Here is a 144,179-nt window from a genome sequence, read left to right on the forward strand (position 1 = left end):
TTATTATAAAAAGGGTAAAAAAAAAAAAAAGAGGTTAATTAAATGTGAAAAGGAGAAGAGTATGGAAAGATGGAAGTGAGAAAGAGAGGAAGAGGTGTGTAAAGAAGGATGACAGAGGGAGGGAAGGAGGGAAAGTAGTAAACACAAAAAGCAAGTAGTAAGAAATGTGGAGGAAAGGATGAAAGAAAGAATGACGCACGAGGAAAATAAGGAAGTATGACTGGAATGGGTGGTGTTAAGAGAAAGCAAAGCAACAACAACAAAAAAAGGATGATGGCAAGAATGGAAGGGGGGCAGGATAAAAGGATTTTGATGATGGATGCTAGAACATAGGAAAAAGGAAGACAGTGACAATGTGAACAAATACAGAAAATGGAGAGGAAGAAAGTAGAAAAGGAAAGATGCTAGATACAAAACCAGAATTACTGACTCACTGTGGAAAGCTTCCGCCAACCAGTCAAGTTTTAGGTTACGCACATATCTGTCCAGATTCATGTATGTAATGAAGGAAGGAACTCTGTGTTCATATGCTTGATCAACAAGACCGATTGACAGCGGAGTATGCTTCATATATAAATGTTGCAGAAAATAAAGCTACACAGTCTAAAATGTCAATCCTAACACATATAAACCCGACAGCACAGAAGATCTATACAAACAGCAGTTTCAAGGTGGACACCTAAGATTAGTGTCACCAGTTCAGTATCTGACTTAATGTGAAATATGGTCACAATCGTTCTTTCTTTTTCTGAGTTATGGCATTGAATTACAGTAAGAAATATGTTTTTGGAGAACTTGTCACAGTGAAGTTGACCTTTGACCTTCATAACTTTCCCCATTTTATCCTATTAGACATTTGTGTGAAATTTTGTTATAATTGGCGTAATGCATTCTTGAGTTACGGCAATAAATGTGTTTTACGAGGTCACTGTAATCTTTGACCACTAAAATTGAATCAGTTCATCATTTGACGAAATTCCCTCAAGGCGTCCCTGAGATATTGAATTCATGAGCATGGGACAGATAGACAACCCAAAAACATAATTGCTCCGGCCACAGCTGTCTCCAGCAGAGAAGCCTAAAAAAAAGGAAAAGGAAAAAGGGTGATGGTAATGCTCAGCTCCAACTCTATTGGAAACATCCCGGAAAATGTCTCGGGCCAAACTCGTGCCGTGTGTTCAAACTTTGCACTGGAAACTAAAAGAGATGCTCAAATTTCATTGATTGTGGGAGTTGCTGGGAGACGGGCTGAAAACAAGAGATTGTCATGGAAAAAGGAAGATTCAGGAGTGTGTTGCTTATTGCAACTTTTTAAATCTGCCTCTTCTTCGCTCAGTTTCTCCAGACAGCCAAGGTAATTTAAATCGATTCCAAGTCCTTCAATTACAGACACACTGACAACAGTTTGGAGAGAGGGAAATGGATTTTTCTGCTTATCTGCGAGCCAAGGCCAAAACTCAGAATCTCAACAGCAGTGCTACTCCTTCACTTCTGATGTTTTTACTCACCTCCTCACTGTGTTGCTTTTCCTCCATAAAACCTGTCAACAGCTATTTTTTATGATTTCAGGGTGGTGGTAAGACAATAATGGCCGTGAAGAGGTGAAGCCGGACCTTCTTTCTCACTTGATATTTCTGTGAATTAGAAAAAGAAAACAACGTTTCCGTGTTTGTATGATTCAATTTGTGTTTAGTTAGAATTTATACATCATACTGCTTATAAAGATGGATACATCCAACACATTGACACACACACACACACACACACACACACACACACACACACACACACACACACACACACACACACACACACACAGGTCGACAGATGCACAAGCAGATAATTGTAAATATTGAGCAACCCATTGTCCCTGAAAGATGAAGCACAATAGCTGGAGGCAATTCATACTGCTTTTTTTATGAACTAATATGTTCATAGTTGTTGCTTCCAAATTACTCAATAAATATCCAATACTTCCTTAGAGACAGCCTTGACCCTGTTGTCTGACAGAACGCCGTTCACAAGCACCGGTTCTCCCAACAAGCTTAAACAGTGAGAGCAGCTTCATAAAGTGGCAATTACCGCTCTGACATCAATTCAGAGCCACATTAAAAAAAAACCTGCCGCGTTTTGAGTAGAGCAAAATGAACAATTACAGAGACAAATAAAGTGAGCCACCAAGAGTGAAAAATAAAACTCCAGCAGCATAATAATTCAGCTTAATTAAAGGAGCAGCCCATCCAAAGGGTCATTGGAAACAACACCCCCATTCTCTCACCTCCGGAGGTATTAAGCCAAGTTAAAAGCAGCGGGCTACATGATAGAAGTCTTCAGGCTGACCTCCAAATCTTCTTCCCCTCTCATCTATATTTATATGAAGGAGCGGCACTAATTTTGCCCAGTAAATCAGTGTGCACATTTCGTTGTGACCTCCAGCTTGACACTGAATTAAACAATATCAGGGCCCGAGAAGCCCGCTTTAACAAGCCTTAAATTCCTCCGTCCAATCCATCAGCGGGGATATTTCTGACACACGGAGGGAAGAGCATGAAATAAGGCAATTATTGAACCCTACAGCCCATTTTTACGGCTTGGCTGGCTGGCACGGTGCAGCACAGAGCCACACACCTCCGAGTATGTGTCTTGAGATGACTGTTATTGATAGGGATGCTGAGAACTAATACACAGCAAGTACATTTTAGTAGTTAGCCAACTATTTCCCTTCATATCATAATATTAATACACAGCATGTCTCTTCTACTTTATGAAAACCAAAGATGTGTAGCATCTGCGGAAATGACTAGTGGGCCCTTTTGGAGTACTCTTGACTTCATCCGGTAAAAAAAATAACCAAGTGTTTGAGAGACGAACTCCAGTTTGAGTCAGCGAGAGTGTTCCTCTCTGGTGCATACAGGAGGGAAAAAAAGTGCTTTGTGTGTGCGTGTCTTTCACGGAGGTGGCAGTCGATCCTGTGAGTCTGGGCGTCCTCTCAGATTGCCTGACAGATAATCCATCACACAGTCGGTGTGTCTGACAGGAAGAGGTCTCAGTCAACTCTCTGCCTCTGTGTGCGGCTCACACAGGGCCTATGAAGGACAACCGCTCCTTTCAAGTCTCTCTTGGGACGACACACACTTGAGTTTCATTAGAAGACTGAAGGTGGGTGATTTGAGGGGTTTAGGTGTGTGTGTGTGTGTGTGTGTGTGTGTGTGTGTGTGTGTGTGTGTGCACTGATTTGCAGATGAAAAGCCAGTCAGAAAGCAGACTTGTAGAAAAAGGAAAATAGTTTTCAATATGTAATATGCAGTACATTTTGTGCTGTCTGGCATTGTTTGCATACTGCATACACGAGAGTAAAAACCCTGGCTCGTTGGCAAACTGTTTTAAACATTGCACAAAATTTCAATCCAAATCAATAAAATAAAAATTACATTAAATGTAAATAATGAGAAAGATTTATATCTGGAAGAATTTGGTGTCATTTTGTCCTTCGATTAAAAAGTTTTTAGGTCAGCAAAGACAAGAAATGTTTTGTACAGAACAGTTCAACACAAAATCCTACAACTACAAATCCTTGTTTTTCATCTACAAGACCAAACACTAATACATAAATAAATGTAAAATACCTTTTGCTCATTTCAATTGTGACACTTGAACAGTGTTTTTATAGTTCTCTGCAATAAGTAGAAATCTTGAGAGGATGATGTGTCGTATTGACTATCTCCTTTAAAATGTTTCAGAATTGGAGCTGCTCTTTATTCCACCATGTCACCAAAAAAATAATTGACACAATTTTTTGAATTATTATTTAGCTACTATTGTAGCTGACTAACCCCCCCCCCCCAAAAAATTGACATTTTATAACATGTTCTGTTCTGTGACGGATTTTCTTTAAGTAATAAATCAATAAATAACTATCTATACATTGTATACTATTATAAGCTGCAGCCCCTGAGATATCCAAGATAGGTGGAATATGGTGGTATATTGTATTACCAGAGCAATAGTTTTGACAGTGGAGGACCAATCAAAAACAAAAATGAACTTATATTAAATGTTCAAAATTTTGGGTCTGATATGGGTCCAAACTTAGTTTGAAATAGAGCTTTGAAATAGTCAATAAAAGAAACATTTTCTGCAACTACTTTGATATTTGATCAAAGGTTTTAGATTTTTTTTGGGGGGGCAAAAACATCAAATATTTGTGAATTTCAGGGTTTTTATTCAGCTTTATGATAGTAAACATAATATTTTGGGTTTTTGAATAAAACATTAGTTGATCTAAGGAAAAACCTGCTGATCTAAAACTAAACTTTCAGAATGCAAAGATGACTTGAATTGTTTGGAAAACGCACCTCGTGTATATGCAAAAGTTGTCTCAAGGTTGAACTGTGTTTGCTCTTGGCTCAAAGGTACACAGCTGTACAAACTGCTGAGGGTCTGCTTTCCCCACTGACGTCACATTTATTCAGCAAATATACTTTTCCACCTAAAAAGCCAGTAGAATCAGTATAATTTGAATTTCCATGTCCTTTCTCAGTTTCCATCTGCTGCCAGTTTTCCCCCAGGGTACTCCAATGTGAGGTGAAGAAATAAAAGTCATTTTGAAACATTTTTTTAATTTTTCAAATTATATAAACAGTTTTCACACCGTAATCTAGATATTCTGTCAAAATACATTCATGATTATTAAAAAAAAAAAGACAAGTACAATTGTGTACATTTGATTTGTTTTGCCAACATTCTGTAAGAAACTATTGCTGGAAATTAAAGAGTTGCCGAGATTGTTTACAAAACCCTTTAGTCTTCATTTAGTATGCAGATAATAGACTGTCTATCATAGTAGCGCTTCATAAATAAGACAGGATGTACAAATTCACAGGGAGGGTATTTCACCTACCTCATCTGGGACACATAAGGTTTTGTAACTAACTTGAACAATGGCGTAAACAGACTGATTGATTCGTTGTTCCATTCGTTTTAGTTACAAAAAGTCCCGCTGAATGATTTTACAGCTTATGAATGGCTGCCTTGCAGTCATACTGTGCCTTGAATGTATCGTGCACCAAGGCTGGATGTGAAAATGTCTTTCCTAGTTATTTTTATACTTAAATGCCACAATACGCAGAGAGAAAGCTGTGTTTTGCCTTGAAAAATGGAATGCAAAGTGTTGAGTCTCCATCCAATTGCTGACAGAGAGCCTTTTGATGTTCTATGAAGGGATTATGCTGACTCTCATAAAGTGAAATTATAACAAGCCTGAAAGTGTGAGTGATTTTTCCCAATCAATTTACATTCCATGGAAAACGGATTAAAAAATTAAAAGCACATAATTTGCACAGCACAGATACAAAATAGTAAAAGTTGTATTCTAGAAGGTGTTGCGGTTTTTCAGCACTTCAGAAACTCTGATATGCTCAGTTGGCAATGAAAGCAAGACATTTCTGTAAGTAGGCCAATGAGAGCAAAGGTTGGAGGTTCTGGAGGTCTGCATGTGTGTCTTTATATGTACCAAATATCCCAGTTATGAAGCTTATCTCCGTTTTGATCATATTCGGGATATCTTATGGAGCAAAGAGTTGGTTATTCATATTCCCGCGTATATGATAAATAGCGGTATCCTAGTTACTGATTACTGTATGCCATTTGTGCAGTTGCATATGTTGTTTACAACAAAAAGCAGCGATTTTGACACTTTAAATCGTATTTGATTCTGGCTATTGAAAATGAGGCTACAGAAGCTAAGCACTAATGCAAATATTGCGTTGTGAATTTGGTTTAGCCACGTTATTTTTTCCAATATGAGAAAAGAACAACAGGAAAATATTAAAAGACGTCTTCCAATTTGACTGGTGTCACCACCACCGCGCAGGACAGGGGAGCAGTGGATGGTGTCCTTATTGTAGCCTGTGTAATACAGACTTGAATAGGTTAGCATTTCAAAACTTCTCCCATCTAAACTTCCAAGTACATTTATTTCATTCAATACCAAAAGAAAAAACTGCAAATCTACATCGCTTAAGAAGTGTGTGTTTGTGTTCTGTCACTCGACTGAAGTTTCTCCAGCGCAGGTAGTCACAAACCATCATAAGATGTATACATACAACTTCTTCCTGGTTTCATGCGGACTACTGCGGCTAGCATAATCGTGTTTCGCAAAACCATGATAATGGCTTACTGAGGTTTCTGAAATCAGTATATGATGTTTACATATGCAAACAGAAAACTGGATACTTGAAACTCCCTATCATAACTGGGATACTCAAGAAAAGGCTGATGTGATCTGAGGCTGTGATGAATGTTGGTGATTGGTGGACAGATTGTCCCGAGGTCACACCGAGTTTTCTATTTCCTGATGGCGGCCACCGCTTTCTTTGCAGCGTCATCCAGGTTTTCTGCTGCTGTGATGGGCAGGCCGCTGTCAGTCAGAATCCTCTTAGCCTCGTGGACGTTGGTCCCTGACAAAAGGAAAACACAACAGGCAGTGACAAAAATGACAAAAATGGCTTAACAAGGTTGAACCTGATCTGCCATCTGCACCGATGTTAAAAACTGCGCTGTGTGAAAGACGAAGAGCTCCTCTGGAGGAATCAATCCACATAGACAGATGGATGGAGTTATGGGTGAACGGTGGCACATTCAACTGCTGATCCGGAAGCAGCTTTGACTGTGAACAACGGGAAAAAGGGCAATTTGTGTAGGAGCATGCTCCCCTGGCTGCAGCGAGGTCAGGGGTAGCAGGTGCTGGATGATACGGTGGCGCTCATGGCCCTGGTAGACCGACAACCGAGCAGAGACAGAGACAGAGAGAGAGAGAGAGAGACAGAGACAGACAGACAGAGAGAGAGAGAGAGAGAGAGAGACACCCGAAAGACATTCTGCACAGCCCCGAGGCTCAACACACTGAACTGGTCGCATCCCGGCGTGGCAGGCTGTTCAGCCAAATACAGGTCTGACAAGCCTGTCACAACACAGGGCAGGGGCCGCCGCAGTGGGCGGAAGGACGAGGGGGGAGAGGAAGAGTGTGGAGGGAGGGAGTGCATGAGAGGGAGCGAGAGGGCAACAGAGCAAAAGGTCAAATGAAGCACAATCACCCCCTCACTGCTAAAACAACAAAAGCCAGCTGTTTCTTAGGCATTTACTGATTTCACACATGAATATGATGAAAAAAAAAAGAAAGAAAAAAAGGGTATTTTTGGTATTTGTCTGATCAAGAATCAACAATTCTCTACTCTGTTTGATATGGAAATACTACCTATATTTTTAATTACCTCCCTTTATTTACTCAAATATTTTAATCTAAATTCTTTTTTTTTTTTAAATTCATTATTTTTAACATCTTATGTGAAATATATGGAACAACTCTCCCCTCCGCATCAGATCGTCACCAGTGTTCAAATCTCAACTGAAAACACATCCAGTCTATTCATCTATAGATTAGACCCATTTAGTTATATATCCTGTTGTTTTGCCTTAATATTGTTTAAACTTTCATGAATTTAATTTATGTTGCTTAATTTGTTTTAATGCCGTAATTGTTTCAAGTCTATCTGAATTGTTTTAACTGTTTGATATTGTGCAGCACTTTGGTTTAAGTTATGTTGCAATAAAAATGCTTAATATACAGACTTATTTATTTCTTCTTTTTCAGTATTCATCATCACTTGCTTCTCCGTCGTCATTCTGCTGCAACACCTGCATTTCCCCCCGCGAGGAACAATAGAGGCTTATCTTATCTTTTTTCAAATAGTTACAGTCATATACCACTGAAAAACTCAAAACAAAGTGTGTCATCTGATCTGGTCAGACATTTACAAAAGTCACCAAGGGCTCTGAAAAGGTGCGATGAGCTTTTCTTTACTGTTTCTTGACACTTTATAGAGTCATTTTATAAAAACATTATGATTTACTGTGCACTTTACTGTATGTGTACAGAAGGTGTGATGATTGAAACCTCTCTGCATTCACTCTGACCAAATCTGTAATGTGATACGAGTGGAGGTGCACGAGTGTGTTTGTGCATGCTCAGATGCTTAGAGGTTGACCTCAGCTCTTGTGGCTGGCGTGTTATTAAGACTGCATGATATGTGAATTCCCCGGAGGCCAGGCCGCCCTAATCAATGGACCTTTCATGAGGAATTTTATTACCAGCGCCACTTAACGCCTAATATTTCATCTCTTTTGTCCAGCCATATAATAAGTCATTCCAAACACATTTCTGCGGGATCACACTCCAAACAATCAATTCTGCGATGTAATTAATTAGAATAAGAGCAGGAAGAGACCTTGTCCTGGCACATAAACAGGGGATTGGGTGTCTTGAGTCATTTTCTGATCAAATAGCATATATTATGTGTGTGTGTCTGTGTGTCTCATTTTGATAATAATGGTGCAGCCCTGTATATTCACATTCAACAAGCTGACCCATTAACTTCACTGGGATTGGTGGATCCATACTATAACACTTCCAGATGATTAAAACAAAGCTGCAGCACGACAAACTTGAAACAGCAATAGATAAAACTCACAGAAGGGGAAGCAGCCATATGGCCCCACAGCAAATACATAATGCAAGACCTGTTCTAAGGAGACAAATATGCCTATGGAAAGTGTATACAGGACCAAAATAAAGTAAACAGCACATGCGTTTTTTTTTCTGCAATTTTCTTTTTTTGTTCCATAAATATTGATGAGCAACATGTGCAGCATTGTTTAGACGATGCTGCATCTGTGTTAGCTGTGACTCATGTGTGAGGGGGAGAATCACACATCTGTGGGAGTGAGAAAGAAGAAGTGACATGCGTTTATGCAGGTCTCCTTTTGCATACGTGAGAGCGTGAGACACAACTGCAGTTCCATTGTGAGCAGTAGGGAGCACTGATAGCTCGCAGCTGCAGCAAGGACTGAGCCCAGCTGGATACAGCAGCACGAGATGTGTGTGTGTGTGTGTGTGTGTGTGTGTGTGTGTGTGTGTGTGTGTGTGTGTGTGTGTGTGTGTGTGTGTGTGTGTGTGTGTGTGTGTGTGTGTGTGTGTGTGTGTGTGTGTGTATGTGTGTGTAAAGTATGCTAACCAGAGTGTGTGGGTTCACCTGCAGCCACTAGGTGCTGCCAGAGACCTACTCACAGTCTGGATAGAACAGGATGCATGCACACATATAGGGCTCATGTTTTAAAAATAAATTCTATGTAATTACCTGTAAAATAATGTACACTATTTCAAGGGTTTAATCATTGGCCCCACTGACATTTTATTTACTGGAACATGTGAAATGTCTGTATTTTTAAACCAGCTGGTCTGAACTTCTATAACAAGCATCTGTTGGACTTTCAATCCAACAGATCTACACCATCATTGGTCAATACTTTAAATCCCATCCAAACTGCTGAACGATGGATCAACTGAGAAGCCTCAGACGACAGCCCAGCTGAAAACCAACAAAGCAACAAAAGACCAAGCAGCACAAACCATTTTGCTATGTGATATATTACCACCTCCCAACACATTTCCGTTGGATCTCCGCTCCAATTAGCCAGCTACTTGAGACAATTATTAGAATATTATTTTCTGTAAGACAATTACAGATCACTATATTTCAACAGGATAATACGGTTTGGGTCTGCGCCAAAGACTCGTGCTGGAGGAGCTCTGTCAATGCTGCAGATCCTAACATTGTGAGTAATTCTCTCCTCTAACAAGCTGTTTAGTGAAGCTATCATTTGAGGAAAAAAAGGCAACATTCTGCTGTAGTGTCAGACATACAAAGAAAATCCATAAATGTAATATATTTATGTCAAGGACTTGACAAAGAATGACATGTGAGGTAAATAAAAGAAAATATCTGTTCTGTTCGGTTGTTGGCAGCACAGAAACCTGCACCTCGTACACGTCAGTGGGCCACCTTACCATTTCAATTCATCTATTCTCAACCCAGCTGACTAAATCAACAAGTATTGATTGACCTGCCACGTAAACAGGGGATAGATTGCATACTACGTAATACGTAATGTAAAATAATGGCTCCGTCTAAGATGAAAATAAACTCATCAAAAGACAACAGTAAACTAAGTATGCCTTAACAGTTGTGTGTAATGCGTGTTCTAGTGTACAATCTTAAAATATACACTATTGTACAATACAATATAATGTTCAATAACAGACAACTTTGGTGTTATTATGGAAAATCACCATTTAGTGTAAATGTCTGCAAATGAGCTCACTGTACACTCGAATTGATGTCTTTGGTGAAAAAAAAAAAAAATCCTATTATCTTGTAAACTGGCTGATATTCAGTTCGATAGATATGAGATATCTGGCCACAGGTAAAACATTACCCTTTTTAAAAATACAGTATTGTGTACTTTCTAACGAGCTCTTTGTATGATGACAAACATTTAACTTACTATCAGTACAGTGTTGCATCTTGTGAAGTTAGTTAGTAAAGCCAGTTTAAAACGGATGAAGGACAACCTTCAGGTATCTGAAATGTTTGCTGAGGCTTTGTGGCCATTGTTCATTAATTCAGGTTTACACACCATACAAACATGATACAACTTACATTGTACAATATTTTACAGGCAGCTGAAATATGAAAAGACAGTTGAGGAGACAGACTGTACCATTTAACAGAAGCAATACAGCAGTTCAGTCTTGCTACCTCAATGACCTCAAATTAGTGATATAAAAACATGTTCCTTCATCACTGCATACTTGTTCTGACTCTGATCGTTAATCCTTATAATAATCAGCACTATGCAGAGAGTTGTTTTCCTTTCCAGCCAAAAATGGACAAGCCCTACTCCTGTGTGTCAAACATCAAATGCTTCTCATTTGAACGCAGAGCGGGATACTCCTCGACGGTGCAGATGATTTTTCCTTTGATGTGCTAGCCAGTTTTCACGTTTCTCGTTTGTCTAGACTGTTGTTTAAGAAAGACATAAGTATATCATATTTAAAACATGAGACTGCTAGAGTAGACATGGATGAAAACTTAATCGATGAGATTAAACTGTCAAAGTATTTTATGAACAAACAACATAACTGTATTCAGTATTTGTGTATATGTGGCATTTGTACAGCATTCATTTATAAAGAGTTAAGTGAAAAAAAATGCAGAGTAAGACTAAGATTCATTATATATGAGAGTAAGTTGATAGCTAATTTATCAGGTAAAAAAAGAATAAAACAAAAACTGTTATTGAATTATATTTACCATGCAGTAAATATTTGATTTAAAGGAATGCAATATCAGTATAAAAGCCAGCTGGTGTGTGTGTCTATTTATATATCTGCCCATATGTGCATAAACATGCATATCTCTTTCGGTTAATGGCTGCAGCACATGGCTATTTAAGCTATAATCATGCTGTCAGGACTGAGGGAGCCATCTTAACCTTACTATAGGACCTTGCATCTTTCTTTTTTTTTTTTTTTTTTTTTTTTACTAAATGGGAGGACAAATTTAAGGAGAAAGCAGCCTCTACTCTTTGACAGGCAGTTGGAGAATGGCTCGGCAAATCAATAGGCTGGGGAACAGAGTTAATCGAATGCAGTCACCTTTTTCCTTGGACCCTGAAGACTATTTAAGGTGAAGTTTTCCATAGTGGCAGACAGCATCTTCACAATGCAATACAATCCGTTTGCGTTCACATTGTAGCCAAAGAGGGCAGTACAGCACTTCCTCAGGTATCTCCTCCTATCTATACCCTAAATATCTGTGTGCATAAGTGTGTCTTTATGTCTGAATGGTTGAGCATAAGCGGTAACGAAGAGTCTGTGTTTTAGTCAGACTCTCTGTCAGCCCACATTAAAACACTTCGTACATCCCCTATCAACTAATATAACCCTATCAGCATCTCGACCACATGGCCCCTCTCCTCCACATTTGGGAATACATAACTCTCCGCCAATGCAATCAACTCCGGCCTTTTAAAAGAGCCTTTCCAATTAAAAGTGTGCTTGTTAATCCATTCTGATCCTGTTGAAGAGCGCTGGGCTGTTCTCACTGGCCTGCAGTCAGCCTCGCAAGCTGAGCTGATTGATTCTGAACCAATCCTCTCCACAAGACTGCAGCCTAGGATGTAATGGCCCACAACTAAAGCTTGGATTAGGCCCAGGCCAGGGAAACATGGTTGGACCAGCCACCAGTAGTGACCTTCTGGACTGTTTGTGAGTCAGGCTGAATGAGAAATGTGTGGTGACTAATAAAGGATCTATTGTGATTGCCAATCTAGTTGCTTCTGTGGCAACAAATCTCATATCCAAATACTCTCTTTTCAGCCACATGACAATTTTATTATATAAACTGTACGGTTAGGTGTATGCTAAGTCATTACCATAAAAAAAACACAAAAAAAAAACACTTTCACCTTTAATACTCAAACTGGCACCAATGCTTCTTTTTCTTCTTTTTTTAAAACTTTGTGTGCAGTGGTCATTTGTAGAATTTAAATTTAAGCCACATATCTGTCATTAGTCTTCCCTCTCTTGGTTCAAATTCACTATCAATTGGAGGGAATATTACACTCCTGCAAGACATCTTTCTTTTTCTTTAAGGGGGAAGTTGTGAAATCGAAATGTTTCCCACTCTATTGTGCTCTGTTAAGGCAGGTCCAAACTCTGCTGCAGTATCTCTACACAGTTCGCTTCAAGAAACTGCTTACATGCCCTGACCTACAAACCATATTAGCAGAGTTTGTGCAGACATACAGCACGAAGTGTTAAGGGCTAACACACACACACACACACACACACACACACACACACACACACACACACACACACACACACACACACACACACACACACACACACACACACACACACACACACACACACACACACACACACAGTATGCTCCCCCTGCCTGCTCTCTGCTCTGGACACACCACTCAGCAAGATCTTGACAATTACGCTAACCACCAACTGGCCCCATGCCTCGGTGAGTCACCGCTACCATCCCACACACATGCACGAGAACAGGTTTTATTAGCATATACAGGTGAAAGGTGAGCCAATCAGTGGCAATTCTACTGTTGGTCTGGCTGCCGCTAATGACAGGTGTGGCAAAGTGTGACATGTATGAGAAATGCACTGCTGTTCTTACTAGGACACTGGGCCACAATGAAGATGGATGGGCTTCTGAGAGTACAGTGGCCATAAAACAATGGCTCCCAAGTTTCGAACAAGGTGGGGAAAGAGCTTATTTGTACCTTTCAAACTGTAAATAGATATAGTCATAAAATAACACAGCGAGCTGTTTATCAGTCATTATCAGCCTGTGCTCGTATGCTGGATAAGCACCATTTGTGGTACATAGAGCTAGTAGCCATCAGGGTGGTGGCTATGGAGCTAGAAGGTCTAGAAAAAGCATTAAAATGCATATTAAAAAAACAGTTTGTTATGTATGCCATTTCCAGGCAAACATGAGTGACAAGTGACAGAGGTGTGAACGTGGTTGCATATTGTAGCTTTAAGGCCAGTATCATTATCCAATATGATGAAATGCTTGTTAAGGTCAAGTGCTTTCATTCCAGGCTAGATGGAGATCGATGGTCTGGTTTCTGATGAGGGGGTGATGCACAGTGTGTATTGAGCTGATGGGAATGTCCGCGGGGATCGGCTGACGAAGAGGGTTGGAGAGGTAAAACATAGATTTATTTGTGTGTGTCTGTGTGTGCGCGTATGAAGTGCCGTTTTACCTTCAAGCCTCACCACCAGCGGAACCTTCAGCTCCAGCTCTCGACAGGCTTTGGTGATGCCGTTGGCAATGATGGCACAATTAACGATGCCCCCAAAAATGTTGACCAGGATGGCTTCAACCTGTGAGAGAGGAGGTTGGGAAATTATTAAACCAAGTGGTGGAGACACGCTTGTGAATATCAAGCAAACAAAACAACAATGACATGATTATAGTCCATATAAGGATGCCACGGTATCAGATTTTCTCTCGACAATTATTGTGGCCAAAAGAATTCATGATAATGATGCTATAGTGGTTTCTATTAAAAACGTAAATAAAATAATAGCAATGCTATCAGGACAGTTGTCACATTATAGCTGCATTAATTATAGGTGACAGTATTGCTCCTTCATACTGATTACAGCTCACTTGTACATAAGAGCACATGGTGGGAAGGTGGTATATCTACTTATGTAGATTAAATTATTTTAAATGTTTAAGTAGACAAATCAACCAGAAAAATTTAAAACGCAGCTAAATTGTTTATTTTCTCTAAAAAAAACAAACCCTAACATCACTGGACCATTGATTATATTAAACCCTATTCTGCTAAGTATCATTGGTAGCTACATGTATATGGGGAGTGACAATCAGCCCAAAGGAGCAATCCTGCCACCTTCTGTGTCGGAGTGTAAACCAGCTAGATACTGGTGCTGGACTGTCCACAATATTATTACATGTGCTTATTTAACATGATATCAGTACTTCATTTTTTTTTTTTTTTTTAAATATCACAGTTATTGTCAATACTGGTAATAGCAGGTAGTAGCAATACAAAGTGAGAGAATCAAATTATAATTGAGCCCTGAAATTTGTGTAGATGGTGATGTAAAGTCCAACATGTAATCTGATTACAATCATTGACTGATCCTTTGCAACACTTACATGTCCCATACTGCTGTAAACACGCTCAGTAAAAAAATGTACTGTTGCCAGTTTAAAATATTTTTACTAAGAAAAAAGTACAGAAGTCTCTGCCAACTTGGTGCACAGTAGGTCATACAGAGGTTATGCACTAGAGCTTGACCGATATATTGGTCTGTCAATATTATTGGCCGATGTCACACAAATCAGAATTTTTTTTTTCTATTGTGTTTTTTGTTATCTATAAGTATTAAATTCCATGTGAAGTTTACCGTTTTAGTGCACTGATATCAGTGTGGGTAATAAACTGTAATATATCCTGCCGCCGTTACATGTTTGTCAGAAAGTGTTCAAAGTGGTTAAATAACCACATATCAGGGATATATAAACATTCACATTTGTTTTACTCCCTGATATAGGTGTCGGCCCCCAAAATCCAGCATTAGTGAGGCTCTACAATGCACCCGAGGAGACACAACTGTATCACTATGGAGGCAGAATTAAGTGAGACGGTATAATGTTAAAAGTTAAAAGGGCAGAAGCAGGCGAGCGATGAAACAAGTAGGCCAAATTCCAAAGCAATATTTCAATGGGAACTGTTAACATTACAAACAACAGAAGGTGACTGGTTTTCCTTTCACCTTTAAAACTCATAAGTTATACATACCTCTCACATGTAATTCAAAGAAAATAATAAAATACACTCGAGCACACACAGTGGTCAGCAAATCAACAGGTTAAATTCCACCATGCTAGTAACTTTTAGTTCAATTGTATTATACATATATAATGTTGAGATGTCCCTTGTTCTGCAAATTCCATATCCACAGAACAACTATCCAGGACAAACTGAGTTGTGAACATTGAGTTCTGCCAACCCATCTCATCATTTGCACTGTTTACTTTAGCTGTCTCCCAGTTTCTTCGAGGATATCTTCAACTTTCTTACAAAATGAGCACGAAACTGATATCACTAAGTAGAGAAGCAAAGCAGCTAGTGTGTGTGTGTGTGTGTGTGTGTGTGTGTGTGTGTGTGTGTGTGTGTGTGTGTGTGTGTGTGTGTGTGTGTGTGCGATTACACTAACAATCTAGCACTTGGTAATTACCCTGGCTAGCTCAGTGGAAAAGTAGACTGAGAGCACACAGGATTAATCCTCCATGTTTGTTTATAATCACTGCTAATCTGTTAGCGCCGATTTGGATGAGCAGCTTGTGGGAGTGTGGTGCGGATGTATGTGTGTGCATGCGTGTGCGTGCGTGCGCGTGTGTGTGTGTGTGTGTGTGTGTGTGTGTGTGTGTGTGTGTGTGTGCGCCTGTTGTGCATGTGTATGTTGTCAGTGCGTGGTAATGATGTTTACAGTGAGAGCAGATCAAGGACTTGGATAGCTACCAGAGCAACAGCCGAAGCATTGCAAACAGCAGAGAATGACACAAGACCAGAAGAGGTGTCAGACAAAACACAGATGTAGGCAGTGCCATAAAGACTGTTGCAATGCAACAAAACTGAGCAAACAGTTAGGTCCACAAAGAGAACGGTTTCATGCTAATTAAATATCTTGCGAAGGGATGTGACCAGCAGCATGAAACTAATACGGAATCAAATTAAACTGACCTCCAGTTTACATAAGTAATAATACATAATGAGGTTTTTCTAGTATGTCAAATTAATGGATGAGTTGGAGGCAAAGAAATTAAAAAATAAAAATGTACTCTCCTTTTCCTGGTAAATGCACACAGCTTTCAAACTCCAACGGCCAACGTTTGAAATAAATGTTTTCTTTTCTGGTCAAAACCTTGATCAAGGTTATTTGTTTAGACCTCAGATCCACATATTGACGAGATGTTGTTTTCACAGACGGGAGTACCTCTCCTCAACACATTTAAATGATCTTTGTGTGTAAAATGAACACAGTTTATATTTAATGTGCTTTACTGAATACTTTACTATACAGTGATGTATGTGACCCGTGTATGTGTTAAACAATAGTCTTCTGGTACATAGCCAAATACTCAATGTACAAACTAACTGTGCAGCTTTCGAATGAATGAATGAGTAGTTCAAAATTCCCACACTTTTTATGATGACTATCAGCGTATATTTGCGATATAGTCTACTCAATAACCAGCATTAGTGTGTAAAGAGTAACAGACAGTGAAAAGTCGGCATGAGAGAGAAACACTAACACATTGGTTTTTCCGACAGCCGGATAGGTGCGATCTGTAGTTTCTCAAAGTGTATATGTGTCTATATCCGATGACTTAGCCTGCTATATATGTCATATCCTGCGCCTTAAGGTACATGTGTGAGCATGTGTTATGCACTTTGGACCCACAGCTGGGGCAACACCATAATTTGTAGGCAGCCAGAATTAGAAAAATGAAGCAGCGATGCATTTTAGAGGCTGAATATAATTCAACCTCTAAAATGCAACTTTTAAGAACAACTTTTAGCCTGACCACCAGTGATCATTAGGATTGCTTTCACACCTACCTTTTACTGTCCAGACCCAAAAAGTAGGCGTGAAAGGTGTCTTGGACCACGGACCGGGCGAAAGGGCCAACATTTTATCTGACCAAATGGTCTCGGTCTGAATCAAACTGAACCATGGTTCGGTTGGTTTGCAGTGTGAAAATTATTTTTGAATGGTTCACACTGTCAGAGCAATTAGGGGAAGTTGAGTCAAGCTATCTTCACCCATTAAAGAATAGAAGAAGAAAAAGAAGCAGGGGAAATGTAAAAATGAGCTGCAGTAGCACATGGGGAGAGGAGACAATGTTTTGAAGTTTTGAGCTGGAAAAGAAATTCATAAAAACTGAAACTGAAGCTTACAAATTATTTTCTGACATGAAAATAAATGCTCATAATAATGCCATGAGAAGGATAGTATAGTGGCAACAAAAACAATCTATCTCATGCAAAGTTCTTTAGTGCGCTCGCAACATTGCATTGTGAAACCAAAACTAACTGGATCAAGAATACAATGCAACAAAAGCATGAACTTTGGTTGGTACCTTAGTCTAGATTTTCAGGTGTGAAAACACCCTTAAACTGCTTCAATCTGCTGAACATCCACAGTTTTATACTATTTTATAAGATCCTTTGTGGTAAACACACTTTAATGAAACTGCCGGAGGTATAGAGGGATTATGGCATTAACAAGGATCAAACTAAGTCTTTTTTTTTTTTTATTGCAAACATCAGTTGTCAAGTCGAACTCATGGAAACTGCAATGCATTAACAATGCAATGTTTCTAATATGACTGTGATGTCAGAGTTCTGCTCATAACACAGCAAACACAAAGTAACAGGAATATGGGACACCACTCTGTGATATGCGTGCATTTACATAAAGAAGACTATGTAACATTGGGTTTTGGGTGGGTCAAACATCACATATTGTGTCACAGTTGTTTGATGTCAGACGCACATATGTATGCACATGCACAGCATTATCTGGTGGCCCACTGGGGGGCAGCAGAGATTTAGACGCCTTTTGCAGCCTCACTGGAGAAGGCTCTATTCTTACCCTATCTACAGCCCATTTTTCAACTCTGTCTCCATTGGGAAGGACCATATTTCTTCCATTCATGCGTCTCCTATTGACATCCATGTATATTAATGATACACAAGACATGATTTATATGGCTTGGCAGAGGTAAATGCAGTTTATAGAAATATGGATGTGGCGAGAACAGAGTTGCACTTTGGTGCAAGTTTGTTTTATTTTTCTTCTCTGGTTTTGGTTTACAAGACAGTCAACAACCTAGAGAACATTATTCTTGCTGTACAAAGAAGACAACGAAAAATAAGCAGACATTTGGTTTAATGTTCTCCATTTTTGCCCATTTAAAGCAGAGATCACAGATCCGGAGCTTTAACAACTGACACAAACCTTACTATCATTTTAAAAGAGATACAGTGATATTAAATGCAGAACCATGTGCCCAGAGGGAACACAGCCTTAAACTAATAAACATTCAGAAAAATAGAGTTAGAAGATCAAAGCAGGGCAAAATGTGAGCATCTTGTTCATTTTTCTAATCCTGTTGTCTCCTCGAACAGCTCATTCAGTTCCAAAATGCAAGATATAATGTGGTCAAGCATTTTGTCCCCATGTGGTACACTGCACAATGAACAGTATATATAAAGTACATTACTTTAAAAAATATATATATTTATAGCAGGGTAGTGGTCTGCATGGGGTTAAAATGACAAAATAATGAACTGGGAGAAAGAACGGGTGCCACATTTAGGGTCAATTCTCTTGGTTTGATGGCCTCTCCAATCAAAAGTCTGACTCTTCTCTGCTCCATTCTGGCTCTTGGCATCTCGGAAATCTAGCTTCAAGGTATGAAATAGCAGTGCACAATTCAATCCACCTAAAATTTTTAACATCACACTCTGTAGCATTTTACCTCCTGTTACAGATGAACAGTCTCTTTCCTTAAAGGCATTCATTTCAGGTGAGCTAAGTTGGCAGCGGGATGGATTTCTTTCATCAGAGCTCAGCATAAAGGCATCAAGTATAATGTGCCAGCTCGCTCTTTTTAGGGGATCTTTCTGTGTTCTTTCAAGCAGAGTTACAGCATGAGCAGGTGCCTTCTACCTGGGTGCCGGTGAAATGATTCAGATTTTGGAAAATAGGATCATTGCTGCCGGCATTCCGATACCCTGCCAAGGCTTTCTTTTGAGTCAAAGTCAAAACAGGGCCTTCACAGGAGAAACAGGCTTTTCTGCCTGCTATTATACGCCCCACTAACTGCATTTAGGACAAGAAAGAAATATAACCCAGACAATTTGACATACCCACGTGGGCCTTTATAGTACTTCTCCTAGCGGAGTTTTCCTAAACCCTGCCTTGGATACACATTTGACAAAATATGTGAGTATTATTATTATTACGGACACAGGCTTGTCTTATAATACTATCATATTATACATATTTGGCCATCTGTATTCACTGAAATATGAGGACAACATTTGAAAGCAACATCACATGTTTAGAAAGTCTTCATTCTCACTTCCTCAGACTTATAAGTAGCAAACAAACAAGATGTACTTTTCTCCTCCAAATTTCAACCCAGGGGGGAATAAAGGCATTGTATTCCTTCTCATTCTGCAAGGCTCCTTGTAACGCGTCGTGCGTGCGTTGCTGAATTATCACTCAAATACACATTTTCATGCCCATACCCCAGTAAAGCGCCACTAATCTCTCTGCAGGAAAGAAAAGGGAAAGAATCTTGTTTCCTTTGTTACCAGCAAGCAGATAGGAGTAGAAAAAGGCAGGGCTGGAGATGGGTGTGTGTCTCTCTGTGGCCTATTAAGGGCTATTGTTCTGTCTTATCTACTGGAGACAGCCTGTACTGTCACCGCCTGCTCTGGCAGGCCTTGTTTATTTGTTTTCGATCTGCTGGGGGCCCAGCGCTCGGCCCTGGGGCCACAGGTTAACATGCACAGCTTCCAAATCAAGGCAGTCCTGCTGGCTCTAATGACACATCTTGGAATGATGAAACTGCAGTTAGGAAAGAAGGATTTTTCAGTTTTGTGTCCATGTTTGAAGTAAGACAGGAGTAACTTGCCTTAGGTGATCAATGTTGTTTAGGATTTCTCAACATAATCTCAGATTCTACATGTCAAGTTGCATCCAAACCAGAAAATACTGAGTTTAGTTACCCACAGGAGGTCTTTTTTGTTTGTTTTTTAACCAGTGACCATCAAACTGTGTAACTCCTTCTTCCATAAGAAGGATGGCTGAACCATTGGATACTGAGAGCAATAGTGTTAATATCATGTGCAATGGTACTTTTCAACATTAAATGCAACATAACATGTGGAGCAACTAATGGGAATTGTAAGGTGCCTTAACTAAATTCTCATATTGGACAAACATCTCTCTTTCCAGGGGATCAACATGTAGAACTCCTTACCTACAGAAATCAAACTGGATCCAAGGTTAGTTAATTTTAAAATCAAACCGAAACAGCTTTGAAGAGGGATCAGTTATGTACTCATGAATGATCTGGTGCTCCTGTTTTATGCTGCGTCCTATATTGTATTGTATATATCTGTATTTCTTTTGTTGAGTTTTAAATGTATATACTTAGTGATTAAGTTTATGATCTGTACCGTATTCTGTTGTGATGTGAGTTGTCGAGTTTTAGGCATCTTAAAGGCCCATCATGGGATGGGAATTGTAAATTAGCTCAAGCTATAAATGCCGTGGTGTTTTGTATTGGTTTATGCTACATACTTGTCCCTATGTAAATAAACATTAAATAAATAAATGTTACTTTTCAACATCATTTACAATATTACTTTTCTATTTTAGTTTACTTATTTGACCAAATCTATCTTAATTTAATGGTGTTTTATTCTGATGTTGTACCTTTTTGAGCAATCTCTGGAGCAAGGCTTTCCTTTAGGATTTAAAAAAAACAACGTATATTTTATATTATGTTACCAAACATCCAAAAGGGAGGTGAGAACTAGAACCATCAGGGCCTGTGACAAACTGATGGCATTGCTGAATAGAGAACATTTTCCCCCAAAGAAAGCAACAGTTGTGGTGGTGTCAAATTTTCAATGCAGGGCACACATACATGTTTGAATATAAATGACAAAAATGAAAAATAAAACCTTGTTTGTCTACCCAAACAAGCAATTGCCTTGTTGCAAAAGATAAAGGCAAACACACTTCAGTAACAACACTGCTTTCTAACTTTAGACAGAGCCAACCGTTTCCCAGAATCATTTTATTCCTTGAAATTGCTCCAACTGTGGACTAGTGCTTCATGTCAGCAGCAAGATAAGGCTGTGTGGAAGAGCAAGAGGTGTTGTTTTTTGTCATATGTGTAGGATAAGTAACGTAAATCATCGTCATATGGTAATCTTTTATGGAACGTGTACTACTTTGAGCATCAGTTCTGTCAAACCGAGGATCTATTTCGCCTGTGCAAATCTATTCTTAGAGAGGTTACAGAACAAGCAAGAGAGAATGACATAAAGACACACTGAGGGAAAAGAAGGTCTTGAAGTCAGAGAGTGAGGTGAAGTGAAACAGATGGAAGAAGAGAGATGGAGAAGAAAAAGAGACAAAGAGAAGTGATGGGAAGTGGTGCGGGCCCTAGCTTCTATTGAAGGCTAGGATTGGCCCTGGCAAGGAGGGATAAGAGAGAAATAATTATCCGGCCTGCTGAAGCATGACAGCCCCTTCTTGGGACTGCAAAGTGACAGACTGAGCATTATGTCAAAGATTGGCCATGTCACTGGCAGAGACATCTTTTGACAGACAGTGGTGTCTGAAGTTTTGCTTGACGGTAAAAATCCTACCGCAACAGGCAGCTGGATACCCGTCTGATCAATGGACAGTGTGCACCAGGTTTCATCTGGAGGATGTACAGACTCACCACACTCAGTCTACATTCTACATATAATTATGTCAGTCCCTGTTTTTTGTGCCAGTGGGATTTTAAAGCCTTTGCAGCCTAATTTAATGTTTTAAAAGGGACTAACATATGTTATCCAACTCTTTTAAATTCTTATGGTTTTCGGCATGCTTTCCAAATTCTGTTTTCAGACACCAAACTAGGCAGATCATAACACCAGCCTGAACCATACTCTGTGTCAATATATCTTCCTCGCATTCATCCACATCCCTAAGTCTCCTCACATCTGCCCTGGTCAAGAGTGCTTTATGAGCACCGAGCCACCTCCAACCTTCAGCACCCTGGGATTCCATTTTTCTCTGCAGGCAAAAGAATAGAAACCAATCAAGAAAAGGCAAGAATGGCTTTTCTTTCCAGTCAAAGGAGGTTTGTAGGAAGGTATGGGTGGGTAGGAACAAGGCAAGGAAAATGAGAAAAGGTGAGGTCTGGCAAAAATCCATGTGACCAGAGAACATATCCTGTAGATGGCCTTTGCTTTGCCATGTCTTGTGAGTGAGCAGCGGGGTCATGGGCTGTGACAGTTTCCTCAGGGCTGAGTGTAACCAACCATTCTGACCTTATCCTCCGTCACAGAAATAAGGCAGTATTTTTGCACTGCTTTTCAATCACTCATTGCACACTGGGATTCTGCAGAAGTCAAGTGAAGCTTATTTATGTTGGCTGCGTTACAATGGCTGAATGGGCTTTACAGGCTTACAAAGGCAGGGGATCATCACTTTCACAGACATGTACAAGATGACAGGTGGGTGGGTGGAGAAGGGTGGAGAAAACTAAATCTCTGGCTGCAGACAAATACAACAAAAAATTAGGGGGTGAATACACAATACAATTTCTGGGCCACTAATAGTTATGATATGGGAATAGTGATGGAACAAGTGAGATCAAGTCTGTTCCGGTCTGGGCCAGTTGGTGTTGACAGTCGGGAGATAAAATCATACAGCATGTGGCATTTAATGATTGTAATCATTTACCTTCTGAACCACTCACTGCCAGGCATTCCCATTAAGATTATTCTAAACATGTTTGACAGGCGTGAGAGGCACAAATAATACTAAATCAACAAAAACAGTCTAATATGGCCAGCAAACACAAAACAGTGCAATGTGTCGTGACTGGGTGATTAATTTATAGTTCATCCCTTCCTCTTTTTGTCCCTTCAAAGAATTGTCTATGATTTCTCTCTGAAAACGCAGGCTAAACGAGTAAAGGAAACTGTTCCCTGATGGATCTCATTTTCTGTTTTATGCTGCTGCCTTGCAACAGTTTCTATTCTAGTGAGAATTGGGGGGGGGGGGGGGTTGCCCAATGACAAGCGTCTGTTTATCCCTCCGTTCACTGTCATTCAATATGTGATTTTTTTTTTTGGTGACTGTTGAGACTAAAATCAATCTGAGAAAGTTGCTAGAAATACGTTATCATGTGTAAGGTGACATTACAAAAACTTGAATACTGCTGCAAGTTGTATGTGGACCAATGTGAATTACATGGAAATAGTCTGACTGAAGACAGATGATTGCAGGTGTCTTTCTCCATTTGTCCGTGAGAGAAAGCTTACTGTTGTTTATGTTTTACACAATTGCAGATTGAGATATTTTTGGCAGAAAACTCACATAGCAAACATCCTTTTGCATCCAATTACAAAATCGCTCTCCTAAATTGCTATTTGGGGGCTGCAAAACCTAAAATAAAGCCTATTTCCACAGGCCTAGAATACCATCCTCCAGTCATGCCATAGCCAGGCTATGATGATATCCATAGAGACTACAGTGACTACACAGGGACAAGGTGTGATGTACCGGAATATTGTGTCTAGCTGGCATCAGGGCCAAACGGTGACAGCCCCCCGCCCTAAGCTGATCGGCTTAATATGTGTGACGGGTTAGAGGGAACCATTGCTATGTTTAAGATTGGAGTACTTTTGCATCTTCAGTGTAATTCATAATCTCTGTGCTTTGGAGTTTTGTTCCACCTCTATGTTCCTGTGCTTATTATCATCGAACAAATAGCCTCTCACTGTTAGTTAACAGAACCAAAGGCCAAAGCAAGGCTTTTATTGTGAAGCAGCTACAGAAAAGTATAATGGTATTTACCACTTTAGTAAAATCAAACAACAACTGAACTAGTTAGATGAATGAGGTTTCTGTATGTTCTGGAGGTTGATGATGATGTACCAACTCAATTTTAAGCTAAGTGTGTTCATGTGAAATGGCACCAATTAAACATTACTCATTCCACAACAGTAAAACCACTCTGAAACCAAGCCTGATGCTGTTCAACGTGCCATGAGCAGGACCCAAGGTTAGCTCTGTTCGCATTTCCATCCTTATTTTGTGCTCATGAAGCTTTGTCCTTATCCATAGCAATTAGAAATCAATGTTCAATTTCCATAAGGACATTTGTGTGGTGTTTTTGGTGATCTTCACATTGTGCCAAATTTCACATTCAAGCGAGACTCAACTAATCAATAGCAACTAATCAGACACGACATGGCTAGGAGTTCAAAAAAAGTGTAAACACTGTGACTCATACTGGGAAGAAACACTGTCATCATTTACATTATTATGATTCACACAAAAAACAACCTTTCATCTTGACAGTTTGAATTGAAGACAAATCTTTTGGTGCCTCAGGCTAAACAGAATATGTTTGCGAAGAAGTGCTTGATAAAGTAGTTAATCTTACCCATACTGCTGTCTTACGGTCTCAATTGTAGCATTTTGTTATAATATTTGAGTAAAACAAAGTGTTGAAAGTTAAGAGCAATTCTGACCAAAACTGCAATAGCTTTATTAATAGTAATAACATACATATTTCAAACATAACATCAATTTTTCTCAGTGTCTGTGTGTATGTGTGTATATGTGTGGGCTATATATGTTTGCACTTGTTGTTCCTGAAAGCCTGGAAGGTGCCTCTGAAGGTTAGCATTACAACATATACTTTGCTACGCTGCACATTTCCCTCTGTCATTGAGATGTCAGGGTGTGCATGGTGTTAGCTTTGATGCACAGTAGACGGATCGCTTTGTTGTTGAAGGGTACATACTTGCAAAGCATTGGCTAGTTAAAATGAAGCAAATACTGAGTATGCTTTGAGTGTGCTACTTACTGCTTGTGTCCAAAAAATGTTATGGTACCAACAAATCCCTTAAAAAAATCGGAGTGGTGTGTAAAACTTTAAAGCAGTATCATAACGTGAAATCTTAATAATACATCAATCTAAGGGTGTAGGTTTGATTTAAGAACTGAGAGGGCACAGTGAGGTCTGAGATCTTTAAATAATACACCATGATGAAATTGACTAGTTGCTTCTGATAAGAGACAGGCACAATGGTGAAATTTCACAATTGTAAAAAGGTAAAAAATAAAATAAAAAAAAGAGCGCATAAACAGAGAACACAGGCGGCAGCCAACCACACTCCAGGTTCTTTATGACATCTATAAGGTTGAACTTCTCATCTGAAATGAAATAGGAAGTAAAAAGGACAAGGCATTACCTTTTCTCTGAGATTATTAATAAAAACAATAATAATGAACAGACCATATTATTGTTGTTGACACACTGACTAACACATGATCAGCATCAGTTCCTTCTGAACTGTTATCCCAGTTATGCAGTGACTTTACATCTTTTTTCTGAGAATAAAGCAAAACTCAGGCATTGATCATGCTGCCTGTGCCTCTGCGTATGACTACTCTAGTTAATTTGGCACTTTTTCTTCCCCTAGATTATGCCACCTTGACATAAATAGTTCACTACCTCAGGCCAACTACCTGCTGCCTTGACACTCTGCTTACAAGCTTCTTAAAATATGTTTTTAATGGCATAGCATCAAATGAACTACAGATAGACGGTAGTTCTCTTCGTCATGCATTTTTCCAAAGGGCCCTGAAGAAGACAGTTATTAAACCTCGTTTGACAAACCCTCATCTACATGGCTCTAATAAATAACTATAGCCCCATATTAAACCTACATTTTTAAGGAAATATCATTGAAAAGGCTGTTTTACAGCACCTTAATGCTTTCTTGGTGTAAAACAATTTCTTAATCTTTTTCAGTCTGTATTTTGACCCCACCACAAGCACTAAGACTACACTTGTTCAAGTAAAAGTTAAAGTTTTGTTTTTGGTGTTACTGGATTTACGTGGTTATTTGGACAGCGATAATATAATGCTTGACAGACTGGAAACGTATTTGGGAATTTCCCTTGGTATCAAAGGGTAGTGTTTACAATCAAATTACTTATCTCTTAAGCACTAAATGCTCAAAATGTCCATTATGAAGAATCCTGACACCTCAGGTCATCTAAGACTGGTTTACTCAGTGTTCCCAGGTCAAAAACCAAGCAAGGTAGTGTTTATGCTCCCCACCTGTGCAGTATATACTTGAATACTTGGGGTTCTGCTAAAGCTGTCAGCTAATTAAAATCAGAGCTTAAAGCTATACAAAAAACTTTGAATTACAATTTTAACTTCTTCTGAATATATAATTGTCTATGTATTTCTATGCCTGAGTAAAGACATTTCTATACAAATTACTCACCATACCTACAGTAGTTCCATTGGTATAAACTGCCTGTTGGTAAGAAGAGTTCTGTCTTTTACTGCCATTTTTAATTGGTGGTAAATTGTAATGCCGTTTTAGGATAAATATAAATCCAGATTTAGATTCCTCTTGTTAAGCCTCAACAACCTCCAACAAGCAGAGGTTAGAGCAGCCTGAAAGGTGACCCCAAAGAGAACTAACGTCTACAGTGCATTCACTGCTGGTCCTAAAGCTTATTACTGTGACCACATGGTCAGTCAAGTGAAGGCAATCAGGATGAGTATATCATTTTGAACAATTCTGAGGCTGGCTCATCTGGATTATGGCTCTAACACTTGTTAGAGATATTTTAGTACATCAAACTTAAACGGTAAAAGTAAAGGGGACAAAATAACCGTTTGAAAACTGTTGGAGATGTGAGGTTGCCATTTGATAAAAGTAGTAGTAAAAAAAAAAAAAAAAAAAGGGGTTGGAAAGAATTAGCTAACCATGTAGATTAATTAAGCAATTGCTACAATGACTGAATAAATCCTTGCGCACTGTTCTGCTGTTTTAATCCATTTCTATTTTAAGGTTCTATTGAAATTATTTTCCATGATGAATGCAGATGCCATAGAAAATGCAGACACAATAATTCTAGGCTTTGGATTTCAGGACATCTGTCCTAACTTTCATCTTGCATGACACAACTTTTAATTCTAGTTTTGGCTTATGGTGCTTAAAAAAAACATTTTCATGTGTGCATATTGAAGGTTACATACAAAAGGAAAGTGTAGAGGTACAAGGCAACAGAGAGATGCCACGCTTGACGCAGAGTGAGGAGGAGAGAGACCAACCTCTGTGGCGAGAGGGAGGTTTGTCAGATGTCAGTGAGGGATGTAGAACTTGTCTCCCGCTGCTCACCTCAGGATATCAGAATGCCCCTGAACCCACACACACTTACTGTGTACACACACACACACACACACACACACACACACACACACACACACACACACACACACACACACACACACACACACACACACACACACACACACACACACACACACACACAGTAAATGTAACATATCAGCAAGAACACACACCAACATGCACACACAAACCATTTTGCTGTGAATTGGACTCAACAATTGGAGCCAGTGTAGGGCAGGGATATTATTCATCCCCGGAGGGAGTCGTGTCACAGCTGACAGGCAGACATAAATATTCCTCCACCCCTTCACCAAGGGTTAATGGCTGTCCATCAGGCAGCAATGACACATACAGGGCTGCATGGACCGGGTGTAGACACACAGAGTATGGGCACTTTCATTGGAATAGCAAGGTCACTTACGGAGATTGAAAAAACCTGGAAAGACAAGTAACCACATACCCCACACCACTCTGCATCAGAATGATTGCATGAGCAAAAACACAGATTAATATATACACCACCCACCTATACATCTAAAACAAACATACAAATATGCATTTGAATGCCCCCACACAGATTTGTGTGGATGCTTTTGTGCCAAGTCAGACTGATGCTTTACTTAAAAAGTTGAGAAAGGTTCTGTGTCTAGCTGTGTTGTGCTCAATGCCCCACTCTGCTCAGAGCAAGAATTATTTTATTAAGCTGAAGAAATGCATAATAGTTGGGGAATGGCATACATAATCACCTCAGAGACTGGGTACAACAAACCAGCAGCTGAATATAAAAGAGCCAACATTTCCCACTTTGTTCCTAATGCAGCAAGGCCAATCAAAATTAATTTATTCTAATCTATGCACACAGAAGGTCAATTATCCAAATGATTCCAGTTCAGATTGCACCTGATCTTGGGAGCCAATGAGCCATCGAAAGGGCAGATGGGTGTGCTTTGCAAGGCAAATCATTGCCCCAACCCTCTTTTTTTTGTCACCTCCCCAACATTTACATGTCTAAATGTGCAGGCCATCCGCTCACCTTTAGTGAAGTGCATTCTACTAATGGATAAACAACTTAACATTTAACTTGTGCAAAAGGAGTTGGGCCACAGAGCAGGATCGTATATATGCAAACAGTGGTGTGAAACAGTGGCTATCTGAAGCTTGTTTGACCAAAACAGTTCAAAGGTTATTAAAGATTACCTTGTAATTCTATTTAAGTGAGCACAAAGTCATTGTTTAAAAGTTGGAAGAAGCAAGTCAAGTACAGAGCCATGATGATAAGAATTATATTGATTAAAAGTTATTTTTAATTCAGGTTGAATCTGGTAGAATGTCAGTTTAACATTCAAGAATATGCTCAGCATATACACAGTTTAGACATGAGGATACTATCCTTGTACAAGCGCACTAATTGCTTTTTGGCAAGGTGAAAGAAATGAATCAGACTGTTTACAGAATTTCTTTAGTATTAGGTCTGAACCTATTCCCCCTCTCCCTCACAATAAGTGGAACTAACGTTGCAATTTTCACCATAGTGCCTTCCGTGAGAACATGTCACAGCATCCAAGTAAGAAAGGCGCATATGACTATAGTGCAAGGTGCGATTTCCCCTCATGGAATCAACTACATATAGGATTGGTATACAGTACATACCTTAAGGCCAGTAACACAGAAAATAACATACACACTTTAAAGGATAGAAATTGTATATGCACTGAAATCAAAGGTAGACCACTAGTTGCCAGAATAAATACCAAAAACAAAGGGAGAGAGCGAGAGAGGGTAATGAAAGACAAGCCTCTAAAAACCTCTCCTTTCTACAAACTCACTGATTCCTTTTCCATTCTGGTCAATGACTAAATCATGTTCTTTTATTGAATGCCATTGATCGTTTCTTGACGCCACACAATGAGTAATTTAGAAACAGATAGAATAGACACAATTCACTCTCTATTCCAGCTTTTTCTCCCTTGTGTTCACCCCCTGTGGGTCCAATGAAGTCTGGGTAAGCGGGTGCTAAATTGCCAGAAACACCTAAACCTGGTCAAAACAGATGGGCACAATCAGGGATTAATTTTCCAAAAACCAGACACGGATACGTACACTGATTGGGTATGTTAGTACCCCCACCCCATACTTCCTTGCCGCAGTGAGAGATGTAAAATGAAAATTTCCTATGTCCTCAAGTCTCATCAAAAAAAGGAGTGGTCTGCTCTCACATGCAAATGAAAGAGATTTTTAGTTGTCTAAGAGGGGAGGGGGCAACCAATGCAACCAATGGCTGACATTTTGCCCTGCAGACTTTTGATGGAGCTCAGGAGAACAGAGCAGCATATCAATTAGCCATTAAGGGTTTGCTCAGGTATTACAGGGATCAGAGAAACCAATAAAACCCTCAGGAGAAAAAGAAGAGGCTGAGTGGATTCTAGATCGATGGAGATCTCGTCTAAGGGCTTGCTCCATGTCAGGAGGGCTGTATAAGAGGGACAAATAATGTCACCTTTGAACTTCAAGTGCGAGCAGATGCCATTATCCTAATGAAGACCTCAGATCTTCAGTAATTTAACCTTTCCCTTTTTTCCAGATGTCTGGTAACAGTAGATTTCACATAACCTGATACACAGCAGGTTAATCCCAGAGAAATAAATGATCTATCTTTCCGTTTTTGAGTGGCTTATCCTCGATAAAGGTTGGATAAGACAACACGGTAAAATCATTTTCTTAACATAGCAAAACTATTCACTGTTTGGAACGGAAAGTAAAGTTGACTTTTCACATACCATTTTCTAGTGGTGATTGCTAACTGAAATAATGTCCTATTACAGCTTGACCTGTTGACAACACTGAAGGATGGAGCAAAATGAAGTGCTGTGAATACTTTCCATATGCACTGTATATGATTCTGTGAAGCTAGATTTTAAAATATTTAGACTGTTTTGTGATTATACCGCTGGAAATTCATGTTGCAGACATTTTACCATGATTTGATTATTTACATGAATTGTAAATAAGCCAAATACAAGAAGCACTGATAAACATCACAAATATTACCATAATCATTCATATTACAAGTATTACCGTACTGCCCAAAATACATTATAGGAGGCCCCTTTATTATAAAATGACCACCCTTTTCCAGTTTTATTTTGAGAAAAGACCTTTTGAAGATAGGAAACACTTTCACTTGTCCTCTTTAAAAAAAAGAGACAACATTACTGTAAGGAGACGAGACAGTCTTCATTACCAGAGCCTTTTCTGGTATGTGAAACACGAAATGCAACAATACCCAACATCCATAATTGTATAGTTTGTCTATCAGTCACATAATCACACTCATAAGAATAGTTTTCCCTGCCAGTCAACATTTTCCAGCAGCTTTTAAGGCTTATCATCTATGATGGTAGAACATCTTCAACAGGAGATGCTATGAACTCATCATAAATAATTTGTTTCTGTGGCAGCAAAACACATTTAGTTAAGCTGGGTTGAAGAACCTTTTTCAGGGCTGACTTATTCTAAAATACCTGCTATAAACAGACTTAAAAACTTGCTAAACTAGCAGCATTACAGCATCAAACAACCCTTAATACAACAATCTCTGTACAAGTGTCACAATGGTACTCTCCATTCAAAAACAATACCCAACAAGGACATCTATTCATAACTATTCTTGATCATCCATGGAGGAAAAAATGGACAGTATAAGTTGAAGCTTTACCATCTTCGATTCCATAATCATTGCGCAACTCCATTTGATTAAAAACTTGTGATGATTGAAGGTTCCAGAGCAGCTACTTTAATGGACTTTATGGCAAGCATGCTTTGTCAATTAGTTACCACAAAGTTATGGAAAAAAAAAATGTCTGGTTCACTGAATGCAATTATTCTCTCTTACATTTGTATGTCTACAAAAACAGAGAAGCGGTGAAGTCTGCACAATAATGTAAGAATAAACTGCTGATATACTGTACAAACATAAGACTGAACACAGTGAATAAATTTCTTTGAGGAAACACAGTCATCAACTTATCTTAGTTGTCAGTTTTTATTCACAACTACAAAGAAAAGCTGAGAAAAAGTACAAAAATCTGAAAAAATAGTTGTAAAAGCTACGCATTTTCACTGCAGTTGTGTCTGTCTAACTGAATTGCAAAAAGTATGTGGTGGATATTAGGGGTTAGTCACTGCTCACTGGCCGCAAGTATCCCACATGGTCCATTTTAAATGTGAATTAGACTGGCAGTCCAAGCAATCGTGTCAATTCACTCCAACTGCACACACGAGCACTGAAAGAGTCAAAGTAAGGTTGGTAATGGGGGTTGCGGTCTTCAGTCCCAGATCTCATTCGTTCTACCACCCACTGTAGTAAAACTCCATTTAATTCATTTTTTTCCACTCCATAAATCCTACTCTCGGCACCTTTAAAATCACCAGAGTGTTCGCTGTACTCCTGCCTTCAGTTAACCAGTGAGTGAGGTGCCCCGCTCGCCTCCTGCCCCCACCTATGCAGATAAAGTCTTTCAGTTTCTTAAGAATAAACAGGAGCACTCCCATCTTACCACTCTATCAACCCACTGTCCCATACACCAGTCAAGCACAGACGGCTCCTACTAGCTTGTTTGTGTGTGCGTGTGTTTGTGTGCATGTGTGGCAAAAAGGCGAATGGAAGTCGTCTTCAGCAAGATGAGCTCCAGTGATTACAGGCTGAGACAGTTTTCTAATTATTCTGTCAAACATCAATCCCATGGGCTGATGCAGGCCGTCCTGTGGTCTGATGGACAATGTAATCACTGCTAGAGCACCCCTCCCACCCCCACCCATTTTACCGCTCTCCACACCCATTCCCTCTCTCTCCCCTCACCCTCTGCACTCTCATTTTCCTTTCTTTATTGCTCTTTACCACACAACTCTCACTTACTCTTCCTCTGCCAGCACTCCTTTACTCATCTTCCCTCTCCACATGCTGTTTCACCCAACCAACCCAATGCTTGCTAGTGGTTAAGATATTGTATGGGAAGGAGAAAAAAGAAAAACGATGAGTGTCATGGGGCTCTTAAAAATGATACGGTACTAAAGTATGGTGAAAAAAAAATCAGGCAGGAAAGAGAGTGAAGGAACAATTTTCTTTTCATAAGATCATACGAGTCTTAAACCATTTTTAAGCATTCATGATAACTACCTTAATAGTCTATCAGCTTAATTCTGCAACCTGTTAAAAATAGTTAAATATACAGTGAAGGAGCAGAGTAGAGTCTTCTAAAGAGTTTGGGTAAAGGATAAATGCATGATTTTTTACATTTTTTATAATCAAATCAAAGACTGTATTTGTATCTGGGCAGAATTTATAATTAAAAAAAGCTGTCATTTTAATTGGCTCAAGTAAATCCGGGCTGCTGGTTAAAATGCGCTCTGCATGCCAGTTTCTCCACTATTTACAATTGGTCAAAGGTGGTATTGTTGAAGAAAAACAGAAAGGAGTGGACTTATCTTCTTCCTGTTCATAAAATCATAAAACCATCTAGATAATAGCTTGAAGTCATTTTACAGACAGCTAGTGAACAGCTGATAGAATCAGTGAAAACGTATAAACAAATTGTATAATTGTATTTAACTTATCGATTAAAAAGCTCTGTGTCAGTACAATACAGGTCAAAATATAATGACCATCTAAAGATAAAGTAAATTACCTTCATATTTTTTTTGCATGTCAAGGTCTGGGATATACAGTATTAGACAGTAAGGAAATATCTGGTTCTCCTTGTCAGCGCGTTGGATGTGAGAAAATTGGGCAGCTGTAAAGACTTTTTGGCAAGCTGACCGGTTGAGAACATTTTGTGAAACAGTTTTTCTAGTGAGATACGCCCAATCAGCAGGGGTGAGCTGACCAGTTGCATCCCACTAGGGGCCAAAAGGAGGAACGAACCATGAACTGGTGACAGGGTGATGTCCTGGAACAAGTCTGATCCCTGGTGGCTCCAACTTGCAATTTAGAGGAAGGATCTGTTACTAATGTCTTGGTACCACAAACCCCAGGGTACCTTTAAGAATCCTGAAGACTCCTAACCTTATTGAGTTGGAGCTGTTTTGGTGGTACGCAAAGGACCAACAGCATTTTAGGCAGGAGTGGTGGCCATGCTTTAGCTCATATGTGTGTAGTTAAATGTAATGAAGATAATGATGATACAATTTGCAATTGCATGATTATTAAGCAATAGTGGAAATAGATTTTTATTTTTTTCAACATTTCAAATTATCCTGTGTTTAGCTGTTAAAGAAAATTCAAATGAGTTTTCATGAGATTTGAATAACTGAGAATGAGAACCATCATACAGCTTGTAAACAATTGCTGATGACATTTGTAGATTTAAATATTTTATTTAGTTTGAAATCTATCACTACACACCGTTTTAGTACTATTTATAGATGTAACATTATCAATCGGTGGACTGTGCTCTGAAAACAGCCATCCTTGAACGACTGCATAATGTCAGAGAATGTCAATATCAAGGTTTTAGTGATAATACCAACTTAACGTGTGCTATAAAATTAACATACTAACATGCTGTAGTATTGATACTTTGCAATTATTTGACATCTCTTGTATCAACACTATTTCTTCCATATCCATAACTATAAGGACTAATTCGTGCAGTCAGGCTGTGTGGATAATTCTTTCAAACACAATAGCTTGCCTGTATACATCTTTGAAATTAATTTATAAAACACCCGTGTTAGCGTAGCCAGAGAACCAATGTTACAAGATAACCAGATGTTTTCATATTAAAGCTGCTGTGTCTTCAACAAAAAGTGTACTGCGGAATTTTAATTAAATCAAACAGTATCAAAGGGAACAGAGAGCAGTAGATGTTACAAAATAAGAATGGAGTGGGAACCAAGATGAGGACTTGGACTTCTTTATCTAAAGTATTTTTCAGCATCCATTAAGAATCCATTCAGGTGAGAGAACATTTTTACAGTTGGTGCACTTGTCAACATTTTGATTTTCATAATTCTCAGGCTGCTATTTACCTTTGTTAAGTACTTTCTGATAATTCAGAGTACTGATATTCTGTGTTATAGTGATTAAAATAAATCTGAAAGAAAAAAGCCCCAGACATTGTTGTCTTGGGAACCAAGCCTCTATGAAGCAAGTATTATAGGATAAAAAGGACATAATTTTGACAGGTATATGAGGGAAATGTAGAGCAATAATTAATTATTAATGCTGTGTTGTTTATATTACACATCACAAAGAGAAAGAAAGGTTCATCAATATCTTTCTCTTAAGAATTCTAAGACAACAATATAATTTCCTATTGACTGAAATTAGACCGTTTTTATTGTGCGGGTAAATTAGGATTTCGCAAATGTGACAACTACCTCTGCTACATATCAGTCTTTTCCCACCTACTCAGTTTCCCCAGAGCAAATTTCTTGTCCATCTGTATCTTCCTCTGGCAGTAGCAGATAGTGACTGAGATAATAGTGCAGGAGAGCCATGTTCTACATTGCTTCTGCTGTTGGTGAACAAGGCAGACTGCTGCTGCAGCAGCAGACAGTCATGTCAGCTTGGACAGAGTACTGGGGATTGAACTGGATCATACAATCTGATAGCAAATTCTTCCTACCAGCTGTCACTTATCAGGAATGCAGTGGACAATAATATTTGGATGAGGGAAATGTTATTTAATGGCTAAACAGAGGTAATGCAAAATATGAACTCCTGGTAAATGAATAGATGAATGTTTAAATGCATAGACTGTTAGATATAGAGTGTTAATAGAAAGTCTATAGTGTTTGTTTTTTCCTTCTTGTGTCTTCTGTGAGTGTTGTGCCTTTACACAGATAAACTTCCATCAAATCCTGACCCGGAGCAGGGAAACAAAACGCAAGAGGCGATTTCTCTGGAGATATGATGAGGCGAATGTTTTATGTGAGCCTCATCGTCTTTCCATTACGTTCAATAATAAAGAAGTGTGTGGATCAGACAAGAGGCTCGTATCAAATCAGGCCTGGAAAAGCCAATTACAGTGACAATAATCTCTCGCTGTACTGCTGCCGGCATGTCTCACCATACAAAGCAACAAATACCTGAGACGTGACGAGTGAAGAGGAGGGGCACTGAAGAGGCATTTAAACAAATTGTGTATTCAGAAATGGTTGCTCGTGAGGCTTCACAGTTGGTAGAAAGATTACATCTTTTAAGAGCAATTACCTTTGGGATTTTAGGAATTTTGGTATTTGCTGGCTCCATATTATGCATGACGTGTGAAATAAAGTGAAAAATACATTTTAATAAGACATGGCATGGAGCTACAGCTGCCCTTCTAAGTGCCACACACTGAGGGTGTTACAGAGTTGCATTGAACAGAGGAACTGGTGGAGAGGAGCCGGTGTCTCAACCAATGACCCTGCCCAAAACCCAGGGGGCTTCAACAAGAGAGAGGGCAAGAGGGCTGCTGGATTTGAGAGCTGAGTCTGACTAAAATCAGAAGGTTAATGTGAGTTGTTAAAAGCCTAAGGCCTTTTTAGGAAAACACAAGCTTCATAAGGCAACACACAATAATATAATCTACAGGAAGGACAAAGCAAACAACTGGGTGGATACTCAGATACTGTACAAAGTGGTGCAGATTAAATGTGCTCACATAGCAGCTACACAACAACAACAAAAAGATCCCGCCTATTATAAAAAGACAATATATATCCATAGGGCTGTTTGGAAAATAACATCAATGCTCTTTTTGACCGAGTAATCTCAAAGATTTTCAATTAAATAAATGTCACTATCTATTGCCAAATGGGTTAACACAATGGTGATTGAGCCTGTGGCGCACTGATGAAAGCCCTTGCATTTGAAGTATCACAAACTAAATTAGCTGGGTGTCTGTGGCAACTTTCCCAGGAAAAATCACAAGCAGTGTACAGTTAGCGACACGTTTTCTATCACCCAGCAGTGGTTGTTCCACCAGAGAAGATAGGCAGAGATAGGACAACAGGCTCGCTATTCAACTGCCAACCGACCGACATCACACAGGTGACACCGTTTGGATGGCTGGGTGGTACAAAAGCTGCAATTACCACTTATCACCATTGGTGCCACCATAGAGAGTGAACGAGATTGTGGCTGTAATATCAATATTAGACTGAGCTTTGACATTTTTGTCAATCTCAGTCAGATTTCCAAGTTTGAGTATAATAAAGCCAGACCTCTGCAGTCCTATGAAAGTGAGAAAACTCTGAGCTGTCTTATTTATCAATCTTTTTTAATTTTTGTATTTATCCTTCCCATCTTCTGTGCAAAAAACAACAACTTTAGGAGCTTTCTAAAACCACAGAAAGATTTGCATTATTGGAAGTGTAGAATCAAGTACTTTTGTTTGACCTAGCTTGATCGGTACTGGACAATAAAGGTCAGGATTTATTTGTTCCTAATGTGTTTATTTTTATAATTATACATTTAAGATGCAGAAAACTTAAATTATTGGAAAACATGTTTACAATGCCATTTACAGTGGTGTCAATCTGTATTTCAATTGTTAACAGCGAATATGATGTAGAGGTACATCTGAGCTACAGTGTGAACCATATACAGAATTGTATAATGTGTGAGCTTGACACCTGAGCTGCTAATTACAGAGTCAATTTAACTAAGAATCTGCTAACATATGGTGGGACTACGGCTAGTACTATTCTATATGTATCTCCTGTGAATGTGCCTTACTGCACGCTGCAGTTAATTATGAGGTGGACTTTGATCACCTTCGGCTTGTTAATTCATCTGCTATCATTTTTTTTTTACTCTATAACATTCAACAGCTGTCACTGCAATTAACCTTTGTCTCAATGAAGAACAAGTAACTCTAAAAATATCACCCATATTATTAGCCTCAGAGTTCATGAAAGGGGGCAGTGTTTGTGGTGTCAGTACATGACTCAGAGAGCATGAATGATCTCATCAATTGGGCATTTGAGTGGCCTCACACAATTCCCCAGTGTGCACCCATGAGTGCCAGGGGAGCATGAAATGAGGGAGTGTTGAACAGCCACACTTCTGCTGTAATGTCTCTCAACCCTGTATAGGGCTATCTATAATGGTCATACTTCCTCAAGTCTTGGAACATGGACAGATGGAGGGATGGGAAACTGGAATGGTGGCAAAGGGTGGAGCAACGACAGCAGATGGTTTGGATGGAAGTAATCTCCATTTATAATACTGAGAGAAGGAGAAAAAGCAGTTTGTCAGGAAAACTGGCTAGCAACGGCATGCCACATTTAATATAAGGCATTATCGTGGGTGACTGATTTATGACGATATTGAAACCATGTGTGAAGTGTAAACACAGCAGAACTGCTGATCTCATGGCATGATTTTTATAGCCAGATACATTTGTCGGTTAGTTAAATTGCCAAGACTACAGTTTAAGTTTATTTTAATTTATTCTCTGGATGTCTCGTGGTTGATAGTGGGATGTAAAATACATGCAAATAGATGCAATGACCATTATGCAGCTCTACCAGGGAATAGCAACTCAAAAAGTTTGAAGAGTATCATGAAACCAAAAGTGATACTCACTGCTGTAATAATTCTGCTTTCTAAAACTGTGCAGTAGATCAGGTAAAGAGGAGGAAACATCAAACAGCTCCTATAGAAGCACACGAGAATAAATGAAGCTCTTCCCAGCAATGCCCTTCCTCTAAGAGCTTGACTTCACAAGGTTGCTCAATCACATGCAGCTCCCCTCCCTGTGGCATCCAAAGGCCCTATCTGATCGCTGGCTGGCTCCCCCTGGCCCCATGGTGTGAACCAGGTGCTGTGATGACAAAATGCTCCTGGCAGCAATAAGAGAACAGAGAGCAGAGCTCAATTAGCCTGAGCTCCAATCCTAGATCCTCTATTGATTTCTCATGGATGAGGAATGGCAGACAGGAGAAAGCTCAATCAGACATACCCATGGGACCTGTCTCTTTCTGTGTGTGTGTTTGTGTGTGTGTGTGTGTGTGTGTGTGTGTGTGTGTGTGTGTGTGTGTGTGTGTGTGTGTGTGTGTGTGTGTGTGTGTGTGTGTCTGCGCGCATGTGTGCGTGAATCAACAGGGGAGGAATTGGTGCCATGGCAAGGTGCTGAGAGGAGGTGAATACATTAACAATCCATGATCTTTATGCATACATGATGGTTAAGTAATAGTATTGTCTATTGATGGCGTAGCGGAAAAATGACACTGGTCTTTAAAAGCATGCTGCGCTGTTCTAACCCAGATCAAATGGAGAAGACGACAGACGAGGCATTAGTTCTGTGAAGGGCAAATCAATCTGACAAGTCATCAGGTCCATGGTACATCTCTGGACAATTCCTTCACTTCCTCAAATTAACCTTCAGTAATGAGAGCGAGAATGTCTGACAGCTCTGTTTGTCCTTCACTTATTGAGTACGCCTTCCTCTGCAGGTGAAAAACATATATTCTTTAAATAGTGAAAAGTGAAGCCGATGCAGAAGTGCAGTTTAACTGCAATTCCACTGAGGGCACTAGGGGCTGGGTCCTAAAAACCTCTGGCTCCAATAGACTCCCCTTCAAAGAGCATCAACTCCTCTCATGATATGCAAAGTCTAGACATTTTTCCACAAGTCATTATAGTGTCATCGGCTAAATTCACTCCTTCTGATCAGTGTTCCGGTGGTCCTTCTGAAAAGAATGTCATAATTAATTAGATATTAGGCCTCAAAGAGAGATATGTTTGGGTGCCTGCCTGGTTTGATTGACATGCCTGGCTTGCAGTCAGATTTCCGCTATAGGTGAGCGGGCATAGTGTCCTGGGATATCATGTCACATTCACTGCTGGTTGATTTTGCCTCCAAAAAACAAGATGATGATGTCCAAATGCCAATACTGAGCGCTGAGGTGCCGCCTCCACCAATGTCGGGAGAAAGAAAACATACTACTTTAACATGTAAAACATAGATTAATTGTATAATAATACTTTACTGGTAAAATGCACCTGGTAGTCTGTCAGCGCCTGGGAGCATTCAATAAAAAACTGTTTACAAATTGTATTTAGTTCATTTCTGTGTATATGCATCTACTTCCTGGTGCAGTAAATGCAAGTCCTTTGACTTTTGGCAACCACGGGACCTTCGGCGGCTCTTCAATTGGTTGTTTCAGATTTTCCAGATCCACCCTCTTTAACTGGCAGCAAATCGGTATTGTTTTATGTGTTTCTATCTAATGTGATCGGACAACACTCTACGCCGTCTTTGAGGTTTACCTCACATCTGCCATTACCTAACTACACGGCTAATCCTGCTTCATTGCTCTGTGACCGGCAGGGGAACGGCAACTTAAAGTGGAACTGCGGAAAATTGAAAATAACAGGAATGAGACGAGTACTTGGCTGAAACGAGTATCTGGTACGGATAATGTACTTTTGAGGAGCATGAGTATCATCCAAGTAAATGTGACAATATCTGTGTTGATGAAGGCTTCGAATAGACAGTAGGCGTGTGCACACATCGGGCAGCTACACGAAGAGCCCCGTCTCCTCATTTGACACAGCATACAGTCTATACTTAAGGCACACTGGCCATGCTGTCAATGTTAAAGATGCTGTAAAGCAAATTCCATAATTTGCTTCTCAGTGCATTATACACGTGTGAAATGAGTTGCTGAAAGCATGTGCAAAGCTAGAAAACTTTGTCGCACTGAAATGTGGAGTTAGACAGTTAAACAGTTTCTCACCCGTTTTCAGCTCAGGTTTTTTTTAGGCGGGGCTAAAACCTAACCTATCTACCTCACAACAACCTATCTACGTCAGATCACAGACGGTTTATATAACCTTCTGCATGGCTCCTCCTCTCACACGGTGAAATGCTATAAAAGCCTGGAGCTCATTTGCATAATAGGTCATCCCACTCGACTTCAGTTCTACTCCTGCCGTAGTCAGATTGTTATTGTACATCAGCTGGCTGCTACAGGATGTCTCCCTCCACTCGCAAGTGCATCTTTCCTGGATGCAAGAACCTCACAACTAACGCTGCATCGCTATTTAAATTTCCTACTGAGGAAGAAAGGAAAAAGAGGTGGATTGATTTTGTCAAAAGCCACACTGATGGAGAGCTTCGCATCAACAACAACAGCCGCCTGTGCAGTGACCATTTCACGGCGGATTGTTTCACCAACTTCCACCGGAGACGGACGGAGTTCACGGACACACCGCTCCTCCTGCAGCGTGGAGCCGAACCGAGCTTCACCAGTGAAAGAGAAAGACTGTCGGCTCGACCTGAGCAGGTTCAAAGTTTGAATTGACGTGATGTAATGAATTGACATGTGACGTAATGAATTGACATGTGATGTAATTAATTGACGTGATGTAATTAATTGACATGTGATGTAATGCAGCGTTGTGCAAGTTGCAGAACTAAGGCAACTCCTCTGCTCTTATTATCTCCACTATTGTAATGCAGGTGCGTTAGAAGTAGTTGGAAAGCTCGCTGTCTGCTGTCTCTGGTGTCCAGTTTTACTCCTGTGTTACTGCTCAGGGGGACAAGCTTCATTTATGTGCATCTGTATGTTTCACTCATCGGACAAATAAATTCTGATTCTGTTGTGTTTTCCCAAAGCAGGCTTCTCCATCCACCAGAGAGACAGAGTGCCAGTGTGACATCATCCATAAAGTCACCGAGAGGTTGGATGTCAGACGGATCGCTTCGTGGGGAAAAGAACTGCAGCCACAGGACTGTCATACAGAGCACTGAACACCTTCCAGCGAGGGGGTGGAGCTTCAGAGGCTTCAGGTGACACGCCCCCCCAGTCTCAGAGCAGAGAAGACTGAGGATTTTCTCACTATTTCAAAGCCTAATTTAACATACTTGTCTGTGGGTTTTTTTCCATTCAAATTTGGATGGGTAATTAACAACCCATACTTCTGTGGTGTGATGAACTTAAAACTAATTTTCATTTCTACTTTACGGCATCTTTAACCATAGAGTCATTTGTCAGATTTGCAGGCCAGCAGGAGAGGAGGGCAAAATGTATGTTCAAGTAGTGCTACTGGCTAATGTTTAGGCAACATTAGGGTGTTGTGTTGTTTTTGGACACACTGCGCCGCCCCAAATTTTTTTTATCACCAGCCGCCACTGGTTCACACCCCAATGAGGGACGTCAAGGTAGACCGCCACTTGCTGATAAGAGAGACAATAGACTGTACTGCTATACACTTTAGTGACAATCAAAGAATTATACTGAGTTACTTCAAATAATTGCCTGATAGACGTCTACGTTTCACTTAGCTCTCAGCACAATGCTCCCTTTCCTTTGCAGAAACTCAGCTGGGCTTTTCCTGGTGGCATGGCATGGTTATGAGGTATATATCAATAGATTTGTGTCACCACTGTGATTCTGGTTAAAACCAGGAACTCTATTGCAACCTGAATCAAAAAAGTCGTGTGTGGTGGCGAGTGCTTCACAAGCTAAATGTGGATATCATTATTATGTCGAGAAAGTAAGACATGCAGATCTGTATTAGTTAAGCAAAAGTGTGTTGATAAACAACAATGAAGAATGCAAAAGGATTAGAGAACAGAGCAATTAAGTTAAATCAAGCAGTGAGAAAGCATCTTTATATCCCCTGCATCCTCTCTATACCGAGAACAGATATTAGATATCATCTGCGATTCCGTCATGATACATTAACAGTGCAGAAGCATATGATATATGTTAAGCTAAATGGCAAATCCATACATACTTGCTGTAACATGAAACAGAAGTCTGCCAACACTGATGGTACATTTTGTGTACCATAATTGTGCTTCTACAATACATGACAAAAAAAAAAGAGAAATGTGGTTAACACATTCACTGTAAATCTAAAACCTTTGTTCCCTGTCAACTGACGTCGCATTTGAAACTTTATAACGCTGGTCAGAGGTCAACTCAACAGTGTACGTTGCTTAGAAATGGTTTATCTGATGTAATCGGACTGTATGTATGAGATACAGGTGTTTCGCAGTTCACAGAGCAAAGGGGATATCTCATCAAGTGAGTTCACCCATGCTGCATCAGTTTGTAAATGTGTGTTTCACTGAGGCTGCACAATTGGATTTTGAACTTTTGCCCTATAGCATGGTAGCTTAGAATGGAAAACCTTGAAAAATACACACACACACACACACACACACACACACACACACACACACACACACACACACACACACACACACACACACACACACACACACACACACACACACACACACACACAGAGAGAGAGAGAGAGAGAGAGAGAGAGAGAGAGAGAAAACGGAACACATTTCAAGGACTAATACAGGGTCGGTGCACTCTGGCTTTAGCCTAGAACATAAGCTTCCCACATTACTGCAGTAGATTTAAATGTACTTGAAGTCCCATGACACACAAAAACCCAACCCTATATGTGCCACTTTAGGACTTTAATGCATTGCAAGCAAATCTGCTGGAAAAAAACACATTACATGACACAGAACCTTTCTCAAATAATGGCAAACCAAAACACTGACCTACACAGCCCCTAACAACAACAACAAAAAAATACATCAACCAGAGAGCAACTGCTCCCTCAGAGGGCACAAACTGTCTGCCTGTCACAAGCAATGTTTACTCTTCCTGTGGCCTGGCCTCAATACGGCAGCTCCAGTGTGCCGGCTGGACTAAGTATGTGTCCCTCCATGGCTGGCCACCCTATTTAGTACTTGTGTAATACTTTGCGCCCTGGGAATGAACTCCATTACTGGGGCAGCTTGCTTTCTTCTTTCTCTCCTTTTCTCACCGGCTTGCATTGCTTGTGTTTATAACACAGGGGACCAGCATCTCCCGCAGGCCTTCGGCTACAGGCGGGGAGGTGATTTCTTTACCTCTGAAATAACACAGCGTGGGTCCGCTCACATCACAGGTCACTCTTGTGATTAAAAGTTGCTGGGGTCCTTGGAGGGCTGCATGTGCGTGCAGATGTGTGTATGATATGGGTGCCACAATACAAGCATGTATTTGCACCTATTTGCATTTCTTTACAGAGAAAGAAAGAGCTGTGTGATTTCCATCCCAATCATGTGTTGTAACACCCGAAGGAAAAAGCCCTCTAACAGAGCTCCATTCCTTCTTTCCTCTGAGGACGCAATGACGTCGTTATCATAACGCATTTCTCTGGCTCACCTGGCTTGGACCGGAACCACAGCCTTTATGTGACTCTATACATGTTGAAGCACATCAGACATGGGTTCAGATATCTCCATATAAGAATGAGAAAGGCAGTGCCTGGGCTCCGGCAGGATTTAACTAGCAGGCATGACACCGAGGGGAGCTCCTCACATTGACTTTAACAGGATTTAGTGAGATGAAAGGCTACAGGGAAGAAAAGAGAGGCGCATGGAAGGAGGAAGATTCAGAGAAAGAACAAGGAGGAATAGAAGCAAAGGAAGCAACACAAGAGGACATTGTGAGAGGACAGACTGGTGGAAAGACACAAAGGGGTGTCACTAGAAATGCCCAGGTATGTCTTACTAAAATGTAATGGTGAATAATATCGATAGAGGACTCTCAGAAAAACAAAAGACAGTGTTTAAAAATGTAGAAATAGTGGTGTGTTCCCTGTAGAGGAAGAGATGGGACTTTAAACTGGCAGTGCTCAGGAGTGTCACTGCAACAAGGAGGAACGTGGTTAAAGAGGGACCACAGGTGAGCTAAAGCAGAGTCACTGAGCTGGAAAGAAGTAAAATTGTATGTAGTTTGCTTTGAGGGCAATCGGGGCTGGAGCCCTAGCACGCACGCACACAAACAGAGGGAGAGGATGACATGCGCGCGCGCACACACGCACACACACACACACACACACACACACACACACACACACACACACACACACACACACACACACACACACACACACACACACACACACACACACACACACACACACACACACACACACACACACACACACACACACAGGTGAGCCTTCCAAACTCAGATCAGACACACATGGCAGTGGGAGCTAAAAGATGTTTCATGATGAGCAGCAGCAAATTATGCAACAACATTAACAAAAGCACATGAACACACCTCCGTACTTGCCTGGGAGGTGTGCTAGGTAGCTGAACTAATGCTAATGTGCCAATAGTGCCTTTTTCACCTCAGAGCAAAGCCTCCTCACTTTGCATGACTAACTTCACCTTTAACAACGGAATATGCAACAAGCCTGCAGGTAACGACCCAGCGATCAAACGCATAGCCGTACTTAGAAGCTAAATAACATAAAACTACATACTATGAGGGTGAGCACTGATTATTTATGCCACAATAAAAAACATTGTTTTATCATATCTGAAAAGTAAGTATTGTGTTACTTTCTGGCTCTGATGATATGAGGAAAAGGTAAATGGACACAGAGTTGTCACTTTCCTTAAACGTGCTTTCTTTTTATTTGCCTCTTTTTTTTTTTTTCTCCAAAGTTTTGTTTTAATTATTATTATTATTTTGTTCGTTCCTCTCCTCATTTTTTTTTTTTGCAAACACACAGAAGAACTGAGTGGGAGGCAGAACATTCACAACTCAACAACAGAAATGTGACTGGCTCTCCTGCCAACATCAGTAGAACAAAATGTTATTCTGAAAGGGAAAGACTTTATCCACCCTCAAAAACACTGCAAACTTGAGTTACCATACTTTGGATTTAGCAAAAGGAATGGAGTTGATTTCTTGGACTGATGGCCAAAAAAAACAGAACTAACATCATAATTAATCTCGGTTACCACCCTGCAACTCTGCAACACACACAAGTTTGTATTGCGTTTAGATGATCCAGATATAAGACTGTTTTGTTAACACCCAAGTTCCTTTTCACAATTCGCATTAACATGCGACTCCACAGGTGTCTGGAGTGTGAACTCATGATCGGATCTCACTTCCTTGGTTTATATGCAAATAAACACCTACATCACAAAAATAACCAAGTAAATAAACAATCACAGACATGTGAGGAAAGAGGATTCAAAGCAAAGTGTTTTTAGCTGCTTTACAGCCACAAGTTCAGTTTACAAGTAAATCTCTCCTACAATCTCTACAATTCAGTTGAACTCTGAAGAAATCAGCTGTTTATTATATCTATTAGATATTTTTCCGAAGTCAGCTGAGCAGGGAGTCCTTCAGTGGGGCCAAGGACGCAATCATATACACACTGCCAAATGAATGAGGCTAAAGATGTCCAAGACCTCCAAATAAATTCTTAACATTCGGATCAGAATGAAGATGAAGTTAGCATGGATGACCACACATGCATTACCCTCAACTATGAAGTCTATTTAACAGCAGACTGCACGAATGTAGATATTTTCTAAGATTTAAAATCGATGTGAAGACATTGCAAATGTTGGTATAAAAAAAATAGTTTCTTGAAAAAAATAAATACGTATGCATTTGAAGCAAAGAGTATTAATGCAGCAATGAAAGGTTAAAGCATAATAAAAGATGGGTTGAACAGAATATTAATTATGTAATAGTGATATCGGCTCATCATGACATAATAAATTACAAAATAAATTGACATGACAATTAGTAGTTGTATATAGTGGTGGTCTTAATAGAGAAATACAGCAACAACATGAGTGTGCTTTAGAGAAATGTCATCATTTACTCTGGCCCATAAAAATTACAGAAAACAGCCTTAAGCCCTCAGAGCAAAATAGATGTGGAGTTGGACAAAACATCCATCTGTCACTTTCTTTACGGCGCAGGCACAAGGCAATAACGAGGTTATTTGGCTGCTGGTATTTGCTGCCTTCTCCTGCTTTGTGCCTACAGGTGATGTGAGGGAAACCTCAATAAATTCAGCCATTCTGTCAACAAACTGTTCTTTACGTGGATATGAAGAAAGTGGAGCTATTTATTTTAGCATGGAAAATAAATATGTCCCCCGCTTAAAAAGCCGGGGGCCTAAATTCAAACAAAGCTGAATGGTGTAGTAGACCCAGCTGAGCTACATAACATCTCACATATTCAACACACTGGGATACACACTGCCTTCTGATACTTTTCTTTTATCCTATTCATTTATATATATATATATTTTTTTCTTCTTTTTTTTTTCTCAGATTTGTTCCCACTTCACACACAGTATCCCAATTTCATCTGTATTATCTTCAGAAAATAATGTTTAAGGTAATGAATGCTTTAAGGGTAGATACTGGAGAAGTGAGCAAACAAGAAAAAAGGAGGCTTTGTCATCCCCTGCTGCATCTCTGCTATATAGTGCCTGCAGTACACTCGCATCACTTCCACTTCTCTCCGCACAATGAGCCCGAGACATCAAAGCGGAGACTGAAAAGGAGGGAGCAAGAGAGACGAGGGAGGGAGACAAAAAGCATAAAAGCGACTGAGGAAGAAAGACTGAGAGAAAAGACAGACACCAAAATACCTGTTTTTTAGTGGAAATGAATGGTGTCATTAGAGAGAGATATTTTCTGCCGCACTGCCAGCCTGACTTCTATCTTTTCAGTTGGACATAAATCATTTAAATCTTAGCACTCAAAAGTAACAGTGGTCTCTAATAAAAAGCACATATTCAAGCATACAGCAGAACATTCATGGCCTTCCCTACAGTGGCTATATAACTAATTTCATTCAGTACCAGTGGAAATATGCATCCTCATATGGCAGACAATCAGCAGTATCAGCCAAAAGAAGAAATGCTGTCGTTTAAAAAGCAGTAGAACAATAATGATGTAAAATGCAAGTAAACTAGCCCATCTAAAACTTTAAACAGTAAATAAATAGTCAACAAATGGTTGCAACTCTGGTGAACAGAAGGAGAACAGAACTTATTGCCACTTTGCCTTCACAGGCACCTAACTGGTGTTATTTTAATATTATTTTCTGCTCATATTTTTTTAGCTTGGCTGAGGTAATTTGTGGGAAATAAAAAAGAAAAGAAAAAACATGAAATGCAAATGAGCAGCTCATTCTTATTGTAAAATGATTAACATTCCCTCCACAGATCAGAGCAGGTTTCTCAGTTCCCCTGGTTGAAATGCTAATGGTGCTTCCAACACAGTTTAATGTCAATCCTATTCTACTTTTTTCACTGTTAGGGAGGAGCTCCCTGTCTCTATTTCCATACAGAGCAGCAGGAGGGACAGGCAGCAGGCTTACTCCCCCATCTGGATTTGGGGAATCAACCCAGGACAAAAAGAGGATGAGAAATAGGAGGAGGTCCTCTTGTCCATGTGGGAGTGTTTTTGTTTTGTTTGTTATTGTTGTTGTTGTTTTTTTGTTGTTGTGGGTGTGGGGTGTGGTAATGAATGCAGACTTTAAAACTTGATTTTGCCTCTGCAGATATCCAACTTGTTTTAAAAGGGCATAAAAATAAAGATGGCTCCATACCAGCAGAGAGTGACGAAGCTCCCCTGTTGATTGCATTTATTTTTTTATCCGTCACATTATTTTTATTCCCCTCCACACTCTGCTGGGTTGAATTCACGAGACCACATCGATCACACAGTGGATATTTGAGCAAGGCAATGTATCACCTGCTGGGGTTTTAAGGTTAGTAGGTTTTTAGCATTCATCTACAAAGGTGTGCAACACTGGTCTCTTCATTGCACTGTTTAAAAATGCCACCATGAAAATTCAGCATTACAGTTTGAGGTATTAGGCTTAAATTGAGTTTTCTGGTTGTGAAATATTGACAAAATATATATTTTAAGAATTGACTGTGTATCATGTTCCATACGGGGTGTATATGTGTGTGTGTGTGTGTGTGTGTGTGTGTGTGTGTGTGTGTGTGTGTGTGTGTGTGTGTGTGTGTGTGTGTGTGTGTGTGTGTGTACGAGAATAAAGAAATAATATATATATTCACAGCATTTAAATTGTATCTGGATGCTTTTCTTTATTATCGTTAGAGAAGCAGGCGTGTAAAACTAAAGCAAAGTCATGATCAACCAATTAATAACTCCAGTCAATCAGTAACCAGTGCTGGAAGACTATTATTAAAAAACAGATCCAAGTATGTCGTTATGTTTTTTTTTAAATAAGTGTGAAATACATTCTTGAAAGCATTTACTGTTAAGACAAATCAGCACGTTAACAGAAGTTTTAAAAGTTGGGTTGGGGGGAATTTCTTTTTAATTGACTCTGTATCGCATGCAGAGTGAGCAATTAATTGTTGCTCGAGATGCTAACACGGAGGCATCAAGAGATCAGTCCAGGGATGTGGAAGTGACAGCAGTGGGGGAATTAGCGTTGTGATGACTGTCAACACACAATCAGCACTGTGGTATCGTTACAAGGCTCACGTTGTTTAGTTTGGAGTTATTAGCTTTCTGAACATTGAGCAGAGTCGCTTGTAAAACACCCCAAGCTGCCATTCACTCGAAACTGCAAGACTTTCAGAGGCATGCTTTTGATTTAAAATTTTATATGTGCGTTCTTTCTGAGGTACACATGAGCCTGTGTTGTGTGTTAATATGAGTGTGTGGCAGCACATCATAACAAGTCTTTAAAAGCCCAGTTTTATTGCAGAGTGCAGAGCACCGATTTATCATGCGACAGCAACTGAAATGATGGCATATAATCACACACCCTCAGTGAAACATGGACATATATGCCAAGGTCCCTGATCTAATGAGCGCTGTTGTCTCAGTGACAAAGCGCTAACCAGACAGACAGAGCTTTATGAGTCTGCTGTGAGAAGATACATGACTGCAATATCAAAGACAATTCAACAGGTGCTGAAACTGCTTTGTTTTCATCTGACTTTTTCTTTGAAGCTGTGCTTTAAAATATGGAACCAATTTGGCTTGCGTGCTCAATTGTTAAAGTCAAGCTGTGCAAGACAAAGGCAGACAATCCCTTTTTTTAACAGTTTGTTCCTACCTTTGGGTCAGCGGTGAGCAGCTTAAACGCCTCATACACCTGCCTCTCTTTGACTCCGCCCCCCAAGTCCAGGAAGTTAGCTGGCTTTCCTCCATGCAAGTCAATGATGTCACATGTGGCCATGGCCAAACCGGCTCCATTCACTGTATTTAAAAAAAAAAAAAAAAAAAAAAAAAAAAATCATGTCAGTTGACTAAAAACAGTTTTATATTTGAAAATTAAGGACAAATAAACAGCAAATAACTTGAGCCATATATGGAGTTGCTAAACAAGAAGACTTGTGATATCAGTAATAATCATTTATATACACTTTCAGAAGTGAGTGTTAATGGTACAGAACTACAGCCTAATATTGACCTAAAGTATGATGCATTTAAATAGTATAATGGGGCTAAATTTGCCAATTAAGTACAGGCTAAAGTCCAGAAATCGAAATGAAAGGCCCTGAGAGTAAAGTCTGAAGCCAGCAGACACGAGTTAATTAAAATAACATTACCGGTACTGAAGAAAAGATGGCATGTACTGCAAGAACACCCACAAAGGAATCAAGCACTAAATTATTCACTAAATAAGAGCAAATAGCCGAAAAAATGTCATACTTAAAAAGTGAATCGGTTGGAAATCTTCTAATCAGGAACATTCAAGTCAAGCAACACAGAGAAAATTTGATTACAACTCAGCTCCTGACTTCAGAGAAAAGAGAGTTGATTAAAAGAGGTTCTGCTACGCTTTTTTGTGGACTGTGTCATCATTTAGCCGACTGCCAGCACTGCTACCCTGCTGGGTTGTGCGGGAGCCAAGTGCACAAAAATGTCTTACCTCATTTGGTTTAGCCAAGCTGAACTTGTGTCCTGGCAAGCTCCCCGACCGAGGTCTCAATAAAAGGGAAATTCGCTTTAACAGCTGTCACTTTGGTGGCTTACAGAGCTCTCAAGGAAGCTGCAGGGCCTTAAAAGCTGTTGTTGCTTTAAGAGAGTCAGGGAACTGGGGATGCTGAGTGTGTGAGTGTGCGAGTGTGAGTGTGTGAGTGTGAGTGTGTGTGTGTGTGTGTGTGTGTGTGTGTGTGTGTGTGTGTGTGTGTGTGTGTGTGTGTGTGTGTGTGTGTGTGAGAACGGGGAGAAAGCGCTAACAGACATCTAATGTGTTTATGAGGCTACGGGGTAAGAAGCGAGAGCACCTGTTAGTGCTGCTGTACACTGTAAAAGCTTTGATTTATTACAAGAGAGGGGGCCTTTAATGAGAATGCTAACAATCTGGCTCACTGGAGACTTTCTGGGTGGATTATAGCTAATTAGAACGCATTGGTTACGGCAGCGTTCCTTCTGGAGTCCTCAGAAAGCTGCTTGTAATGTGGACTGGAGGAGAGCCCAGGCTGCCTTTAGTTTGACTAAGTTTTAACTGTGGCCGAGCTTTTCACTTGTGTGACTTTAGAGACACATTAAAGCCACATCCCAGAAAGGGGTTCACTTATGGGAGAATTCATTTATTGGTTGGTGTATGTGTGTGCAGGTCCATAGTTTCCATTACAGGATTTTGTATCCATACCAAAGCAGGCAATGCTTCCGTCCAGTCCAATATATTTGAGGTCCCACTTGGCTGCCTCCATCTCTGTGGGGTCGCTCTCAGTCATGTCGTCCATCGCAAACACAGCTTTCTGACGGAACTCAGCGTTGTCGTCAAAGTTGATCTTAGCATCAAAGCAGACCACTGGGATAAAGACGTAGACGAATGGGGAGATGACAAAGACAGAGTTAGGAATGACGACAGCAACAAGAAAAAGGACAAGAGTGAGAAAAATGAAGATGGCAGACAAGGGAAAAGGAAAGAGAAGGAGGAATTCAGATATAAAAAGCTAGCTAATTACAATTTCTAAAACCTGACAACGAGCTGAAGAGTGTCCCCTCGGCCTACTGGTCTTAATTATTTCAGAGGTTGGCTCACTAAGGTATGTGCTTTTGACACTGCCTCTAAGGGAAAGCCTATTATAATGAATGGACATTTTCTTTACACTTCAAAGAGAGTGAATTTCAAAGACACCACACTCAAGGCGCTAGCTGGAAAAATAGCAGACAAAAAAAAATGTAACAAATTAGTCAAACAGCTTACACTTAAACAATGACTGTAACTTAAAGGAATACGAGAAATGCACTTATTTGTTTTAATGGTGAGACTTGAATGAGACAAGTGGGACTACGGTCATGTTTATATTGTAAATATGTAGCAAGAGCCAGCAGGAAGCAGTGAGCCTGTGTGGCTTGGCAAACCAAGGTAACAAAATCAGCCTACCAGTATAAAACAACACATCACATCATATCTACTGTAATTTGTACACTTTAGCATAACTCACTGTAGTTTTACAGGGGTTAAAATGCAACATGGTTTAAGATAGTCCGGCACATAACCCCACATAAAACTGAAACTTTATTCCCGCAGCTGCTTGCCCTTGCTACATATTTACCTTTTAAATGGTAAATATCAATATAAATATCAATATATAAACAAGTACATTTTCCAAAATGTCGAACTATTTCTCTAAAGCAGTAATTCCAGAACTGTGGTACGTGTACCACCTGCTGAAAGGCCAAACGATTGTTATCTAATTCCCCACAAATTGTCATTTGATTTAATTTTATTACAAACAACCATTATTACACAAACACATTCATTAACAGTTATGTAAAAATTCGATGTTAATCATTTTAAAATTTCAAAAATAAAATGTGCCTGGGCCAAGCCACTTGCTTAATATCATATCACATCTGACGACGAACTACATTCGTTTACGCAGTCAGAATTGCATTCCCTCTGCTGTTGATTTTAGAAAACGGAATGAGTGGATTTTTTTTACCTATATGAGGTCCAAAAAAAGCGGAAGGACTGACTGGTCAGATGAACCTCGATTATTAGGAGTTATTTAGCCAAACTTAGTTGCCTTTCTGAGGCTATTGCAGCGAAAATCAGTGCATTTTATTTCATGAAAATAAATGTTGGCATCTGCAGTGGGATGTGGGACTTGGTGAATTTGGTTTGGTACATAGTGGTAGATGACCTGAAAAATTTGAGAACCCAGACTGTAAACTTTGAACCATTAAAAATACAGCTAGTATGGTTTTAGGATAAACTATGTTTATGTCTACTAAATCTTTACAGTTATAAAACGACATAGAACACATACACAGGTAGGAAAAGTATCATAATATGGAAATAAGTTTTGAAAGTGAAATATAGACAAAAACAAAAGTTAAAACAACACACATCGACACACAGTACATGCAGCACACACTCTCCTGGGACGGGGGAGAAGACATACTGTGCCCTCCAGGTAAAGTAGCTCCCCCATGACACAATTTCTTTTATTTTGTTTTGACAAATCTATTATTGCAGTCTATTTACAAAATGTATTCAGCCATTACCAAACGAGGAAAAAAAAAAAAAAAAAAATGTTCACCCCTGAGAAATTTTCCTTTCTGATACACGTCTGTTGAATGCCTGCCGGAAAATAGCTACGCTCCCTTGCGACATGTCAACAAATCGAACGAAAGAATGAGGTGATGTTAATGTGAAGCCTGCTTCGATCACAGCCACTGCGTCTTTCTGCTCGTAGTAAAGGAAACTCATACCTCTCGGTATACATTTTGTCAGTGTTTGGTAAAGCATACTTTGAACAAGAAGCTGCTTTTGAGGAGACTAAATAACATCAAAGACGTGATGCCTCTTCAGCATGTTGTAAGACGTCTCAGTAGAAAACAACAGCCAATCTGTGTTAAGCAGCGCAGACAAGACAATCACTGTTATTTCTTTGGGGGGAAAAAATGCAAGTTCAGCAGAAGTTCAATGAAATCAGCATCACAAGAGCTCGAATAATGCTTTGTGACTATGCATTGTGTCTCTCTCTGAATGATGAGCCCTTGAAATGTTAACCTGCAAACCTCTGCTTGACAGCAGGGAGACTGAAATCCACATATCTCTGTTTTTCTTTTTGAATTCAACTGTTTTCTCTCATGAGGGAGCACTTAATAAAGCAGAAACACAAACACTACAGAAATTGGACGTAAGCAGGCTTTGAGCCAATGAAATTGAACCTGGGCCCAGAGCTTTGGTAAATAGTGAACTATTTCACCATGTAAACCGGGGTCTCCAACCTTTTCCCTCCGAGAACTACTTTGACAAAATGAAAGTGTCGGAGACCTACTCATGTCTTATAATATTTATTTATATAGCTGCGCTCCACCCTAACCAGCTGAATATGCTTATTTTATGTGAATGATAACAAATTGATACTCAACACATTTTGTATCACAACAGCTTAAATTCAACAGCATGTGCGCGCTTTTTTCTGAATGCATTTCTTCACTATTTTAATGGGAGGCGTTGGGAGCGGGGTATTTTCTGTATCTACAATTACAGAGATGTTCCCTAAATGCCTACTGAAGTGCACGCAAAACTTGTGTGGCCAAGCAGGTTTGAAAAGTGTCAAATAAAGCGTTCTAATATAAGATTTAACAAGTAAAATCAAGTTTCCTCTTTAATTTGGAGCCCCTGCCCGTCCTGATAGAAACGCAAGTCAAAACCTGGTATACGGCTGGACCCTGTGTAAAACTGGAGAGCTTTTAATTTGATAAGTCACGGCGTTCACCTTACCTGTGGTGTAACTTTGATCTCTCACTCACTCAGTGACAGACATTCGCTTGTTGGAGTTCAGCCAAAAATAGTGTATTTTAGTTATTCACCTGATTCATGAGGACCAGTTTCTTTCCAGCTTAGTGTGAGAGTCTTTGTTACATTTTGCAGTGGTTACAGTCCCGTGTGCCTCACTCAGCCCAACGTTTGTTGAACTGATATGGTGCGGCGCAAAGAGGTGAAACAATGGGAGATTTTTAATTGATTCATAATCGAATGCATTGATAGTGTCGCTCTCTCGGACAAGTTCAAAAATAAATAGATTAAAACCGCTAAAATGGATAACCAAATATACTTGGGCAGCTGTCAATATACCCGGGTGACCCACCCAAATAGGTCTATTTATGGAGAACACGCATATATTTTAAACCTTCAGTGAGTTACTCAAGAGCAGGTTATGAACTACTGATAGCTGACCGGTTGGAGACCCCTGATGTAAACAATTACTGGACACAAAAGTAGTACAAATTGCAGACTACTTTTTTAAGAGAATACATGCAATAAAAGGTCACACTGCTCTTGGGCAATTTCAATTGCAGTTAGAAATGACAGTTGCACTAAAACTATTTTACTTCTGGAGATATGAATGTCAATTATTCCTTTAAAATACATTTTAAGATCAAATATAACAAATCCACAAACAGCTCATTTGTGAGTTTCCAATGAAAGTCGATAGGAGAAGAAGCATTAGGAGTTTTTTTTTTTTTTTTTTTTTTTATATGGAAGAGGTGAGAGAGACTGCCACTTGTTGAGAAAGGCCAACTGCTAATTTACAGCTCCATTAATCTAACATTAGTGCTGCTTTTTCACACAGCCTTAACAGCATAACAGTGATGAGCCAAAGGTCTGAGTGTAGACTTGTCTTACAATTTAAAGTACAAAGACTTGACTGACAATAGAGACAGTATTTATTGCTCTACTGCACAACACATTTATCCTGACTCTAATTACTGAAAGTTAATTTAATAGGCAAGGCTGTAAAGACAGTGAATTGAGGATGATAATCTCTAAACCTTTTAATTTGTTAACGTCTCCCTTTCATCCACTGAAAGACACTTTTTAGATTTTTTTTTTTTTAGATTTTATACACTTTATTAATGCCCGAGGGGAAATTTCTTCACTACAGCAGGGGAGCTCTCAGGGGGGAGATGCTGCAGCAGGCTGCCACTAGCGCGGCGCCAGGTAACCAGACCTGAGGTGCATGTTTTTGGATGATGGGAGGAAGCCGGAGAACCCGGAGAGAACCCGGAGAGAACCCACGCAAGCACAGGGAGAACATGCAAACTCCGCACAGAAAGGCCCAGGACCTGATTCGAACCCGGAACCTTTTTTGCTGAGGTGACAGTGCTAACCACTGCACCACCGTGCCGCCCTACACACTTACACAAGTATTCAAGGTTGGCGTAGCTTAATGCTTTTGGTTTAGCACATTCTTATGTATTAGGATAAAGGGAGATTTACAGCTCGAATATTTCTAGAAATTAATTTGTTTGGGACATAGTGAAGTAAATAAATACTATGATCAATTTTAAATCAACAGGTCATTAGGGTCAAGTACTAAGACGTTTTGATTCTCAGATGTGCAGTCATCAAACTAGTTCTGATTTTTATGAGATTTTGGCTCTTGAAGATATCAAATAACTCCAAAAAGGAAACAACAAAAAAAATCATACATATAAATTATAGAAAACAAAAAACAAATTTAAAACATTTTAATGACTTTTAAGGTCTGATGGTAAAGGAAATAAGAGATGTCTGTAAGCTGCTGCTGTAATTTGTAGTTCCTCATTACTTGTTGATGACACGCTATATGGCTTCAGTTAATCATCAACAACTAGGAAACATCAACAAACATCAACATGCTGTGAATATGGAAAGCTATGCTCCCTGAAGCCATTTGGATTTTGATACAGACAAAGTCATGCTGACAAGAAGCTGATGTCAATGTGTTGCAATGACAGTACACTTCTCGTTCTTAAAAGTAATGGATGGTTGTATCCTCATGCTGAAATTTTGAGTTCTGTATTTAAAATTTCAAAATTTTTCACACAATTTATGGACAGTTAATAAGAGGAAAACACACATGGAGAGATAAAACCCACAAAATGAAATCTGGTCAACACACACAGACACACACGAAGACAAGCATTTTTCTATGATACAAGGTACCTTGTCCTTCGGGAGTCTCTCCGAGAGGATTGACTTCGACTTGAGTGGCGTCGACTTTCAGGAACAGATCATAGAGCCTCTTAATCTGATCTGCTGCCTGCGAAGTCCACAGAGGACAGTAATTACCTGATGGTTTCGGCTGTGAGCATTCAGCCCCGCCAAGGCCACTCAGCCTCCCGCACAAGTCACATAAAACATGGCAAATCACCTTCAACACCGGGCTGTCTGAGCTGGTTTTTGCATGAATGCATATGTCTGTGTATAAAAGTGAAAATTGTATTTACTGTTTTCAAAAGATGCGGCAACTAGCAAACAGGAAAGCACTGGAACGTATGTCAGAGAACTTCAATTCAACTCTACAGCAACGTTGAAATGCCAGAACACTTACATCTTCATCAAAATGGTATTTTTTAAAAGGGATCTCAAATTATATCTTTATTGCTTCAACTTTTTTTTTAGGCAGTGAACATTACTTTGCTATGTCCAAACACATTTTTCACATATCTCACTTACTTTTTTCTGTCACAAACAAAAACAAGCACAGGCATGCGAATACACCATCTGCATAAAGCTCCTATCATTTCACAGCTCATTCAAGACAGTAAAGGTATTTCAAAAGAGCTGCAATTATCTCTGAATTAAACCGTCTATTAGCTGACTCACAACTACAAAAAAGCAAAAACAACAATGCTGACACTTAACCAGCTATTTTCTACTTCTCCTGTTGCCCGTTTAAAATCAATGCCCTTTCAGTAGCCTGTTAAAAAAAAAAAAAAAAAAAAAAGTTTGTTTTACTGTTCTAAGGATCATAGCTTGCCCACTGAGATGGGTTGTATTGCTTACTGCATGATTCCCTCAAAACAATTTAAAAAAAAAAAATCAATGTGCAGCATGTTCTATCAAATAATGGTATTATTAGTGATGTCAGCTCCCCCAGCATGGCGCTGTGTTTCACTGCCAGAATAGACCACCTGGTAGGCCAAGTGTAGCCTAGTGTGATAACACTTCACAACTCTCCTCTGGAAAAGTAATAATAGCTAAATTTGCTCTGTTTGTGAGTGGACATGCATCTTACATCTAAATGAGAATCATGGATCCTTCTGCCTCTTCTTTGCATTGTGACTTTAAAGCCTTCAGTGTGCCCAATTACCTGTCTCTGCAGAGGTCCTTTGAAACCCAAATTAGCTGCCATGCGGAGTGCCTGGTCGTCTTGCACACCTTCAAAGATATCTATGACTTCCTGTGAGGGAAAGAGAGAGGAAGACAAACAAATGAGGACAAGGAGTGAGGAAAGGAGAAAGCCAATGTAAATAAAAAACTGCATCATAATTAAGTATAGGCAACCTGCCTAGGAAAAAAGGAGATAGGACTGAAATGTTGGATTTATGACCGGCAAACTCTTGTAATGTTACTTTTCAGATAGGATGAAGTTCTCTCATACATTTTTTTTGTAGGATTTTAGGTCCCACTGTGGTGGTATAAATCTGCTACTGTCGTTTCCTAGTATGGACCAAGTCTGTATCAACCACATCCAAAATATCTCAATAATTCGAGTGTGAGTATGGTTACAGTGTTAGTCCCAGTGTGAGTGCTAGTATGGGTCATAATCCCTGCCCCATCCTTGTAAGAGGATGGAATGTGAGCAAGTGGCAAACCACCATGACATCACCCATTGGAGTGTGAGCTGACACTTTGAAGGCTGAGTCTGACCTTTTTTTTTTTTTGAGCCAGACGTGACCATATTTGGACGAGAGGGTTGGCACTGAGGAGGAGCGATGGATGGCTCTGACCCAGAGGCAGGCTGTCTCAAAATCGTGCACTGAAGTACTTACACATGCTATTTTAAGTGCATACTCACTGTAAAATATGGAAACATCTAATTCATACCAATATAAAACAGAGAGCTTCTTTATGTCTTTTGTGTCTGTTTGATATGTTTATGTTAAGCTCCGATGTGTTTCTGTATGTGAGCTGTGCATTAATCCAATACAATACATTTAATTATTAGCAGAAACACAAACAGATCATCTATTCACAAAAAAATAAGTTATAAAGATATTTAGGTATAGATGGTGAAGTGTTTGAACTTTATATAGAATTCAATTGTGCTACATGAGACAAATAAACTTTACGATAAAACATGTTTGAAGTAATTACAATTTGAGACTGTTATCAAGACTGTTATCAAGCTCTTCTTATTGCTTTTATTAGTAGTTTTATTAGTACCTTAAAGATGAGTTCTGGGGTGCTGGCAGCCACCTCCTCGATATCCATTCCTCCCTGTGGGCTTCCAACCATAACAGGACCATTACAGGAGCGGTCCATAAGGATGGCAAAATAGGTCTCCCTGGTAATGTCCAGGGCCTCAGCAACCATCACCTGGACATGACACAGTGGAAGAAAGAGGGGCTTGATGGCGGAGGGCGGCAATGATACAAGCTCGACTTCTTGCTCAAAGATACGGTACTTGCTGTTTCCTTAGCAAAAACAAATTCATTTGATTTACCTTGATTTTCCTCTTATGTTAACAAACCTTTGCAATTTTTTTTTTTAAGTTACCAAACATTTATGGCCAGATTGAATACACTAATAAAAAACAGGGTCCATAGATTGACAGAATCTATGAGGAACAGCTCTGTGGAATATTCGTATGCTGTGAATAAAGCAAAGGGAGGCAAATACAGAGGAACTGTATGCTTAGCCAGACAGAGAGCAGAAAGAGGAAGCAAGCAAGAGGCTCATTTGGAATAGAAAATAAAAACAACTTTACAGGAAGCGATCAGTTCTGTGGTGGTTAATGGGCTGCAGGTTTTCTAGATGGGGTGTTTGTTTTTAACATGCACTGCTCTTGTGTTCTGTTTCCAACCTATCACTCAGTGAATGAGGATGGATTGCCTTCTCTATGCTCTATGTTAACAGACAGCTCTCCTATCTTCTTGTCCAAATGTTGTTTACCCCAGTCACTCAAACATTATCTTAAGTTGCCTGTTGTTTGACTTGTAACCTGTTTCCCAAACTAAACATTTTCTATTCCCACAGTCTTGTTCTTTTCTTTTTATCAATCAAACCATTTTTTGTCTCCTACAGCCGTCTTCCTTGACCATCGTCTACACCCTGCCTCATCTTTCCCCAACTTCTGTCCTCATCCCTCTATCAGTGGCATGGCAGCAGAATCATGTTGATACAGAAGTGCTGCCCCTTTTCTGTGTTGTTCCCTGCTCTGTGGTGCTCTATGAGTTTCGGCTTGACGTGGGCTCCATTGGCAACTTGACAGCTAAGCTCTGGCTGTCATTTGAAACACTGGGTTCTGACTTCACTGTTACTGTACTCGGTCCTTCAGGTCATTCAACGGCTGCTCTTGCCAAGTCTGATTTCTGCGCCATAGGCGATGTTCTTGGTAGGACAATTACTGTAGATATCCTATTGACGGTCATGTCAATCAATCCCTCATATCTAATTTAGGTTTTGACCAATTTGACACTTGATTGATTCCACCAAAACTCTGCAGTAGAATCAGGTGCAGGGGTTGGATGGAAGTTAAGGGGTGCAGCAGAGGTAGACAGAGATAAGGAGAGACAAAGAATTACAGCAGAAGTAAGACCCACAACACATGCCACAGACTGAGAAGGCTTCATCACCTGGAAATGTCTGCTTTGAGGACGTACTGCATGCAGCATGCGAGAAGAGAAAATGATATTCCTGCTTGTTAGTGGCAGATAGAAACAGTTGTTTACCAAACACTGTAAATTCACAGAGGGCCTGCTTCAATTTATGCAATGAGCCATAACACCAGTCAGCGCATACCAGCAGTAAACAACAGTGGACAGCTACTATTTAAAAAAGAAAAGAAAAAGAAAAACAGCACAGACTTCCTTCTCAGACATTAATTTTACAGAACTGAATTACTGGACTCAAAATACCTTGAAATGAGGTCATAAAAAAGAAGAAAAAAAAACATCAAGAAAGAGGAAATGTTTCTCCCTCAGTCCGTGCAGTGGCTCACCGTTTTCACTTTAACTCCATCTTTAGGTGTCTGCTTTGTCGTCAGATTGAAACCAAGCATCTTATTGGCCAGCTCACCAACCACTGCAGGACTGAAGGGCAGATGTCAAAGGTAAAAGAATTAATAAAAATGTCTAAACAAATCTTAAAAAAACAACAATGGAAAAACTAAGTAAAGCAGGTAGGTTTACAGGTTTTTCTTCCCCTCTCAATAGATTTGTTTATCTGAAATATGGCTCAGCACTTTCTGGGAATTAATGTAACAGATTCTGACAAAGCAGAGCTTTTGCAGGCACTTTGGTATATCTGCACATCACTGTAAATGAACCTCGACTTATTCTCTCTATTTAGAAGCAGCCCACATGCTGGGGCTGCTTCTGTAAGCCTGCTCTGGTTTTGTAAGTGAATACAAATGAAGCTAGGGGTTGTACTCATCCTTTGATAGATGAGAGGAAGGTGAACTGTGCACTCATGTCACTGTCTGGGGACGATGAACTTCAGTGTATCTCACTTTGAAAAAGTTTCCGGCCGTTCCAAACCCTGAAGTAGGGTGATGGTGATACATGTCTGGGACAATTGTCATAAATCACCTTTTTGCCTTTAAGGCGGCAGCAAGTGGTAGGTACACCTTTACTAAAAAGACAGCACTATTTTAGACAAGGGAAGTTGGTGAAGGGAAACACAGTGCCTGAGCAAAGAAAAGCTCTTTCAAGTTGTTGTTTAGCCTTCTGAAAAATGCAGAAGATTTCAGAGTGAGTCCTCATTGGAGGAATACATCCATCACACTTTGTAACTTTGAGCTAGAACAAAATAAACCTCAGCAGTGGCACCAAACCCAATCAACCTGAGAAAGAAAAACTGTGTGGAGTGCAGAACGCTTCAGATGACCTTAAAATCCCTTTTTCAACATTTAATTGAGAGTAGTTGTTCGAAAACAAGAAACTGGAAGACAGAAAAAAAACAAAAAACGTTTATTTGCAGCACAAGTAATCCCGACTGTGTCTTCTATCCTAGAGGGAGCATCTTCAGAGAGCTCTTTGAGCCCCCTCACCGTAAACGTCGCTGTCGTTGGAGAAAATAACATGGATTTATCTCCTATAGTAACTCACAATGTGAAATACACAGCGGCATACTTACTCCTTCGTTAAGTGCACTCCACCTTTAAGGCCACTGTCGAACACACCTTTGCCTCTGCCACCCGCCAGAATCTGAGCTTTTAGCACGATCTCCTTTGCATCTGAAAGAGCAAGACACAAAAGGAGGGAAAGAGACAGAAACATTTAGACAGAGACTCTGCACCTTGAATTTCCCTTTGCATCTGCCACTTATTTGTCCATCTGACTAAAGGAAGGACGGAAGAGGAAATCAGAGGGGTGAGTGTGATATGTGGAAAGAACAGTGATTACGACAGAAAAAAAGAGTACAACTGTGACTGGAGCAAAATGTTAAAAGTGCATAATGACATGCTCACACGGGCAACACTGACATTCTGAGTTTTAGCAGATGTAGTGTTTACCATGCTCACTATCTTAGTTTAGTATGTCAGCATGCTAATGTTAACTAAATAGCAGTAAAATCTAAATACAACTCATGTTTTGCATGTTTTGTCCCAAAACCAAGAAGCAAAATTTAAAAATCTGGCCTGATGATGGCGCGAGATCAAAGGTCAGAGAACTACCAAATTTATCAATATCAACCTGAGGGTGACATGTTCAAAGTTTAATGGCAATCCATTCAACAGTTGTTGTGATATCTAACACAAAATCCTAAATGTCTGAAACCATTATTTCCTTTGCTGAACTTTGTGCCTGTACATTTAGTAGATATAGAGATATGTTTCCAAATTAGTGATGACTTTGCTGGGATGTGCTGGTGGATAAGTGGGGGATATTTAAGGAAGTAGTAACTTTCACATAAACAATGGTTCAGGTCATCTTTCCTAAACCCAAGAACAATATCTGTCAAGAAGCAACTGCTCCACTCTTGGAAACTTTCACATGACCTTGCCCCAATTATATAACCACCATGCATCCCCTTTGCTGTCACTGCCATCTTGGAAGAACACACACATCAGGAGGAGGGCCCTCAGCGGTCTATTCAGTATCCTGTCCACAATCTCCCTCTATTCAAATGGAGTGAGGACACTTGATGAAAGATGGTCTCTGGCTAGGTTATTATTATCTAGGTGGGGGAGTACAACCGTTGACAGGTGGCTGCCATCAGGTTGGGAAGTGGGTGGTTGGGAGAGTGGAAGGGGATGATTCGTGAGGGCTAAAAAGACACATTGACCTTGGGGCTGAGGACAAGCTCCTCCTTTGAAAATGTGAAAAAACAACAACAAAAAACAACAACTGTATGGGCAGGCTGGTGATCGTGTATGAGCTGGCAAGCTGAGAGAGCCTAAAAATGCTGTTTCTCTGCTGCTATACTAAGAAAAGGGCAGACAGACAATAGCCGCTGACAAGGGTGGCAGGGATTAAACTGACACTGCATTAGTGAAGTCTGTTCTATGTGGAGAGTTAAGGGCTGAGAGGGGAGAAGGGGAGAGAGAATAAGAGAATAAAGGTGTGCTCATATGCAAAGGGCTTTGAGAGAAGTTATAAATGAATAAATATGTTAATAAAAAACTGCTACTGCGCAAAATTAAAAAGAGTTCAAAGCAAGATGAGAAAGAGTGTCCTGCGGGCATGTGCAGCAGAGGGGGACAGCACAGAGGAAATGGCTTTTGCTTTAAAAGGAGAAAGAAAAAAAAAAGAAACAAGTGGGAGAACAAAGATGGGGCCCAACAGGGGATTGCATTGTTGAGGTGCGAATAAAGGCAGGAGAATTGACTAACTGATAAAGACCTTAAAAAAAGCCAGATAAGGTTTTAAAGCAAAGACGTATTAAATATATTAAAAGGCATGTAATGTGTTAAGGCAGTTAATGGGGTGAGAACGAGGCAGGTGTTCATTCCTGCTGCACTAGTAACTGATAGAAAACCTGCTTATTATGTGGACCACAATATATTGTGAGCAATATCAGCAATTATAAATGGGTGCTGAACTAGCAATGTGCTGATAATGTAAGAAAACTTTATTAAAGAAAAAAACAAAACAAGAAGAGCAGGATAAATAATAAGGTGATAAAATGTGGGTATTGCAAATAAAACATGATGAAAAAAGTACACATTTCTCAAACACACACAATTTCAGTAGAATCCAAACAACTTCTCTGGTTAACATTAAAACAGCACTCTCAGTAGAAATACATGGAGAGGATAATGATGTCCTCAAAGATCACACTGAACATGGTGCACGGTAAAGAGCAGGGCGACCATTACCGCGTAGTATGACAGACATGAGATGGCCTCTAACACACAGACGAAAGGTTGGTCCATAATGAGTGTGGAGCAGAGTGAGGATAGGATGGAGAAGTAGGAGTGGTATGTAAAAATCAGAGGCAAGTCATGCTTTTATGTTCGACCCAGACATTGCGATGAACAAGGGAAAAGAAGGGCACATGCCTGAAGTTAATCAGAAAAAACACCAGCGAGCATCGTTGGAGAGTCGGAGCTGAAGGTGTTCATACAGTGGAAAAATGCAATATTAAATCTGTAAACTGAGGGGTCATGCTAATGAAGGGTGACATATGTGGGCTCAATAAATTGCATATTCTGTCCGAAATACTTCCTTGAATGTATGTTTTCATTACCAAGTGTGCAATACACAGAGCATTTATTGATGGAAGAGACTAATTAATAATTTCTTTACTTGCTGCAGCCACAATAATTTGAAATACGTCCTACAGAAATTGGTTTGGTTATTAGTTGCAACGAGAATGGGGGAGAGGAACGTCGTTGCATAATCAGATCTCCACTTCCATTTGTATCACACTGTGAAGATGTGGAGCAAGATTTTCATCTCCATTTATTTCTTATATCTCGGGGACACAGGGGAGGAGATTAACATTGCACAACATCTCCAATCACATCACATGCTATCTGAGTAATGCGGTCATCATCCTCAGGCCTTACTCATTTCCCAGTAATGAGTGCAAATCTACTCCCAGTATGCTTGCCAGTGACAGCAGCTGGCAAAGAGGATGCTACTTCTATAATCAGTGTCTCTTTCACCCCTTTCCTTTTTGCGCACCTTTGAAAGGCCTACCCCCACCAACCCCCCACCCCCACCACCCTCTCCACCCATTCCTTTTCCATGTGGCCCATGAGCGGCCAGCAGCACAGTTAGCTTTGGTCTGATATTTAATTAAACCTTCGAGGCTGTGCCATGAGGGGGATTCCTGGCTGGTAAGGGACATATGCAGACTGCGTGCCAATCCAAAAAGAGTAAGATAAGGCTACCATCTGCAAGGAGAGAGAGAAAAAGATCAGGGTGGCCCTCCCCAGCATCCATGTGTGCTGTAATGAACGTAATGTGGCGGCTGAATGGGGAAAACTAATCAAACTCTTGGGAGAGAAGAGAAAACAAAAACGACCCCATACAGCCACAATCAAACGCAGAGTGAGTCTGAGCCTTCCTATGGATAAATGCCGTTAACTCCATGGGGGGGGAAGAAAAAGGAATGAAAAAACATCTTTCAACCTTCAGCATCTGCTAATCATGACAGTACACCTCCTACTTATGATGCAGGAGAGTGTTGATTGATGTTGAACAAGCAGTAATTAGTCTTTAGAAAAAAAGACAGGGTGGAAATGTCCCCTACAAGACAAATAAAACTAGTTATAATTTCTCTGTACGTTTTTGGATTCAGGGGTATGACAGTACAACTATAAGAAGAAAAACAACAATCTGTGCTTCCATTTGTTTCCATCTAGTGGCACATGGCATGTCTTTAAATAACGTTGTTGTCAACTCTATACTAAAGCTACAGAAAACTGTTGGAGCAATTCTAACTTCTGACTCACTTTGCCATCGGGCTTTTTGCTGTGTCACATGCATTGCTCACTGATATTGGGAAAAGGGAAAAGAGTTACTGTCCAACAAGCTTTACTAAATGCACAAGAAGAAAACTGAATATGTGCACCCTGTATTCTATTTCATGTGCATTAAAAGGTGAAATTAGGCCAACACACAATGTACAGCGTTCAGTGTAATACTCTTGCCAACACAATCATGTTTTAATAACACTTAAGCACTGTCAGAGCCAGTACACTGAACAGGTCATGTTTAACGTGTGATGATTGCATTTAACCACAGCAGTGAAGCCGATATCATCTTGGACAACTTCAGCTTTTCATTTACTTTTACCATTTCCAATTCTACCAGACTGTGAAAAGGTCACACAGAAAATGGTTCTCTATTCATGCAGTGATGGCAGGAGAATAAAAAGGAAAGACAGGAAAATAAATGTTTTGCATCTCCCTTGACATATAGTGGCCTTGAAATTCTTAAAGCCAAATATGTTGCCTGTTCAGTTAAGGTTGAAAAGTTAACTAAGATTGCTAAATCCTAACCGCACTATGCATAGCCCTCTCCCACTACTGGCATGTCAGTCAGACTGAATGTATCTTGCTATATATAATGCAAGAAATCTGTCTGTATGCAAGTTTTTTGTTTGTTTTGTTTTGTCCTCCCATATTTCAACAACCGTTTGTTCCATCTGCTGAGGATGTGCACTACCGAATTTGGTGTGATTTGGACAAGCAGCACCTTTAACATGAATAAACTTTGATAATAAGGCGACCGTCACTCCGTTCAACATCAGGGGCAGAGTCTCGTCGCACAGCCACAGTTCCAGAAAGTATTGTAGCGGACGGAGTCAGGCATGTCTTCACTTACTTCTGCAGTGAGATTTTCTCAAGAAAGACGGTTTTCCCTACGACTAGAACACAGGCCCAGCGCCTAAGTGCTTTGTCACAGCCCCTAAGATGAACGAAGACTAAAATCTGCATGCATGGCAAGTGAGAGAATGAGAGGATCAACCCCTCTTTTATAGAGTCCATGGCAAGTGAGGGAGCCTCAGGGGAGAGACCATAGACCAGGGGTCGCCAACCTTTTTTCCTCTGAGCTACTTTGAAAAAATGAAAGTGAAAGCTACTCATGTTTAGTAAGATGTATTCACATAGCTGACCTCCACCCAAACCAGCTAAATAATAGCATTTTATGCGAACGATAACAAATTGAAATTCCACACACATTTTGTATCATAACAGCTTAAATTCAGTATGTGCACGCTTTTATCTGAATGCATTTCTTTACGTTTTCGGTGTGGGTGTGGGAGGGGGGTATTTTCTGTATGTACAATTATACAGATGGTGTTTAAATGCCTACTGAAGTGCACGGCACACTTGTGTGGCCAAATATGTTTGAAAAGTGTCAAATAAAGATAATATAAGAGTTTACCCATCATTTCGGACCCCTGTCTTTCCAGAAAGAAAAACATGTCTAAATCAAAACCTAGTTTATGACTGGACCTTGTGTGAAACTGGAGGGCTTTTAATCTGAAAAGTCACAGCATTCAGATTACCTGCGGTGTAACTTTGGGCTCTGACCCACTCAGTGACAGACACTGGCTTCATAGATCTGGCCCCACTGTGGCGGTCTATTACATTATTACATTACATTTCATTTAGCTGATGCTTTTATCCAAAGTGACTTACAATAAGCGCATTTCAACCATGAGGGTACAAAACCCAGAACAACAGGAATCAAGAAAATACAATTTCTTCAAGAAAGCCAAACTACAAAGTGCTATCAGTAAGTGTCATTTTAAGTGCTACTAAAGTTCAAGGTAAAGTCAGAAGAGGTGTGTTTTTAGTTTGCGGCGGAAGATGTACAGAGTTTCCGCTGTCCTGATGTCGTTGGGGAGCTCATTCCACCATTTAGGAGCCAAGACAGAAAACAGTCGTGATTTTGTAGTGTTTAGCTCGCAGTGAGGGAACAACAAGCCGATTGGTAGAAGCAGAGCGGAGAGAGCGGGCTGGGATGTAAGTTTGGACCATGTCCTGGATGTACACTGGACCCGATCTGTTCGCAGCATGGTACACAAGAACCAATGTTTTGAAATGGATGCAGCTAAGGTCCAGCCAAAAACATTGTATTTATGTTATTTACCTAATTTATTAGGAATTGACGTTTGCTTCTGTCCTCTGATCTCTGTGTTTCACAAAGGGCGTTCAACCCACCTGACTTGGTGCAGAGCAGACATAGGGAAAGGACAGCGAGGGGGTACTGTCAACTCCTTAATCGACTGCATTTATAGCATTGTTCTCTTGGACAGGTTAAAAAAAAAAAAAAAAAAAAAAAAAAAAAGCTGAAATGGATCGCCAAATATACTTTGGTCATCATCAATATACCTGGGCAGCCAGCTCAAGAAATAGTATTTATGGAAAACACTGCATATTGTTCAAACCTTCGGTGAGCTACTCAGAAACAGGAAACGAGCTACTGGTAGCTCACGAGCAACAGGTTGGAGACCCCTGCCATAGACTGTACAGCGACTGATAATGATGACTAATGTGTGTTCTCCATTCTGTCCAAACTTCACTCTGTATTTTGATGTCAGAAATATTAGTGAGATATTATTGGAGTTTATAGTGACTTTTCTGTTGGATACATTTCTGTTGCTGCTGTAAAAACAATATTTTGTCACATTTATTATGTACATACTGTATTCTAAGAACCAATATAAGTGAATAAGATTAAAAAATAAATAAATAAATAAAAAAATACCCATCCTTACTGCTGCCTGCTCCAAAGTCCAGTGGAAATTCATAGTTTTTCTTTAAATCCAGGAAACTATGGAGAAGTCTGTACACACCAAGACCACAAGCAAAAAATTAATCCTGCCAAAGAGGCTTTTCTGAACAGGCACTGCACTAGTGGGTATAACAAGAGACTAACACATTTTTGAAACACAAAAATAAGACAACAACAAATACACCTCTTTGTTCGCCACAACTAAATATATCATTACCATCAAACTGACTTGTCTAGTTAGGCCCACTGTCCCTGTGCCTGTTTCTGCATCTAATGATGGCATCTCAGTGCGACTCAATGGAGGAGACTATCAGTGTCCTAGACTGACAGTGGCTCTGTGTGACATCTCCTCCAGTCATTGGGTGCATGACAGCTGAATCCTCATTAGAAGACAAGTCCACCTGGCTTTCAGACAAAGACAGCACCTCTAACGACAACCTGAGATGGCCTTGGTCTCCTTTCTGCGATGGAGAGGTGCAGTTCAAACCCTCGGCTGAGAGTTTTTCAATGCCATGCAACCAGAGAGGTGACAGTAATGATAATGGTGCTGTGGAACGATGGGTGCTAAATGACCACGGGTGTATCCGTAGGAAGAATCATTTGTCCCCAAACAAAGACACTTACCTTCTATCATGCCGCATCATGAGACAGTCAAAAACACCATCTCTGGTTGTACACAAGAGATCTCTTAAAAAATGTCCACAACAATGTTTTCAGTAAGTGACCAAGAGTCTGCACAAAATTAGCTGCTCAGTTCTTATTATTGGCTGAACAGTTTCCAACAGTTCAGCATAAACAATAGCAGAAAAAATAATATCCTAAAAGCTACCAACATCTGCTGCTAATGCATTAGTGGGCAGGAGGACTACTCACAATGCCATTTCCATTGCTAAAGCAATGAAATGTGCCTAATGATTGTAGCTCCCTACAACAAAGCACAGTGGCATTTGTAAATTTCACTTTCTATGTCTAACCAAACTTTACTCATAACTCCACGTCAAACCCACCATGACTGGGGGTACCCAGTATTAATGCACTGTAGCCTGACGACAAAACAATAGGCAACATGTTCACTTCTACTGGTGCATTAGTATCATCACTAATACTATAGAGGGGATGTGTGAGAAATAATTCCATGTCTCACCCACAACATGAATAGGTGAGGGTGCGTAATGAGGAGGTGGAAACAGTAAGCTGCTTACAGAAATCAGCTCTTTGAGAGACAGGCTGCTTTACCCTGCAAAGCCTATTTACAGCTGTTAAGACAATTTCAGATGCTTTGCTTTTTCTTACCAACGAAAGACCAAAGGCTAATGTAAGGGGATAACAACAGGTCCTGGGAGAGACCGGTGTGATTTGTGTCTGCACAGGCATGCTTGACAACGTGTACTCTCTCATATTGTATTTGTAAATAATATTTATTTATAGATATACTTTTTTGTGTGTATGCAGGTATTACATAGCCTATGAGGCATTTCAGCTTTGGCTATGTATGGGTGGGTCGCAGTGCCTGAGTTGATAACCTTTGATTTCACACCAGCCCCTCCCCTCTTCTCTCCTCATTGCGTGCCATGCGTGTTATCTTGTGAGGTGGTGGAGACGGAAAAACTGCAGGCTAACATCTGTCTTCCTGTGTGACAGGCCAGCTCTGTGACGGGACATGGCCTGTTCCGTCCATCAGCTGGAGAGCCCTGCAGGGTATGGGGTGTTGGAGAAGAGATACCTGCAGCTCATACAAGCTACCACCAAGCACTTGTGTGTATACCCCCTATAGAGCGATCAAAGTGGCAAATGAGCACTATGTTGATTTTCTAGGAGGGATGAAACTAAGTTTAGGGGCAATACAGACACAGGGGGATCTACAAAGTGGATTAATAGGAGAAAGCAACAATAGACTCATGTAAAGCAAGAGTGAAAGAGAGAGCGGAAGATTGAACTAATAGCAGTCAGCAAGACATGAGGGGACAAGAAAGAGTGGGACTAAAGCCAAAGAGTAAGGAAAGATCATAATGTGTGGGTAAAATGCATAAGAAAGAGCAATGTTGTTTTGACCTGACATTACCAGTTAATAGCTATGTAAATAAACCTCAACCCATTTAAGTGGAAGTTATTAAAATAATACGTGCCCAAAACTCTGGCCATGTAAACAGCAGCAACATAGTTAATGGTTGTACATTTGTCAAGAGAATTTATATTATTGTTGTGCCCATACTCAGATCAGTCTTTTATGTATATGTAAGCCCCAAAAACTGCAGTCAGATATTCCATACAAACAAACAAGGTGCAGCAAACTCAGTTCAAACAATCATTTATTCTACAATTATGGAAATTTGGAAAACTGCACCTTTACAGTGTGCAGACAACACAATATCAGAGTAGGGAGTATGTGCTGAATATGAAGAAGTCAAACACAAAATGGCCAAAAGTTAGTGATGTAAATGATCATGTCATCTCAGTGTGAGTGGAAGCCAAAGGTTCAAGACATGAACCAGTCATATCTGAAAGCTTGTGTGCCAAGTCAATGTTTTTAAAACCTGTAGTTTTTATATCTCTGAACTGGCGACAGCCTTGGCCGGAGGCATCGTGTACACACACATACATCCCTCCCAGGCTTGTGGTTGTGATATCTCAAAAACATCTTGAGGGAATTTCTTCAGATTTGGTACAGAAGCTAACTCGGTCCCAAAGATGAACTGATTAGACTGAGGGGGTCAATCGTTCAGGTCACAGTGACCTGACATCATCCCATTTTGTGAACACAATATCTCGGGGTCCCCTGGAGAGAACTTCTTCAAATTTGGCACAGGCCTTTGTTTGGACTCAAGGATGGACTAATACAGTGGTGGCGGTCAAATGTCAAGGTCACCAAACTCAAATTTGAAACAGACCTTTTCCCATCACTGATGCCAATACAGCCAAGCAGTAACAGGGTTTACACTGGAAACAGTAAAGGTAGCGAGAGTAACCTACTGCTAATGGATATGGTAGCAACAAGAGCAGAAAGATGGCAGCAATGGAAGAGCAATATCCCATAAGACTAAGGCTGCATATTCCTTTGAAGTTCAAGAACCCTTTGTAAGATCAGATGCCTGGATAGATGAGCAGCTGCTTCAGTGTCCTCTGTCCAACAGTCCAACGAGAAGAGAACACGACATGGCTCCAGCTGGTGTACATATGCACACAAACAAACTTCTGAGAGGGTCGTCTTATCTCTCACCATTTCAGACAAAGGGAGAAGTGAAAGGACTCTACTAACTGCTACTGTCAGCGCTTTTCACAAGAGACTGCCTCATTTTCTGAAGGGGGAAGATGAAAGTGGTCTTAAAAGGCGCATGAAATGTTGAAGAGCATGAGGCAGCTCCAGTGGTGTACAGTGCGAATGAGAAGGGAGGGGATGCACAGCGAGGAGAGGCCTGGCCCTGTTCCATGTTTTAACCATGTTTGACAGCAAGATATAATGTTCTGTCCCTTGCTGAAAAAGAAGTGGGCCCCATGTGCACATAATTTATACTATTGTACTGCTGTGAATTTTTGTTTTCTTTCAATACACCATTGCAGTGCTAGATCTGTCTAAAACGTTGTTATTGGTGAGACGGGATAGGTATAGCAAACACAAAGCTGAGTATAGTAGAATTTGATGCCAGATGGACCAAGGTCTTACGCAACACTGTTATCCATATCCAGGTAGATACAATTTGGAACAGAACTAGAGTGAATACAGAGAAAAGACAAAGAGGCAAAATAATGGGGAGAAAATACCACTGCACTGCTTCTTACAAATTCACTACTCAATGAAGCATGGCATCGCCTTAATAAAACATGCAATTTAGGGCCAGTATTATCCAGATAATGGCTCTATCATTGGGCAAGTGTTGGGACACAATGACATAAGAGCTGAAGGGAACTGAAGGATGAGCAATGCTAATGTGCACAGTAGCATAGCAATACTCAACGCACATGACAAGGCTTCAAAATCTTTTTTGATTTGTGAAATCCTATTACACTGCACATCTTATACCCAAGGACATCAACAACCATTTTGAATAGTTATCCACTGTGCAAATTTATTCAATTTTTTTTTTTTTTTTTTTTTTTATCAACTGGTTATTGTCTCATGCATGTTAGGTTTAGTAGCTTCTGCAAAAGCTTCCTTGAAGTCCATGAGTATGAACGCAATCACTGGAGAAATAAATGAAATACAAGTTTGATTGACACTCGTATCCTTCCGCACAATGTATCATGAAATGAATTAAAACTCATTTGAATGCAGTCTATGTAGCCTAAATGATGTACACTTATGTCGCGCTTTATCACCCTTGCAGTCTCAAAGCACTTTACAGTTTGCCTCCTATTCACACATACATCCTGCCATCTTGGGGTTCAGTGTCTTGCGCAAGGACACTTTAGACAGGAGGACTTGGGGATCGAAAAATCGACCTCGTGATTAGCTACAGCCGCTAGTATGTTGAGGGTTAAGCTATGTAGAGTTGATCCTGCTCTGTTCCCTCTGTGATCTCCACTAATCCAATTCAGTGACGAGCAAACATGATGTTAGATTCCTAGTTCTGGTAATATAACTGCAAGACAGTTGTGTGTTTTATTCACAACATTTCCATATGAAATGATTCAAAAATTTCCCCACACAACTTTATGGAATGATTATCAGTTCAGGCCTGGTCTTCTCTCATCTGACTTCATTTGCATTCAGAGTTTTCTGATCTTTAGAGGAATCTAGTCATCCCTCTGCCTGTGCAGTGTTTCCTGTGCCACTGGTTGCTACGCAAACATCCAAAGCAGAGTATTTCTACTCCCATGTATAATAGTTGGTCGTCTTTTGCTCAAAAGCTGCTCAGTTTTCTATCCCTCCAAACAATTGTTCCTGAAGACCTCAGTTTTAACTTCATCCGTCTGCAGTTCTTGTTTACAAATGTTGTTTTGCATACTTCCTATGTTGATTTCTGAGGTCACTGGTAGGGTTTCTTTCTGATGACTCTACCTGTTGCACTATCACTGCTGTGTCAGCTAAATCGTCCTGCAGCTGCTTTGTATGTATACAGGGGTTTTGCTTTGTACTCTTCTTCACAGCACAAATTTAGTTTTCATCTAAAACTTTTCTTGGTCTTCCAGATCTTGTCTTGACTTCCACAATTCTCCTAAACTGCCAATTCTTAATGACACATTTCAGACAGTGGAAATTGCAAGCTTCAAGCACTTTGATATCTTTTGATAGCCTTCCTCAACTTTCTGGGGATCCATTAGCCTCAATTTTAGATTTACAGTCAGTTCTCCACATCTGTTGAGGTTTGAAAAGCCAGACAATTTACCAGCTCTGAAAGTTTCATCAGCTGGCAATTTCCGATGAAAATTCTTGACCTGGCTTACAAGTCCTAACGAGTCAGTTGATAATGAGTTAATGAAGTTCAGAGACTAAAAGTATGAAGGTGGATAAAAAAATTCAAAGACTGCTACTTTTGCACGTGAATGGTGTGCAGCATCGTAACTTGCAAGTTGCATGAAGCTAAAACCACTGAGTAAGTGTTCCAAAATTTGTGTGAATATTTTGGGGAACTGACAAGAGTGGCAGAGAGTCAAATCCTTTCAGTCAGGGTGGTGGGGAGTGACAAATGTGTTTTTGCATGTGACACATCTGCCTGTTTTCAAGCGCTGTGAGCGTGCTCACTGTCAAGTTGGAGAACGAAAGCATCATTGCGCCACAGTTCAGGTCATTTCCATCTAATGTTTTCCTTCAGATGTCTCAGCACATCACAGTAGAACTCAGTGATGACAGTTCAACCCTGGGTAATTAATTTATGGTGCACAACCCCCCGAGTGTCAAAGAAAGCCAACCCACTGGCGCTTCTGACCTGATGCGGCATTCTAGGGCATTCTAACAGCTATAATTATTTATTTTTTTAAACAGCAAATTAAAACAAAAGGCAATGCAACAAATAAACTGAGAAAGCACAGTATCTGCCCTGGTACATAGGCCAGTCAGGGGGAGAGGGGAGAATGAGGAGTCTAGTGAGATGCTTCACGGATGGATAAGAAAGTCCACAAAACGGCTTGTGGTGATGCCCATGGTGGGGAAGTGCATTTTTGTGACAGATGGTACAGGCCAGGCAGAGTGCTGGGTTGGTGGAAAAGCATATGGTACTCTCTCGATGATCTCATACAGCAGCGCCAGGCTCAGTCGGCGGTGTAAATGCTTCTTTGCACCCTGCCAGAGAAAGCGGAACCGTTGATATCACCAGCAAAAATGTGGAGGCACACTAAGTGTGCATGTGTGTTATGCCATATCTTATGTGACGTTAGCATTTTATTCCAGACCACTACTAATTAGCCATTCTGCTGTATCAGCACCATAGAGAACATCACCTTTTTTTTTTTTTTTTTTTTTTTTTAAATCGACTACCTTTGTGGATATAGTTCTTTAATTGTTTCTTACAGACATATACTAAATTAAAAAGTCAATGGTAACACTTTCCTCTACACAGTCACACTCATTCACCTTGACATGTGCTTTTCATGCATGTAATTTAATACATCTACTCTTTTTTCACATACATCTTCATAACTGCACTGGCATTTAATGCAATGAACACGATAAATTTGATCATCAGTTTGGTCAGTGGATTATCTCTATGCAGTTGGATGCAAAAGTTTGGGCAAATTTCCACATTTTGTTGATTTTTGAAGTGGACATGAATATAAAGGTGAATATAAAATAACCACTACAGCAAGCAGACATTAAAAATGTACCTTTCTTTAAATGTTAATACAATGTTTCTTTAACATTATTTTTTAGAAAGAACAACAACCAAAAAAAATATAATTGTGTAATCTGCAAAAGTTTGGCCACTTGTAATCTCAGAACATCAATTCTCACTTAATTAACTCCTCTGGACATAGGCACATCAATAATTGTTATTAGGAATTTGCTGAGTCTTCAAATCTTGTGGTAACACAACAGTTACTGGCTTTTTTTAGTCAATTGACTGAGATTTTCAAATTTAAGCTTAGTGATGCCTCTTAAAGCAGATGAAGGCTGTCAAAAGAGACTTAAGGACTTCCAGCTTGTAATTTCAACTGTTCGAAATACCGTTAAAAGATGTGAGTTCAGACAAGATCTGTAAAACAAGATAAAACTGAATGTCGGTTCTGCAGGAAGGCAAGGAAAAGATTGCACATGACTGCAATGAAGCTGCAGAATGGTTTTACATATAGCTTTATCAGTGATTAAAATAAAACAATAAATGCAGTACCTACCAAAATACATGCTCTAGCTGTAGTAAAGAAGGAATTAGAAAAATAAAAACCACACACTCAAAAAAAAGTGAAAATGCAATGATTTACAGCCTGGGAACTTATTGTTCATCTTATCACTGTAACAGCTGCTTTGGTAAGCAACAGCACACCACTGTGTCCTTCTAACATACCTTTGGCTGGTATACCCCACACTCTTAGTCATTGGGAAAAGCAGTGGATGTGTCTGGGAGTCCATCCAGAAAAGGCTGCTGAGCAGGGAATCACTTCAATGGGAAACCCAAGTCATGAGTTGAAATGATAAAAAGAGAGCCCACCAATCCTTGATTTGCTACAGCATTTCCTTTCCTCCTCACATGTTTTGCTGCAGGTTGAATGATGCATCACATCTTGATAATTCAATTTATGTGAAACAAACAATGATATTCTTTAATGCACTATATCTGATACTCACCTGTAACGCTAAAGGTTCCCTGTGAAGACTGGCCAAAACACTGAAACAAACAGGACCCAAAACACTTTAAGGCAGTTTTGTGATTCTACCTCCTGGTTTACAAAGAGATCTCTCCAAATTTGCAGTTTACAGGCCAGAACAATAGAGGGTGTCTGAGCTGCCACAGATAGCTCAATGTCTGTGAAGAGTCTCAATCATCCAGGTCATGATTTTCTCAAGCAAATACAGTTGTGTTCAGATAATACTTAGATCAGACAACTACATGAGCAGATTGAAAATGATCACTTGAAGATTGGCTAATAATAGTGTTCTTGGCTTTGAGTCACTATTATTTACACATCAGCTGAAGCACATGAGCCCTTATTGACTTAACTATAAGGGCTCTTGAAGATTCACAGTAACCAAACAATGAGCCTCTTTCCTTATGTATAAATAAAACAAACCACTATATGTAGAAAAGCCAATAAAATGTTTCATGTTTTCGAGGCAGGAACTGATGTTTACATCAACCGACAATATATGGGTGCTTTCAAGCATGCCAACTTAAGACAGCAATGCGTGGTAGATTGAAACTGATGGGAGACAAGTTTGTGAGGTGAGCAGATCCTACAGATCTCTCTCTCTTTCCCTCTCTATCACACATCAGAAAAATCTCCAGCATTACCAAATCTGCATACCTGCACACACAAACACACACCTGCCTCATCAAAGAGTTGGCTAATGTCAAGGTAGCTTGCTATTATTCAGTAAGCCAACATATCATATTAACTATCCCTCTAATAAGCACACACGAGATTTGACAGTCATGCAAAAAACTGTTTACACTGAATATTCATAGCAGAATGAAATAAATTAAAATGTTTCCGTCCTCTGTTAATTCTCATTCTGCCAGCGAGGCTGTGCTCAGCACAAAGAGGAGAAAGGGAGCAGCAGAAGCAGAATGAGGTGAACGAGGACTGAGAAAAATTAAGGTAATTTTAAAAAGTGAAAACAAGATAGGACAAAAATAAATAAATACAGAAAATGTGATCGCAGCACAATTTGTCAAAGGAAAGTAAGGGAGATGACAAAAGAACAACATTTGCTCCATCTCATCTGATATGAGGTGTACATATACACAAGTATGTGTTGTTCCCATTCATCACAAAGGCTCAGTATGCGGTTAAGATAAGAATCCAAAGCGATGTTTTCTTCCATCACCTCTTTGTCAATGAATGAATTCGGTGGGAGGCAGGAGATATGGCAGACATAAGGGGCTGTCGTAGCAAGGAAAGGGAGGGAAAATGTGGTTTTGATTTAGAATTCAGACTGAAAATCCATCAAGATTTGCTCAACAGATGCATCTGTCAAGCGGGTGGTGACACACAAAGTGGACTGCATAATCATATTCTCTTTGGCTGTAGCAGGGCACAGGTATGTGTGCATGGCTGTGCAAATGTGCTTCGAAGGCAAGCACAACATTTATATTCATTACTGTATTGCTCTGATATCTCAAAACTGCTAGACAGCAACAAGGCCTTTGTGAAAAACCCATATATGTGAAAATGTTAGGCACTGTAAGAGAAGAATGGATGATTTCAAAAATAGTATTACTATTTACTTTTTATTTATTTAATTAACCTTTAAAAAAAAATTTTAAAAAAAAAGACCACCTCCAAATTCTTGACAGTTCTTTGTTGTTCTTGTCGACTGTATTAGTGTGTAAATTTATTGAAAGAAACAAAAACAGAGTCACGTGTTTGTATGTGTTCACATGCTTGGCCAGTAAAGCTGATTGACAGTAGCTGCTTCAAATATGGATGTGGCTGCAAAGAAGCTACAAATTATAAAACAGGGATGCTTCACACATATCGTCAACTCGACAGTACAGAAGATCTATACAATTAGCACAGTTTGAAGGAGGACACCCAAGGGTAGTGGCACCAATTCAGTATCTGACCAAATGTGAGATATGGTCGCAATCTCCTCAGTTATGGCATTGAATAATGGTAACAATTTTTGCACAACATTTTGATGTCACATTGGTGTTGACCTTTGACCTTATGGATATCAAATTTTATCACTTAATTTTATCCTTTTAGAAATTTGTGTGAAAGTTATGGACACAAACATGTTTGGTAAGGTCAGAGGCCTTGTTCAGAGCACCAGCCCAAAAGTTTTTTGTCATATCCAGATTGTATCTTAATAGATTTTGTACGTCTGGACAGCAAAAAAAAACAAAAACAAACGTGAAATGCGATTTTTGCAAATGAAATCAAAACCCCTATTGGAAGTTGTATGAAATGCGATTTCAATCAGATTTCTACAGCTACGTCTCAGTATGGACGCTCTGGATTTTGGATCAGGTTTCTTGCGCCACCCAAAACATGACACACAATGCAGAATGACAGAGTAAGCAGAATCTATGCTACCACTAGCAAAGCACTATCAGAGTTTAGATTTTGGCGATATGGAGGACGAAAACAGCAGTCCGTGGATAGACACCAAAATAAACTCAGCTGGCACTTTGCTTCACGTTGATATGTCGTGTCACCAATGTAGCTTGTGTGGAATATAGATCTGATTAAAGCATATGTGGGCTCATATGATGTACGTTCAAAATACATACTGATTGTAATCATTGTAAAACACATTGTTTATGCAGAAACATATCACGTGTATGAAATATGGCCAAATGTAAGATGCAACTAGTGCATCTTATTAGGAAATGAAATGTGTTCCAGGGAACTGAATGTGTTGATTGTTTGTATTAACATAGAAAACAGGAATGTGTGTGGGCGGGTCACGTGTGGTGCAACTACCCATCAGGCAAGAGGAGGTGTGGCTTAAACGGAGGACAGTGGAGAACCACTGAGACAAACATATGCAAATGTTCCCGCCACAGTATAGGTCACGCCTCTTCCAATAGCATAAGGGTATGTGCCGGAAAGCGGGAAGTTAGAATCCAACAAAGAGACGTTTGTTGATGTTGGGCTCTCCAAGATATCTTGTAAACTACGCTTAATAAAAATCAACTAAGACCGGTAACTGCCTAAAGACTGCTTCTATCAACGGACTCGGGGAAAACAATTGGGGATACAACACTAGGCGTATGTCATCACCACAGCAACCAATGCAGATAAGTTGATGGACACAGCAAGTCACATCCGCTCACTTGCAAATAACAGTGTGGACAGTCTGTCCTAGAGATCTGATTTGAGAAAGAAATTGGATTTGCCTGCAGTCTTGGCAAAACAACAGTTACCTGGGACGTTGACCACAAACATCTCATCAGTTCATCCTTGAGTCTCTGTGGACGTTGGTGCCAGATGTAATGACTTCAGGCATTCCTGATATACAGCTCTGGAAAAAATTAAGAGACCACTCCAAATGTGTCTTAAATCAGCATCTCTACATGTACAGCAGCCATTCCATTGCAGTGTCTGTTGAATTCCAATACAGGCACACCTGATTCTACTTAATGAGGTACTGATTAGGTGATCACCTGAACCAAATATTATTTAATGAAGAAAAGTATAAAAAAAAAAAAATACAGTGCTGTGGTCATCACTATCCTCTTGCAATAGGACCAGCTGGATGGCAGAAACAGTGCTAGTAGTACCTCAAAAGTAATTGGAATACAAAAAGTGACTATTGACCATGCCGAAAGAGTTAAAAAGAAAAGTTTTGAGTAAGGAAAAGAAGGGTTCAATTCTGGTTTTACTGGCAGAGGGATACAGTGTGCATCAGGTTGCTTCCATCCTTAAAATCTCAAAGACAGCAGTTCATAAGAACAAGGTCAAGCAGCAGACATTAGGGACAACAAAGCTACAGACCGGCAGAGGATCAAAACGACTCTCCACTCACTGGGATGACTGCCAACTTATTTGAATGTCACTCAATAACCGTAGGATGACATCAAGTGACCTCCAAACAGAATGGCAAATGGCAGCTGGGGTGAAGTGCACGGCGAGAATGGTTAGAAACAGGCTCCTAGGGGCAGGGCTGAAGCCCTTCATCAACGAGAAGCGAAGAAGAGCCAGGCTGAGGTTTGCAAAAGACCATAAGGATTGGACCATAGAGGACTGGAGTCCAATTTTCAGCTTGGCCCAACACCTGGTCGTCTAATGGTTAGACGGAGACCCGGAGAGCCCAACAAGCCACAGTGTCTCGCACCTACTGTGAAATTTGGTAGAGGATCGGTGATGATCTGGGGGTGCTTCAGCAAGACTGGAATCGGTCAGATTTGTCTCTGTGAAGGACGCATGAATTTACAGACTCTCGGATGGAAATGCAAAAAAAGTGATACCTCCATCATCCACAGCTGTCGCCGATACGAAGGCATATAGAAACCAATCAATATTCGGTCTAAACACACTTTGCTTTTCAGCCAATACCCATTTTTCGAAATGTATTTGCGCAGTTTTTCAAGGTACTTGGCAGATGGGTTGTTCCAGACATCTTGCACAATTTGCCACAATTTATGCGTGAATTTAGGTTGTCTCAATTGCTTCTGTCTCCTCATGTAGTCCCAGACTACAGACTCCATAATGTTGAGGTCAAGCCTTTGTGGGGCCATATCACCTGTTACAAGACTCTCTGCTGTTTAACATACATGATTTGGGCTATCTAGCTAAGGATGTGCCAAAGAAGACACTTGCTTCCAAATCTGATGTATGACCCACTAGTATTTCTGAGATGGGGTTATGGAATAGTGTTACTAAGTACTAATGGTGTACTGGAAAAAGTTTCCCTGTCAGAATTTCTCAAAAGGTTTGAAATGACAATGCATCTTTATGTAAACTAAACGTTCTTATGGACCTAGTTGTCCATCCGAGGACGTTTTCTTCTGAATATAAATATGAGCACTATTATTAAAAAGTGTCCTTGTTTAGTTCATCAGCCTGTTGAAGCACAGATGGCATCACACTAACATAGCATTCTTGATCGTACACATATTAATCAAGTGTTGGGATACTACCACAGAAATGGGATGTTTAATTTGTCTGACTTTAAGGTCACAATTTAGAAAGTACAGAAATAGTCCGCTGAAACAGTGATGCTGAAATTTGAGTCCTGCATCACATTGCACACATTGATTATTAATTTTGCTGTATTTTCCCCATTTACTGTTACAGAGTATAGCACATTTAGCAAAATGAATGAGTCCTATCAAAAATGTGTAACCAAAGGAGCAAAAGGACAGTAAATATTCACAAATTGGACAATCTGACAAAAAAAAAAAAAATTTTAACATTCTCCATCAAAACATTTGATATTGAAATAATGTTAAGTACCTCTGAGGTCACATTTCAGAAGACTACAGCTTGGTGCACACACACACACACACCACCAAAATTAAAAGCTTGGGTATGAGAGTGGTGGCTGGGGGTCATTGGTTTTGGACAGACAGCTGCAGTTAGTGTGTGACTCTCTCAGTGTCCCAGTGGAGCACATATTACAAAAGCTTTGGACTTTCTGATAACTCCCTGCTGGACTCGCCCAGTATGGTGCCGCAGAAATCAAACCCTACTTTCCATGGGCCATTTGGCTGGTTATGAATCATCCATCTGCCACGATGTAAATTCCCCCCTAAGAGTTGTCAGAAAGTTAAAGGGAATCAATGGTCCATGTTGGATATGTATTTTATGTTTTGATAGAAAAGTAGAAAGATTATAAGCCTCAGTCCTCAGCGGTAATAGAACAAATCAATCCGTGTCCACTTTAAGAGAGCTGGACCACTCCACACTACATGAGAAGTGAGAAGAGTTTCTTTATTCTATAGCTTTGATTGAACTGTCAACTGAAACACTTCACGGTTAAGTGAGAGTAACAAAGAGGAAAATAGTGGTTGAAGTGCATGTGTGTTTTTCTGTGCTTATATGGGCACGCTTACCCTACGAATGTTATTTGTCTGTGCTTCAATGCTTAACTAGTCCATTTTAGGATATCAACACCACACAGAAATCAATTTAAGTTGCTCACAGTCAACTTAGATGCCCCAACCAGCCACATCCCCATTACAAGACCCTACCGTGTGTCCTCTACAGTGGAAACCATGAAACAGAGATTTATCCGGTGCTGGCTCTGTACCCAGCCTTCCCCTCGACCCCATGGGAGTCAGAGCTTGGCAGTCTCAGTTTAGATATCAGCGCGACAGATCTTAAAGAAAGAGGTTATTAATCTCCCTCTTTCTTTCGCACTCCATCATGTATGTATGAGTTAACATGGCCCAAGAGAAAGCCATTTACAGACACGGTGTGTATCTGAAGAAATGAAGCGTCTGTGTATGCTCACTTGCATGCTTTATTAGTCAGTAGTAGTCACAGGACACAAGTGTGAGACACACACACACACAGACACACACACACACACACACACACACACACACACACACACACACACACACACACACACACACACACACACACACACACACACACACACACACACACACACACAGAGAGAGAGAGAGAGAGAGAGAGAGAGAGAGAGAAATACACAGATACAAAGCAGCTCTGAAGTATGCCGTAAAAACCAAGGGGTTGATTTACTAAGCTGACCGCAAATTACAGCAAAAAAATTTACGTTGGCACGTTTTCGATTTGGCTGGGAATTTACTAACACTCATGACATGTCACAGCCATAGCAGCATTCATTTGAATGCACTGCTGCTAATTAAGAGCTGATGTTGAGCTATATAACGCGTTTCGTCTATTTCTGGAGAGTAATGGTGCACGTAGGAAAGTGTAAGTTCTCTGCTACTAAGCTTGAAATATTGGTTAAAGAAACGAATAAAAATGTTTCTGAACTGCAGTCATGCATTTGCCTCGACTGCGGTCCATAGACTGCAATGATAAATTACTTTTAGCCACCGTTTGTAAAAAGCAGATTTTATAGAAAACCAGACATGCAATTTTTAGTCGTGCCACTTCAATACAGCCCCATAACTATGGACAACTATCTGACTTGCTAGCATCTAATAAAGCATGGGAAATCCTATATTATAACTACATCACCCCTCGAGTCTGGCCTAGCTTCTATTAAGCTGTCTGTTCCCTCTCGACTCCTCTGCTCCACGCTTTCTGTCTCCCCAATTCATCCTCTACCAAGCAATATAGGTACTGTCATGAGAATATATACCCTCTTCCCGCTATTCAGTTTATCTTTGTCTGCATCGTAACCAGGGCCACTGAAAGCAGCGCCCCAGTCACTCGAGCCCGAAGACGGCGTTAAGAGTGGCACCTCGCTGGCTGACAACCAACCTGGATGTGCTATCAGACTGCCGCTGCTGTAGTTAGAGAGGACACTGAATAAAATATAAATCTGAGGCTGGAAACATACACTGTATGTGTAGGACAGTTTGATGTCAGTGTGTGTGTGTGTGTGTGTGTGTGTGTGTGTGTGTGTGTGTGTGTGTGTGTGTGTGTGGAATGAAAGTAGAGCAGGGAGGCATGGGCAGTGAAGACAGCTGTGTGGGTGCATACAAATATCAGATAAACCATCTTTGTTCTTACATATGCAATGTAATAGTGAATATTTGTACTACAATGTAAAATTAGAGTTTCAGTGACTTCCTTACAAGGCTTTGTGCGTGTGTATGTGGGGTAGGGGTGGGAGGCAATGGACTAGATTATGGCCAAGCATTGAAAATAAATGAATTAAAACAAAACAAGAAAAGAACTGACCAAAAAACAAAAACAAATGGAAAGTGTGAGAAATTCAGTACGAGAGGTTGTGAAACAAATTAGCGCGGATGAGTGCCGTGATGAAAAACAGAGCAGGCACAACCACTAAGCTCAACGAACACAGGCTCCCACACATAAGCAAACAGCATGAAGACGCGATTAAACTTGATAAAACCTCAACCCTTATTAACCACAGCCATTTGCACAATCTGTAGCAGGGCCAGAGAGCCACGCAACACAAATAGGACTCTTAAGGTTTAATTGTGTACATACAATTACTCTGCATCCAGCATGAAACTAACTCATTATCAAGGCTAAAGTAATAAGGACACTTTGAGTCTCACTACAGCTGTCGCGCAAATGCAATACACTGAAGTGCAGGTACTAAATCTATACAACGTGACCATACTGTAGTTCTGCAGTGAAGATTGATGTCTCTACATGTCAGTGTACTTTGAGATAATAATAATGCTCACGGGCCCAAAACAAACCACTAAAACACAGACTCACCACTATTTGTCACACAACAAATCTTAAATCCACTTGGCTGGAACACAGCTAAAAAAATAGAAGCACCCAAAATTAATATGGAATGTTTTGTCAGCTCTTGTTTACTTAATTCTTTGATCAGACATTTCTTCCTCAAAGTTATAACTATGCCACCTGCACAGTACCGGATTTTAGTCAAATCCTCGTAGGCAGCTGTTTGGTTCATTGTGTACACCAATCAATCCAAAAAGTTTGTTTTCCTCCTCTCAGGCCTTCACTCTCCTCAGCAATACTACCAAGCTCCCTACCTCAACCCACGTCCGCCCACCACGCAACGCACACAGATGTGTTTTCATAGACACACTGTATGAGATACTTTGGACCCAACTGTTCGACAAGACATGTAGTACAATACAGCATTTATTATTACTTAACTCGTATATTTTAATACGATAACTTGTATGCATATTTCTATTTTATTGTAAATAAAAATGTCTTCCTCTTCTCTCACTTTTACTTAACCTTAGTGTGCTCTTGTGTGTTTTTATAGTCTTTTGTTGCACTGTGTTGTATCACCAAGCCAAATTCATGTGTACTTTGTAGATTTGGCGACTAAAGTGATTCTGAAAATTTTTTAAATATACATTTTCCTCAAAATATTCCATGAAAGGTGTGATTTCAGCGTCAGTACTAGGGATCGACCGATTGTTGGCCTGGCCGATATTTAGCATTTTTACGATTATTGGTATCTGTATTTTTTTTTTTTAATTCAATCGCCGACAACATGAATTAATTAAAAATGCGCTGCTTTGGCTCTGATGTAGCGCCTCTCTCAGCCTGCAGTCACCACTTTGTGGCGTTGAGCAAAGTCCCGCCCACAGCTTTATCTGACTGGTTACATCTCATGAGTAATGGCCAATTAACGCAGAGAACTTCTCTGCCACAGAAGAATGAACAAACCCCAAACACATTTTAAAATCATGTATCAAACTTTCTGCTGGTGCGTCAATAAAGGATTTCTTTGTTTTTTACAATAAATACCCCACATTGCAGCGTACCTTCCTAATACAATTACATAGTGGCAGCATTTGTCCATTTAGTCATTTGAATTAAGTTTTGCGTTCGAATTTGTTATTCCAAATTTTCACACAAAGATTATTATTTTTACTGCAACTGTATATCCGTTCCAAATATCGGTTTATAGGTCTCCTTGATCACCAATAATCGGTATGGGCCCTAAAAAGCAATATCGGTCGATCCCTTATCAGTACCTTATCCAAGATATCTGAAGACCAGCACTGAGCAATCATCAAGGAATGCTGCTCCGGACATACAGCAGGTGAACCGCGTGTCTCTTTGTGAATTTGTATCTTCTACTCACCAAGTCTCTTTGCAGCCTCCAGGGCCTCAGAAGCTGTATCAGCTACGTAGAAGCGTTGAACAGCCACACCGCTCTCTTGCATCAGCTTCTTGCTCTGGTACTCTTGTAGGTTCAGCCATCTCTTGGGACTCGACCAGGTGCACTGGAGAAAAGGAGCAGGGTAAAAGAAATGAGAGTGTAAGTGAAATACAGTTAACACGATGCGATAAGGTATCCATTTTAAGACTTCTATTGTGGCTCATGATAACAATTCAGCTCAACAAGCCTGTGCACTCTCTGCTGAGGTGTTTTACATTATACAGCACGAAAACATGTCGAACACTTGCCTTGGAGTGTACAGGCTACATTCTCTACACCTCTTCTCTCCCTTCCTACCATTTTCCTTTTTCTTTTTCCTGTAATGAGGCAGGCAGCCAGGCCTAAGCTGCAGGACAGCTCAGGAGCTGTTTGCTCCATCAGCAAACACTGGCCCTGTCAGCTCCAGCTGTTGTTGCTATTAAAAAGAAATTGGCTTTTTAATGTGACGGAGAGACACAGGCTGTGTTCGAGTTGGAATCCCTCCCCACAAGCACACACTCCTGTGTGAATAGGTGTGTGAATAGGTGTGTGGGTAAGTGCACGGGTGGGCATGCGTGCATGCGTGTGTGCAAATGTTTTCACAGAAAATGTCTTCAGGGAGTCATTGAGAAGAGAAAAGACATTAAAGTAAAGAGAAAACAAGGATTGTGAGGTCAATTATGGTTCAGCATGGAAATAATGCTTCAGTGTGTGCATTTCGTTACCCAGTAAAGATTAAACTCGCATGATAATAACGACAGCATTGCACCACAATACATTACACTGCCAAAAGTCAAGTTTAAATTGACCTACGCTGCTATTCACTTGCATCTGTTCAGGCTACACAACCCAACACACCTGCAGGAACATAAGGGGCACAAACACACACAATGATGCAGAAGATGATGACACCTTCTGATACTGCAATGATGTTATTGGATAGTATTTTGCACATACCACTAATATTGTGTACAAGCAGAATATTGTTTATAATAAACTGTCAAAACCTCAATACAGCAACTAGTGATGGGTTATTAATATTCAAAAAGTCATTGAAATATATAAACAAATCAGATCCCCAAAAAAAGCCTTTTTGCCTGGTTGTAACGCTTTACTTCCGTCAGAAGATGGCGGTAATGGACATGAAAGCTGTTTGTCCATTGCCGCCATCTTAGCCAGCTTTGCCAGGTAAAACTGTGGGGTGCTGCGAGATTAGATGCAATGCAGCAAACAGAAGAAACATGCAACGACAACTACAGCTGACAAAACGTTCGGTGTAGAACTCCTTTGAGGAAAAAAAAAAAAAGATGCGCTGCAGTGCAAAATTGACAGGAAGAGCTAGCATTTAAATCTGCCACAGCATGCAGTCATTAGTGAAGCTCTGAACAAACAGTCCATCAACAGATCAATAAGTCAAATAATAGTCTATGAATTATGTAGGGTTATCGATTAGTATTTTTGCTTGAAAAGGCCCATCCCTAACAGCGACTTGAAATACTACATTGCACCTACTGTCCTTAACTCAGCCTTGTCAACATTCAGCTCTTAACAACACCAGCTGGTTTTATAAGTAACCAGTTGCTCCAGGTTAGTTCTGTGCTTGACATTTCTTTAAAGGCCTACCTAAACCTAAAGGGTTACAAACGCATCAAGCCGTGCATTATACCTTCAAACTCAATCTGCATCCTTCCACACCGACGTACAAAAGCAGAACCACGCTGAGTGATGCTCTTTTTAGATGTAGTTTAAGTTTTAGTGTCACAAAGCCTTTTTACAGCACAAACAGGATAAAACTGAAATTTTACTTCGAAAACAAAAGGCTGAGAACAAGAAACTGGCCACAAAATGTAATTTTCTTACCAAGCCAGCAGGCAAGAAACCATGGTTTCAATTTTAGAGCTCATAGCGTATGTTACTAAATCTGCTTTTCATCATCACTTACAACAAATACCTTAGGTTACATTTTCTGTAATTCTCTTTAAGAGAAGGACTAATGGTAAGAATACATTATAATATAATGTTGTTGTTTTTTAAAGATTGAAGTACTAAGGCTTAATTGAAGTGTTTGTTCCAACAAATATGTATACAACACACCAAAACCTTTTGTTGGGTCCCTTAAAAAAGTGTCAAAGCTGTGCAGCAAAATAAATTCATATAGAAATATTCAGACACCTCCAGATTATGCCAGTGTGAATACAAAAAATATAAACACGCTTGCATGTGTGCAATCATGCCACAGTTTGAAACCACAGCGCAATAAATGAGTAATGAAGGATAAATTCAAGAACAACAAATATAGATGAGCAGATCTCATCATAGAGTCGGAACCAAAAGAGAGACTGTCACAATCAACGCTATTTTTGTGCACATTGATGCATGCACACACACTATGATTTTAGGTTGCAATTTGATTCAGTGGTGCATGGGGTGTGACAAGGCCACTCAGTGCCTTTTAAAGTCGTCAGTCTCTCCATCATTTACAAAGGGGAAAGAATAGGAACACAAGAGTGAGGGTATTGGAATGAAGAGTATGCATTCAGCATCTCTAAACCATTAAGTGATGAAGGGAGTGAAATGTAACCCCGACTAACCCCAAATGGTTATTAGTGATTAAAGGATAATGAGCTTGACATGGTCCCTTAAATTGGCAGCAGCCCACTCAAACCTTTTTAATTCCAGAACTAATCACGATCACCAATGGGCCTCGACTGAAAGCAAACCCACATGACCAGTAAGCGACAGTTCATGCCAAAACCAACCCTCCCTGTGCCACAGCACACTTTATTAGCATGCTCTCTTCATCCCAACTCTCGGGAGAGCCTGTCAGGAGACTTCATTAGAGACAAAATGGGTTGTTTTCTAGAGGAACAGTACACCAATATATAGTGGCATCTTCTTTTGAATAACTGAATACAATAATGAGGGCATCTGCAAGTCATTTCTGCAGTCTTGACTGCAATACAATACTATTCATATGTTTCAGTTATTGCATCTTGCATGTGTTTATGTAGACCTCTGCAAGTCTACCTCCCATAGCACTCTAACAGCGCATACTGATGATGTGACTCTTGTGCAGCAGTGTGGACGGGGAGGAGCTGAAAACAGAGCAAGACATGAACTGCAGAATCACATAGAGAGGTGTGTACTAATATTAACAACATAATAAATGTGGAAAACAGCAACACATTTTGTGAACAATTTGAAATAAATTTGGCTAAAAGGGATCTGTCTGTATGTGGCTGGTGTATGACTTTAAGGATTCACTCGCATTTCTGCCTGTCACTCATGTCCACCTTAGCAGAACATATTCACACAGCCTTAACCAGATGAGCTGAAAAACAGGTTTTCTCTGTTTTGTGCACTAATTTGACTGCTGCCAGGTATCTGCAGGGCCTCCTCTCTTTAAACATCCACTTCCCTTGCCATCCAACTGTTTGCCCTAGGAGGATCACCTCTGCTGCCTGGATGCATGTCTCCATCTGTCAGTCTCTCGGTTTATATTAGGCTTAAAAGGAAACGGCAAATGAGAGCCTGTCGTAGCACCGGGTTAAGCGTCTTTTTAACAGGACGTATCATCAGATCACACCGAGACATGCAGTATTAATCACTCCGATTCAATTTTTGATCCTTGTGACACATCACAGTACGGTTAAACTCTCTGCGATCGGATGTTGGCAAAGTTTGCAGACCTGTGATCCTTATGATACACTGATGGTTAAACAGCAGCGTCACTCTGCACAGTCAAGCTGAACTCCACTGGCACAAGTTTGTGCCTGTAAAGCTAAGAGAACAATCTAGGTTATTTGTTATTTTCACTAATGGCTTTCCCATCACAGACACAAAAAAAGGTCCCAAATAACATTAGCAGCATCAAACCTCCTGTTGGCTGCCGCTCCAGTAATTCATGTAGGGCTGCAACTAACAATTATTTTGATTATCAATTAACATGACGATCTTTTTCTTCTTCAAATTTGTATTATTCACTTTGTCTGTAAAATGAGAGTAAATAGGGAATTCTCATTATAAATTTGCACAGAACAAAACTACATGTTCAAATGCCTCTGTGATTTGTTTGACCAGCAGTCTCAAATCTAAAGAAAATCAGTTAATCATGTGTAATAAAGAAAAGTCTTCAGCTCTGAGCAGCTAGACGAAGCAAATATGACCCAATAATTGTTTGATTATTGCGATGGTAGCAAATTGATTTTCTGTTAGATAATCTATTAAAGGACTATTTCTAGATATCAATATCTATTATATAATTCCAGCTCTTACTGTAGGCATTGCTAACTTTATCCAGCAATTAATTAAAATACTGTTTGGGAAAAATAATGTGATCTAAACATGAAGTTGAAATAAAACTCTAAATGGTCTAAAGGTCTGGATCATGTGATCATAATATCCACTCCAGAGAGAAGTAAAACAGATGATAATACTGTGACCTCAAAGCAGCTGCCACAACCTGAAAAGGAAACAAAAGTCTTTAACCTCAATTTCTGTCAAAATTAGGACACACCACTATAGAGAAAGCGTCAGCTACCAAGTACATATGCTATTAGCCTTCACCTGACAACTAACTAGGAATATCAAACCAGTATATCCACCAAGATGGCCTCTCTGTGAAATAAAGAAAGTTAAAATGAAAAAGTGATGTAGATTTCCCAAAATGACAATGGCTGCTTACTGGAGAGGCCCGGTGAGGCTGGAGGTGGCCCTCTGAGCAGTGACAGTTACCTTGGGGAAAACACCAGAGAATGAAAAGAAACCTTGGGCTCTTTTTACTGGGTACCAGACCCATAGAGACAGCTTGGTTAAAAGACAGGCTCTTACCAACTCTAATAACAATAAACCTTCACATGTGGCCTGCCTGGAACTCATCCAGTAATGTAGATTTATTTCACAACTGTCAGAACTTCCCTTATTTTCTCTACAATGTTGCCCATTAGCGTTTGTAATTATTGGTACAATATAATAATAATAAACTTTATCTGAATAGCACTTTTCTAAATAGTTATAAAATGGTTTTCAGTAAAACCAAACAGAAATTATGTTTCTTGTCTTCATCTCCAACAAATTAGAGCATTAGTACATGTTTGATTGACAGGCCTGCGGTGCAGTCAGGTTTCTGCTATAGGTGGATAAGCAGGAGAGATTGCCCACTGATCGCAGCTGAAGTCATCTCGGACAGATAAATAAAAAATTCTAAAACGGGACGCCATATATTTGAGAGCGACCTGCCCTAATACATTTGTGACAAATGCTGAGTGAAGCTTCACACACCTCATGTATAATAAGATATTATCCCTGTCTTACAAGTATTAACATTTCCATGTTTTCATTTTATACATAACTAGGCTCCCAAACTAACTAAAACAGGCTATACTGCCTGGCAGGGATACAGGTTGGAAAGGGAATGTGCTGGTCTCCAGCAGGAGAAAAACTACTCAGTAATTGCAATTTTTTACTTGATGATTTTAATAAGTCGAGATGAATCTGAAATCAATATTTTCATTTAGCATATTCGAGGCATGTAATTATTTTATTTTTTTCTATGTTTAAACCATAAAATACCACTTACTAAAATGACAGACTGACTTCCTTTGTTTGTAAGCATGCAGATCATATTACCAGATCAACAGCAAAGAAAGTGGATGGTAATAATAATGCAAGAGGGATAGTCAGAAATGATGAATTATGAAGTTAATATTAAGTTACTAAACTGTCTTTATTCTGTCACTGTTGACTGACAGAGATTTAAAAGGATTATGCTGTGTGTGGGTTAATATATAGTGGTGAAATCTGCCATTTAAGTAATGCTGTAATACACCAAAACTAGCAAGCACATCTGACTCAACCTTCAATTCACCAACTTCCGTTCGTGTACTTTCATGTTCGTACATTTACTGGTGTCGTACTTGAACAGTGTTGAATCAAAATTGCACAGTCGTTCTGCAGTTACCAGATGTAATTGTAGCATCAGAATGAATCACCTGCAAAAATATCCTTCGGCATCTTTTGATTATTTTACGTAAAAATTAACATGTTTTCATGCTTTTTGTTTCACATACACAATAAACATACTGATAGCTTATATCCAACAACACTACGGTAGTATTTAGTAAAAAATAAACACTTTTGTGTCGACATATAGAACTTATAGTTCAGCTGCAGCTTCCTCGGCCGCCACAGTTTGAAAATAGGTCATTGGTCCCTTTCTGCTGTGTAGCTGTAACGGCGACTGTTCAGGGTGACAAGTGTCCAGTGTTTCATGCTGAGTTTGTGGACCAGTATGAGTACACTGTACTTCACTGTGAGGACACATGTACGTAAATTGAGACGCAGCTCTGGAAGTATCAGAAGCAAAGTTGAAATAAAATAAAATTGCTGAAGCGTGAACCTATAGTAGAGCTGCAACAATTATTTTCATTATCAAACAATCCAACTGACTTTCCTCATTAAACAAATTGTTATTTGGTCTCTAAAACATGATAAAATAGAGCAAATTATAATTTAAACTTCCCAGTGTCCAAATAGTCAACCAGTTAAAAAAAGATTTGTTGTTTGACCAGCAGTCCAAATGCTAGTATTAAGATACAAAGTAAATATGCTTGAAAATTGAATTATTGAATATATACAAATACGTGTCTATTGTCTGTCAATTAATCAAATTTTATTTGCAGCTCGGTGATGGACACATGTATTTCAGAGATGAGGAACTCTGTACTTACAGAATTGTCATGCAGATACACTTGCCACCAAAATAATAGATGCATCATAGAAAAAGTAGAACAATCTACTTTAAAGTCCAATTCAGACTAATCATCACCACAGTTATGCTTTAGGTTACTTCTAACACTTTGATAGGAAAATCATGATGCTGCTGAGGTCTTGACAGGAGAGGAATAATCTGAGTGCTACATGTCTGCCCTGGAAGAAAACAGTAAGTGGTGGACGACAGTATGTCAGCAAGGCAGGGAGGCGAGCAGGCAGCTGGACTTCAGTCCCCTGAGATCCTCTCTCTACAGTAATTATCATCAGCAGCCCACTAGAGACAGTCCTACCCAGTCCTTCTACCTCACTATTGCTCTACTTACTCCTAATACACACACACAAAGAAGACCAGAGCAGATGCACACAAGATGTGTTGTGCACACCGGTGAAGAGACCCTCACACAAACAGAGTTGTATACTATGGGTCCAAGATGGGATAAAGTATTAACAGCAAAGTCTTCTACACACAAAAGCACTCAAGAACCTTTTCATGAATGCATCCAAGAGAAGAAAAGTGGGACACAGAGGTGAGTCAACGGTGAAGCACAGGGCATGCTAATCAATCGCACTCTATATTAACAAGTTATCAAAAAGGAGCCAAAAAACACATTTAAGGAACATGTCTTGTTCATTTTGTCAACAAAAGTAGACAGGATTTTGCAGTCGCACTTATCTCATACAGTGCACACACACAAAGGAACAAAAGAATGAAAATGCAAGAGTTCATTAGAGACCATGCTTTCTAAATTACTAAGCAAAGCTGCCTCCTTTCTCCTTGCAGCCATCCTGTCAGAAGAACCTGGCTCCCTGACAAAACATCGAGGCAGATTCCAAAAAGCCTCCCACCCCCTCTACAGGAATACACACATTTCCTGGAGGTTAGAATACACCACAACCAACCACTAAGTCATGAAGAACTCTAATAACAACCTGTTGTTGACTTCCTTTACACCTTGCTTTTGATGCAAAAGTGCAGAAAAAATAAAACGTCACCACAAAATTCAAATTAGGCTGAGGAAAAAGAACCTCAAGTCATCTTGAGGAGGCACTTATTCCAAGAAAGAATTTTGCTTTCAGCAGGCTTGCAGCAAGACTCTTGACATTCAGCGAGTGATCACAAAATGTCACGGCAATACACTGTAGCAGGGGTAGATACTAACATTTATTTTTTTCTCTTATCAAATGTCTTTTTATTTGAAGCTGAAAACAAATGTCCTTTCAGTAATATAGCAATGGAGCATTTGATCAAAGTTTTGATCAAAGTTTCTAATTTTGAGACCAATTGCAGAGAAGTGGAATGTTTCAATACAAGTCCATCAAAACAAACATGTCTGTATCTGAGGTTACTTCTCATAAACCGCAGACATTTGACAAATAAAGAATTATAAAGTCAAAAGGATATGTGCGGACAATTTGAATTTTGATGGCTTTGCATTTGATTGATGGTTCAAAATAAAATTGAGCCATCAATCTAAAAAAAAATATATAAAAAAAAGGCTTAATTCTCTAAATCATAAAAATGTGCTGTAATTAGCTCAACGCTTACTGTACTATCAGTCAGAGAGGCCATCACAATCAAATGAATAAATATAATTATTTCAGTGATACTTATGCAACATGCAATAATAAAAGCTTTATATATAAAATACTGACATGTACTGGCCTGAATTGGGTCTTTAAAAACACCTTGTCTCAGCCTGCCAAATGTGTAAGTAAAATACTTAAGGTGGTCTCTATACTTATACGATTATCAATGTTTACATGGGCCTTTGTAAAGCATATTTGTAAAAATATCTAACAACACCAGCATTAAAAATAATTCATATTAACTATACATATTAAACATGTTAAAGCTGTTAAGATAAATGCAAAATTTGAGATAAAAAGTAGATCGAAAAACTTAAAAGAAAACAACTCAAAGAAATTTCCAAACACTAAATTGTGTTGAAATGTACAAGTAAAAATTTTTTTTTTTAAAAAGCAATTGTTGGAACATTGAAATATGCTGAATAAAATATGTCACCATGCAGCTGCTCTCCTCACAGAGCAGTCAGGGTGGTTGTGCCCTCACAAAGACACAAACAGGACAGGCCATGCAATGGCAGCAGATGCCATCAGATTGCCAAGTCCTTGTCGCAGCTGTACTGATCCACGAGTGGCGGTGAAGGACAAAATCCTGGTATACGATGCAACGTACTCCCCAAACACTTCTTTGGCTGGACCATATGGCATTCAGCACAGCATCGTGCAACATCAGGACTTCTCTTCCTCCTGAGAGGCAAGAAATTGTGCAGTCTCATGTTTGGTTGAGAGCAGGATGCACAATGTCAAACCACACTTGTTGTGAGAAGTGTCATCACAGTGAGGGGATGTCTGATCTTGGCACTTTGCAAAGTCATTTCAAGACATGCCACTAGTCTGGCGTTTGCCCTTCTGTTAAACTTAAGGAGTCAATATCCTAGGGCTAATTCAAAGCAGTTGTCTTTATCACTATGAGAGAGTGGAACAATGTCAAAAAGTCACCACCTGACAGAGTAGTTCTGGCTCCCGTGAAAATTTATTAGAGCCATGAGCCTTAATTTACAGCGGAAGGTTGCAAAGCAGGCAATCACCCCTGATCAGGCCCATAAACAGCAGTCAGTCAATGCTGCACTGCTCGTCAATCTGCCACTCAGAAATTCAAAAGGGTGACACCGCAGGTCAAAAAACGCATTTGTGTCTTGGAAGTGAAGCCAGAGTGAAGAGTGTCAGTGAGTGAAGATGTGATTGTGCCCTGGCAGTTGGTTACACTAAGGTAGCGCAATCTCTCAACACAGGCTATTTATCTAACCAGGGACCCAAACACAAATACAGCTACTCATCACACCTAGGATGTCAAATAACATAACTTAATGATTGATTCAACTGAATCTTGGAGCAAATCCTTGAAATGCTGTTGTGATCTTAATTTACCCTGTAATCCAGTCTGTGGTGGACACAATATGAAATAAAATGATAAGGCAAAATACCTACTGACACAAATCTTTTAATAGCGATTTCAATTATCGTTTGAGTACTTTTTTAAATAAAAACATGGCAAGAAATACACTGGTTCCAAAACTCTCAACTGGGAATTTATTCCTTATTCCTCTATAAAAGTTAGCACACTATTTTTGGAAATTGGACTGTGCTCTGAGTAGGACTGCCCCTAAATAGTCAACTAAGCGTTTTTTCAATGAGAAAAGCTTAGTCGACCAAGTTTTAATTTGCGGCAGGACGGGGAAAAAAAACAAAACTGCGCCTTAACAGAGACATTGTAAACTTACAGAAACATTTGTTACAGTCCGAGCCTTCCGCTTTAGAAGGGTAAAATTTAGGGCAACCTGGTGATGACATATGTCCAGTGGGAAGTGAGAAGTACCATTAACTGCATGCAGAAGGTTGCAATCACTGTAAAGTGGACACCAACAACGGGAATTAATTTGCTGTAATCAGCCTTAAAGAGTCCAGATAAACCAACATTTTTACTATAACAGCTGTTCAAATGTTGTGCAGTGTTCGCTGCCCCTGGAGAAAAAAAAAAGTTCAGCTCATGCAACAGTACGACGGTGTCTCTGCCCATCCTTATCAATGCAGAGTTGATCCAAATAGTGCAGGCCAGTGACCAGCATTGAGCCGAGCTGGAGTAAAAACACCACCACGGTTAGAATCTGGAAAGGTAACAACGCGTGCGATAGGCTCAGTGTTACAGGCTTCCTGAATTGCGTGCACCTTCCACCCCCCCCTCCCAACACACACACACACACACACACACACACACACACACACACACACACACACACACACACACACACACACACACACACACACACACACACACACACACACACACACACACACTCTGTTCAAGTACACTCACTAAGTGATCAGTCTCCTTTGCTGGTTGTTCCGTCACATTCAGAATATTTAGTTGAGGTCAGCCCTAGTCATTTTTTTTTAAAGAATAAGTTAGAAGAAAAACACTGGTTTCAGATTATGAACTGTCTATATTATTTCCTTAGACCCTGTAAAATTAAACACAATATAATTGTGGCATTTGAACTGATGCTCTGACTATACAAGACATTTAAATATATCACCACGAGATGTAGGAATTTTTGAAGTCTTCGCTGCAAACAATAATTTGATTCACAGTTGAATAATTGTTTGTAATGAATAAAATCATTAGTTTTCACCCCTGCTAGCATGTATGCAAGCAGTGCAAAACCTATGTGGCCATTGTATTTAGATTATTTATTTTCTACACAGAAAAATTGTTATTCAACTCAGTTTTTCTTGGGAATTGTTCTTTGCACAACGATGCGAGCAGTACGAGAACCTATGATACGCAGTGTTCAGCCAGTGATAAAGTGAAGCAGCACACATGTTTAAAAGATTGCTCTGATTGATGATGCAGAAGAAACATGTAAAGTGATTTCCGCAGCATGACCCAATCAATATATTATTGGACCACTTTATTCATCACTCACCACGTTTTAGAAGTCAATAAAAAAGTAACATATTACCTGATGGAGGTGTTTTTTTTCCCCTAAAGGTTTATACATGATGAATAGATGCTTTTATATGCACCATGAGGAGCTGCATTTAGGTAGTAAAGAGCAGTACTGACTCCGAATGTACTTTTAGTACAAGACACCATCCAACTTACAAAGAAGCTATCATCATTAAAAAGTCTTGATTGCCGGATAAATCGTGGCTCCAATTTTAATACGTCAATCCCGGATTGAATCCTAGGAGTCTATGCAAAAATAAATAAAAGCTATAGGTGTTCCAGCACTATTAAAGCTAAGGCACATTTCAGGCATGCATATTCATGAGCACGAAATCTGTATTGATTCAGCCTGCATGACATTGCTTTAAGAACTGAAGAGAGGTTTACACAAGTCCAATCAGGGGTGTTGCAAAAGGCCTTCCGAGATCATTTCAGGACTATGAATGCCTTCTGGTGACAATCTTTCTGATGATTGCAGAGTATTCCTGGCGTATCAAAATCTGAGATGACCTGCCTTACTGGATTTTTTTCCCACGACTGACAGAAAAAAGATTAACCTTACACAGGCTGTTCTTATTCACGGTAGCAGCCTGGTTCTACAGAAAGCAACGTCAGTCAGTCTGAAATTGAAATATCTCAACTACTAGATGGACTGCTATAAGATCTAGTAAAAGATCTAGCAAGAACCAGCAAAGTTTAAGTAAAGACATGCATGGTTCCAAAATGATGAAGCTATATAACTCATTTTCCAAGTATCACCACCATTAGTTTGATATTTGTGGTTGATGCTTAATTAAGACAGGGAACAAGGTAAATGTTTTGCCTGGTAAACAGCATGTTAGAGTTCTCTTTGTGAACATTCACTGTGGCCACTTTAACTGTCGTTTAATTTTGCTGTGCCTCAGTACAGTCTCAGAGCACCAAGCATGGCTGCAGAGCAGAGCGTTGCATGTTGTGATGTTGTGTCACTGAAATGAGCTTAATTAGGTTTTATTCTTTCTTCGGGTGTAAAAATTACACTTGGATCTTTCAGTTTTTGTAAAGCTGTGCCCAACTTTGGTCGGAAAAAAATCAGATTTGGCTCTTCAACACAAAGATTCAACCATTCATACTGCTCGTCCTCCGCCACTCCCCTCGTGGTTTCCCCAGGTGTGCGGCATCTGCCACCACTTTGGCCTTGTTGCCATTGTATGCAGAAACAGACTTCCCCAGGTGGAGGCTGTGGCCGACGGAGACAGGTGGTTGCCCTTGCAAGAAGGATATCACGGTCAAAAAGACGTGACTTGCTCCCATCCGGTTCACCCCGTGTCCCCTCCACCTCCATCAAATCCACGCAAACCCAACAGCCAAGCGTCAGCTAAATGAAATGTAATGTAATGTAACTGGGAGGGCTGATGGACTTGACGTTAGAATGCAATGCGGAGGCCGGTGCGTCCGACACTGAAGCTTAACCAGGTCGCCTTATGTGCTCCTCTGGAACCATTTATCTTTTGTTTTTGGTGGATTTATTGTCTGAATAAAAACTGTTCAGTGTTGTTTACATTTTCAGCAAAAAGTAAGCCTTTGTAGACACAACTACTTTTTTGTAGAGAAGTATGGTCCTAAAGTCACATTTTTTTCCTGCACAAAACAAATCCCAAACCTCTAACCTCTACAGAGCTGCGCACTTTGATCTAAATTGCTAACCATAGCCGGTGGACAGCTGGAATTTCCAGAGGCACTGAATATCACATCGTATGAAGCGGTGGTATCCCCAGATGTCTGGTGTGGTTAAAATCCTCATTACTTGTCATGGCCAGAACCTAACCCTTTGAAATGACACTGCCTAATTAGTGACGACAAATGACTGCAGAGTTAATTAACCAGAATGCTCCTTAAGGGGCATTATCAAATGTTTAAGAAATTAACAGATTGCCACTTCACCAATTCTATGTAATTGATTTGTTCCCATTCAGGTTATGAACTCGTCTCTTTTCCCCATCCATTTAGCTAACCATGCGGGAAGAATTTAAAAGCGAGCTTTACAGTGTCCACTTCCATGAGCACAGTCTGAATCACAGAGAGCAGTCCTCTGAGCGACTATGAGAATCATTGCTGTACTGAATGCAGTAGAAGGTTTCTCTGCTAATGAGGTGAACCTTGGCTACTTTGCTGCAACTCATAAATACAGACTCTCCTGCAATTAGACAAGCACTGCATAGCAAGTTGTGATGGAGGTGACAAACAATAAAGGAAATGGACGAGGCAGAAAAGCAGTTTTTTCATAAACATGCCAGTGTCAATCACAGCCATATTTCCATTTAAACCCAGCTATGTAGCAGGACCATGCCTCATGAAGCATTAGGGGGCTAATTCAGCAAGCCTGGTCTCCTCTAATTAATGAAATACTTGAGCGTTGATGGCAGGACTTCCTCTCTGTATCCTCAGCCTTGGCACAGCCACCTTAGATTTGGATGAAAGGCAATGGCATGCAATACTGGTAAAACCTAAGGCCAACTGGCCATTTGGTTTAACAAAAGCACAATTACTTGTCCCCACAGAAGTAACACTGCAGGTTAATCAGCTGCATTTAAACAGTTAGGGCACATGAAGGAGTTCTGATTGATCAGCCAGTACTTTCTGTTTCAGCTGTGACAAAATGGTGTTTTAAAATCCAGGACAATTCTTCGTGAATCTCACCATGTCTGGGCCGCTTTCTAAAGATATGAGGAAAAAAAGAAAAAAAAAGAAAAAAAAAAAGAGAAAGAAATCAGGAAAACCATTCAGCTATAAAGCAAAAAAAGACAAATCATATATGGCAATGTGATTTTGGCTGTCATTACGGCTGCTACCCACTTGTAGCTTTTTATGTCCTTGCCTCTTAAAAGCTAAGGTCGTGCCAAGACCATTTGAGTATGGAGAGAGAAATGACATCCGTCTGTTAGAGAACTGAGGATAGAACAAGAGCAGAGATAGAGGCAGGAGCACCAGAGCATGGCTCCAGGATTTAGATCAGCGAGATTTGCATCATCGGGAGGTCTTTAGGCAGGGCAGGTCTAATCTCCTACAGACAGGCTTAAGAAAGGAAAACCTGACTGTTGTGTCCCTACAGATAGGGATTTCAGTAATTAGCATAGTTAATAAGAGGAGGGCGTAAAGAGTCATATTCAAAGGTGTCAGGTCTAAAGGGAAGATAATGCAGTAATAGAAAGAAGAACACAAGTATGCACAACTATGTCAAAGTTCAGCCCAATATAACTTGGCCACATGCATCATCACATGAATTTCTAAGTGATGGTAATCCACTAACGAAATCTAATAAAACAAGCTGAATGTCAAGTGTTTTCGCCACTTTAACAATTATCATTGGCATCTATGCCAAGGATAAACAAGTTGACAAAGAGCAAGTCAAATTTAAAAATCTAGCCAAAAGTTCTGGGGCTGTATAAGTGGAGTGCATCTGTGCATTTGTCACATTTAGGTTAGCTTTTTTCCCCTCGGGGATTAATAAAGTATATACCTACCTACCTACCTACCTACAGGTCTGAAAAATGAGGCCGAAGCAGAAGTGCCTTAAGCTGCAATACCACCGAGTGCCACTAGAGGATGGCTCCAAAAAGCAGACTCCATTCAACTGGTCTCATAAAATTCTGTCAATAAATCTGTTCCACGTGTTTATTCGGTTTTGCTAGCTAATTTCACTGCTACTTATTCGTTTTCTGGCAGTGTATCTAAAATAATATCGTCATCAATTACAAAATAAGCTTCAAAAGGACGTGTTTTTGGGGCGTGTCTGTTTGATTGACAGGCCTGTGGTGTAGTCAGGTTACAGCTATCGGTGGGCAGGACATAGCATCATCGGGTTGCCAATCAGATTGAGTCCACCGCTTGCTCCCCTCTAGCTCGTCCAAATATGGTCACTTCCATGTCCAAACCACTCTGAACTAGCGAGATGCCGCTGGCCAAAATCCAAACTCGAGGCTTTATAACAGCTGTTCAGAAATCAATGGGCAAGTTGCCGCTTGGTCTTGACCAAGGACACTTCAGCGTGTAGACAAGGGGACCCAGGAATCAAACAAAATGAAAACGTTAAACCGCGTTGATTCAAAGTCTGACCCCTGACCCTGTATAAAAGTTTGATATTATGATACACAATAACTGACATTACGAGCTTTATCGGACAGACATCATAAAAATCAAACGGGAATTGTTTTACATTGATGAGGGCAAATCAGATCCCCTTCACTTGCCTAGGGGCGGCAGAAAGTGGCCCCAGGCTAACTTACTTCTGAAATAAAAATCACGTTTTCAATGTGTTTGACCGAGAGGCGAAACACAATGTTCAATATACAGCACTTGTTAACAGCTAACAGCTGTCAGCGATCACTGACGTTGTTTTCTCCATTTTTTTTTTAGCAATACTCCCATTTCCCCCTCATTATCAACACCCGAACAACAGCAGAAGCACAGCTGATTGGAGCGCTCTCACTCATTGCATTCCCCATTTCAGAGGCTGGCAACATTTCCTAATGACTGCAGCCCTTCTAAATTATTGAAAAAGTCTAAGCACCTCACCAGCTACAGAAATGGCTATTAACCTTGGTGAGCGATATTCAAATCCAGTTAGAGCTAACTTCGTCCTCCAGTATCCCTTGCGGGGAGGAAATGTAAATGTGTTCTTGCTGAGACAGATGGGGAAGCCTCCCGTCGTTTGAAGTTCCAGCAAAAGAAGTCTTTGCTAGCAGAGGGCTCTCCACCCCCCTCTGTAAAATATTCAGAACTGAGTCTCATTGAGCCACCTTTCTTCACAGTGTACCCCTTCAACCCATGCTGGGCTTCCACACTGTTGGGTTATCACTAAGCACAAGCACCTCACAAAAAAAAAGAAAAACTTAGCAAACGTTTACAAATTCACCACTGTGCAGCGACAGTGAAAAACAGCCTGAGGATTATCTCACTGCGCAGACAAGAATTCAGGAGATTTGATTTATGAGCGAGTGAGAGAGAGACAAAGAAAGAAAGAAAGAAAGAAAGAAAGAAAGAAAGAAAGAAAGAAAGAAAGAAAGAAAGAAAGAAAGAAAGAAAGAAAGAAAGAAAGAAAGAAAGAAAAAAACATCCCATTCCTCCTTAAAGAGCATCCTGGAGCGTACCCCTCTAAATATTGTGATGTCCTCTACATTTTTGTTGACAAATCACAGCAAATTGAAATCCTACGCTCAGCTGACATACTGACGAAGCTGATTTGATTCTATTGTAGGGATAGCTGGCTGTCAATCAGTTCAGGCTCTGATACTGTGCTGCAGACCAGAGACAATCCCTGATCATTACTCTCTCTCTCTGGCCCGAGAGAGAGAGACACAGACAGACAATGAGAGAGAGAGGACAAGCATAAGAAGTGGAAGACAAGCAGGGAGGAGAGTCTACCTTTAAATCCATGCAACTGCACTGAGTAAACAAAATAAATATTGTTGTTTTTTTTTTAAACTGCCAGATATCCAGACTGTTGCAGATTGTATTGCGTGTGGCATGTATGCAGATGACGTATAAACAACATGCAGGCTGTGGGGTAGGCAAGCAGAGCAAAAACTGTCAATCCTGTATGTCTCCGGCAGCTAAAAGGAGATGCTCAACATCATTTCAAACATTAAAGTCAGAAATCATTGATTAATCAATTAATAATCAGAAGGAGCTCTTGGCTGCAACAGATAAACTTGTTTAAACCAGACTGATTACCACTGGTGAACTCTAACTATTTTCTCAAGTACTTTACTGAAAGTAAAAATTCGAGGGAATTTTAATTCACTTGAGTGTTTCCATTTTATGCAACTTTATACTTACACTCCACTACATCACAGAGGCAAAACTTTCCATTCCAATACATTTGTCTGACTGCTTTAGTTCCATCTATGATTATAATTATTCACACCGTGCTCTGTTCTGATACATTTAATGATTAAGCAACTGCTTAAGATAAATAAACTATTTAAAACTTCCTTGGATTATCTGGAAAAGGCATCGTTAGAAAGCTGAAAACAGGACTGTTTTAATGAGGTTGTTGACTTTTTAGAGACAGTGACACCACAAAGATATAATAATATTATAGAATATGTTGCATTACTGTGGATTAAATTTACTAAAGTAGTTGAAATTAGCAGAATTAAAAACAGCAATAACATTAATAAAAAAATTATCATAGTTAAGTATTGCCTGGGGTCATTTTTCTGCAGAATGGTTACTTTTCCTTTAAATACTTTAAGTACGTTTTGCTGATTATACAAGTAATTTTTGGAGTGCAGGACTTTTACTTGTAATGGAGTATTTTCACAGGCAAGCAAAGGATCTGAAAACCTTTTCTACTAGTATTTACTACTAAAGACATACCAAGCTAGCCTGGATAATCAGGGTCAAGATATGGTATTTACTGGTTTGCGCAAAAAAAAAAAAAAAGCACAATACATTTTCAGTTATGTGTTCAATGCAATTTTGCTTCAGGCCCAAAGCAACTACAAAGCACGCTATTCGACTTCGTATAAAGGCTCCATCAGTAACAAAGTCCATCAGGCAGCACACCAAAAGTCAATATAAAAAGGTAAATATAACGAGACCGCTAAAGTCCAACTGTAGTGCTAACACAGTGGCAAACAGAGGGTGCCTACTTGACTGGACTAATGTTTACAGTATCAACAGGTTACTGCTTTGCCCTTCCAGTACAAACATCCTGTAATGCTGTTACAAACATTTAAGCAGACACACTTAAAGACCAGAGGCCTGTACTATGAAGCAGGATCAACATACCCAAGATATCGTTCCATTTTCTGTCTTAATAAAAACCTAAACAACGAGATAAAGCTAAGCGATCACACAAAGCTGGTTAACAAATCAGTACATCAACCCAGGGTTTCCCTATTAAACCCACAAGCACGCTCACATAAAAGAGGAGGTGTTGCAGCCTATGACCGATCACAAAGATGGACAAGTGTACTGGTGGCGTGCAGCATAGTTTACAAATGAGGAGGAAACTATACTCAAAGAAAAACATATAAATGCAGCACAGCTGTGAAATACAGGAAGGCAAAAGAATTGACTGCGTACCCTGAGTTTAAAGGCTTATAATATCACCTCACCATCACTAACGCATGGGAAGATCTGGCTTTAATTACACTGCACGTGTGTATCCCCTTAAATTGATGTGTTTCTGTATATTCTCAGGATGCGCACGACATTTGCAGCCTTATCCTCTCACCTGCAGTTCCACAGGTGTCAGACAAGCTTCAGAACAAATAATAAATACATGATTTCAAAGAGATATGTCGGTCTCTGAACACTGCCCTCTGCAGAGGACTGCCTCACTCCACAGGATGTTCTACAAGTTTTGATGACATTTTTCCAAGCGAATTGATAGGTCAGGCGGTGTTTTTGTACATTTTGATCTATTATCTCAAACATAATCTGCTCTGGAGCAGGTTAACTCTTTAAGAAGTGAACCACCTTCAAAGTACTGAAACCCCAGAGTTAAACCTGAAGTTAACCTCAATAACCTCAAACAAAACCTGAACAATATCCAACTGCTTCCAGCAGAGCATGCCGACATATTCATGTACTCTTCTTAACGCTTTGAAATGTATAACAAAAAAAAAAACATCACTTTGCTCCTTTCTACTCTGCAAGACTTCGTTTGTTTGTAAGTCAATAAAAGGCTGGTTGTGGCTTCGGCAGCATCCATTCAATTCTGTTTGTCATCATTTGGCCAAATGCTTTGTTTGATACACAAATGACGATGCAGTTGTAATCATTCACCATTGTGTACACAGACAAACATAATGGGATGAATGCTGTGAGATAGGAGAGGATCAAAGAGCAGAGTTCGACCTTTTCACTGTGTTCTTATCTGACATGTGGTCGGAATCACAAACGTCGAGCTGTGACCTTGTGTGTCTCCTTCGGTTGTTCAGGTGTGTGCTGTTAATAGTGAACCAAGTGCTGACGAAGCACTGTAAGTACTAAACTGAGTGCTAAACAAGCACAATATCATTGATTGAAACAAACAATTCCGTGTTTTTCCACCGAATTAAAACGAGCATGTACACAAGAAGAGTGGCGAGTTGGGTGAAGTTTCCCTCGTGTCAAACAGCTGTCCGTTTTTAAGAACAGCGCTGATTTACACGACATGCATTGCCATGTCACTTATTACAGGACTTGAAGGTTGAAAGTGAAGAGAGCGGCGTCGCGTCGCGTCACCGGTGGACCGTCACGCTGTTCAACTCTGATCCGTCTAACCTCTCTCTGCTCACACATGCTAACCTGCTAGCAAAGACAGCTACGCTAACAGCTCCCTGAGACGAGGACAACAAACACACGTGCGGGGAGAGCGCCGCTGTCACGGTGACACGCGCTGTAACGCTACCTTGAGTTTGTCGAGAAGCACGCGCTTTGACGTCGCTGTCCTCAGTCCTCTCGCGGCAGCCTGGGATGCCATGGATGCCGCCATGTTGACATGCTAAACGAAAGGGAGACGACGTGAGGAGCATGTGCGCGTTAACACGGAGCCGTTCATAGGTCAACAGGCTGAGGTGGGCGGGGCTTCACACACACACACACACACACGCATATAGTTCCCATCTGTGTTCATGTCCTGTAAACTTAGTTAGAGCTGTGCTGTGCAGTTAAAGTGTACAGAGGTAGAGTTTGAAACACCAAGTTATTTAATCCAGTGGTCTAGTCTACATAAAACGCAGCCTGCACTACAATGTCAATATATGAAACCTTTGTTAATTCTAAAATGTAATTAGGCCTAAGTTACAAAAATACGGACTTATACTTCTTAAATTTGCATCTACAAATTAAGCATATCGACTCGGATTCATGATATTCAGCTCTAATGTTCTTAAAGGTTCTATTATTTTATATATATTTAAATGCACAATACGTAACTTCTGCCATTATGGGTCTTTAAATCAAAAAGAGTATGTTTGAGTGAGACAAATGTGCATCGCATTACCAATGCTGAGAGGTAGCATTGGTGTGTCTGTCCAACTTCCTAAATAAACACACAAAATAGACTATGTGGGTTACAGGTAGGCTTTTAGTATGTGAAGGACTAAACAAATATTTTATTTGACTGCAACTTTTGGAAGTCCCATGCTCAGTAAACAAATACAGTTTCACAGTAAATGGTCTTAGGCAGCGCTAGCGTACAAACACAGTCTGCTGAACTGTATGATTGGGAGTTCTGCACAGTGTGGTAAATGCAAGTTATTTTAGCCACTGTTTCCTTATCTTTGGGTTTTAGCACATGTGTGTTTGAGCCACACATTTCTTGTGAGACTTGCATGTACTGAGTACTGAGTGTGAAATTAAAACATAACTGGTTGAATTTATTTTTTTTCTTTTTTTTTTTCTTTTTAAAGCCTTCCATCGGTTTCACCCAATAGTATTTAGTTTACAGTTGTTTCCGTAGCTACATTTCTGTTTTGTGGTAGTTTCCATAATATTCTGTAAAAATCTTCAAAATGTTTATTTATTTATTTATTTTTTTTAGTGACCTGAAATTTGCCCCATTGGGAAGCAAAGATGGTGACAGACTAAACTGCATTTACACAGTTTGATTGACATCAAACACAGCCCCATGATAACAGTCTTCCCTTTCTTCACAGCCTTTGGACAAAAGCCACATCTTTGGAAAAGTGTCTGTCCTGCAGTGTTTACTCTTAAAAATAAGAGCCAAATAAAAATAATCTCCACTTCCTCCCAGTTAACATCTTACCCAACCAGCATCAGTGTGTATAATAACACACAGTATTAAAAAGGCAGTAAGAGTGCCTTTCACAAAGGATGTTCAATGCTAAACCATTTTTTTTCTCTAACAAATGTTTTGTTTCTGGTCTTTACCGTGGGTTCCAGAAAGGTATAGCATGTGCAAGTGGTAAAAGTAACATGATGTCATTGACAGGCAACCTAATGAAGTTGACTGTTACCCTGATTATAATTATATATTTACCCTGGTTTGAATATTGTTGGAAACATTTGGGATGGTGTAAGCAGATGACTTCACAAAATATATACCATGAAGCTGGTTGATTTTAGACATTTTGTTGCGGAGGACATCGAGGTTCTCTACTCAGTATTGTTTCTGGGAATTCTTGTGGTTTTTTTTACCCCCAAGAAGAGTGTGCATTATGCCATTAAACTCGTGTTTTAGATGTTTCAGGCACTAAAGGAAAAGTGAGGGTGGTTTTAATAAAAATGGCATGATCACAAAAGGAATCAATATATGATGTGACGACACTTTGCGTTTGAAACAGCTCCAATTCTTTACTTATGCAAACTTTTTACGATACTTGGCAGCTAGATTTTTCCCAGCGTCTTGGAGAACTTTGTGTCCCTTAATGGAATACCAGACTGACTAATTTTAAGATGAATGCTAATCAAATTGTTTAATCTAATTTAATGGTTAAATTAATGGTGGGATGAAAAATTACATTTAAAAAATGGGACAATGATGTGTTGCCCACAAGACGACAGTCCTGAGCTGTAAAATTAAGGATGTGTGTATGTATTTTTTCACATCTCATTGCTGGAGAATTTTTGTGGAATTTATCTAAGTTATCTGCTTGTGTCTTTAAACATTCATGAGGCCACTGTGTTTTTACAAGATTTTAGTTTAAACAACAATAATTTCAGTTCAATGCTGATTAATATGCGTGAATAATCCCGTAAAAGATGGTTCAAGTTCAGGGTGCCTCGAGCACGCATATATTTATGCATTTCCATTTTTGACAAAGTACACAAAGTGTACAGTCTTAGTTTAAAATTCAGTTCAGAAAGTTGTCTAAATACGTTTTAAATTCAGGCAGCTAGGAATTTAATGTGAATACTATTTATATATCATGAATAATATGCTGGTGTGTTGTCAAATGTAAGCAGATTGGTGTACATACAGTGCAGCAATTTTGCTGAAGGGTATGTCCTAATAACTCCACGAGGAATGTGTCATGTGAGTAACTAGACATAAAAATGAAACTACCTATTTATTCATGACAGTGATCTCTGTGGAAATATGTTTCTTTATTCTTTGCATTTGGAGAAACTGACCCTTTACATTTTCTTTGCAGCTATTTAACCCTGTAGAATATTCTGTACGTCTTTATGTTTGTCAATGGAGTTGGATTTAAAATTAAAATTGCTCACGTCTAATCTTTCAATCAATTTACATGAAGTGAGTATAGACACGAAAAGGCTCTTCATGGATGTTGAATATCGGAGCAGCTCTGGCTCCATCCAGCGTGTGACCTTGTGAGCAGGACAAACAATCACTGTACTCAGCTGAAAGGTATTGGTAGGGAGTCGAGTTAGAGAGCGTGGGATGTGTGAGCTGATCTTGTCTGAATAGCTAAATAGCCCACTCACATAGTCCTCCAGAGCCCTCATTACATGCCACATCTTGAAAGGGCAGAGAGGGCAAACCGATCATAAAGAGCAGTGATTATGACAGAGGGAGTGAGAGAGGGATGAGATACTCACTTAGAAACCATCAGTGTCAGCAGGCTAGAGGGGACAAGACAGAGGGGAGGAGATGATGATGAACAGCTACAACCAAGAGATCTTTTTCAAAGCCCTGTTATGGTCAGACAACCAAGTCTACATGATAAAACCTTGAACAACTTTCAACATGTGCAAATGTGGACCAGTTTAATGTCAACTGGGAGAGAATTTGCCTCATGTTTATTTTATATTTTTGCTCTTAACCCCCTTCTTATGGGTGACAGCTTTTGATAGTCAGTGATCCATATTCCACACAGTAAAATATTCGTTGCTTGCCAGCCTTTTTAACGTAACCACAGTAAGCACACAAATGAAGTGAAAAGTGCTGCACTGGCATAATATCTCAGTATGTCAACAAATCCTGCTGAATGTATAAAACGCCTTCCCTGTGTCTTTGCGTCAGTGAAGAGTAGCATGCTCAACTTAAGTCTGAAAAATCACTGAGAGCTAAAGCCAAGCAGTATGACTAAAAGATGATTCACTTGAGCATTTTCAAGCTTTTGTTGCTTCTTTTTTTCTTTGTTTCACCAGGGACATTTTCTCCTCTCAGGGGAATTGATATTCAGGAAGGACTGTCAGAATGTCAAAGGCCCTAACTAATGCAATTCAACTTTTCACATTTGGAATGTTGTCCCATCTCTCAGAGCAAAAAACTGCATTTTTTTTTTTGTCTGCGGTGATAGCAAACATGTCATTATTCTCCAAGAATACAAAGCAACTACTGCTGCCTTTTCTTGTTCACAAACCATCCTAAATTTATGACAAAATTTGAATTTTGACTTCAATGGGCACTTCACAAAGAAGCTACAGTAACATATCTGATACCCTTATTCCATCTCGTTCATCAATTCATTTTTGCTTCAACAGATGTATGCAGACTTTCAGAATTTGTAAAACGTGGGAAAAACACTATCAAGTCCATAAAGTAAAACACATTACTGGGAAAGCTGGGTATTTAAAAGCTTTATAGGAATGAAGGATAAAACAAACACATGTAACCCCAGACTTACATCTTAAATATTTTAGCCGAGAATGTATCAGACATTGTCAGCCATAGATGGGCTGTTAAATAATAAAATTTCCCTTGTATGTTATGAACATGCGTTACATTTTCATCGTATATATTCCCATTAATGTCTTGAAGTCAGGTGAGGTATTCCTTAGCATTACTTAAAAAATAAATTAAAAAAAATACTGCAGAATTGAAATAATTAAAATAATGTATCAAGAATTTGATTTAATGCAATTGAAAATATGAATAACAGTAAATAATGAAGATATCTTTATTAACACTGTCTGTAATGAAGCTGGAATGCAGTGTAGTACAACATACGAGACTAAACCTAAAAATACATACTGCATGTGTGGGTAGTTATCATTATACTGTATGCTGTAACTGTGAAAATTAAGATATTTACACATGTGAAGTTAGAATTCCCATCAAACTCGTTGCTTATTTTCTCTGTCGAAACCATTCTTCGTGGCCCTGTGGGTAATCATGATGTTGCATATTTCATTCTTCCTTGTCCCATCTTTTCCTTCTGCTGTTTATCTCCCCAGAGGAGAGGGAATGTGAATGTGGAGGCAGAGCAACTAATCTGCGGTTTCCCTCAATAATCTACTGTCAATTTCCCACTCAGGGAGATGCAAGCCATCAGTATACCAGCTATGAAGAGCCACAGTTCCCAACAGGCTGTGCGGTTAGCTACGACTCCTCCCTCACACCTCAATGGAAGCATGGTGCTTGGCTAAAAAAAAAACACAGTGCTCCCAGTTAAGCCGACACCCTTAGCTTGCCTGAGTCTGGACCACACCATCGATTTAAGTCCAACTACATCCCTCTTTCTTTTTTAGTTTAGTCTATGGTCTCTTTCTCTGTTTCCACTCACTATGTTGCTTCAACTCTTTGCCTGCCCTCGGTTGTTCTCCCAGTGTGTCTTTGTTTCTACTCTTTCTGCCCCTTCCTCCATGTGTGTCTTCTTTTCTCTGACCTGCCTGTTAACCACACTTCCCAGATGTGGGCTGAAAAGAGAATTCTGCACTGCACCCCTGACTCTTCAAACGTCAATGAGACCATGACAGTAAGGCTTCGCCCATCTCATTAATGTGACTGGCTGGGTAGCAAAGGAGATCACCAGAGAGAGAAAGAAGAATCCACAAGAATCCAAAAGGTTTGCTCCTCTGTCGGTCTGTCTCGCACTCACAGAGAACCTGGGCAGTTTAATGACCCTTCCTCTGGCTGAATGCAGATCAGCTCATTTAATTTCATTCAACCTGCAGTCACACTTCAGCCTTTAAGTAAAGCAGAGATGGCCAAGCACCAACTTACTCGGTTTGACCTCCGTGAATATATGTATACGATGCACTGAGGCCAAAAGTACAGGCAGTGCATACAAGAAGAAGGGCTCATCCATGCATACAAGTTACAGAAGCAGGTACTCAGATTTGTAACAAAGCCATGATCCTACCCAAATCTAGAGTTTTATTATATGTTTGGACAACGATTTATGGGGCTTTAGCTTGCCAGAAAAGAGTTTTGTTTTCTATCCAAGAGAATACAAAATGAGTGAGAGAGATGGGAGATTAATGCACTTAACTGCTGAGTCAACAAGGAAGAAATCTTGCAGCTTAGTCACACAGACAGTGAGCAGACTGCCTGACAGGGAAATTAAAATAGGCAAGACAGTTACTAAAACCGCGAAGAGTGACAGAGATCGGACAAAGGGAGAAGTGAAGGGTGGTGGCAGGGGGGTGGGGTCATTGCCATCCTGTGCTCAGCACATCTTTTGATATGACAGACGGCAAACATAATTAGTCATCATTTTCTATGCTAACCCTCTGAGTTCACAATGTCACAACTATGCATATGTATGAGTCTAAGCCCTTCATTTTATCCTCCCAGTTGAGTTTGGACGAATTATGACACAGTAAACATATTTTTCTCCAGAATAAGAGCAGGTCAGACTTCCCTCCAGTGTTGACTGCTATACCTCAGCATAACCTACAAGAACTTTCACTTTTCCACCACAAAATCCATGAGAGCCCACGAACATATGATTGCCAAAGCTTGGCTTGTGTCTGCTCTGAATGTCAGCGCTGGAGAGTGAATCAATACAGCGACAGGAGCTGCCACATCTTAGCTATCTCTCTCCCCCAGATGTCTGTCAGCCACACTCAGCTGGAGGCCCTCCATTAATGTGCTGTGGAATAACATAGTCCCATGCTTGGAGACAGATGCATCAAACAGAGCTTGTGAAGTATTGGGTGTATCAATGTGTGATGTTACAGCAGGTTTAGCAGCAGTTCCCTGGATGGAAATAAGAAGCGTGGATCAAAGCAGGAGAGCCATTATATTATGATGTCACATCAGAGAAGCACTCATGGAGGTGATTGATCTGTTCATCATGTATGCATAGAAGTAAAAGCATGTGCCTCTGTGGGCCTCTAGGAACATCTATACAGCAGTGATACCATGCAGATCTGGTGCATTAAGGGGCTTTGCTCTGCAGCAGTGGGAGCAGGTTCTATAGGCTTGTATTCCCATGAAGAAAAACTAATGCTGGCAAACTCAATTTCAACAGCATGAGGAGAGGTGACATATGAAATGCTGGCTTCAATAGATGGCCCTGTTTTATTTCAGGCTTCAGTATCACACACAGCATGGCTCACTGCACTGGGGAGCACAGAATTCATAACCCAAACAAAACCACCCCCCCCCCCACATCACCACCACCACCACACACACACAAACAAACACGAACAGTCAGAAACACAGTGGCAAGGCCAGTCGAGGCTGGCAAACGCTTAGATGTGCATATGAGTGTGAGAGGAGCCAGATTTCTTCACAAGCCTCTCAGCACATGCTGTGCCACCTTCATCACCAAAGAAGGACTGGGTCATGCTTTAAAACTTTTAGCTGCTCCTCTCCAGCCTTTCATTCCCCTTATGAACCACCACCATATCAGCACCCTCCCTGCCTGTGACCTCGCAGTTGGAGCAGGATGCCTCTCATCCGTTCCCCTCTGAAGACGATATCTTCACATGGACAAGAAGATTTGCAGGCAGACAGACAGGGCTATATTGGCCAGCCTCTAAACCCATAAAACATAAAGTAAACATGACTGTTGCATATGATGCTCCAGGCATGTTATGACAGATAAGGTGTCTTTTTTGAGTGTCTTTATGACTACCATCTGTGGATGCATGCTCGACATCCCAGGACAAGCATGAAAAATGCATGCGGTTGGAACGGTGGGAAATGTCAATAGAGAAATCAAAGCAATCAGGATGGTGCTGAAGGGGATATTGGTGTGATAAATCATGTTCTTCGTGACGAAGGTCACAGAGGTGGGAGGAGGAGGGTGGGACAGGGAAGGTGGGAAGATGGGGCATGCATTGCAAGGTGTAGTGTGCTCAAGCAAATGCCTCAGGGAATGGCTTGAAGACACACTTTATTCAAGGGTGTGATTCAGAGTGCGATTTTTGATGCAAAGTCATTTGTGACACAATGACCTTTGAGGGGCCCCATTCTCTGTGTGTGTTATTTCTTTGATTTAAGCCTTGTGTTACTGCCTCGCTCTCTCTTGGGAAATGATGACAGATACACCCATGGGCTTTAGATTAGCTCAATAGGACATTATTGCCTACATCAGAAAAGCAGCTACGCTGCAAGATCATTGATGGATGTTGGTTCCTAAAATGGTTTTGTGGGCAGAATGATATCCCAATGCATTTTTCAGTAGTGAAAATGTTTTCTGTTGTTGCTGTTTCTGCACACCGACACATGATGATTAAACTTCTTGGTTTTCAGCACATAATATTGCTGGAAATAGCAATTGCTTGTTTACCCTACTGCTGCCAACTGAAAGTATTACTTAAATAACGCGATGACTGCAAGCAGATGCAAATGTCACCTCAACAGCTAATGCCTACAGTTCAGACTCCCAAGGCTAACAGCCCTTCCACCTTAAAGGCAGATGGATAACTAAGGCACAGTAACACACTCCAAGTGGATGCATGTGGATAAGGGAACGAGAAGGAGGGAGTTATCTGAGGCTCCATTAACCTTGTTTGTGTAGAGGCACCTCCACTATCCTAAGCCCACATCGTGTAGGGGACCTCAAGGGACCCTCCACTAATTAACCTTGTGGAGACACCCTCAGTACAGGGAGGCTGGGACCAGAATAATAAGGAGGCCTTTGCCAGGCCATTAGCAGGAAGATTAACACATCCAACTTTCAAGTAGCTTTTTGACACAAAACCAATATTTGTCTGCACTGGCTTGGGCCGTGGTGTGACACAGCTGAATTCTAAGTGACACATGTGTTACAGCCTCTTACAAAGCTCAGCCATCACCCAGCCTTTTTCTGTTCAGGCTTTTTTAGGGAGTGCATTATGTGATGCTTATCTCATCATTCACTTGTGAAAACAGGGACAACCCTAGAAAATGATAGTTTAACCTGAGACTTGCAGTAAACCGAGAGTGATATAGTAACTATTAGGCACAATATAGAATATGGCTGTACGGAGCCCAAGAGGAATCACGGCAAACATTTTTTAAGGACTACTCTTGCGTTACCTGAAAATACTATTCCTCTTAAATTCCTTCTGAGCCATGTGAATATTTTCGCTATTTCAGCGGCTTTGGTTCATATGAACAGTTAGTGCATTGGTGCAGTTCAGCTAAAGAAGCCAAGGGATTATGCCTGTTCATTTTAAAAGGCTGATCTGTGATAGTATATTTGCTGGTCATGAGCATATAGCTGTATCTGCTCTGCCTGGCTGTGATGGGTGAAGCTGTGACAGGGAATGGTTATTGTTTGGACTTTGCTGTGACTCACACCAACACACTCAACAAACTGATTCAGGTTTGTTTGTTGGTTCTTATTTGGATCTCCGGTGCTTCTCTGACAGTATGTGTTGCAACCACCAGAACCGAGTGTGTACCAGCCGTAACCTTAACAACCAAAGTACAGCCATGTCTACAGCCGCAGTGACGGCTGAGCCATCCCAAGGCTGCAGTCAAAGACACTCTCTGTCTATGTTGTGGCCAGTGAGAGAGCTGGTGATGTTAAAGTATTGCAAGGTAATTCAAAATCTAGTCAGCCTACAATAACTGGTCCGACAGACAGCATTATGCAGATTAGGCTACAGTTTTATTCTAAAGAGACCTACTGATCTAAGAGTTCCTTTGAGTTTACTTTCATTAATAACATAACCATGTCTATTGAGCATACCATTATACCTGCATACTTAATCTACAGTTCAAAGCAATATTCACTGAGTTGACCCGTACTGGGGTGTTGTGCTGGGAGTAGCTTCTCAAGAAATGGGAGAAGAAAAGTAACGCGAGGTAATGCAAAACATGGCGGAGTAATGCAAAATAGACTGCGAGCTAAAGCAAAAGAAATCCTCCAAAAAATACTTTCTGTGACCCCTTGGGGGCTCTTTAAGGCTGGTGCTATAAAGAAACCTTTTACCCAAAGAGTGCTTAATTCAGCAGACCAATTTGCACATATTTCAGTCTAGTATTATACAAGATGCATCTCTCAAGTCATGCCATCTACAACCATTTGAGTTGAATCTAAGTTTTGTGGTTGAACACTAGAAAACAATGATTTAGACCTTGTGAGTCAGAGTCCACATGGTTCCTCAAATGTGGATTGTACATTCAACATAAATATGGACCATGAAGAAATGGTTATAGTGAAAAGGGCTCTCGAATCTGACCTTTGGAAAACCTGAGTGATAAAAGTAATGTCTGTGTACATAACATGCAACAACGACAAGCGATATTGAAAGCTGAATAAAGAAGTGGCATAAATGTGACACGATCCAAGCAATTTTTTTCACAGATCAGGGGGCTGCATGAGACGTTCCGGGGCCATATGCACATTAGTCAGTCAAAGGGCATTGCCGTAGCTTGTATTGATTCTCATGTTTGTAAAGTTTTGCAAAAAAAAAAAAAAAAAAAAGTATTTATAAATTATTTATCTCTTTCCTTATCATTATAGAGACCATCATCATTTTGTATGATGATATAATGATATGTGCAACCCTCTCATACATATGTCCCTCTAAGCTTCAAAAACTGTCAGCATAAACATGCATGCCTACAAGCAGGGATCTTTGACTGTTTTTTGTATTTTTTTTATCTCAGATTGTGTGACATGTTGGGATTTCTGCCAGAAGTTGTGTTATGAAAAATGCATACAAAGGTGAATGTGGCTCTGTTTCACCGGGTCTTTATCGGGACGTGCCATCACATAGCTTGTTCTGTGTATGATCTGACTCAGCCTTTATCTTTTCCTTTATTTCCCCTCCCTACTATGTGTTTTATTCTAACTTTATCTGCAAAAACACACCTGCGCAATGTTTGGGTGGTTGCCACATCCCTATCTTGTATCTCTTCAGCAAACTTTACAGCAGAATAAGGAAGTTTTTGCACTTCCACCCAAGAGAAAATCCACAGAAATCTGAAAAATCCAAGACAGCACTTTGAGACTTCAAAAGAAAAGGACACAATGCATTTGAATATCTTTTATGACTCCCCCATGCCATTTTTTATTCACACTCTACCCAGAGGGAAAGAGATGTCATATCTGGAAGGTGACTGGCTGTTAGTCACACTTCAATAGGAGCACGGAGGAAGTGGTCAAGGCTGAAAGCTATAAGAATTATCACCTCTTAACCCCTCATTGATTTGGATGTATTTTATTGTGTTACGCAGCATTGTGATTTCCTGGAGAAATGGTGTCAGAGTGACTTTGTACGGCAGAGCTGGGCGACAGCATGGTGCGTGCTCAGAGACCTTCTGGGCTTCATGCATAATGCTCTTTGTGTTTCCAGGGAAGGATGGACGAGTGACAGGGAGGACTGAGTCCCTTCCAGAATCTCAAATGGATTACACTCACTTTTCCCTCTTCTAAACCGAGCCCCCCTCCCCCTCTTGTATGCTATATTTGCTGGAAACAGCCAACATCATTGATGTGGCCTTTTCCTGCGTGTGGCATGAGAACAAAGGAGTTGTGCTTCCTTAGCATGCTCTTGCCGTCTTTTTCTCCCACTCTTTCTCTGGGTATACCCCCTTTGCTCTCCAATCTATCCTTCTACCTGTCTTTTATCTCTCACTTTTAATGATTTATTTTGCAAAGATGGGTAACCTGTGCTGGAATGGAATCTTAGGAGTCACTTCAAAAGAGAGATTCATGTCAATTATTTCCATTGTAGACAGTAATAAGACAAGACTTTATACTTCATTGTTAAGTTTGGCTGTTGTTTAATGCCCCTTATTTATTTTTTTCAAGTCACCAGATAGGTATATATTCTTGAAGAACTCGTTACCTTGAACACAAAAGGGCTTTCCTTTTATTATAGTATATTTTAGTGAAATGAAATTAACTTGACATGTATAGCCTAACTTCCAAATAAATCAGAAAAGACCTGTTTCTTATAACAAGGGTCATACAATATTCCTAAATTTTATTATGCTCTTTCATTACATAACAGCACATTGCCCATTAGCCCGTTGCACCCACATTTACAACTCCATGAATTATGAATCAGTTTTCTTTCATCACAGCTGGAACGCTCTCCCTGATGTGCAAATTACACTCAGGAAAACAACCACAGCCCAAGCGAACCGAGTCCACTTCAACTCAAACTGCAAACATTCAAACCTTTCTGCACAGACCCCAGATGCACAATGGGGAATATTAAATTCACGTGGCTCACTAACTACAACACTGCATTCCCTGCACTGGAAAAACGTCTTGAATCCCTCTTTATAAAACATATTCAGTTTACAGGAAATAAAGAATTAAGGACACCTGGTTTTAAAATTCTGTGGCAGGCTCTTGCTAATAGATAACTGCAGACCCTAATGTGCACCTTGAGGTGGCCCTCAGGGCAGAGGACATTAACAATAGATGTATACTCACAGCACTGCCCCATCCACATAATTTCTCAAACCCTGAGATTCCCTGTAGTCCTTTATGATGCTTGCAGATATCCAGGTCAGCCACTTGCTACATTCCCACTCCATGCAAAGCCGTGAGCAGAGGTTAGTGAAACATAAATCAGAAAAGTGAAAGAGGAATGGTTCCCCTGGCGTAATGCAGAGGCGATTATCAACTTGAATGGGCACTCTTTTCAATAAAAAATTTGAAATATAATCTGGCTACGTGAGAGTTGAAAGACATTTACGAGAACATTAAGACGTTAGACAAGACGTTAGGGCACAGTTACATGACTAGTTCTGATTCAAACTAATACAGTGTCAAGTTCACATTTATAAAAGCACCATTAAAGTGCCATGATAAACCCTGCATCATTCTCTTCCTATGACCCTTTGGAAGAATAAGAAAAATGATGAAGATTTTTATTTAAAGACTACTGAATCCAAGCTTTGAAAATATATTAAATTGGTTTTATGTACACTGCTCAAAAAAACAAAGGGAACACTTAAACAACACAATGTAACTCCAAGTCAATCACACTTCTGGGAAATCAACCTGTACAGTTAGGAACCAACACTGATTGTGAATCAATGTCACCTGCTGTTGTGCAAATGGAACAGACAACAGGTGGAAATGAGGTAATTATCAAGACAACCCTATAAAGGAATGGTTCTGCAGGTGGTGACCACAGACCATTTCTCTGTCTTTATCCTTTCTGGTTGATGTTTGGTCACTTTTGCATTTTGCCAGTGCCCTCACCACTAGAGGTAGCATGAGGATGTCTACAACCCACAGAAGTTGCTCAGGTAGTGCAGCTCATCCAGGAGGGCACATCAACGCACGCTGTGGCAAGAAGGTTTGCTGTGTCTGTCAGCACAGTGTCAAGAGCACGGAGGAGACACCAGGAGACAGGCCAGTACACCAGGAGACGTGGAGGGGGCCGTAGGAGGACAACAACCCAGCAGCAGCAGGACCGCTATCTGCTCCTTTGTGCAAGGAGGAACAGGAGGAGCACTGCCAGAGCCCTACAAAATGACCTCCAGCAGGCCACTAATGTGCATGTTTCTGCTCAAACTGTCAGAAACAGACTCCATGAGGGTGGTATGAGGACCCGACGTCCACAAGTGGGGCCTGTGCTTACAGCCCAACACCGTGCAGGGTGATTGGCATTTGCCAGAGAACACCAAGATTGGCAGCTTCTCCATCGGCACCCTGTGCTCTTCACAGATGAGAGCAGGTTCACACTGAGCACATGTGACAGATGTGACAGAGTCTGGAGACGCCGTGGAGAACGTTCTGCTGCCTGCAACATCCTCCAGTGTCACTGGTTTGGCGGTGGGTCAGCGATGGTCTGAGGAGGCATTTCTTTGGAGGGCCGCACAGCCCTCCATGTGCTAGCCATTCATTCCACCCTGACTGCCATTAGGTACTGGGATGAGATCCTCAGACCCATTGTAAGACCATATGCTGGTGCAGTGGGCCTGGGTTCCTTCCGATGCATGACAATGCTGGGCCTCATGTGGCTGGAGTGTGTCAGCAGTTCCTGCATGATGAAGGCATCGATGCTATGGACCGGCCTGCCCGTTCCCCAGACCTGAATCCAATCCAGCACATCTGGGACATCGTGTCTCGTTCCATCCACCGACGCCACGTCGCACCACAGACTGTCCAGGAGTTGACTGATGCTTTGATCCAGGTCTGGGAGGAGATCCCTCAGGAGAACATCCGTCGTCTCATCAGGAGCATGCCCAGGTGTTGTAGGGAGTGCATACAAGCACGTGGAGGCCACACACACTACAGCCTCATTTTGACTTGTCTTGAGGAATTTCCACAGAAGTTGGATGAGCCTGTGATCTGATTTTTCCACTTTTATTTTGAGTATGATTCTGAATCCAGACCTCCATGAGATAATGATTTTGATTTCCATTGATCATTCTTATGTTATTTTGTTCTCAACACATTCCACTATGTAATGAATAAAGATTTTCAACTGGAATATTTCATTCATTGAGATCTAGGATGTGTTGTTTAAGTGTTCCCTTTATTTTTTGAGCAGTGTATTACAGAAGTAGCATCTCTACTTTCCTCAATTGTGTCTATTTGATTGTGGGCTAATACTTGATCCAAGGAATAAGCCTACAGTATGATAATACTGAATTAAGTTTTAGTATCCACTGTAGCCAATACACATAGGCTGCAATAAAAAAATAAGATGGTAGAAATAGAGATACAGGAGGAGTACATTTATATCATAGACATTATGTGCCATAACAAGCACATGATGGGTCCCCTTCAGAGCCAGATGTATACATGAACAAAGGAGCTTTAGCAGTTCAAAGTACAGATTTGCTCCATTTCAGCCTGAGATTAAAGGAAACCAGCCTTGTGTCATTATAATGTACAGTATATGAAAATGGAGATTGTTTACCTTCCCTCCAGGGTGCCTACAACCAGAGCTTCGCACTCATTTGGTGGAAAAAGTCCTACAGATTACGCATTTTGCTGTTCTGTTGTTTTAACAACACATTGTACTGTGCTCACCTCAATGCATCCAAAATCAAATCCAACTTTTGACTGTGTTTTCTAATCACTTACAACCCTTGGAGGACCATGGCAGAGGTCAACATTCCAAAGAAGGAAGAAAATGATTTTAATAGTGTAATACTGGAATCAGACATTCAGGGCTACTGATATGAGAAAGAAGATAGTCCGGAGGAAATGTAATGTATGGAGGAGGAAGATGCAGAGAGTCAGGCACACACAGTTAGGAAAACAGGAAATATGAATATGAATGAAAACAGAGTCGAAGATTAAATCATAGTAATAATAAGTAAATAGAAAATGTATCCATAGTTCCCGTTGATGTAACGATTGCAGTTTGTGGAGAACTTCTGGAGGTCCCATGTCTCAATGTCATGCCTGAAGTTTGAAGTGTACATTGTAGAGGAAAGGGGACAGGGCAGTCTTCTATGGAGCTCCAGCAATGCTCACTACTGTGTCTGACACACAGTTCAGAAAGCACACATGGTGAAGACCTCTGGTGACTATAGTCCATGATCTAAAACAATGACACATGACAGCCATCCTCTGCAAGGCAGGCTAAATGGTGTCAAAGGCACTGAAAAATCAAAGGACATTTTGGGAGAACAGAATGTCCTTTTCATGAAAGAAAACTCTCAAACATGTTTCTTTAAACATGTTCAATTAAATAATTGAGGACTGGTCAAAAAATTCACCAAGCTGTCAAAGACATAATTATGAAAAATGCTTTATGAAAATAGGGGGCAATACTAGCTTTGGACACCAAAGGTTTACTATTTCTACAGATGAACATTTCATCTGTTGATATTGCTGTTGAAGAAAGTATTGAAAATGTTAAGTTATTTCAAGAATACCACCTTCATCTATGGGCATTATTTCAAAGAGGATCAAATGTTTGTTTTTCCAAATTAAAAAAAGGAAAGGATTGTTTTTCAAAGTAAAAAAAAAAAAAAAAAAACAATTACAAGAGATGTTACAAATGACTATCTAAGATGAACAGTACTAAGGCCCAGGAATATTCTTCTGAGAGAATGCAGTGGCTTTGTACTCCAAAAGGCACAATTCTGTTGTATTTCTTCTCTGACAGTGTACAATCCAATCCCTGAGTCGTATCAATGGACCCTTTGTATTAAACAACTATGTCAGATTTGCTACCATTCAGAGATTTTCACAGCTAAGCGTACAATCCCTATCTTATCTATGATGCAGAGCAATATGGGTGCTGATATATGCTCACAGAATCTCATCAGACACGCTTTTCCAGCTATGCTCTGTTCATCTCTCATCTTCACCATTACTCTGATCAGGCCTCTGAATTGGATTCCAGTACACTTCTATCACCTTTATGTTGCTTTGTGTTTGAGCACCCCCTCCTCTACTCCTCCCACTCACGCTCCACCTCTCACTCTTTATTTTGCATTTGCCTACAATTTTCATCTTTTTGTATTCATGCAAACTCAGCTTTTGTTACACTGGAGAGCTGATATTTCAGGAGACTGTGCAATTGTATAACCACACCATTCAGTACAGATGTTGTGACAACAGAAAACATTTTTATACCATTGTAATACAGAGAACATGTTTTGAGTATTTGTTAACTTTGCAATTTAGCCATGAGGTCCTGTGAACCCATTAAGTCCATAATTCTTATTCTACGATGTGAACTTTAACGTACAACACCAAACAATATCTCGTCACTTCATCTGTATAAATCCTACAGTAATTAACTTCAAATGGATCTGAGGCCATACAAAGGCAGTTTAGGAGTAAAACTTTTTAAAGCACATAGGCAGTCCTGTAGTTGAGTATCAAATTAAAAACAACACATAATTGCCATTATTTTTATTTTGCTATTATAGGCTAGTTGTCTCATAAGCCCAACTAATGCGTTACTTTCAGGGTATCTGGGCATTTATAATCTATAGAAGACAGTGGTTCAATGATTTTATCTAGGGCACAATTCCAATATACAGTATACCATAAAACATTGCGAACCCCTTGGTATACATCACACATCACTGTGAATACTGTCCAAACTATTAGATATATCCATTTGTTCCTTGTTATTATAATCTCAATATTGTCCTTTCTAAATATAAATGAATTAAAGAATGGGAAAAAAAAAAGCATAATCCCTCCTTTAATGCACAATGTAGCTATGACTGAAACAATCCCTGCCATGTACACACACCCACACCGACACAAAGCTTCTACAAATCGGAATGTGTCCAAACCTTTGATGGTGCTAAATCTAGCACTTAATGCCTTTATTTTGGCTGTACACACCAACCTTCCCACATACAGATACTGTACTTTATTAAACTTGCATTGTTTTGGGCTGCTGCCAACCCACAGCCCACTGCTTGGAGAGGCAGAGAGAAAGATTTTATTGTTTTTCGATGAGGTAGAGCCTGGAGGTAGGTGATGAGTGGGGTCACCAGCTGAACAAGCCAAGCGTGCTGTCATGTTGCCCTCGCCTCCACCACTCTGCTTCCAGTGCACGTTTCTTCTGATCCAGCACTGGACACACACACACACACACACACACAAACAGGAACACATGATTGGATATACAGTATGGATTCACATGCAGTACACAAACATAAATACATCTGCTGTGTACACACACCTACAGTATGAGCACATATGCAAGTACATGCAAATGCATGTAACTTTAAATACCAAAACAGTAAAACTACTAACGTGTTCTCTATGTTTATTTTGCAAACTGAACTTAAAAAATAGTCAGAAGGTCTTTTGAAGTTTTCAATGTTTGGAACAGTTCTCCAGGGGCAAATCATAAGAACTATAATAATTTGTCCAAAGAGAAGAAAACAACTTGAAGACTCCCTCCAGAGAAAATGAATTCCATGAAATGTTTTTTTTTTTTTTAAATTTTTTAAATGTATTTATTATTATTCAACAGGACACTGCCTTTAGCAAAATAGACAGGTAACACAGTGAAATGCAGCATCAGATTCAAAAACACAGATTCGGACAGCCATGGTTTCTTACATCACATACCCAAGGAAACAAACCCGGCGGAGGCCATCATCTAGCTGCCAGGATGCAGTGGGATGGGTGGAGATAAAGGTGGGGGACTATTTAGATATTCATAGATCCGCTTGTACTAAAGGAAGGCAAAAGTGTAATTACATCTACGCCCCTCTATGGCATTTGGGGACTTTCTTTCTCAGAAAACAACTCAAAATATGTAATTTTGATAACCCTGGATGGGTTTCTAGGGATTTAATCTTTGCCAGGAGAACAGTTTAAGATTTAGGAAAGTAGTAGTAGATTTAGTCTGGCATCACAAGCTGTTAGAAAGACCTCAGCCAGTACGATGCATCTGCCTGAAAGTTGAGCTGCCAGCTCTGAGGCCCCCTTTGACTGTTTGGACTGCAAGGTTCTTCCAATAATTTTGGGAGAAAAAACTGCCATATGTAGATCTTATGAATGGCAACAAGGCTGCTGAGTCTCCTCATTCTGACCAACATGCTCACAAAAAACATTCAATTCTGTCTGTGTCCTGCTCCCATAATGCAGTTTGATAAATGGTGAAATACAGGAATAAAATCTACATTGCAGCCATTGGCAGCAAAATGATTCTGCTGGTGTGCCTGTTAGCAGGTGAGTCATCAACCTCTGCAGGGGAAAAAAAAAAAATGCTTATTCAGTGTATTAGTTGTATATTTTGGCTGACAACAGTGTACAGAGGACAGATCCTGTTACAGATGAAAGATTCTGTCACTCGCTCTGAAAGTCCCACCTCCTCAGCAGGTGACCATATTTTAGCATTTGGTGGCAACATGTGGCAATCCATCGTAGGTGAAGTTATGACTCATCCTTATCCAGGCGACCCTCTGCGATACCAAAGCCTACTTACCACTGGTATTCTGTTTTACTTTTAATCCCTCCTGCATCTTAAGAAGGAATCAGTTCCAGCAGAAAAAATTATATTGTGGCAAGCATAGCCTCATCCTTGTCTCCTATTGTTAAAATGCAATGTTCTGTGTAAACCCCGTCTGACAAAGGCTGAAAAACATACTGCTGTTTGGTGCTATATTTATACCAAGCAGGACTACCTTCTCTTTCGGCTTTTGGTAAATAATTTGGTCAATAACATGGTTTAAATATTTCAACCATTTAAAATGTGTGTAGAGCAAGTCCATTTCATGTTTAAAATACACACTAGACATCTTTGGATGCAGTCAAAGATGCAGCTCATTATACATATAGTGATATTGTTTTCAGAAAAGCTGTTGCATAAAAAACATGAGGTTCGACTTGAAACACCCAATAACCTAATGCTCCAAGGTTAGTGGGACATTTGGAATAATGTTTTTAAGGATATTTTCAAATTAGGGATGTTTTAAGCCATTGTTAATGATTGAGGCTGATAACTGTTGACACTTAGAAATAAATTATTGTTTTGAATTGAATAATGGAAACTGTGCAAATTATTCCTTTGCCATAGTTCACTTCTTCAACCTACCCCAGACTTTAAATACATTATCAGAAGATGAAATGTGAAGCAAAGCCAACTCTGTCAAAATATTACAATGATGATAGTATTCCCATCCCCAACACTCCAAATCCACTTAAAGATGGCACTAAAAAAAAAAAAAAAAAAAAAAATCAAATCTCATCTTGTAATGCCACTTTGTATGTTAGGAAGTGATAGTGAGTCACTGTAGCATCCAAGCATTCTTACCTCAGTTAGGTGTTATTCCAATATCTGTGACCCATCACATATTGTGACTAACAGATTTGGTTAGGTTTAGGCCTAAGGAGTAAGGGTAAGAATATCAGGGCAGGTCACATAATATTATGGGTCACAGATTTCAGTGTTACATCGGCTCTTGAAGTTTAAGCAGTTGGCTTTTCCTATATGATTGTAAGGTTAGACTATATGCAAAATGCATTGGCTAGACAAAAAAAAAAGGCAATCGCTGTAGTGGCAAAACCAAATATTGCCACCACTTTGAATGTTTTCATTATGGTTTGTCTTGTCATTTCTGTCCCTAAAGATCAGTTTTGAGGTCTAAACAAGGTCTGGTCCGTTTGCTATGATGACTCACTATCCCATCTTGTTGTACAAAGTGTTATTACAGGGGGAAAAAAAAAAAAAAAAAAATAGCCTGAGGCTAACTAGTTAGCATGCTAACCTCAATAGACACCTGTGCAACACAGTAGGTACATGGACGTCTCAGACATAACGTAAACACTATTTCTTCACTTTCTACATGTCTACGTTCTGGTTCATTTTTAAATGTTTTAAACTAAAAATCGTATATATTTACCCTTGAAAGGTCATTACACGTTGAATTCTACGATAGTAGTGCTTACACCGTTGAATTCAGTCTTTAATCTTAAATTTGGTTTATTCACGGTTACTCAGTGCTGCAGAATTTTTGGCAAAGGAATACCTGCCACAAAATAATAATAAAAGCTTTATTTAAATATAATAATAATATTATTATATAATAATAAGCTTTCTGATGAAGAGGCATTGTCTTATGCTGCCTCTTTTCAGGCTTCCATTCATTTCTTCACAGTTCAGCTCAATAGCTGACACACATGGACATGACCAATGTCAGTGGTTGTGAAAAGTGTGCCTTCTTTCTCTCAGAGCACATTTCCTGCCCATGACAGTTTCTCTCAGGGGAGTGACACTCATTCGAGTCGGGTGAAGTGAGAGCACAGTCCAGAATGCACTTCTCACACAGTAGTAAAGCAGACTATACACCAGGGCCAAAAAGACTAGTGCCTCACCTTTACTTGACCTTGTATGGGCTAAGTTTCTCTCAGCAGGCAGGCAGCTTGCTGCTCTAAAAAGAAATAGTCACTGCCACAACACAGCAGCTCCACAGCAGCACGTCAACACTGGACAGTCCTGATGCAGACAATGACACACATATCCTCAGGGTGGCTGAATGACATTACATGCTGGGTTACAGGGATACAGGTGACGGACAGTTATAAATAACTAAATGATTATAATACAGTGGTTGTGTAAATGCTGAATCAGTGCGACATCATAGAAGCAAAGCAATTACATGAGTCATTAATCACAGCCAAATATTTAAAACTATCAAAATAATTCAACAATGAATTGACTAAAGATCATAGGTATTTATCCCGTATTTTACAATCAACATGTAATTCTGCTGCAGAGTTTCTTCCCGTCTCATGAATGCCCTTTTTGACTTTCAAAAAAGAGGGCTCTAGGCAAAGGTAATTTATGCCAGAGAAATAAGAAAGGAGCTTTTGTGCAGGCTGAAGTATTCTGTGACTCACAGCCTACTTCCCCTGCTTGTCACATACATAGCCTTTTTTTTTTATTATTATTTTTTTTTATCCTGGAGCAAAGATCACTCTTGTGCAGTTCTATAATTTCTTAATAACTGGCTTGCTTATAATAACCCATTGAATGGTTTGACAATCCATCACAGTCGACAGATTCCCATTCAAAACCACACATGTTAATATATAAATGCAGGGGGAACATGGGATTGCTGCCCACTCAGACCCTGAAAAACTTTGCCTGCTTTCATGAAAATACATACATTATCCTTTGCAGTACACTGATGTGTTGTTGCTTGGTTACATCTTTATATATTTCAAGGCTTTTTATGGAAAGTTGATGTGGAAAATTAGAGCATTCAGTACTGCTACGTATTGTTGAGTAACTACATCAGTTATTGTCATTTATGTGGATGCTATGAGGTTGCATCTCATTCTTAAAATGGTAGAAAGATTATTTCTGTTATGAGGTAGCAGGTTGCAGACCAAAAAGCAGCCACAGAGGCATAGATAGTAAGAATAAAGTGGAATGTTTTATGGCAGAAGAGTTGTAGATGAAGTGTGAATGTGTACCAGAAGTCCATTCTAAGGTAAGGCTGTGTTGGCTGGGGAAGACCGGAGTTCTCCTGCTGGGGCTGAGTTCAAAACGCACTGGTGGAGCTGCCCAGTGTTCAGACACTGGAGCAACAGCGAGGCAGAGGCGAGACAGTGGGAGCAGCAGGCGAGACGTCGACGGTGATCTCCGCGGATCGATGCAGGACTTGCAGGTCAGAGTTTACTGGTGACCTTGGTGGGCCGACACAGAATAGCAGGTGAGAGCAAACGGTGGGATCTCCGTGGATCTCCGCAGGACATCAGGTAAGTCTGAGGCAAGATGAGGGGACAGGTCAGGCAGACTGCAGGCACGCTGGCAGGTTGCTGAGGCAGGCAGACAAAAACAGAGGTCAGAACCAGATGAGGAAAAGTGAGGATCAAAACTTACGGCGGCAGTGGGCGGCAGTGGGCGGCACGGTACCAGGTGAGAAGACAGAACGAACTGACAATGCTGGAGTGCAGGACCAGAGTTGATATACTGCCAGAAGGTGATTAACTGGATTAACAGCAGCTGTGCTGGCTGATCAGGGGAGTGGAAGTGGGAGGTGTCTGGAGGCAGGCAGTGGAGAAATCCACACCCTCCAGACACAGACCAAAACATAAAGCACATCGCGGACAACAACAAAAAGAGGAATGCTAGAACACAGAAGGAGAGGATGATCGGGGGGAACAAAGGTAAAAACACAGGGTCAGACAGGGATCCTGACACTTTCAGCTTTTGCTTTTAGGTTAAAATCTCCTCTACTTGTGTCTGCGGTGTGGAACAGAGATTTAAAATGTTCAGCGAATGGGATACAGAGAGTCAGGATCCTCTCGGCAGTTGGTAATGTTCTGACCCCAATGTAAATCCATTAGTGCCATTTTGTTAATGAACTGATCTATGATTTACATTGTCAGTGGAGCTCGTTTCCTGCTGCCGCCTCTCGCAAAGTGCTGACAGAGCTTTTCTGTATTCGGCAGACCTTTTGTGTTATTGTGAGTAAGCTGATTTGTGTTATTCATCTTAAATCGGCAATCCAGTCTGTTTGCCAGTAGATAAGGTTGGGTCACTGCATACACAAGGAGAAGAAATACTTTGAGAGGAAAGTTTTATTACATAAAACCAATTAATGGCTTAATGTCTGGTCTGTGGTGTTTGCATATAGATATTGTGCTCACATACATAATTCATCATGCATAATAAAATTTTACTTACGCAGCACATGTTTACAACAATAGTTACAATGTATGTAAAAGGTTTTTCAAGCCATTACTTTTTTACAGTTTATTGAGTTACCATAAAAGTTAAAGAAATAATATTTCAATTAAAAAAAAATGTGTCTGTGAATCTATCTCTGAATGAGGAACACAATGGTGATTGAGGCTGTAGCTCACTGATGAAGGCCAATGCACTTGCAGTATTATGAAATGAAACAGCCAGGTGTCTGTGGTGATGTGTTTTCCATCATCCAGAAGAGGTTATGGCAGATAGGGTGGGCAGAGTTAATGTGACAGCCTCACTCTTCACTTCACCTGCGAGTGAAGCTCTGTGACTGCAAACCGAGTGATGTTACACAGGTGACACTATTTGACTCTCTGAGAAGTAAAGTCCTAAAACAACTGCATTTACTAGTCAGCACTTTCATAGTGGGCAAAATGGAGAATTTCCAAAATTGTAACTTTAAGAAAAAAAATAAATAAATAGAATCCACAGATTCTAAAAAAAATTTTTTTCTCTCTACATCTTTAAATCTATAAACAAAACAAATCCCTCTGAGCTTATTTGCTCAAGTGCTCACAAGGTGTGATGAGAAAAGGTAAGAGCTGCGAAACAACTGTGGCATAAAATGAACATTCTGAGGTTTAATGAGGCATAATGTTGCAGATGTATGTCTCCTGCTTGTGTGCCTACCTCAAAAGAACCTGCCGGGTTTTTGTGAAATGGGATTAACAAGTGGGAATATTTAAAAGGTAAATAAATATTGCAGAAAGCATTCACTAGGTTGTATGTTTCTTTTTTGAGCAAAAGCCTCAGAAACCTTACGATGCAAACACAGTCAACAAATTAAATGAGGGCAACTCCATCTAAAAAATACCAGGCATATATAAGTAACTGGAATAGACATTGCAACATCAATGCAATCTTTATACAAACCCATTTTTATCAAATATGAATCCTCTAACTCTGTCTTGTCAAGTGTCTTCATGCAGAAAGCAAAGCACATTGTCACCATGTTTCTGAAGCGAGTTTGCGAGAGAGTTTGCTCAGACTGTGTTTAGCAATGTAAACTATCTCGCCAGTAAACGTCTGGGTGTGGGAGTGTGTCTGTATGTGGGAGTTTAAATATGTGCGCCCTCTGGTCAAGGCCATGGAGAAATCAACATGTGCATGGACCAGCGCTCACAAAAACATCCTTAACTCAGGTGCTAATTTTGATCAAGCGATGAAATTTGTAACACTTACTAATTAGGGTTATAGCTTTCCACTGCTCCAGCGGTGCATTGTTTGTGCACAAGATGAGCAGCCTCTCAACTTATTGATCCACTCTTGCCATAAAAAAGGCCAGGTCAGAGTTGAACCAGGAAGTCGGTCTGCAAAATGTGGTGTCTATTTTTAATGGATAACTTTAGCTTGCCTTTGTTTTCTCGACCAAATACGACTGCTATACTGACTTCTAATGTTTGCCCCCTTTTTTTTTTTTTTTTTTAGATAATGCTGCATTTTGAACAGCCTAATGGCTGAACAGTGAGGAGGTTTGTCAGCAGAGAGCATCAAGTGTTGTGGTAGATCTGGAAGAACCTGATGGTCACTCTGACAGAGCTCCAGCATTGCTCTGTGAAGAGAGGAGAACCTTCCAGAAGGACAACCATCTCTGCACCAAGCAGGCCTGTATGGCAGAGTAGCCAGACGGAAGCCACTCCTCAGTAAAAGGCACATGACAGCCCACCTGGAGTTTGCCAAAAGGCACCTGAAGGACTGTCAGACCATGAGAAACTAAATTCTCTGGTCTGATGAACCAAAGATTGAACTCTTTGGCCTGACTGCCAAGCGTCATGTTTGGAGGAAACCAGGCACTGCTCATCACCTGGCCAATACCATCTCTATGGTGAAGCATGGTGGTGGCAGCATCATGCTGTGGGGATGTTTTTCAGCGGCAGGAACTGGGAGACTAGTCAGAATGGAGGGAAAGATGAATGCAGCAATGTACAGAGACATCCTTGATGAAAACCTTCTCCAGAGCGCTCTGGACCTCAGACTGGGGCGAAAGTTCATCTTCCAAAAGGACAACGACCCGAAGCACACAGCCAAGATAACAAAGGAGTGGCTTTGGGACAACTCTGTGAATGTCTTTGAGAGGCCCAGCCAGAGCCCAGACTTGAACCCGATTGAACATCTCTGGAGAGATCTGAAAATGGCTGTGCACCGACGCTCTCCATCCAACCTGATGGAGCTTGAGAGGTCCTGCAAAGAAGAACGGGAGAAACTGCCCAAGAATAGGTGTGCCAAGCTTATAGCATCATACTCAAAAAGACTTGAGGCTGTAATTGCTGCCAAAGGTGCTTCAACAAAGTATTGAGCAAAGACGGAATACTTATGTACGTGTTATATTTCCATTCTTTATTTTTAATAGATTTGCAAAAAATTTAAACAAACTTTTTTCACTTTGTCATTATGGGGTATTGTGTGTAGAATTTTGAGGGAAAAAAATAATTTAATCCATTTTGGAATAAGGCTGTAACATAACAAAATGTGGAAAAATTGAAGCGCTGTGAATAGTTTCCAAATGCACTGTACATTATTCCCCCCGCTTTGTTAACTTATTTATTTTCAAAAATATACTTTCTGAACGACAAGTACAAGCTCAGGGCCGATATCAATAATTCCAATTCTCCACTCTCCCAAGGCAGAGAGAGATTTCTTCGTTTCCATGTGATGTCCTCAGGTCAGATTTCCTGGGGTGTTTTTCATCGATTGTTTAGTTTTCACCCACAGAAACACTGCTAAAAGTTAATGATGTGTGCCTTGACTACCTACAACACAATTAATTATTTTTTGACCGTGGGTGGTGAGGTCACGGTGTGAAATAGCAGCACTCCAGTTTGTTTGAGTGATTTCACTAATAGACTGAGAGCGACGTGAATTGTATTATACATGTATATGATTGCTGTAGCGATTGCATAACTGAGACAGAGGAATCGGTGATGAGGGAGCATGGGAATCCTAACTAAATTTGGAGCTAATAGCAGATGCTCTGCTGTCTGGCAAATGTCTCCAGAGAAACCTGTCTAGGAAGGTAGAGATGCATGCTGTGATGGTGATTCAGCTTCCTATTTTCCCCTTTGCTGAGGCCTGCTGCCCTGTCTCTTCCAGCACCAGTTTACCTCCAGCTGCATCGCCATCATGTCTCCCCTCACACACTCCCAGCCAGACACAGTCAGACACGGCTCCATCTCGCCCGTCAGAGAACCTCAGGGATAAATGGTCCTGAGGGTTGACAATGGCTGTAATTTCATGAAGAGGGAGAGGAGCTGCGTATCTTTATCCGGCTAACCTGATTACAGGCCTTCTCTTTGCCTTTGTGAGCACAGTGTAATCTAAAAGCAACACCTGGGCCACTAGGCGATGCAAAATAGACGACATACCAAAGTACTGGCACACCCCCAAAATGAATTAAGGTGGGCCATTCAGGTCTGTCCTGACCTTGGATAGATGTGCATACTGGTTTGTGCTCTAGGAAAAACAAGCTGGATACAGTCTTTTATTGCAGAGCCACTGTGAGATATGTAATGTATGTTAATCCATCTGGGATTGGGAGGAGAGAGAGATTCTGAGGGGACAAAATGATGGTGTCAGGAGAGAACGTGAGAGGAAAGACGACAGGGAGAGACAGCAGCAGAAGAAAAGGAAACAGGTTCAAATGGGACACTGAGGCAGACCAGTGGAGGGAGAAAGTGACGTTGAAAAAAATGATAGAAAGGTGACAGAATCAGCCAGGTGGACACGTCCAACAGGGTAAAGATGGAAGGAGCCAGGATAGACAGATGGAAAGACAAGGGCACATTCACACTGCAGCTGAAAAGCACCCAATTCTGATTTTTGTCACATGACACATTTTAAAATTTTGTTGTTGTTGTTGTAGTGTGTGAGTGTGTGCATGGCATTAAGAATATACAGTAGTTAAATAATTATACCTCCATTTACTGTTGCTGTGGCTCCATAGGGGTAAAATAATGTTTGATGGAGCTCAATAAAAACAAAACCTACAGCAGATATTTTTGGTGGGACTCCAGTTATATCTGATTTTTGATACAACTGTATCAAAGCAGAAGACCAGACGAGGCAGAGGCAGGACAAGAAAAAGCTCCAAGCTACGGCCGATATACGAGGAGCAAAACCAAGAGGAACAAGTGATTAACATTTCTGGTATTCCACTTTCCCCCAGCCATGTCTCTGTTCTATCTAAAGGACTCACTTTTGCCCCCACAAACACTACAAGAGAGTTTCAAACAAAGGTGGATCTATTGAAGTTCCATCGTAACCTGCAACTGAAAGTTTGGTATTGTACTAACTCCAATCAAGCAGCCTCCCGCTCCTATGCTCCACAGGACACAAAAAGAACTGCAGACTCTGAATACTTTCTATAAAAAAAGTGACATATGAAGTGGACAAACTCTTTACATCCAAGAGAAAAGGAGATAACAACTTGACTAAAGAAGAGACAGAGGCTTTAAAAAATGTATGTCAACTAATGAAAACATAATTAAAAGAGCAGTAACAGTGTGGGGTAGAGATCAATACATCAAAGAGGCCATACGACAACTTGATAATCGTGATCATTATGGAACTTAACGAAATGCTCCTAAAGGCAAAATAAGAAGATTGGATTTCACAAAAAGAACATAACTTTTAGTGACTATTGATATAGAATCAATATATACTAACATTGATCATAAGGAGGGACTAAAGGCTTTATCCCATTTCTTGAAAAAGAGACAACTAGAACAGATGCCCCCTGCTGCCTTTATCTTGCAACTTTCAGAATGGACTTTAAATAATAATGCCTTCCTGTTTCAGAATACATTTTATAAACAGAAAAAAGGTACAGCAATGTTTTGCACCTAATTATTCCAATCTGTTTATGGGTCTTTGGGAAGAATGATTTGTGTATTCAGGCCTAAATGTTTATCTAGATATTATATGGTGGGGCAGATACAAACATGACATTCTTCTACTGTAGTCTGGGTCAGAGGTAGAACTTCTTCAGTCCCACTCATATTTAAACAGCACTAATAGCAACTTAAAGCTTAGTCTAGAGTTTTCTTTAACTGAAATACATTTGCTTGATTTAAAAGTTTTCGAAAGATGACAATGGCATCCTACAGTGGTGTGAAAAAGTGTTTGCCCCCTTCCTGATTTCCAATTTTTTTTTGCATGTCTGTCACACTTAAATGTTTCAGATCATCAAACAAATTTAAATATTAGTCAAAGATAACACAAGTAAACCCAAAATGCAGTTTTTAAATGAAGGTTTTTATTATTAAGGGAGAAAAAAAAAAATCCAAACCCACATGGCCTTGTGTGAAAAAGTGTTTGCCCCTCCTGTTAAAACACAACTTAACTGTGGTTTATCACACCTGAGTTCAATTTCTCTAGCCACACCCAGGCCTGATTACTGCCACACCTGTTCTCAATCAAGAAATCACTTAAATAGGACCTGCCTGACAAAGTGAAGTAGACCAAAAGATCCTCAAAAGATAGACATCATGCCGAGATCCAAAGAAATTCAGGAACAAATGAGAAAGAGAGTAATTGAGATCTATCAGTCTGGAAAAGGTTATAAAGCCATTTCTAAAGCTTTGGGACTCCAGAGAACCACAGTGAGAGCCATTATCCACAAATGGAGAAAACATGGAACAGTGGTGAACCTTCCCAGGAGTGGCTGGCCGACCAAAATTACCCCGAGAGCGCAGCGACGACTCATCCGAGAGGTCACAAAAGACCCCACAACAACATCCAAAGAACTGCAGGCCTCACTTGCCTCAGTTAAGATCAGTGTTCATGACTCCACCATAAGAAAGAAACTGGGTAAAAATGGCCTGCATGGCAGAGTTCCAAGACCAAAACCACCGCTGAGCAAAAAGAACATTAAGGCTCGTCTCATTTTTGCCAGAAAACATCTTGATGATCCCCAAGACTTTTGGGAAAATACTCTGTGGACTGACGAGACAAAAGATGAACTTTTTGGAAGGTGTGTGTCACGTTACATCTGGCGTAAAACTAACACCGCATTTCAGAAAAAGAACATCATACCAACAGTAAAATATGGTGGTGGTCGTGTGATGGTCTGGGGCTGTTTTGTTTCTTCAGGACCTGGAAGACTTGCTGTGATAAATGGAACCATGAATTCTACTGTCTACCAAAAAAATCCTGAAGGAGAATGTCCGACCATCTGTTCGTGACCTCAAGCTAAAGCGAACTTGGGTTCTGCAGCAGGACAATGATCCAAAACACACCAGCAAGTCCACCTCTGAATGGCTGAAGAAAAACAAAATGAAGACTTTGGAGTGGCCTAGTCAAAGTCCTGATCTGAATCCTATTGAGATGCTGTGGCATGACCTTAAAAAGGCGGTTCGTGCTCGAAAACCCTCCAATGCGGCTGAATTACAACAACTCTGCAAAGATTACCCCAAAGATGTGCAAAGACGACTGGGCCATAATTCCTCCACAGCACTGTAAAAGACTCATTGCAAGTTATCGCAAAGTGCTCAGGTCAAGTATACTTCGTAACACAATACAGCAGTGAAGCAAACAGAATCAAACAGATCATCACAAGAAACTGGGAGATATTGAAAAGTGACAGTTTCCTTCGAGAAGCACTTCCAGATATGATCTGCTTCAGAAGAGCCCCAACCCTGAATGACAAATTTGTAAAAAGTCATCTTGAACCTTGACAACAGAAAATGTGGTTGACCACAACAAGTCAACAAGTGTGGAAATTGTAATCATTGCTGTCATATGACCAATACCAACTGCTTTACTGACATAACATCAGGCCTAAAGTATACTATAAAGTAATTTATAAACTGCAATACATCTTATGTTGTTTACAGACTTGCATGTCCATCTGGCTGTTTCCACATCGGAAGAACAAAACGTAAACTGAAAGCCAGACTGGCTGAACATAAACATGCTATTAGAACTGGCAACCCACGATACCCAACAGCTTTACATTACAAAGAGGCTGACCACGGGAACTGTAATTCATTGTTGATAGCTAGTATTGAACATATTGAAAAGTCAGCGAGGGGCAGTGACAGGTTAAAAAGGCTCTTACAAAGAGAATCATTTTGTATCTACCCCGGTTTGAATGGAGAACTTTACAGCAATAAAACTGAGATAATAGGGTTACAGAAATGACTTAATGTCTGCTCCCTTCTTGAGTTGCTTTTACTTATTTCAGCATTTACCATTACACTTTAAGAGGCACTTGTTACAAGAGTGATATCACTGCATCTGATTGTGTAGGATTAGTAAAACGGATATGATGACGTTTGGCTGATGCGATACTACATGTCCTAGCGCTGATGTGACTCCAGAAACCAGGTGCGAGCAGTCAAGAGTGTGAACGTAGACACAAAGAGCTGAGCTGAGCACACCTATGGCTCTATAGTCACATCACTCAACTCACACAAGCCCTTCCTGTCTCCACCTATTGAGTGGGATAGCGAGAGGCGCCTGGGCTGCATCAGCAGCAGTGAGATCAGGTGGCTTTTCTTCCCAGGGCCAAGGCAATATGATCCTCTCCTGCCGTCCTTCCTCCCTCATCTTTTCCACAACTGATCAACATGCATGCTGTTGCACGCTGTCGCACGCTGTCCGCTTGACAGGCCGAGTGAAGGAAAGGATACTCTGTAATCTATGGCTGTCATGATGACTTTGAGGAGCCCAGTTGTTACCTCCCATTCCCTCTCACCTCACACTCGTTCCACACAGTCATAATCCTGAAGCTGTCAGTGAGCAGAGAGTTATTCTCTGAGCAGGGAGAGGGCATTTTGTCATAGAGATGAAAAGTAGGGAAAAAGAATGTGGGCAGCTGAGGCCTATAAACTTGTTTTATTACATTGCAGGGAGTCACTTCCGTGGAGCACATGCTTTTAATTAATGATACCCCCATCTGACCCTGTGCTACATTGTGTTGTACAGCCAACAGTCAGAGAGCTTCAAGCAGAGACCTGCCTGGCATTGCATAGACTTACTGTATGCATTCGTAAACTGAACAAATTAAGCATAATTTAAAGCTGTAATATTGGCCTATATTACTCTCAGTATGAGCATTCTGTTAGTCGTAGTAAGCTCTAATAACTTTCCAGGGTGAAAGCGTCTCCATTGTGGGAAAATAATAGTGTTTTATTTTAAAAGGCAAGTGCTGTGAAATTTGGGCTTTTGACCCTCATTCATATGATTTGTCTGATAGAACTCGATGCATTTTTCTCATTGTAACTGATTCCTGTTTGATTCCCTGGATGCTATCATTCTATATATGAACAGCACTTTATTATCACAAAATTATACTTTTAACAATGCATTGTGAATGTGTAACTGCTTGTCAGAGAGGATATGAAAAATACATGGGATTCAGGTGGGGAAAGTGCAGGCTAACATCAAAGCCATCACACAAAAGACAGGAAGACTGGCTCCATGAAAGATTGATGTGGCATTAAAAACTAAGATTAAAAAAGTATAGAGGAAAACAAAAAGGAATCTTTTATAATTGATCATAAAGAACAGAGGGGCTTCGCTTTCACAAGATAACTCCTGAAATATAGATTACTGGATTTGCGACCTGGAATGACCGTTGTGCTATACCTAGTCTGTCGCTCTCGACTGTGATGGTCCTTGATATTGGGTTATGTATTATGGATGCGCCAACACAAGGAAGTGGGAAGGGTTCCCTGCCCTCCGCTGTTTTATTAATCCTTCAACATTTGACCTCAGACCTTTGACTTGGGATCTTTTTGTAAGATATTTTGGACAGGTGGGACAAACAACCCAAAAGATGTGAGGAGTAAAATAACAAGTATTTGCTTTGAAGAAGTGTCAGAAGCAAAGGTCCTGTGCCTTGGAGCAGTACAGCAGACGCTTTGAAAACAATTAGGAAAGTCAGTCATTGAAAGGACGCACATGAGTCTCTGTTGGCATAAGACAGAGGATTTATTGCTGCAAGGGGCTTCCTTTAAAGTGTTCAGACAGTTTGGTGCCTGGTGTGTGAAATCTGTGATATCAATACTGAAATTAGACTCTCCCACTCACTCTCTCTCTCTCTCTCTCTCTCTCTCACATAAGCACACACACACACACACACACACACACACACACACACACACACACACACACACACACACACACACACACACACACACACACACACACACACACACACACACACACACACACACACACACACACACACACACACACACTGACAGATGTGGGTACTATAGAGAAGTACCTTGAACTTGAATTGCTTGCTCATTGGGCTTACCACAGTTTATTCTAGGCTTTTGTTGTAACTGCAAAACACAGAAGCAACTATTTCTCTGGTCAATATCTACAGGTTTTAAGAGTTTTGACCCTCATCATAGCAAAATGGCTCTTGGGATGGAATTGTGGGCCCTATTTTCATCAGCCTCATCAGAGTGCACTCAAGCGAAGGTGTTCTGGGCAAGTATATGTGCCAAACGTGGTTGGTATTTTGGTGAAGGCACGAATCTGGCGCAGTGCGGCACGGTAGTGAAGTAGGAAGAATAGATAATTAGGTGTGTCACAGCCGACTTCAGTTATGGCCAATCAAATCAGCTCCTCTCGTTCCCTTCAAGACTACTGTGGCAAAGTGGACTGTCACTATGTTATGAACGAAGAAGAAGCAGACTGGTTACTGCTGCATGACACGCGGCAAACTGCCTGATTCACATCCAGTGTAATGTAATAGATAAAAGTCCACTTAATTTTTTTACATGATTTACTGAATTGGAAAGTTGCAATCACCAAAAAAAAGTGTTTAAATTATTTTAGGTAAGTGTGTTTAAATATGTAGGATATCCACCAAACGGGTCTGTGGCATTTTGTACAGGTCTGTTCATGTGCGCTTGCCCACTGAAGCCACAATAATAGCTTCTCCACACTTAGCCCTAGTCTGAGCTGGCAGATGCACAGGCGCAAGTTGACCATACAATTGCACTGCACTGGCGAATGCTCAGCGATACAACCGCCGAGATGGATGGATGGCACAACAGGGTTCACCTTGGTCTGCGAAAATTGCAAATTGGCGCAAGCGTGGACAAAGGCCCATTGCGCCGCACCAAAATACCACTGTGCCTGGATTTACGTTGCATTTGCACTGGGCTGGCTACAAAATTAGAATGGATTCCCACAAAACCTTTGTATAGACATTCATGTTTCAGAGATGAATCATATCGACTGTGACGATCCTGTGATTTTCATTTAACACCAAAAATGGGTCAATATTTTTTCTTATTCAGGGAAAATCTAAACATCTAAACAAACTTTTCTTTAGATGTGTGTTTCCCAGATGAAAAATCCTTGTAATTTTGGGGATCCTCTGACCTTGTGAAGTACAGCTTTGTAGAGCTGCTAGCATTTCTACAGATTCTTAGCCTTGTTTAATGCTGCCCTAATGACTAATAGGGACCTTAGTTCTCTATTGCCACTGAGGAAATCCTATCTAAAAGATCACAATTTGTAACACTACTCCGCCACTACTATACGACTGATTTTATTTTTGTTCTATTATTAAAGTCTTCAAATTATCTATGCATTTTCATTTTCTAAATGTATATTAGATTTTTTTTTTGAGGCACTTTGGCAAAAAAAAAAAAAAATTGAATTTAAAAGTGCACTAGAAATAATTAAAAAAGTGCTGGCTGTTTAAATTCAATTTTTAAGATTATTAGCTACAAAGGATTCAGCCTGAGGACCAGACATATAGAGGAGCATCTATACTAACTATTTATATACTTGTTCACGGTATTGACAAAATTGCATTTTTAAATGTCATGATTTAGGTTCCTGGACCATGTCATATGACAGCTAGGCTGGAAATACATGATTACATGATTAGTGTGTCTACACAAGTTGCCATCATACTGTGTAAATGTAAACCCCCTTGAGGGTGGAATTATTTATGTTAATACAAACTTTTTAATTCCATCAGATTATACATAGGGGGAGATAGAAGAGCAGTTAGTTAGCAGCCAAAGTTGAACTGCAGATCATTTATTTTTAATGAGCTCATGGTAAGATCACACATTGAAAAGGACTAAACATCTCTGGGATATTTTGTTCCTCTAAAAGCCACAAATGAAATGAACAAATGTTTAGGGTTATGGAGTAAACAGCAGTGGTGGGAGTGAGGGAGGTTCGGCTGCGTGTGACCTTTAGATGGTTTTTATATCAAACAACAGGGGTTCTGTTCATGTGGGGCTTTTTCCATTGGCAGGGTTTTACAGCAGAATGTGTTTGAAAGCATATAAAAACACAAAACTTAAGATACATGTTTCAAATCTTGTTTTCGTCTCATTCTGTATGTTTAAACATGCAGAAAGCCTGCATGTTTAAACATACAGGCATCATAGACACCATGTCCTGAGAGAATATACAGGGAATTTAGTTTGATTTCAGTACTTTTTTTTTTTTTTTTTTTATTTTTTTTTTACCACTGGTAGGTCTAAAAAAAAAAAATGTAAGGAAATATGTTGCGTTGTAAAAACCTTTAACCAGTGCAGTGTAGTTCTAAAGCTCAAAGGCTTTGCATACAGAGAAATGCCCCTGTTCAAGCCATTCCTTCCACTCATTTTATTTTAAATGTCAGCAGTGTGAGCATGTGTGCTTGTGCGAGTGTGTGTAAGACTTCAGAAAAGTGTCCTCAAGATAAAGACATGGCTGTGTTTAATTATTGAAATCCAGGTGTAGCTGCTTAATGGCACATTTAGGAAGCAAATGCAAAGTAATTTCCTCTTTCAACATTTTCTTTACTTAAAAACAGAGTTACTGCAGCTTGTTTTAACAGCAATGGACATGTGAATCCTGAATCTATATGGTAGGCCTATATAATTATAGGTTGTAACTTATAAGGATAAACTTTTTACCTAAAATATATCCCCTGGAAATTTCAAAGATGCCATGGGCTTTTTAAGTAAATGTAATGTAAAATCAGGGATTATATTTTGACTGTAAACATCATCATGTACCCTGTGAAAAATAAAATGATGAAACACTGACAAAGATTTTAGGGGATTTGCTTTTAAAAGTTTTTTTTTTCTTATGTTAAGGCCTTATCTTTCTCCAGCTTAGAATATTTTCCTCTGTTAATGTTTTCTAAATTAAAGTAACTACAAGCTGTTCAATGTATCCACCTGAAATTATTGTTGTAATTATTGGTGGATTGTGTAGCAATAAAACACAATTCACATTGAAGGTATCAAGATTCACTTTTGTTAAATCCACAGATTGTATACAAAAACGGACGTAGTCTGAAAAGTGAACTAATGCGCAAATGCGTTGAAGTGCAATAACACAGGGGGCCCCTAAATAATGGCTCCAAAAAAACCTCTGGCTCCAAAGGACTTCTATTAAAAAGTGTCTAAGTTAAAACAAAAGACTGGTATAACATGTTTTTTTTTTTTTTTTTTAAATCAAAGTTTTGATCAATACTAGTCTAACAATTTGTATTATTATTATATTTTTAGATTAGATTAGATCGAGACGATGAAATACCAATTGGTGTCTAATTAGAAGTGAAAGCTATATTGTGCAAATGTATGTATGTATGTTTGAACATTTGTATTTATTATTACTTTCTTTTGATTACGAATAAATGTATGCTGTAAGCAACAAGGTTATTCTATAGTCAACATATCTGAATATCTAGAGCATATAATTGTAATGCTTTGTCATATTCAGGCGCTTTGTGATTACTCTGTCCAAGATGAAACAATTTTAAACAGTTGCTCAGCCACTGGGCTTGTAAATTCTCTATCAGCATGAGCAAAAATGTCTAACCTTTTAAACAAAGGCTCTCCTGCTCTGCCTCAGGCTACGCTTGCCAGTTTGCTTTCTTGTCAAGGCAGAAAGGAAATGTACATAAGAGAGAAGTGTGCAGAGATAAAGAAGAAGAACATTGGTGACAAGTGAAAACTCTGACAGACAGACGTTGAGTAGCTGATAGCATTCTATTTACATGACTTGAATACACATTTACACATCAAACGCTTTCTCAGTTTATTTAAAAGGCATGTGTTTTCATAAAATGCCTTCAGTTGCCAACAGAAAAGGAAATAAAATCAGGAATCCTGTCTTGTATGTATATTTGCTCACAGAACATTCTCAACCAAATGTGCCCACTAATATGCAGAGAAATATATGCACACAGACACAATCAGCTAGACTTGAGAACAGACAAACAAATATTTAGCTTTGGTACCTTTATTGGGGTTTATTCCAAATTCTATGCAAGACTATGATCTTTTGATTGGAGTACATGGTTTCTTGATTTTGTGTTTAGGTTATGTAAAGCATTTTACAAAAACCTGTCCTCACACACAGATGGTCCCTGCTTACGCTCATATTTACTCTTCTCTTGCTCAAAACTGTGCGCGCACAAGGGCTGTCACTTTTTATTTGAGACTCAAACATTTGTTCGAATGTCATAAACATTTGAACTGTAACGACCTATTTGAATTTAAAAATGTGTCTATATGCGAGCAGATCGTTTGAAATGGTTTACCTTGTCATCCAATAGAGGCCGCTCTGACAATTCATTATCAGCTTGACTTATTGATCCTATTTGACCCGTTATGATTATTAGTTGTTAATCAGACGAACGCAAAATAAAAGACAACAAAATATGAGAAGCACTGTGTATAAGTATTTTGTGTTCTACACCCAAGATGTGCAACAAAGAACTTGCTGTTTGTTGAAGTTGACACCCAAGTGAGGCAGCAGAGACATCTCAGATCAGCAAAGCAACTCTAAGTGCACAGCCTCATCTGATTGTCTATTATGCAGGCTTCAGCTTCAGGAGGCTTTGACTTTGACTGTCACTGAATGAGTGAAAAGTGCAATATAAAAGTGTTATTGTTATGTGTTTAATGCGACGGTTAAAAATCTGATTGCTGGAAAATGTTGTTAAAGTAAAGTTAAAAATAGAATGACAAAAATAATATAATATTTTTTGAAAGGCATGTGGTGGGGGGGGGAATAATTTTTTTGTGTCATTTTATATTCATTCGAATTAAATTTTCGGGAAAAAGTGACAGCCCTAGCACACTCAGGGCCAGCTCCAGTCACTTTGGTGCACTAGCTGATATTAGGCTCTGTCAAGAAGCTATTGTAACATCATTACCAAGCATGAGCTTTATTGCTACTTGGCTAACTAGTTAGCCTTATGCTACAACTGAAATGTCTACACACAAAACTGTATTTTATGTTGACATCAGATGACGTACCTCTTTTCCTCCTCTTTTCTCTGTTTTCTGCCTTAACCAGCAGAAGGCTTGGACCTTTTCTTATACAAAAATTGGAGCAAATAATTTAAATAATGACATCTCATCACACCAAAACTAATTCAATATTATTTACTCAAATTCTAATCTCATGACACAACAAAATTATGCAAATTACTGTATAGCTGAACTTGCCCTTTATATGTTTTCATCCAAATAGCCTGCTGACAGTTCTGATTGAATGCCAATAATGTTTATGTTGTTTGCCAATGCTTTTCTGGGCAGTTTTGGTGCCACCTTCAGGATGATGTCCAAGGCTGCTGCCTGTACTTGCACTGCACACATATGTTGACGCTTTCCCAGATTTTGTGTATCTATCTTATGCCTGTCCCTTGCAGTCAGGCTGCTTCTGTTGCTTGTGAAATATCTGCTCTTGCTCTCAGATGTCTTTATAGCGCTGACCAATGAAACTATCACTGCAATGATAGGAGTGTATTTGCTTTACCTCTTAGACTGGGCTGTAACTCTTTCATTAATCAGGTTCATCAACTCTGCACCCTTCAGATTTTTATCATATTTCAGTGTTTAGGAATGGGATAAAAAAGTGCAGAGGTCAAAATTAACCGGCAAACATACTTAAAAAAACAAACAAACAAAAAATATAGGTTTCAAAAGCTCTGACATTTAAAAAAACAACAACTGTGATTTACATCACAGTGGGGTGTTGGGTGGGGTGTTGTATATATTGAATAATCTTTTTTTATGATATTCCAGTTGTACAACGATAAGTCGGTTTCTGATAAGTTTTGTTTTAAATACTCTAAATACTATGCAATTTATTCCAATCTCAGCTGGTGTTATGGTTTGATTAATCCAGCTTGAAATAGAAAAAAAAATCATACCTTATGTGCCTTAGGAATGCATTGTGCAACAGAGCTCACATATCTTCTCAAAATACCCTAGAACTAGAACAAACCGGTGAGGACGGTGCAACTTGGCGTTTAGTTACTTTTTAAACACATTAACACGTTTCAAATGTACATGGTAGTACAGTTGAGGACACATTCCATGACACATTTGTTCAATAAATAATACATTTTGTCATGTTAATTAATGCAACTACACAAGTGTTACTAATGATTTTTAGCAAATTGAAATCCAGCAAACTGCAGCTTCTCTGCTTCCAGAGAACCAACTGGGAGCACTCTTTTGAATTCAAAGCCCTAAATTCTGCAAACAGACTGATAACTAGGAGAAAACAACATACTGTATATTGTCATCCTACACCAGGTGTACACACAGTGTGGCCAGGTGTCCCACTTTATGGGGGACTGCACAGCATTTTTATGCCGTGTCCCACGTCCCACATATTGAGACGATGTCCCACGCTTTTATTGGCTCAAGTTACTGATGAAACTGATAGCTTATCTTTTATACATCAAGTAACCGAAAAGACACACACACACACACACACACACACACACACACACACACACACACACACACACACACACACACACACACACACACACACACACACACACACACACACACACACACACACACACACAGGAAAAACAGAAAAGTAGACTACTAAAAACCGGTTCCAGTGGGAACCAATGAAAGCAAAAATAAAAAAATAAAAAAATAAGTCTAACTATATTAATCATTTTATCCAAAATATACTAAAATGAGGTTCATTGGAAATAAAAAGTTTAGTGAGAGTGAATATGTTCCAGCTGTTTGTACAGTTTGACTTTCATACATACTCAGACATTGATATCTAGAGCGAACATGTAAAGCCTGCATCTACTCATCTTTTAAGGTTCAGAGTTTCACACCTTTCACCATCTACTACTTCTACAACTGTACTTCTAACTGGGTTAAGACGGTAGAAGGACATTCTCTGAGTTTTTTTTTGCTGTGTTTGCAGAGTTATCTATCAAATTCACGTTGTTAAGAAAAACAGTACAAATGAGTCTCTATGAATGTGTGGAGTAAAAAGAAAAGTACCAAACTGTGGATACATCGAAAGACAAAGATCATTCCCAGAAAGATGAGGAAACAGTAGCTGAAATAACTCCTGCTGACCATACTATGCAACATCCTGACCATACAGGTCAGCAGACTGTGGTGGTGAGCTGGCACCACAGAAAACCATTTACAATGAAGCTCCACCTTCCTTTTGTTCTTACTGT

At 40.0% G+C, this 144,179-nt stretch overlaps 1 protein-coding gene across 1 annotated transcript; it reads right to left on the reverse strand.

The window, feature by feature from the left end:
* Positions 1-4,630: 4,630 nt before the first annotated feature.
* Positions 4,631-105,049, reverse strand: suclg2 (succinate-CoA ligase GDP-forming subunit beta). The gene is made up of 11 exons (XM_069712877.1): positions 104,946-105,049; positions 85,204-85,345; positions 61,387-61,486; positions 60,251-60,341; positions 58,474-58,626; positions 57,398-57,487; positions 56,248-56,344; positions 50,944-51,105; positions 49,399-49,541; positions 13,699-13,819; positions 4,631-6,458 (listed from the first exon to the last, which is right to left on the reverse strand). The coding sequence occupies exons 1-11, from the start codon at positions 105,027-105,029 to the stop codon at positions 6,346-6,348; spliced, it is 1,296 nt and encodes a 431-aa protein (XP_069568978.1). The 5' UTR covers positions 105,030-105,049; the 3' UTR covers positions 4,631-6,345.
* Positions 105,050-144,179: the final 39,130 nt, after the last annotated feature.

Source organism: Brachyistius frenatus, unplaced genomic scaffold, assembly GCF_029030835.1.
Source record: "Brachyistius frenatus isolate BFR_SWC_R1_liver_20210118 unplaced genomic scaffold, ASM2903083v1 Contig_4, whole genome shotgun sequence".
Taxonomy (NCBI): domain Eukaryota; kingdom Metazoa; phylum Chordata; class Actinopteri; family Embiotocidae; genus Brachyistius; species Brachyistius frenatus.

Bases quoted from the DNA above. Each gene is read 5' to 3' on its own strand.
- suclg2 (XM_069712877.1), bottom strand. From the start codon at position 105,029: ATGGCGGCATCCATGGCATCCCAGGCTGCCGCGAGAGGACTGAGGACA. The intron at 56,345-57,397 runs GTAATTGGGCAC...TGGACTTCGCAG, and splicing joins AAGGACCTCTGCAGAGACAG to GCAGCAGATCAGATTAAGAG. The intron at 6,459-13,698 runs GTAAAACGGCAC...TCCTTTTGTCAG, and splicing joins GCTGGTGGTGAGGCTTGAAG to GGACCAACGTCCACGAGGCT.